Source organism: Equus przewalskii, chromosome 29 (assembly GCF_037783145.1).
Source record: "Equus przewalskii isolate Varuska chromosome 29, EquPr2, whole genome shotgun sequence".
Taxonomy (NCBI): Eukaryota; Metazoa; Chordata; class Mammalia; order Perissodactyla; family Equidae; genus Equus; species Equus przewalskii.
Genome location: NC_091859.1, coordinates 41,506,574 through 41,646,943, shown reverse-complemented (window position 1 = coordinate 41,646,943; position 140,370 = coordinate 41,506,574). Strand labels below are relative to the sequence as shown.

The 140,370-nt window shown below is 55.6% G+C and overlaps 1 protein-coding gene and 2 long non-coding RNA genes across 4 annotated transcripts; all 3 read left to right on the top strand.

Moving 5' to 3' along the window:
• The first annotated feature begins 35,864 nt into the window (after positions 1-35,864).
• Positions 35,865-138,582, top strand: PHF21B (PHD finger protein 21B). 2 transcript variants are annotated; one of them, XM_070600495.1, is made up of 13 exons: positions 35,865-36,187; positions 37,075-37,140; positions 109,318-109,410; positions 113,074-113,418; positions 115,772-115,912; positions 127,798-127,849; positions 128,023-128,099; positions 129,730-129,784; positions 131,618-131,640; positions 132,691-132,849; positions 134,420-134,495; positions 134,830-134,933; positions 136,418-138,582. In XM_070600495.1, exons 1-13 carry the CDS (start codon positions 36,134-36,136, stop codon positions 136,634-136,636), a joined length of 1,464 nt encoding a protein of 487 aa, XP_070456596.1. In that variant the 5' UTR covers positions 35,865-36,133; the 3' UTR covers positions 136,637-138,582. The 2 variants fall into 2 exon arrangements, with proteins under 2 accessions (XP_070456596.1, XP_070456597.1); XM_070600496.1 differs by lacking the exon at positions 35,865-36,187 and adding an exon at positions 36,658-36,889.
• LOC139080345 (uncharacterized) lies at positions 50,868-52,493 on the top strand. Its single transcript, XR_011534793.1, has 2 exons — positions 50,868-51,278; positions 52,200-52,493. It is a non-coding gene; the product is annotated as an uncharacterized lncRNA (long non-coding RNA).
• On the top strand, positions 54,717-57,730 carry LOC139080342 (uncharacterized). The gene is made up of 2 exons (XR_011534789.1): positions 54,717-55,928; positions 56,064-57,730. It is a non-coding gene; the product is annotated as an uncharacterized lncRNA (long non-coding RNA).
• Positions 138,583-140,370: the final 1,788 nt, after the last annotated feature.

The following is a 140,370-nucleotide window of genomic DNA, read 5'->3' as shown; positions in this document are numbered from 1 at the left end:
TGGGAACAAAATCACCATTGGAAAAGGTGTTGTCATCGATTAAAGGCAAATCCTGTTTCTCCTAGTGGGGAGCATACGTTTCAAATGCAGCACCTTCGGAAACGGGGTGACATATGAAAGAATTAGACCAAGGGGCTGTAACTGGCCTTCAGCCTGATGGACCACAGGGGCGGCCCGGCCTGATGGGAGTCAGCCTCGGAGAGCCGTCTAGCCCGTCCGGGTCTCAGGTCAGGGCCGCCCCCAGGGTTTATGAGGCCTCAGGCAAATATTTTTGCAGGGCACCTGTGTACATAAACAATGTCATTAAAAGATGCATTACAAAATCCATGTGCCCGTGAGAGGTATAGTGGTTTATCCATGAAGATTTAGAATAATGGGTAAGAGGAGCTGCAGACGTATTTGGATTTTTTTTTGTTTTTTTCCTTAAAGATTGACACCTGAGCTAAGAACTGTTGCCAATCTTCTTTTTTTTTTCCTGTTTTTTCTCCCCAAATCCTCTCAGTAAATAGTTGTATATTTTAGTTGTGTGCCCTTCTAGTTGTGGCACATGGGACACCACCTCAGCATGGCCTGACGAGTGGTACCATGTCCACTCCCAGGATCCGAACCAGCAAAACCCTGGGCTGCTGAAAGAGAGAGTGCGAACTTAACCACTCGGCCACGGGACCGGCCCCAGACGTATTTGTTAATTACCAGTTGGTGCCCATGAAATTCTTGCCGTGGCTGGGTACCCTCTCCTCCTGTACAGGTTCAGGAACCATCTCTTCGTGTTCTTTATTGTAACTGTGCCATTCCTGGATAATTTTGTATCTCCTACAGCGAGAACAAAGTGGCAATACTGTTATTACTCACGGGCCATGGCTCTTGGGAACGTGTTTGCATTGAGACCATGTAGACGTCCCCTCCTCCGCAGTCCCCTGGCGCCATCTATTTATGCTGGTCCCATGACGACTCTTGATGCTCCATCATCCGTGCTCCCCCCACCCCTGGGGATCCTGGCTTCCGGTGATTCTCTCAGAGGTTGTCGTTGTGCTTTGTCACTGATGCTCACAATGGAAGTCTTGCCTGAGTATGCATGAAATGATGAATGACAGTGTGTTTTCTGGTCCTGTTAAAGTTGCCCCTCAAAATTTTACAATATAGACATAGAGCAACATAGCTTCTATCCGTGTTTTCTGCTGAATTATTCGGGAGTGATCCCTTTCACTGTTGACTGCACCCCTGCCTCCCACACCTGCCACCAGCATGTCGTGTGAGTCACTGGAACGACACAGGTCAATGTGTTGATCAGAGGCAAGAGAGGATGTTGCCTGGAAGGAACTGTGAGTGTGCAGAGCAATGGTCTGGAAAGTCCTTGGAGGAGACAGGGTGGCCCCCTGGAGAACCCTGAGACATGTGGTGCTGAGACTGCAGAGCAGACGGTAAAGCCACCACCCCCACCACGCTCGGGTGCTGTGGACCAGAGATGGCCCCGGCAGGAATGTGCTCAGGCAGGAGCTGGACATGACCCCCACACATGGCTCCAGCCCGAGGGTCGGCTGTGGACTGTCAGGAGCCCACAGTGCTCAGCTCTTCTTGTGTGCGACATGAATGGGAGTCACTGAAACCAACATGTCTGCATCTTCTGTCAGTCTGCGAAAAACCACGGTGCTGGCCACAGGGCCAGGGGCGATCCCGTAGACACAGGCCTGGAGCTCCTTGGGGATCTGGTAGAAGGCTGGGTAACATCAGAAGGGGGAAAACGGGCCAGACCCCACATGGGACCCTGTCCAGGACTGCGGTGCCCCAGCCAGCTGGCGTTGCTGGCATGGTCAGTCCCAGGCATGGGAGGGGGCTCAGAAAATGTGGAGGGAGACACAGGAAGTACAGGCCCCTGAGGCACGGGCCCCGTCAGATCTCTAAGGATCTCAGGGCAGTACCGCCACTGGGCCTCAGTTTCCTCCTCTGTCAAGTAGGAAGGATAACGCCCGCCAGACTGTGTCATCGTAGGGGTCAGCTAAGACAATGAAAGTTCGAGGAGCCCACAGATGCTCAGGCATCGTAGCAACACGAGATGTTGTTACCGTGAAGACGTTTCAGCTTGCACATCGAAAGGAACGTGGAGGTCAGTTCTGGAAAATCACTGGGACAACACAGAGTAAAAACCAGCTCTCCTGCTCAGTGTATACAAGTAATGGAAAGTGAAAAAACATCTCTTCCCTGGCATCCTGAAATGCATCTGTTTGGTTTTACTGGGGATCGCCCCAGCTTTTCTCGAAGCTCTTTCCTGCAGCTTTCATTGCAGAAAGGGGGCGGGTTTGTTAATTGATGGAGAAAGTGATAGAGGATCTGGGAGTGAGCTCCCCGGTGCCCGGGGGGAGGAACTAGGGAGGGCGTGTGGGGAGGAGGGGGTGCAGCCCCGAGCATTTACGCGCAAAGTTGGGGGGTTTGTAGGGGAGAAGGTTACTGACGTTCATGAGGGGAGGGTCCAGAATCTTCCCGAATTCCATGGGGAGGGCAGCCCGAAGGGAGAAGAGAGGCCCAGTTGAGTGTGGGGCTCGAGAGGAGCATGGGTGGGACTGGTTGGGCCTTTTTAGGGACAGGGCCAGCAAAGTAGCTCCCAGCATATTCTCTGCACGTGGTGGCCTCTCAGCCCCTGCTGGGGGGTCTATGGCCACCTGACAGTCATTGTCTGTAGTAGAAAGAGGTCACAGGACAGCAGGACCGCTGAAACATACAAGTGACAGCCCAGGGGTCAGCCAAGCTCATGTGGATGAAGGGGCAGCACCCCTTCGTGGAGTTTGCCCCTCACCGTAAGGCTGGCCCACCCCCAGGCTTGTACCCTCGGACAGGAGTCCAGGCGGGCCCCTGGAGCAGGCTGCGGGGGTGTTGCGGGTGCTGGGGCTCACCTGCCTTCTCCTGGGCTCCCTCCCCACTTACTAGTTAAAAGGATGTGGCTGTTCAGAGCGGGAGGGCTGCGTGGGAATTTCCAAGTGTCCATCACCCCTTAGGGGGGACACCCCACTCCCACCCAAGCCCCTTTGAGCCATGTCTGGTCAACCAGTAGAGGGGGGCTCTTTGGAGGAGGCGGGGCAGAGCAGCCCCGGGGCCTCAAGTCTCCTTTGGGTCCCAGCCCCAGAGTCTGACCCAGCCCTGGGCGGGCAAATGGTCTGAGGATGCTGGAAGGACCGGTCCAGGCCATTTTCTCTCCCAGGTGAGTGCCAAGTGGGGAGAGGTCACAAAACTCCCTAGGGGAGTCTGCTCTGTCCCCACCTGACCTCCTCGTGTGTCTGGGCGAGTGCTGGGGCTGGGAGAGCACGTGGGGCTCAGAGGGGCCCCCCACCCCTGCCTGCCCTTGAGGCTGATTTGGGGGGGGCCTGGGAGTCCCAGAGCACACCCCACTGCCAGTGCTTCGTGTACCTCCATGGGCTTGCTCTCATCCCTTCCTCCATTCTTGTCCCATCAGGGAGCAGACAGGGCAGGGCTCCAAGTCCCTTCCTTGCTGAGGACAAGAGCTCTGGGTTCCTGGCTGGAAAGTCGCATCTGCCTTCAGACGAAGCTCCCGGTGGTGGGACGCACCCCTTCAGGACCTGAGAGAGCCTTAGAAAGGACTCACCCCGCCACGTCTGCCCTCCTCCGTGAGGGGAGGCTGGGGCAGAGAGAAGCCGGGGAGGATGCCCCTGCAGGCACTGATCCTGTCGCCTCTGTGACGTTGCCCCACCAGTAACAGCTCCTTAACTTCGTGCTTTATCGTTTACAAATAGGCACACAGATGACGTTGCCACCTCCAACCTCTCTACTGCCTGGTGTCAGAGGGGTTCCACAGAGGGGAGTTGGGAACCATCAGAGATGGGATCCACCGCAAGCAATGCAGACTGGACGGGCTCCGAAGAGCAAGGAGGTCATGTGTGCAAGGGACCGGGAGAGCAAGGAGAATGTGCGTGCAAGGGACCAGAAGAACAGAGAGGACATATGTGCAAGGAGTCAGAAGAGCAAGAAGGACGTGTGTGCAAGGGACCAGAGCCCCCGGGTTGAGTGGAAAGGATTCCAAACTGGCTCAGAAATGGGCAGGAGGGAGGCCCGGGGGTGGGGGTGGGCAAGGAAGAGGGCCTCCCCAGCCTGCCCCCTTCCCTGGCCCCCACTCTCTCCTGCCTCCGTGACTCTTTCATTCACCAACGTCCTCAAACTGACTGGAGAACACCCCCCAACCTACCGTGTTCCCCAGCCTGGAAGGCTGCAGCCTCCTGCTTGCCCGGCTTGAAATCCGCCTTCTGTGCTCATGTTTACACGCTTTATTCATTCCTTTATTTGTTCACTCATCTGTGCACTCAGGGACCAGTTCCTGAGCTCCTCCAGGGAGCCAGGCCCAGTGCCAAGGACCCCGAAGGGAACTGGGCTGAGGCCCTGCCCTCTACAGAAGCCCTCTGGATGATAGGCAAGACAGGTGAGCTGAGCAACAGGTATAGGTGAGCCAGCAAGTCGGGTAAGACATACGCATGGTTCTGAGGTGGGCTGTGGAGGGGTGGCCAATGCCACACCAGGGGAGGTGACATTAAAGCTGGGCTTTGGAGGATCCATTGAGATTCATCACAAAATCTTCCCCAAGGACTGAGTACCCTAGGACCGCACTGTCATGTCAATGCCAATGGCATCCATCCTCATCCACCATCTGTCAAGGAAAGACACAGAGTCCCGTCCTACAGGCAGCCTCCCAGCTAAGCCAGGACGCCCCTCTGCCGGGCCCTGAAGGAAAGCTTGCTGAAATCTCTCCCGTTCCCAATCTAGGGCCAGCTTCGTGGGTGTGCGAGCTGGGTGGCTGCACAAGGTCCGTGCTTGGTATAACGCTCTGTGGTCACTGCCTTGAAACGCTTAACCATTTGTGAACAAGGGCCTGATGTTCACTTTGCACTGAGCCCTGCAAATCATGTAGCTGGTTCTGACCCAGCCTTGACTCCTTGCCCCCAGTGAGGATGCCTAGAAATGTACTTCATAGTTTCTTGGACACTTGAGGTCATTCTAGTTAATATTTCATTGTATTTTTGGCCTAACCATTCATTGGCATTATTGCCGCCCCCGGAAATAAAGTTTCTGGCAACAAAGAATGTCCTTGTAAGACGTTTTTTTTTCCTTCTTCTCCCCAAAGCTCCCCAGTACATAGTTGTGTATTCTAGCTGTGGGTCCTTCTGGTTGTGCTATGTGGGATGCCACCTCAGCATGGCCCAACAGGCAGTGCCATGTCCGCGCCTGGGATCCGAACCGGCGAAACGCTGGGCCACCAAAGTGGAGCACGCGAACCTAACCACTCAGCCACGGCACCAGGCTCCCCTTTTTTTTAAGATGTTCTTCTTATTAAGAGAGGCAATATTGTCGATGAAGATTCACACACAGGCCTGGGATGAATTAGGGAGCGGTTACTCCTGTTAGGAAGAGGTTCTTGTTTTTAGAGAGGGATTCCCCGCAGAATTCCTTTAAATAGTCAGCTTCCCTAATGCATTTTTAATGTGCTTCAACATATTAAAAACTATTTACACGCCGTCTTCTCAGGTCTGTGCGCTGAGCTCCTGCTCCGTGCTGCCCTGCGAGCTGAGCCGCAGGGAAGGAAGCAGCCCGGGACCGTGGTCCCTCCCTGGGGAGCCCTGCCTGGCCAGGGGTGACCTGCCGAGTGGGATGGGCAGCCTGAATGAGAGCCCAGAGAAGTGTTGCAACTGCCCAGGGCGTGTGGCACGTTGTCCCAAAGCAGGGGAGACACAGATGGGAGCTGACAGGATGGCCTCGGGCTGGCGGGGCCCGAAGCAGCAGAAACGGGAATTCCAGAGAGACGGCAGCTCGTCCGCGTGCCGGGTGTGCAAGTAAATGGGGCCTCCAGGAGGAGGCCGGGCGTGTGCTGGGTGGAGGCTTGTGTGAGGGGAGCAGAGAGCAAGGGCCTTCGTGCTAGTCTGAGGAGTGAGGCCATGGGGCAGTGGGAGGTCACCCCAGAGCCATGTTCTGGGAGGATAACGTGGCTGCGGTAGGAAGACAGATCAGAGCCTTACAAGCTTGGCCTTGCAGCGGGCCACACGCGGCTGTAACGATCCCTAGAGCAGGGTGAGGCGTGTCCCAGGCAGAGGTGCTAGGCCTCTGAGAGGGGGACAGATTCAAGAATCATCTCCGATGTGGCACCAGACAGGGACCGAGATGTGGAGCTAGGGAGTGAGGCGGGGGAAGTTGAGAACAACCAACCGTTTCACACTCTGGCCAAAGCCAGAGGGAAGCGGTGAGCCAGGGTGCACAGGCACGCTGCTGAGATCCGGTGCAGACACGAGGGTCCAGGAGAGACACCGGCCCAGGGCAGGTCAGCTTCTCAGTGTTTATTCTGCTGGGAGTTTCTAACCTGGGGGAGGGGAGAGAAGCTGTTCTGGGGATGCAAGGAGAGAAGAGTTTAATGTGGGACCAGGTCAGCCTGGCCACAGTGGGGAGAGACTGAGGAAGCAGGGGGCGGGCGGAAGGGCTGGGGGCAGCTGCAACCTCAAGGATGGTAGAGAGTTAGACATGAGCAGAAGCAAGGTCACATCAGACCCAGGAGGACCACGAGCAGGGACCCAGAGGAAGGAAGGGTGGAGGCGAAGGATGCGCGTGGGGGAGCGTGAGAAATGAGGCTGGTGCAGGGGACGAAGGTTGGAGTAGACCTGGCGTCTCCTGAGCATTCCCGGCATCCTGAGTGCGAGGTGGAGCCCTCCACGCGCTTTGTGTCATTTGGCCCCACAACACCCTCCCCATGTGACAGGCAGGAAACTGACGCTCAGGAGTTGCTTGTCACACGGTGGAAAGGGGCTTGCTGGGGCTCCCAACACCCCACGTGTCTGAGTGCAGTGTCCTCTGCTGGCTGAGGAGCCCCGGCTTTCTTGAGCGGGGAGAGATGCAATAAAAACAGGAAAAGAGGGGCCCTTGTCGCAGGCGGCTTTTGCGGGTGTGCCTACTCCTGCGTTCCTGTGCAGGTGTGCACCTCACAGGCTCCGCTCCGGCTCGTCTATAATTGGGAGCTCAAGCTGCCGGCCCAGGTGTCGTCTCAATGCTCAGTGAAGTTTCCAGGACCGCATGACTGTCGCAGCCCAGATGCCCCCGTCAGCCAGGCCTGGCCGCATCACACAGTAGGCATCCACTGTGCTGTAGACGGGATGGCCACAGAAAGTTCTTCTTTTAGCCCTGAAGACTCTCCCCTTTTGGGGGCATCACCACCCAGCCCATCATCACCCAGGGGAGGTGGCATCACCATCCTCATATCAAAGGCCAGAGAGCTGGGTCACTTGTCTGTGGTCACGTGAGGTAAGTGGGACTGGAGGCCAAGTCTGCCCGATTCAAGACCAGGCCTCTTCCCACCACTCTGCCCTCCCACTGGCACCAGTGGAATGCTGTCACTGTCACCTACACCGGTGAAATCCTGTCATCCGGCAACGGGATGCTGTCACCTACACCAATGGACTGCCATCACCCACCAATAGAATGCTGTCACCCATTAATGGAATGTTGTCACCTGCTAATGGAACTCTGTCACAAGCCACTGGAATGCTGTCACCCCCCCATGGGACACTGTCACCTGCCAATGGAATACTGTCACCGTGGAATTAGTACTAAGGGAAAAGAGGTTATTTTTGGATGTGCTGGCCTCGAGGCTCCTGTGGGACATCCAAACAGAGATATCAAGTTGCCAGCGGGGTACCTGGTGAGTGGGGGGCTGTTGGAGTATAGCAGATTATTGAAGACTTGGCTGTAGATGGGACCCCCTGGGGAGAGTGCAGGGGTAAGGAGAGAAGGGGGCCCATGTCCAGGAGAACTCCGATGTTTAGGAGGCTGAGAGAGAGCAGGGAGTGTGGGATGTGGTGTTGTTCCCCGAGGCCCAGGCTGCTGGGAGCCCAGGCCTGAAAAGTGGCTGACAGTAAAGGGACAGCCCAGGGACGAGAAGAAGCCAGGAGGAGTGAGGGGAGAGCGAGATAGGGGCGGAAGATGGTAAACCAGGATGTGTGCCCTTTGCCTTGTTGGGGTGACGTGTGCCCTCATCTTTCTGCCTCAGCATCAACCCCATGTGCGAGCTGCTGCTTGCATCTGGATCCGGCAGGAATGTGCTTCCTCCATGAGACCTTGCCTGACATCACTGACAGGTGCTGCCACCCTCCGTGGGCGCCCTCGTCGGGGACGCGCTCCACTCCCGGCCTTGCCCGGCATTGACCCCTGTGCCCCTCCGCCCTCCGTCTACACTGCCATCTTGCCCATCCCCTTCTGCCCCACAGAACGTGGCAGCCGGCTCCGTGCACTCGAGAATTCAGGAAACGTGCTGAACCAAACTGAAAAGTTGGGCTGGCCCAGAGTTGGTGGGCGAGTGGAGGGCCAGGTACTGACCGAGGTGACCGGAGCAAACAAGGATGTAACAGGCCAGAGAGAAGTGTTTGGCTATGACTTTTGCAAAACCCACCTGCAAGACCTCACCTGTGGAGTTAGTCTGCCGTGAGCTCGTGCTGAGCTCCGATCTGGGAACGCTCACGGTGAGACTTACCTGGGTCTCTTAGACTCCCGACTCAGGGGGCCAAACCCCACCTCCTCCCCTACAGAACCATCCTGACCGTGGTGCTGTCGGGGGAGACCAGCAACGTTGGCGTCATTGATGGATGAGCAGAGTGCCTGAAAGGGACAGCCCCCCTAGCGGTGAGGACTGAAAACGAAACATAATGCCAAGCCCAAATGAGGTTGTTTGTCTCCAGATGCAGAAGTCCCCATCTGAATCTAGGCTTTGCCGTTACCCAGCTGTTGACCTCGGAGCAGTCCCTGTACCTCTCTGGGCCTCAGTTTTCCCATCGGAAAACGGAGTGACAATCCTCGTCCAGTCCACCTCGCAGATGGACTCCAAGTCAAAGAGCCTTGTAAAAGGCACGGGTTGGTCTTATTTCACTGCCACTTGGGGCATGTGTCACCTTTCCCTGCCCTGTGGCCTTCTCTCCCCGACATGGGGTGGACTAGCTTCCTAGAGCTGCTGTAGCAAATGACTGGGTGGCTTCAAACAACAGAAATGTCACCTCTCACTGTTTTGGAGGCTAAAAGTCCAAAATCGAGGTGTCGGCAGGTCCATGGTGCCACCGAAGTCTCTACGGGAGTGTCCTTCGTGGTCTCTTCCAGCTTCTGACGGCTGCCGGCAATTCGTGGCATTCCTCGGCTTGTGGCAGCATCACTCTGGTCTCTGCCTCCATTGTCACCTGGCCACCATCTCTCTGCGTGTGTCTGTGTCCAAATTTCTTCTTATAAGGATGCCAGTCATTGGATTATGGCCCTCCCTGATCCAGTGTGACCTCATCTGACCTTGATTGCATCTGCAAAGAAGACCCTATTTCCAAACAAGGTCACGTTCACAGGCTCTGGGTGGACGTGCATTGTGGAGGGACATTGGTCCACCCAGTAAAGGGTTAAGCCTCCCAGGCAGGGAACTGGGTTTCTCCTTCTATAGGGCTGGCACATGGGAGGCGTGGAAAAAAGACATGCTGACAACCAAGCCCTCAGAGGGTCCCCGGGGTTGAACACGTTGAACTGAAGGATGATGTACTTGCTGCGCGTTCCGTTCACATCTCAGGATCCGGGCAGGAGGGAGAGGTGCCACAGGAGAATGATCCAATTGGGCCTTGATCAAAGATAAGTCTCAGGGGGAGAAATTGTGTCCCCAGTGTCACAGAGAACCTCACTTCGGGGGGTCAAGCCAGGAGGAAGTGTTCGATGGGTCAGGACAGTGCATATGTTATTTCCGCCAGGCGATGCTGCTCCTCCAGCCAGAGTTCTATGTCACCAGAGCTTCTTGCAGACCACTTGGGGTGGGAGCCCCCCAGATGCCACGGGACAAGCCGTCTCTTCACCTGGGTCAGCAGAACTACATCTGGCCACGGCCAGCTTGTCACCAGAGGCTCGGAAGGGCTGAGGCATCACTGCCCTCCTTGGTCCTGGGGGACAGCCTGGATGGGTGGTGTCTCGCTTCTCTTTTCCATTCAAAAATACTTACTGTGTGTCCACACTGGGCCAGTGCAGTGTGTCCCTTGTCTGCTCCCAAGCTCCATTTCCCCGTCATTAGCCAGAGAGGGAGAGAAATAAGGGCTGGCTTGTGGGGCTGAGAGGGGGCAGCCAGTAGGTTGTGGGGAGCAGGTGGGTTTGGGAGAAACCAAGTGAGGCGGATGTGGCTACGGCCAAAGAGAGGGGTGATGCAGCTTCCCTGACGGTGGCCGAGACCCCTTCATTTTACAGACAAGGAGCTTGAGTTGGGGAGAAGGAGAAGAGTGTGTCTACAGTCACCCACCAAGATGGGGGCAGGGACAAGAGAGAGAGCCCAGGCTTCGGGTCAGTCCCATGTGTCCCAGCCCTGTCCCATGGTGGGAGGTACATATGGCCTTGAGTCAGCAGAAGTTGGACGCAGTTCCACCCTGCACCTCTTACCTGCTGGGCCCTTGGCAAATGCTCTAGCCTCGAGCCTCAGTGTTCTCGCCTGGAGAGCCAGGACCGCAGGCCCCTCTGTCGCTGCCATCCTCGTGAGGTCGCTGTGAGAATCAAACCAGACGAAGTGCGCAGGCAGTCCTCCAGGCATGTTCCAGACTAAAACCATGCAGCCTGCTACCCAGGGGCCAACTGGTGCACTTGGCCCACCTGGACGGAACGCGGGGACTGGCTGCTTCCTCCCTTAGAAGTGATTGAACAGAGGACAGGAGGGCCGGATGCCAACATAGTTCCCAAGGGAAACGGATCTCTCTGGCAAACAGGAGCGTTCTCTTCTGCTTTCAGACCACACCAGGTCAGGGAGACCCAGGATGAGCCGCCAAGCAAGTGGCTGGTGTGACAAGCACCTGTGGCCAACGAGGAAAACAGCATCTAAATATTGCCCAAGATCAAGGCTATTCAGTGGAGGGCCTGGAGCGGGGCTGGTGTGCACCGGTTGAGAAATGTCCTTCCAAGCAGCCTCGGACTTGACGACGGCTGTGTGCTGTGACTGGACAGGGCCTGATGTGATCGAAGCATTCTGGTTTCCATTTGGGAAATTTGCAGGATGTGGACAGGAAAATCAACTTTCCAGAAGGGACGCCTTTTCTTCCATGGGCCGAGCGGAAAGAGCCCTGGGCTGGGAGCCTGGCAAAGGAGACTCCTGTCTCAGCTCCTGTGTGACCCCGGGCAGGGTGGAGACACGGCTCCTCGTGGACAAGGCAAGAACCACAATGTCTGCTCAGGTGAGATCCTTTGGGAAGCTGGTAAGGATGGAGTTCTTACAGATGTCCGCGAACACAGCCGTTTCTAAGGCGAGGACTCAGGAACGCCTGGCCCACTGCTGGCTTAAGCTGAGTTGACTCTGGCTGGTTGCTCTTCTCTCTCCCCATTTACAGGGCGTCAGGAAGTGAATCCAGTGTCTACCTGAGACCTAGGACTGCTGAGGGGTTCAGCAGCCGCTTCCACCTCCGAAGGGAAATGGAGCCAACATTTTAATGAGTCCCTTTCATGTACCAGACGCACCGGCCATTGAATTTCATTTTGCAGAAGTGGACATTGGGTCTCGAGGGTTGAGTAACTCGCCCACATTCACCCGCTTCATCGGGGTAAGGCTGGTGTGTGGCTCCAGGTCCGTGTGAGTCCCAGGGTGAGACCATGGGTGTGGGGTCAAGGGAGGCCAGACCCCAGCCCCAGCCCCACCATCAGCTCACTTTGAGGAAGTGCCCTCATGCTGGGGTCTCCGTGCCTTTGGTGGAGAGAAGGAAATGATCATTCCAGACCACTCCCCCCACAGAAGTATGGAGACCTTCTAGCAAAAATAAGGTCCCTGCTGTCTCAGGACTTCCTGGTTTCCAAAGCAGTTCTCATTTCAATCCTCCCTGTGTCTGTGGGCGGGAGGGGGTGGGAATTGTCAACCCGCTTCAGAGATGACGGCGGTCAGGGGACTGATAGCCAGTCAGTTAACCAAGTCCCAAGACCAGTCCAGCTCATCTGATCCCGGGTTTGGGCCCATTTTTTGGGTCCACATGACCCACCGAGTGCATCACTTCGCCAGGTCCTCACCTCTGCACAGCTAGGCCTCTGAAGGCGGCACTTTCTCCACGACTCCGTGCTGCTGTCCTGACTCCACCACCTGCTCCTCTGTGACCTTGGCCAACGACTTCCTTAAGCCTCAGTTTCATCATCTACAAAGTGGGGATAAGAACTCCGATCTGGTGGGACGGTGGCAGGAAGAGAGATGAATAGCAAGCCCCCACCCCAGCACCTGGGGACAGTCGGTGCTCCATTAACAGCCACTTTGGTTGATGTTTGCAAAGGCAGCACGTGACATGGAGTGAAGGCTCTCTGACAGCACCCTGGGGCTGCTCGAAGGGTGTCTGCTGCCTTACTCGTGCCTCCCTCCCTCCTCCTTTCTCTGCTTGCCTGCTACCTCTGTCCTCCCCTCCCCCCTTCCACGCATGCATTTGGAATCATACCTCGCCAACCTATAAAAAGGAGTCAAGGTGGCCTTTAATAAAACGAATCTGACATAACCCCTGAAGATGGGGTAAGAAAAGAGAAGTCGGATGTCCCCGGGAGAGGGCCCGTGGGCGACACTCCTTCGCTTCCAGAAACCTCGTGCGGCAGACTGTCTGCCCCTTTGCTCGTAAGCTCTTGGAACGCACGGCCGTGCTGTCTGCCTCTTCTGCGTGCAGAGCAAGGCTCTCGGGGCAGAGCTGCTGGAGGGGCTGCTCAGGATGGACTCCTGGAGCCGGGAGGCTCTTCAGGATCCCACAGGTCATCTGGTCCCGTCTATTCCAGGTGGGGAAGCTGAGTCCCACGGCCGGTGTGCGCCGGGAGTAAATATCAAAGCGGTGAATGGTCTGAACCACCAGATGCTGTGGTGGTGCCTGCCTCGTGGACAGACCCATGAGGACGTGAAGAAAGCATGGTTTTCTGTGACGAACTCGTCCACGGAGAATCTGCTTTGGTGAGATTTAAAGTTCCAAAGTCTAGAGAACACAATGTCAGGTCGCAATGGGTGGGTGTCCAGCTGACAGTTGCTAGTGAGGACTTGCTGCTCCCGGCCACTGTCTGCGCTCCATCTTGTGTCTAACCCACCCACAGTTTGTGTCCCACCATTGTCCGTTTAGGATCAGACTTCGGGTAAATCACACTTACCTTGAATCTCAGAGGGATTTTTTTCCTGTAAAATATAAATAATACTCCCTCTGTCTCCCCACTGGACTTTTTTGTGAACTAAATGAGAAAGGATGTTAAAGCATTTCTTAAAGTTTAAAAGTGCTGCCCGAGGGCACAGCATCACCAGGCGCCCAGCCTATGGGTCTGAGGGCTCACCTCCCCTACGGATCAGCTGGAGGTGAGAAGGCCATGAGGAGCGGGTTCCACTTGCAGCCCTTTGACCCAGGATTCCTTTCATGATTCTCCCGTCTTCATCACCTGCCTCTGCTCGGCAGCTCATCGCATGTCATTCCGTTTATAAACTCCTCCACGCTGGCTGTTTTCCCCTGATCAGTGTAAAATGGACTGACGTCCACATTATGGTTCCTCTTTTCTCTGGATACACGTTGTCACGTATCCAATATCATACAGACAATATTGAGCAAAGATAGGACTTTAAATAACTTACGAACTACCAAGTATCTCTGCTCTAATTTCTTTAAATAAACCAAAGTTCCTCCCTCTCTGCTAAATATAGCGCACAGACTATATCCACTCCTGTTCATCTTGAGTAAGGGAAAAAACACAAACCCTGTAATATGATTCTCCTGTTAAGATGTTCCATCTTTGGGGGCTCAAACTTTTAGCACAAATCTCAGAATTTGGCTCCAACATCAGGTTTAGCAATAGTTGCGAATGAGGTAGGAACCAAGCATCCGAAGACCCCCTCTTCCTGAAAAAGACCTGCCCTGCCCTGGCCTGTCTTGGAGACCCGGAGAGGACGTGAGGTGGGAGGGAGTGTGCGATTCAAGTCCCGGCTGTACACACACTAGCTGTTGGCCTTGGGCAAAGTGTTCAACCTTTGAGAAGCATGGGGATAATATTTGTATCTGCCTCACTTAGTCAATGTCCTCATCAGGGACATCATGTGTGAAGCCCTTAGTACAGCATCTGCACATGACAGGCGTTCGATAAATGAGGTTCCCACCATAACACCTGAATTCCATCATAACATCCAAATTCCATTATGACACCTGAATTCCGCTGTGACACCTGAATTCCGCTGTGACACCTGAATTCCATTGTGACACCCGAATTCCACTGTGACACCCGAATTCCATTCTAACACCCGAATTCCGTTGTGACACCTGAATTCCATTGTGACACCCGAATTCTGCTGTGACACCTGAATTCCACTGTGACACCTGAATTCCATTGTAACACCTGAATTCCACTGTGACACCGGAATTCCACTGTGACACCCGAATTCCACTGTGACACCCGAATTCCATTGTGACACCCGAATTCCATTATGACACCCGAATTCCGTTGTAACACCCGAATTCCATTCTAACACCTGAATTCCATTGTGACACCCGAATTCCGTTATAACACCTGAATTCCATTGTGACACCTGAATTCTTGCTCCCGGCATGTCCTGGGGCTGCCCTTAACAAATTACCAGAAATGGAGAAGCTTAAAACAACAGCAATTTATTTTCTCACAGTTCTGGAGGCCAGAAGTCCGACATCAAGGTGCCGGCCGGGCCGCGCTCCCTCTGAAAGTTCTAGGGGAGGACCCTTCTTTTCCTCTTCCAGCTCCCGGTGGCCCCAGGACCTCCCTGGCTTGTGGCTCCATCACTCCAGTCTCTGCCTCTGTCTTCACAGGGCCTTTTCCTCTTCTCTCTGGGTGTCACTCTTAATGACACTTGTCAAGGGACAAGCGAGGATGCTCTCATCTCGAGATCCTTAATTTAACTGCATCTGCAAAGACTCTTTTTCCAAACAAGGTCACAGTCTCGGGTTCTGGAGCTATGATGTGGATGAATCTTTTCGGAGGCCACCTTTCAAACCCACTACAGGTGTCGTGTCCAAATCTCCTCCCAGTGACTGAGCAGTATCCGGGGGTCACCTCCGCTTCTCGATCTTCAGCCTCCCAGCCGTAAAACGGCAGGAAATTCCCCAAGAGCCTCGAGTCTCCGACACTGTGGTTCTGAGTAGTCCCAGCTGGCCTCTGGACCCCTGGGATTATTGGCCAATGGCTGCCCTTCTTTGCCTTCATTTTCCCCATTTTAAAAATTAAGAAGCTGGATGAGATGAGTGCTTCTCAATTGGAAGTCGAGGGTGAGAATCACTTGGGACATTTTCAAAGTCTGACTGGCCAGGCCCTGCCCTGGGTCTAGTGAACTGATAGCTTATGGGGAACGGGCGAGGATCACTGCACCAGCCGGTGCTGAAGGTTCTCTAAGACTAACACTCTGCGGGTTTTACTCACTTTGCTGGGGCAGAGGCAACACAGCAGTCAGCTATCCCCTGGTTGATTTGGTTAATTCTCTACCACCCATGGTCCTATGACTAAAGGTAGAGCTTTGGGGAAATGGAGGAGTTTGATGGGAAAAAAAAATCAAAGTCCCAGGATCATGGAGACACTGAGCAAAAAGGGGCTCGTTCTGCTGACTGCAATCCAGTGCCAATCAGTTGCAAACAAGCCCGCGGTTGAGAAAAGAAAATTTATACAATTAGCCAGCATCATCGGAAGATGGCAGACTATGTCCTAAAGAATCATTTTAAAATCCTACAGAGCCTTGAGGCAGTTATACGGGGGACATGGGCAGGGAAGGAGGGGGGATGTCGACCCTCCGGTGTCACAAACTTCAGGCGCCACGTTCTCTCTTTCTTCTGTCATTCATGATGGAGACTGAAGCAGAATTTTTCTTTCCGGAGGTCGTCGTGTTCCTGGAAAACTCAGCAAAATCATCTTATCACAGCTGGGAGACATGCGCAAGTGGGAGTCAGAGAACTAGCAGGTCGTGTATCTTGTAAAAGGGAGAGGCGCTTAATCATCCCGGCGGCGTGCAGGCTGCAGCGTGTCCACAGACACTGGCGAGTTGGGGAACAGTTGCCTTGTTGCTTCTTTTCCCTAAGATGGCTTCCCTCATGTTAACTTCAGATCTAGCTGTTACATAGAGACAATTTAGAGCTGTGGTTTTTCACACCACAGGCATGGGTCATGAACTCAAGTTGGTGGTTGAGACCAACATATAGAAATAGTTTAAGAAATTATTAAAATACACAGCAATTTTTTCCATGGAGCTCTGATTCAGTTGCACGTATGCACATACATGTCTGCGGGTCCCTGGTTTCTATGTACAATTTGTTTCTTCCTGTGGATCAAGGACAAACAGTGTGGAAGCCACCGCTCTGGGGGATCCCTCAAAGAGAAACAGTGAGGTCCCAGGACCGTCCTTCTGTCCCTTGGTAGAGGGCCCTTGCAGCCAGGTCCCTCCTGAAGTCTCCGATGCTGTGCAGAGACCCACAGGCTCTCTGTGGCTGACGCTGGTGACACTCGGTTCCCAAGGGACAGTCAGTGCTCATGGGGGCAGCTGGAAAGGAGAGTGGGACCAATCCAAGTTAGTCAGATGGTAGTGGCTGCCTGCAAAGCTGTGTTGAGAAGAACTTACAGACCAAGCTCAGGCTCAGCCAGGAAGAAAGCGGGGATTGATTACTCAGGTCTGCCCTGGGAGCGGGGAGGGGACAAGGGTACACAGGCTCTCAGTTGCTCTCTCTGGGAAAAGGAGAGTGGGGTTGAAGCTAAAATTGTCGTCCTGCCACTGACTTGAGATGTCACCAAAGTTCTCTGAACCATCCTTTCTTTGTCCACAATGAACTTGAAGATCTCTTTTAACTTTGAGAGTTTAATTGGATTAAATTGGCGGGATCTGTCTCCGTTTGATTTTGCTAGAGTCAGGGTGTATGTGCGTGTGTGTGTGTGTGTGCACACGCACACGGGAGGCAAGGGATTGGGAGAGGAGTTGTTGACACTCTGGACACAATGGATGGTTTTCTTTGGCTTGAAAGTGGGACGCTCCATCAGGGCAGGGGGCTCAGAGAACCGGGCAGGTGAGAGAAGGCAGGTGACGCAGGACCGATAGCAGTTTCCAGGCTCCCTCCTCTCTGCTTCTGCTAATGGGGCTCTGCCCGGTCAACCCAGGGTAGGCACTTATCCAATGCCTACTGTATACCAAGGACACCTGCTTAGTACACACCCCAAACCAGTTTACAGCCCAGCCCCAGAAGAGCCAGGGAGCAGAGGAAGTCTGGAGCAGGCGTGGGGTGTGGCTGGGGGCCCGGGACAGCTTGCTTCAGCGGAATTTGGCTCATGCCTCCAGGTAGCCGAGTGACATAGTTCAGTGCCGTCATCCCAACAAGGGAAAATAAGCTGTTTATATTCTCTCTGCCTCGTGTTCTTCTCGGCTATATTTTTACCTCTCAGGCTCTATTTATAAACGCCGGGTGGCAGCTCGGGGCTCAGTACTGCAAATGTGCCCACACCGAGGGCTCCTCCACCCACCTTGACCCAACAAGGTCTAGAGAGGGGTTACATGCAGGGCTGAGCTGAGCTCCACGGGACAGATGTGGGCAGGACTGTCCTTAGCTCTAGGGAGCTTTCTGTGTGGACAGACAGATAGACACACACCCAGATGACAGTGGCTCAAGGCAGGGAAAGCAGACCCAGCCCCTGTGGGCCCGAGGGAGGGAGGAGGGAAGAGTTCATTATCTGGGAAAGTGCCAGTCCACAAGCATTAGATGTGGTGCCAGGGGGTTGGAGAGGGACCCCAGGGGGTGGCGCAGACAGCCTGCAGCCGCACCAAAACTGAGCAGGTGGCACCAGGAGCACAAGGGACGGTGCGGGGGCCCCAGGGAGCATCACGGAGGGCTGCGGAGGCTGTCCCTCCATCCTTTTCTCTTATCAAGGGAGGAGAGAAGGCAGGAGCTAGAGGAGGCTGTGAGATTTGACCCTGATTCCACGTGCTACTGAATACTCCTGGAGGAGTCATCTGGCCTCTCTGTGCCTCAGTTTCCTCATCCAAAACCGGGGTGGATTAGTGGGCTGGGCCGCCCTAACGAAATACCACAGGCAGGGGGCTTAAACAATGAAAGTTCATTCCCTCACACCCTGAAGGCCAGAGGTCCTGGGTGGAGGTGCCGTCAGCGTGGATTTCTGGTGAGGCCCCTCTCCCTGGCTGCAGACAGGCCCTTTGTCCCTGTGTCCCCACACGGCCTTTCCTCTGTGCATGCAGGGGGAGGGAGACAGAGACAGAGACCAGGGCGGGGGGGGGGTAGGAGGGCGGACTCTCCCTCTTCTTACAACGGCACCAGTTCTGTGGGGTCAGGGCCCCACCCTTATGACCTCATTTAACCTTAATCACCTCCTTAGAGGCCCCATCTGCAAGTGCAGCCACACTGGGGGTCAGGGCTTCTACATAGAAACTTTGGGGAGGGGCTGGCCCCGTGGCCGAGTGGTTAAGTTCTGGCGCTCCACTGCAGGTGGCCCAGTGTTTCGTTGGTTCGAATCCTGGGCACAGACATGGCACTGCTCATCAAACCACGCTGAGGCAGTGTCCCACATGCCACAACTAGAAGGACCCACAGCGAAGAATATACAACTATGTACCAGGGGGCTTTGGGGAGAAAAAGGAAAAAAATAAAATCTTTAAAAAAAAAAAAGAAATTTTGGGGAGACACAAACTGTCCACAGCACAGGGGGCAGGGCCATCTTTCGCTCACAGCATGACTGTGACGATTAAATGAGTCACTTCAGCAAATGTTTGCCTCGACACAGGGACACAGAAGCACTCAATACATGATCATTTAATTATTATTATAGAAAGTTCAACATTACAGAAACCAAAATGAAAGTGAACCATTGACAACGGCGGCCTTGCGGGGGGCGGGGGGGGGGGGGGTGTCGATGGCAGAGTACTTTCCGGAGGCGGCTTGGAGGGTGAGTGGCTCCTAGCTGGGAGCAGAGGAGAAGCGGACGGTGAGGCGGGGCTGGGTGGGGGCTGCACGCCGGGCTGTGTCAGGAAAGCGTGAGAGGAGGCGGTGATCAGTGAGGGGGAACGGGAGCCGGGACCAGGGCCCCTCGCGTCACCTCTGGCTGTGCGGTTTTGGCCACATCACTTAGCCTTTCTGACCGTCCATTTCTTGACCAAAACCTCCCCCGATAGGATTATCGAGAGCTCATGGTAGTGAAAGAGCTTTGTAACTTGTAAAACATCTGGGAAAAACAGGGAATCAGGTGTGGGTAGTAGAGGGATCTGTTTGAATAGAATGTTTGCACAGAGAATGAAAAATTTGGATAAATGAAAGCGGGACCCCCCCCCCCCCCCCGCCAAGGGGAGGGCTAGCAGGCATCCACCTGGCTGCACTTGAGAACCACCCGCAAACCCCAGGGCCCGGGGCAGAGCCCCAGGATTCTGCTCAAACTGACCTGGGGGCTGCCCCAGCACCCTCCCTACCACACCCCCACCGTGTCCTGGATTCAGGTGTCCCCTCCTGCCCCAGCCTCATCTGCCCCTTCCTCTCCTGGACCATTTGGCCGTCTGGGCTCCCTGTTCCGCCCCACCCTCCACAGCCTTCTTTCCACCCCAGCCTGAGCATGGAACCCCTGTCCCACCCGCCCCTGCACAGCCTTCCATCCTTCTAGAATGAAATCCAGTCTTCTGCCAGGGCCTGCCAGGCCCAAACAAGTTTTAAGCTTGGTGACCTCTCTGACCGCATCCCCCCCCCCCATCCCACCCCCGCTCACAGGCCTCCCTGCAGTTCCTGCCCCAGGGCTTTGCATAGGCTGTTCCTCCAACTGTGCTGCCTTGCCCCGACTCTTTACCTGGCTGCCTTCCTCGTGCCCTCAAGGCCTCTGCTCCAACCATGTCCCTTCAAAGAACCTCTGACCTCCACAGCGGGAGTAGGGTGGGGTCCTAATCTGATAGCTTTGGTGTCCTTATAGGAAGAAGAGAGAGAGTTCTCTCTCCATGTGCACGCACCAAGGAAAGTGGGGGAAGAGTGAGCAGGTGGCCGTCTGCAAACCAGGGCTCATGGGGAACCGAATTTTCCAGCACCTCAATCTTGGACTTCCAGCCCCACGGGGAACTGTGAGCAGTAAATGAGTGTTGTTCAAAGTCCCCAGGCTGTAGTACTCGCTGAGACACGCTCGTCACTCTCCCCGCCCCGTTCCACGTATCTATTTCGGCGTTGGTTGTTTCTCGCCCCAGGAGGCAGCCCTAGGGAGCAGGGACTCGCTCCCCGTCTTCGTAGCCGCATCTCCAGCCCCCAGACGGCACCTGGCTCGGCTCATGGGAGGCACTGAACACATATGTGTTTATGGATCAAAACTCAATCAATCAATAAGTCAACTACATGGATATCATTCCTGTCTATCAACGCTGGAGGAATGTAGGGGAGCTTCTTAGAAGAAGGGGTCTTTGAGCCAGGCCGCAAACCCTGTGAATGGGGGCAGAAGAGGTGGATAGAGAGGGGAGCTGAGCATTCCAAGGGAGCCAACGGGGCCATGGGATTGCACAGGACACATCGTGGGGTTGGCAAGGGGGCCCTGAGCTGGAGTGGAGGTGCTGGGTGTGTGCCCAGGGGCTAGAGGGGGGCCAACCAGGGAGGGTCTTGAGGGAGTGCCCTGGGGGCAGCAGGGAGCCACTGAGGGCTCCCAGCAGGGCTGAGGGCCGGAGGTCAGGCAGGGTCTCTGCCTGCTGTCCTGCTCAAGCTGGGGTCATAGAGGCTGCCAAGAGCAATCTCCTCGGAGACTTGATCAGCCCACCTGGGGACGTCACGAAAGAAATCCTCACCCGGCATCTTTTCATTCCAACTTCTTGACGATTGACTGTTGCGGCATTGACATTACTTGTTTTGCAACTCAAATGGTAGAAGCTCTGGCCTTGATGTTCCTCCCTCCATAACCCCAGGTCTGAATGCAGGTGCATATTGCAGAACTCCCAGGGTCCCCTGCTTTCCTTCTTAAACTCTTTCAGGAGGAAGGTGGGGGGATGCCATGGGCTCCCTGAGCACAGGCCCCCTGCCCTGGCCGCATGGGTCTGAGACAAAGGTTGGCAGGCTCGGTTCCTTCTGGAACGTCTGAGGAAGAATCTGTTCCAGGCCTTTGCATCGCTTTAGCGCCCACTCTAATCAAGATGACCTCACTTAACTTGCTCACATCTGCAAAGACCCTCCTTTCAAATAAGGTCACATGTGCGGGTCCCAGGGATTAGGGCTTGAGCGTATCTTTTTGGGGACACACTTCTACACCCTACATGCACCAAGTGCCAGGGCAGAGGTTTAAAAGCATAATCCTCCCAACAGCCCCATGAGGTAAGTACTGTTCCTGCCCCCTCTGTGAAGTTAGGGAAACTGAGGCACGCAGGTGCCACACCAGCCTCATGTAGGGGGCTCTGCAGTCCGGGCACTGACCGCTCACTCTGCCACACCTCCGGGGAAAGCTGAGATCACCTGCATGAAGCGCCCACCTTGCAGCCTCCTTTCCTTCTCCGTTTCACTTCCCAGGCCCCCTCATCGGGAAGATTGGCCTGTGAACCGCTTTGGACAGACTGACTCTTCTCTTTTTGATACTAATATTTTGCTCACTCAAATTAGATTCTGATTACGAAAGGCTGGCACGATTACGCTTTTCATATTGTATTTGAAAACTCAGCTTTATTGTCACCCAGAGACGCCCCGATGAAGGTTTAGGGTCTTGCCTCATCTCACATATGAGTCTCCTTTACAGAAGAAGTGGGAGGAGAGCGCTGGTTCAGTAGCCGCTGGTGGTTCTTCCTGGCTGCACACGTTAACCTCTGGGCAGCTGGAAAGCAGATGGACAGACGTGGGTGGACAGGCAGAGGTGTAAGCGGACACTCGCCGCTTCCAGTGACGGGGGGCGGTTCTCCCGGGCTTGTTCTCATGCGCGCTGTACTCTTTTCCTGTGGTGTGCAAGGATGTCTAAGATCCAGGCCTGGGAGATGCTTCCTGCACGAGCCCAGGTTTGCTGCTTCTCGAGCTGGTCAAGGTCGATCCTGCAGCTGCCAGGATTCAGTAGACGTGGGGTTGTTAGCCGGGACCTTGCATTAATAACACCCAGATAAGGAGCTGTTTGGCGCTGCAACTTTCAACAACCCTTCCCATCTCTGCTTCTGGATCCATCCTTGTGTCTTTGTGAGCAGGGGTGGGCAGAGGCCATAACCTTCACATTCACAAATAAGAAAGCATCTGTCAGATTTTGCACCTTGAATCTTTTGCAGTGTGCAATTTCAACTTGGAATTTTAATGACAAACCACAAGTTTACACGGCTTTCCAATTTTTAACCAGTTTACTTAGCGCCAAGCTGAATCCCTATTGGAACACAGAGGCACACGAATAAATACACGTGCGTGTGCATACACACATATCTGCTCGTGTACACACATGGAAGCCTTCACTGGCCTTACCTTAAGAGGAGTGGGGACTAAACCAGTGGTTGGCTGAAGAAATCCCCAGACTGGGTGTTCATTTATGATGACACAAGTACCAAAAATAACCATGACCACAACTTCTATAAGCACCCGCCCTACGCGGGCACTCTGCTGGGTGCTGAGAATAAGGCAGTAAAGGGATGACAATCCCCCACCCGCTCCTGGATTTAGCTGTGTTGCAGGCTCGATGTTTAAATAAATAGCTGCTATCCTAGCCTGGACAGAATGATCCTAGGGCCCAGGGTACCTTTTTTTTTTCTCTCCAGGAGATCTGATACCTCAGCAGTTAGCCTGGGGGGAATATCCTTGGGTAAGCAATTGTTTTGCAATTCTTCTCTGACCACTGACAGGCAGATATTCAGAACCTCCAAACTCACACATTTTCTGACACACCCACCCTTCTCATTCCTCCCTCATTTACAAACCTTGAACCATCTTGTAATTCCCCAATAAATTAGTAATCATTGCAATTAACACTTGTTCATGGCACCTCTCATTGTGATAATAATGATCCTCATTTCATTATTATAAATGTTATTAATAACTCATAACTCCTTAACTACTATTCTCACCAATGACTCCCACATGGCAGTTGAGAGATTTTTACCTGTGTCCTCCCCAGAGGGAGACAAAGCCAGGGCCAGAAGCTGCACGCCAGCCTCCCTGCCCAGTGATGCAAGCCCAGCATCGCGGCCTCGTGGGAGGTAACACCCCAGGCTTGGACCTGGGTTAGTTTCGGTCAAAAACAATTACTTATCAGCTATGCTTCCTTAGAGACGTCTCCGAGGTATGTTGGCCTCAGTTTCCTCATCTATGTAATGTGATTAATACCTACCTCAAAGGGTGTTTGCGAAGCGTTAAAATGAGACAACGTGGAAAGCCCTCAGCATAACGCCTGGCGTTTAATATGCGCTCATTCAATAAACATATTATTAGTATCATAGCTTAAACCTAACACATGGTGGTGCCTAATAAATGCTCTTTGATGTGGAATCCGCCTGCACAGATGCGAATCAGGGAGGTGGGAGGGGAGGAGAAACAGGAAGCAAGATGCTGTTCTATTCTGCTGCTTTGGCACTTGGCTAAAAACGGGTAGAGAATAAGAGAGATTTTCTTGAAAATCCTTGAAAGTTTTCAACAAACTATGGAAGAAAATAGGTGCTGAATATGTGAATGAATAATTGAACTCTCCTTTCTGTGTCTGCACACATAGGCCGCCGAAGGAAGAGCTGGCAGGATTTGAGAACAACAGAGCATCAGGGCTGGAGGTGGTCTTTCCCATCGTCCTGACCAGAGAGAGGCTGTCCACGCCAGCCTGCTGGCGAGGAGGGGATGTGAAATCTGCTGAGGCCGGGCCAGGGGTGACGCTAATGAGAAGAACCAGGGCCAGCCTCAGTCTCCCCTCAAATAAGGATATTTGGGACGTTGGCCGCGGTGGCTCAGAGAAGGAGGGACGTTGGTGCCCTGGGGCTGCCGTGACAGAGGTTCACAGTGGGCCACTTTAAACCACAGAAATGTGCTCTCCCCCAGTTCTGGAGGCTGGAAGTCCAAAGCCACGGTGTCAGCAGGGCTGGTTCTGGGAAGGCTCTAGGAAGGAATGTGTTCCATGCCTCTCACGTAGCTTCCGGTGGAGTGGCAGCCCTGGACCGCCTCTGCGTCCGTTGTCACGTGGCACTCTCCCCTCTGTGTCTCTGTGTCTCTCCTCTTCCTAGAAGGACACCAGCCATTTCGGAGAAGGGTGATGAACTTGTCTTAACTTGATTACATCCGCAAAAACTCTATTTCCAAACAAGGTCACGTTCGGCGGTTCTGGGAAGGATGCGGATTTTGAGGGACATAGCCAGCCCGGTACAGGGAGGAAAATGAAGGGCAGAAGGAACAAGGAGGAAGGCTGATGGCAAACCTTGCTCCCCGCTGCCTGCCCCTGCACCAGGACCTGGCATGTTAAGGTTCACAAAGTAAGTGTCCCCCAAAAAAGCCCGGGGGAGGGCAGGGCTCATCATCTCCCCAGCTTCCCCTCCCTCATTCGCCCAATCTCACTCCACAGTCCATTCACCCAGGCCAGAACCCTGACGCTGCCCCGGACGCCCTCCGCTCCCTCGCTCCCCCACCTCACCTGTCCACCTGCGTCCCTACCCCATGGGCCCCACTGCTTTGCCCCATCTTGGATCACTGGCCCAGCCTCCAGGGTCAGAGGCTGCAACTCCTCTATCCAGTTGCAGCCGAGTGATGGTTAATGACTGGCAGGTCCTTGTCCCAAATCTCAAGGCCCATCTTCTTGGCCTCTGTTGCCAGGATTGCCGCGAGGTGGCTGCCTCCCAGGTGTGCTGTCTGCACTTTGGGATCCAGCTGAACCCAGTACACGCAGTCCTGAGGGGCTAGGCTCTCTCCCACCCACAGCACCATGGGCACAGGTCTATTCTGGCACCAACCCCATGGTTCAAGAGGAAGGAACTCCATTCACTCAGCCCTGTTCCCAGTGGCCCACGGTGCACACTCTGTGATGGTTGGCTGACTGGATGACCCTTGTTATAGGTGGAGAGGTGGAGAGGCAGAGCAAGTAGCTTATTCCACGTCACTCAGCCAGCGGGTGAGAGCCAGGATCCGAAACCCCCCGACCTCAGTGGGCTGGGCTGCGCAATCCTTTCCCCACTCAGAAAAGATGAGCGCAGAGCCCCAGAGGAACAACATGGGAGCCCCATCGTCAGCCCCCCGAGAGGCCAAGACCAGGGCAGGTTCTAGGCAGCACGTCAGGGACAACCGAGAGTCACTGGGGTCTCCCCTTGGCGCTCCAGACCAAACTTGCCCCTGCCTGCTCCAGATCCCAGATGCCCCAGCCATCAGCATCTCCCTTGGCCACAGCCTCTCCCAGCCCTGCCTGTGGCCCATCGATTGGATTTGTGTCAGGCAATATTACTGCCCGTTGGTCTCACAAGGCAGACAGGCAGAAATATTTTGGAGTCCTCTCTTGTCCCAGCGCTCACACCTGGTTGGCCTCAGCCCTAACTCCCAACCAGTTCCTCACCCCAGCTGCCTCTCTTGCCCCTGCTGGTCTGGGCTGTCCTCCCAGGGCAGCATCCTAACCCGTCACCCTTCCCCACAGCCCCAAGAGTCTGGATTCTGCAGACACTGACACGATCACAGCACTTTAGACTTCAGGGCTCCCCATCACCTGCCAACCATCCCAGCTGCTTTTGGAGGTATCCGGCCTCTGCCTCCATTCCTGGTGAATGTCTGATCCTCTCGCTGGGGCAGATGCTGCCCTGCCCCGTCCCTCCTGCACTCTCGCCTTCCTCCTGTGCACCCTGAGGCTTCTACTGTGATCACCCATGACTCTCCAGTGTCAGGAGCAGCCGCAGCCTGTGGGTTCTAAGTCAACCAGAGAGAATGTCCCTCGGAAGAAGCCCTCAGCGGATGATGGGCAAGAGAGACCCTGGGTCTCTCCCCTTGAGTAGGACAATGGGGAGGTGAGGTCCACATGGTCTCCCAGAATTCCCAGCACAATAGAGCCCTGTGGCCCCCGCAGTAACCTGCTCCTTCATTCTCCTTGCTCGGGCTTCCTTCCCTTGCCTGGCTCACTTCCCACACCCCACAGGTGCTTCCTGGGATCAGCTCCCAGCTAAACACCTGCACTCGAATCCTAGCTCAGAGTCAGCTTCTGCCTTAAATCCAAGCAAAGCCACCACCTCCCTCCTCTCATGATCTACCTGCGCCCAAAGCCACCTGTGCATTCATGCCTCGGCACCAGGGCTCACTGGCCTCCTTGTCTGGACATGTCCTGGCTCCCACAGCTGCAATTCAAAAGAAGTGGAGCCCAGACTCAAGTCCACATTTCTAGGATCTAAATCCTCACTGACATCCACTAACTAGGTGACTTGCTAGTAACTTACTAACAATCAAGCCTCAGTTTCCCCATGCAGAGTGGAGGTGACAATAATATTGCCCCCCCCCACCCAGGGTGATTGTAGGGGTCAGTGAAATGATGGAGTGTGAAGGCTGCCGGTGAGAATGGGGGCCCCTCCTCGGTGCTCCCCAGCCCCTGTTTATACCTCGCCAGCATCTATTCTGGGCCATTGGTGAGGTGGTGGGCTGAAGTCTGCTGTCCCCATCAGACTGGGAACCCCTTGAAGGTACCAATATCCCCCTAGCCTGTAGCATGATGCTCTGCATGTAGTAGGACCCCATCATGCCATGGAGCGAAAGCCAGTTCTTCGTCACTCCGTTCCCCAATAATTACTAGGCTGGACTCACCGTGGCTTTATCCACAGAGAGAAGAAACAGGCTTGGAGGCATACAAGTGAAAAATAACTTTTACTATTACTCTGCTGAAAGGTTCCAGGCTCAGAATCACTCCTTGGCCAGAAGCCCGGAAGTGAAAACATCACCAAATGTGAGAAAGAAAATCAGAGAACCAATTCTGCACTATGGCTCCGTAGGTCTCCAGGTGTAAAGATGAGAGAGCAATAAGGGCTTACTGCACAGTGTGTTCCAGGAGAATTTCATTTCTCCGTACGAAAGGCATCCTACGTACACGTGCAACACGTTGACTCATTCTCAAAAGAGAATCGAACGGCTGACTTAGAATCTATGATGATGTGGGTGTGAAAGTACTAATTAGGATGGTTCTGCTAATAATAGAAGCCTCAGGACAGAAATGTTCTTAGGTGGCGCCGAGGGCTTGGCTCCTGTTGGGGACCGAATTCGTCTTTGCAGTGTCCACAGTGGGGCTCCAGGTGGTCAGGGCTGCACCTGGGGAGGCCCTGTCCTTCTCTGGATATTTTCCCACTTGATGTCCACATCATTCACTTTTGTCAGAAGGAGCCCTAAACTCCCAGAGGTGAAGCCAGGAGGCCACAGGCACCTGTTGGCCTCAAACCCACAGCTTCTGATTCCGAGGATGGTCAGGTACCCACCTCCCCACTCCTGCCTTCCCCTGAGAGAAGGTGACGCTGAGGGGTGGTGAGGGAGACGCTTCCCCGAGGCTGTCAGCACGGTGCACGCACCTCCTGGAAGAAAGGCACACCCAGCTTTCCCATTTCCCCTGATCTGCTGCTGCTCCAGATGCTGGGAAGTGGATGGCCTTCCCCTCACACTTCCTCCTCTGGAATCATTGAGAGCTGGCGTTTTGGGATCTGGCAGACCCGGGTTCAAATACAGAGCTCTCAATATATAGGTTGGGTGACTTTGGGTTAATTCACATTACTGTGCCTCAGTTTTCTCAACTGAAAATGGGGCACAATGGGAATATTTCCCGGGGCTATAAGGAAGAGACAATCAAGTAACGTATGGAGTATATCCCGTCAGTGCTGGCACTTGGAAGCCTACTATAAGTGGTGATTCTAGTCCCCTCCCCTGCCCAGCTGCCACCTTGCCAGTTCCGATCCTCTGCCCCAGCCCAGTCTACGTCTCTGTTCCCCCTTTCAGGGCTGATCGCATCAGGGGACAGAGGTGTTCACTGAGACTGAGGCAGAGGGACCGAACTGGAGGGCTGCTGTGCAGCAGGGGGCCTTCAGTTAGCAATACTGTGTGGTCTGCTTAAAATTCCGCCAAGAGACTAGATCTCATGTCAAATACTCTTACCACACACACAAAATCAAATTAAAAACTTGAAAAATAAAGGAGGTGAGGAGAAACTTTTGGAGGTGATGGTTAAGTTCACAGCCTTATTATGGCGACGGTCTCTTGGGCGTACACTTACCTCCAAACTCATCGAGTTGTGCACATGAATATGGACAGCTTTCTGTATGCCAATCACACTGCAAGAGTGTGGTTTCTCTGGTTTTGAATTCTGCCTTTGAAAATTGTACTGTTGTTTTCAAGGGAGGTAAGAAAATGTATTGGGGAATAGAAAAGCAACCTCCAAAAAAGGCTTTTTGACCTGAACTCGTAATAACGCCAGGATGGAGACCCAACTAGAAGGGGAAGTGGCCAGAGGTGGTGGAACTCCTGGGTTTGGAATCACACAGCCCCAGATTTGAATCCTGCCTCTTGCCCACGCTGGCCAAGACCTGGGACAAGTTATTAACTGCCCTGGGCTTCCTTTAGATAAAGAGAGTAATGACACCTGCCTCTCGGGTGGGCAGGAGGCATGAGATGTACTTCAGTGATGATGTGGCACACAGTCTAGCTAGCCTGGCGTGGGCACATATGGTGACGGGTAACCAATCCAAATTGATTTCCTTCCTGCCCCCTCCCTCTTCAAATGCCCGGGGAGCCTCAGCCTGGGACCAGACGCTCAGGACCTTCCCCACCCTGTAAAGGGGCCCTGCCCCACCCTGTGGGCGTTCACTCAGCCTCCAGAGCAGACCTGTTTGTCTTTGAAGGGATTTTCGGGGTTGTGGGAACAATCTGGTCTCCAGTTGATTGTCAGTATATAATCCATAACACGGAGGACTTGTCTTTCCTCTTCAGCAGACTTACCAATAGGTGTATGGTCTAGAAATGAGATTGTGGATAAATGCAAACTTTGGCAGAGAAAAGCTTCGAGACTTCGGGGGATAAGCGTATTTGAAACAAAACTGTCAAGTGTAGTCAACTAATGTGTAGCTGACATAAATGAGGAGCTCCCCTGACCTTGACAAGGGCTTCATTGAGTATTACTGCAGGAAGGGCCCTTATAGGGCAGACAGGGGCAGTGCCCCCAGGGGACCCCCAAGGGGTGGGCCAAGAAGGGCCAGACAAGGCCTCCACCGGGCCCAGGCACCGCCTCTCCTTCTGCAACCAGTGGAGGGTTCCCAGAGCCTGCTGACGAGCATCTGTCTTCTCCGGTTTATAAATCAGGTGAAACGCGGTGATCCAGAATAGAGGGCGGGAGGTGGGGTGGAAGGCAAGGGAGCAGAATCCACCTCAAATTAGCAAAGAGTCCACACTAAGCATGTTCGTAGTTCCAAGGCTCGACACATGGGACTAGGTACACAAATAAGGAATGCGGACTAAGAACAAAAATGAGGTCAGTTAGTGGGACTGGCACGGCATCGGTGCTTAACAAATACACGGTGAGTGAATGGATGACAACTGAGTGTCCACTGAGCCTTGAGAGCAGTTGGCCATCTGAGAGAAGAGCTCCTGACAGGCTGTTAGGGTCGAATTGTAGCCCCCAAAATTCACATGTTGGAGTCCTACCCCCTAGGTCCTCAGAATGTGACCTTATTTGGAAATAGGGTCTTTATAAAGGTCACCAAGTTAAAAAATGTCATTAGGGTGGTCCCTAAACCAATATGACTGGTGTCCTTCCAAAAGGGGAAATCTGGACACAGAGCCATGTACTCAGGCAGAAGGCCGTGTGAAGATGAAGGCGGAGACGGGGATGAAGGCCAAGACGGCCGGCAAAACCCCGGAATCCGGGAGGGAGGTCTGGAGCAGATTCTCCCCCACGGCCTCAGAAGGAACCAGCCCTGCCGACACCTTGATCTGGGACTTCCAGCCTGCGGACTGCGAGAGCATGAAGTTCTGCTCTTCAAGCTTTGTGAGAGCCCCAGGACACCCCTACATAGGTCCTGAAGTTTCGACTTCCGCTCTGGACCAGTCACACTCGCCCCCACGTGAGCAGGGCTGCAGCCAATCAGAGTTGCGGATTCCTCTCCATCGCGCGGCGAGGTGGGAGGAGTTAGAGGAGCGCCTCCAGCGGGCAGACGTTTAATGCAGCAACTTCCCATTCCGAGACTATTTTGCCTGGTGGGAAAACAGCACTTTCAGAAAAGAAAAGTACAAGTGTTCGTGCTGAGAGCAGTGGCCCTGAATGTTGCTGGCGAGTGGGTTCTGTCCGGTGCCCGGAGGAGGGGAGGGGCACCCCTGCCCCGTGCGTCGGCGAGGGTCCAGGGGTGGGGGCTGTGCTGGATGGACGGACGTCCGGGGCTCCAGTTCCTGGTTTCCCAGGTCACGTCCAGGGGACGGAGAGTAGGTCGGTTAACTTCTCTGTGCCTCAGTTTCCTCACTGGCAGCAGGACAATAATAACTCCTGGCCTCTCCAGCCCTGGGAGCTGCTGAGTAGATGGAATCAGCTAGACTCTCAGAGGACCAGTGTGGTGGAGTTGACAAGGGAAGTCAGGCGTTTCTAAACGTGCAGACCGTGTGCGCAGTGCCTTACGCGCACTTCTGAAGCCCCAAACGTCCTGAGTTTTTTCCCAATAAGTTTGATGCTCACACTTATTTGGCAGCAGAGCCTCACCTGACCCAGCATGAGGCTGTTTAGGCGTTCTGGTTCTGATTCTGGTCAGTATTCGTACGTTTGGCTACGGAAATATCGAGGTGTTTGGCTATTGAGTAATTCACTGACCCCGCTGGAGATGTCAGGAAATGTTTGGTGCATGCATCATGTGACTTTTCTAAAACCTGAGAAATTCTAGGTCCCTGTGGATCTGAATATTCCCAGCTCTGTGCTGGGCGCTCGATAGACATTGTGCTCTCTTCTCTCCAGGAGATGCAGGAGCAAGGGTCCGGGACACTCCTGCATGGCTGCAGAGCTGCGGGGCAGTGGGGCCGGGAGTCCGGCCTGTGTGAGTCTGTCTGCTCATCAGAATGGAGAGCTTGGGCTGTGTGTGGGCTGCCTTAACAAAGTATCACAGACAGGGGCTTAAAACAACCGAAGTGTGTTTTTTCATGGTCTGGAGGCCAGAAGTCCTAAATCAAGGTATCTGCAGGGCTGGCTCCTTCTGGCAAATCTTCCCAGGCCTCTCTCCCAGCTTCTGGTGGCTCCGACAATCCTTGGTTTGTAGATTCCAATCTCCGCCTCTGTCATCACACAGCGTTCTCCCTGTGTACATCTGTGTCTGTTCTTCTTATAAGGACACCAGGCTATTGGATTTAGGACCACCCTGGTCCAGCACGACTTCATCTTAACTAATTACACCAAGTGTATATGATATGGGGCCTGAGAGAGGAGAGAATGACTCCGGGAGCTGATGGATGGTGCTGCTGCCCCGGGGGGGCTGGTGAGCTCAGCTTAGGGCATGTTGAGCAGAGATGCCCAGTAACATCCAAGGGGATGCGCAGGGGGCAGCTGGCTTCCAGGCCTGAGCCTGTCAGTGTCTGGAAGGTGTCTGCCAGATATACTGTGCGGCCTCTGAGGGTGGGGGCAAGTCACTGGACAGGGCTTGGGCCACCCATTTTGCAGGAAGCAGAGTGACAGTCTGTGATGCTACAGTTGGTCCTGTGGCTCAACCCTGCTGGAACCTGAGACCCCTGCACCAGTGTCCCAGGCTCCAGACAGCACCATTCTCGACCTCCAGCCACTGCTCTAGATCAAAGGGCATTTGGTCTAGAAAAGGAAACTTTTCAAGGCTCTGCTCAAATGACTTCTTGACAAGCCTCTCTCACACCACCCCTCCCAGAATTAACTCTTTCCTCCTCTGTTATCCCATTTCTCCAACTCTGTGCTGTTTATAATGCAGGGCCATTTGAATTATCCTTGTGTCTGTGCTTTCTCTGCCAGAGCCGTCACCACACCTTGGTCACCCAGGGCCTGGAACCCATCTGATTGGATGCATGTCACATAGCTGCTTCTGCAGTCCTTTTTCTTTTTCTTTTTTTGTGAGGAAGATTGCTGCTGAGCTAACATCTGTGCCAACCTTCCTCTATTTTATGTGGGATGCTGCCACAGCATGGCTTGACAAGTGGTGCTAGGTCCATGCCCAGGATCCGTACGTGTAAACCCCAGGCTGTCAGAGCAGAGCCCATGAACTTAACCACTATGCCACTGGGCCAGCCCCGTGAAGTCCGTTTTCAAGAGTCACCTTTGCCTTCTTCTTCTTCTCCTTTTTTTTGGTGAGGAAGATTTACCCTAAGCTAACATCTATTGCCAATCTTCTTCTTTTTTTTGTGCTTGAGGAAGATTAGCCCTGAGCTAACGTCTGTGCCAATCTTCCTCTATTTTTTGTATGTGGGATGCCTCCACAGCATGGCAGGATGAGCTGAGTAGGTCCACGCCTAGGATCCACACCTGCAAACCTGGGCTGCCAAAACAGAGCATGCAAAACCTTAACCACCTTGCGTCCCACCTTGGCCTTTTATAGGAACCGTTCACGCAGAGGGAGGAACCGAAGACCGATTCTTCAGTCTGAAAACATTCACTGCTCTTCTGGGTTCTCTCCAGGGCACTAGGGCTGTCGTAGGCGTGACCTCACTCATCCTCACCAGAACCCTGAGCATGATAGCTATGGCTATTCCCCGTCTTAGCCAGGAGGTCCTTCAAAAACAGAGGCAAAGTAGAGCTTAAAGTCTGTTTTTGAGGCGCAACCCTCGTGCAGCAGGAGTAAGGGGACAGGGCCAGAAGGAAAGCAACATCAAGGTGATGGATTACCAGGTTGTCCGCCGTTCGCAGGGTATGTGGGATGTTTTACAGGCCGCCTGGTGGGACCACTGGGCCCCAGAGCATTCTGTCCAGCCAAGGAAGGGAGCAGTATGATTTGCTGGCTCTTTCCTGAATCCTCTTTCTGGTTGGTCCAAGTTCATTTGATGAAGCATGACCTAACTCCCCTAGACTTCTGACTTGTGTTACTCAACCCCTTGGCTGGCCACAGAACTTCACTCAGACTCCAGAAGAGGGGGACCAGCATGGGGACCCCATGGGTCCACAGGGTTGGCCGGTTCTAGAGCTCTGCAGCGCCCCCTCTGGCAGCCATGCTGAAGGCCGCTGGCACCTGGGCGGTTGAGCCAGCAATGGACTGAAGATTGGGACCCTCTACTGAGCCAGTAGCCAAGTCTGGGGCCAGGAGGGGCCGAGTGGGTCTGGGGGTAATTGTAGTTGGTTGGACAATTCCCATTTTACACGTGAAGAAACAGAGGCTAGGAGATGTGGAGCAACTTGCCCAAGATCATGAGGCTGCTAGGGGCTGGACGCAAGTCTCAAATCCAGACACTCCAGCGTCCATCCCAGCCCCTGTCCAGCTGACGACAGTGCAGGTGTGAAGAGGAATGTGGATGCTGGAATGGATTGTAGGCACTGCTCATTTCTATAGCCACGATTAACAGCCTCCCTGTCTGAGAACAGAATGTGTTTCTCTTTTAGCATTCATTCATTCGTGCATTCACCCCCTCATTCACTTATTCATCCTTGAAGCACCTACTTGGCCCCAGGCACACCATGCCTTCCTTCAACATACATATACTGTGCTCTGCCCATAGGCCAGACTCAGAGTCTGCCCAGGCTCCAGTGGCGAAGAAAGTAATTACCTTTATTATGGGACGGAATGCCCCCCATGCAAAGTAAGCTCTGTGTGGTGAGTCTCCAGAGGGAGGAGTAAGGAATTTACATGGGGAAATTAGAGGAAGCTTCCCAGAAAAGGTGGCATTAAAAGTGAATCTTGGAGGATGAAGAGGATTTTTAAAAGGTGGGTTATGAGGGAAAGGGCTTCCAGATGGAGGGCACAGCACGGGCCAGGGGAGGGTAGCTCAGTAGAGGACGCCCTGGGGGTGGGGCAGGGGGAGTGCGTCGACAGCAGCCACAGCAGCACTGGGCTCCTTGCAAATCTGCTTACAAGAACTTCAGCTTGGTTTTCTTGCACATAACCAGTTCCCCCCTGGTTAGAGGGCACCCCAGCCCCTGACCTCTGTTGCTTGCTCAGGAATTAGGTGGCTGTGAAAACAACAGAGGGGCACGTCGATGATCACGACGGTAACCCGAACTCATTACAGAAACTTGCAAACAGCGCTTTAACATCTCTACAGTGGGAGCCACGCTCCTGCAGCCAGCATCTGCCTGAGTCTGTGCGGGTCACAGACAAGCTGAGTATCGTCTCTGTTGATTGAATTACATACTTGGCCAATGAAATTATTATAAATTTTACCAAAAAGCCAGTGACATTTACAGAGATTACAGTAGGAATCCTCTTGTGCGCTCGCTCTCTCTCTTTGGCTCTCTTAACACTGGTCCCCTGGGCAGTCCACTTTGCCAGGCCGGTGTCCAGGCCAGCAAAGCACTAAGTAGGGTGGACACCATCCCGAATTGGGGTGAACCCAGAGCGGAAGGAGCCAGAGCGGAAGGAGCCAGAGCCTCCTCAGGGCACTGAGAGTCACCTTTTAGTTTAGCGTTTGGTAAGTCCTGCCTCCCGCTGGTTGGTGCTGGACCAAATGGATCATGACCACGTGTTGGTTTTACCACGGATAATGAAACTCACAAATTAACCAGCGATCCCTTACTGAGTGCTTCCCAAAGGCTGGGTGCTGGGGTCAGGGATGAGAGGCCCCCAGTGTTTGAGGGGTCCCAACAAACACATAAGTCACTGTGGCGAATGCCCCACTGGAGGCCAGGACAACATTGAGGTCCCCACCTGAAAAAACATTCTAACAACTTCTGCTGACAATAGAAGTAACGTGTGGCATGTTGGCGTATGTTGAAAGGGGCATTTGTTGATTGCGTGTGCCTGGGGATTTTTTGTGCTGTGCAGGAACACGAAGTTATAATGGTTTATCAGTTTAAACGTTTACTTCGAAATAAGATCGCACCATTTCTCTCCAGCGTCTTTCAAACATACCAGGATTTTACCAACGCTACCGGAGCACAAAGCATTCCGACCTTAATTGACGAGGACGGAAACTCCACTTTGGTAATATCGACTTGGAGACATTAACCTCCTGGCTGCAGGGCTGCGAGTTTTGAAATGCGATCTCCGCAGCTGTAGTTATAATTGTCTTATGTCACATTGACCGGGCGTGTTTACAATTTTTAACTGTCTTAAAAAGTCCAGGGACATCTGTTGAGAGTTTAATTGTGAGTGTAAAAAAAAAAATCATTAAAGGAACAGTCAAGAGATCAATTTTCATACTGTTTAAACAACACGGTGGCCATCAGGCGGTGGGGGAATCTGGCGAGATAACTAATTTATCTCCCAAGTCGCAGCGCTAGTGTCCGGGGAGGCAGGAGGGGATGGAAGGCACTTTAAGTAAAGCAGGAGACGGAGGCGGACGGAGGCAGAGGAAGGGGGAGAAGGGGGAAAGGGGGAGCAGCGAGAGCCGGAGGAGAAAAGAAAGAAAAAATGGACATTTTCCTTTCCACCGGAAAGTATCCATAACCCCGGCCTTAGGCTGAGCGCCCCGCTTTCCTCGGGTTTGGCCGGGGGTTGGGTGGGCGGAGAGGAGCGCGCGGCCCGAGCGGTCCCAGAACGGGCCGCCCCAAGCCGCGGGCCGCCGAGTTTGCGCCCCTCCGCGCGGCCACTTTTGTTCTCCGCTCGGGGCGCCGGGCCGCGGCGGGGCGGCAGTGCGCACGCGCGGGCAGGGCGGGGGCGGGGCGGGGGGGCGGGGCGGGGCCGGCGGCGGGCTCCGGCCCCGCCCCCCGCCGCCCCGGCCCGCTCCATCCGGGCACTGCCGAATTAGCATCGTGCCGAGGCACAACTTTGCCGAGGCCCAGCGAGATCCAGGCGCGCGCGCCGGAGGAAATATAGTCCCTGCCGGCGGGCGACTCGCGCGGGCGGCGGCGGGGCGGGCGCGCGCGGGGCTGCGCGGGGCTCCGGGCGCCGGGGGGCCATGCGCCGGGCCGCGCCGGCAGCCCGGGGACCCGGCGCAACTTGCCAGGCAGCCTGAGGAGTTGGGGCGGCCGCGGCGGCCGGCTGCCTTTCTTCCCCCTCGCCAGACCCCCCCCTCCCTTTCGGCCGTGGGGGAGGGGGCTCGCGTTCCCCCTCCCCGGAGACCCGGTCCGCCCCCGCCCGCTCCTGCTCCAGCGGAGCGGCGCAACTTCCCGGGAGCCGGGGCCAAAGTGAGCGAAAAGTGCTGCCCAAGTTGCCGGGATGGAGCTGCAGAGCCGGCCCGAGGCGCTCGCCGTGGAACTCGCGCGCCACCAGGTAGGCGGCCGGGGGCCCCTGGCTGGGGTGGGGGGCTCCAGGGACCCGAGCCCGGCGTCCTCTTCCTCGTCGCAGGGTCTGCATGGCTGGAGGGGTCCGGAGGGAGACCCTCCTTGAGCCTACCTCGGGGCGGGGCGAGTGTGCACTCGCACGGACCCCCGTCTGGGCTCCCCCTCCGCCCCCCTCTGGTGCAATCTTGCATAGTTTGAGGGGGGGTCGGGCGCCCGTGGGCCCCGAGCCCGGCGTCTTCTCTCTCTCAGCGCAGGGTCTGCAGGACTGAGGGTGCCGGGTACCCCTTCGTGAGCCTGCCCCGGGGTGTGTGTGTGTGTGTGAGTGTGTGCGCCGACCTCCTCCGGCCCCCACCCCCCGTGCAATCCTGCACAGTTTGCAAAAGTAGTTTCGGCGATGGTTGCCCGGGCGAGCAGCGGCGCGGCGGCCGGGGCCCGAGCGGTATTGCGGCGTGCGCGTGTGTGTGTTGGGGAGATTAGGACGCGACTTGAATATTTATGAGCTTTGCTCGACACGGACTCGCCGTGTTTACTTGGCTCTTTGTTCCTCCCCCCTCCCCCGGCACACACTCACACTCACGCTCAGTCGCACACGCACCCCGGCCTGCAAACTTGCACGGCTCGGGGCGCGCCGCCGGGTGGCCGCGGCCCCCGCCCCGCCCCGCGAGCTGCCCCGATGAGGCGGCAGCCACAGGTAAGCGGCCCCGCGCGGCGCTGCCCGGCCGCCGCGCGTGCGGGACGCGGCCCGGGGAACTTGGAGCGCGCTGCGGGCGGCCCGGCCTGCGGGCTGCCGGCGGGGGGCTGCGGCCGCGCGGGGCCCCGGGCGCACTTGGCCCCCCGGGGCCGCTGGCCTGAGCCTGCTCCTCCGTGTTTCTGCAGAACGGCGACCTCAAGAAGCAGCTCCACGAGAGGCAGCCGCGGATCGCCGCGCTCAGCGACAAACAAGTAAGCGAGCTGGAGCTGCCCCCCACCCCGCGCGGGGGGCGGGTGTCGCCGGGCACTTTGGCAGCACCCTAAAAAGTGCCGGCCTCGGCGCTGCACGCTCAGACTCCCAACGGAGTCTGTCTCCAACCCTCAAAGTTACCCGCCCCCTCCTTTTCTGGAAAGAAAGAGCCGGTTCTTGGAGGCCGAGCGGGGAGGTCGCGGCTCCGGCAGTGGCCGAAGGAGTGAAGCTGCACTTAAAAGGCGGCGAGCAGCCCGGCGTCCATTTTGAGTTGGTGGACATGTTTTTGGAATGCGAAAATTTCTTCCTGCTCCACGTACCCCCCCCCCACCTTCAGGCCAGTGTGAGGGTGGGGGTAGAGGGGGCGGTAATTCGGGCCTAGACACCAAACTACTTGGAAGCGATTTCTGGGTTCCAGTGCACATCGTATTTAAAGAATCGTTCCTCTGGGCTCCCCCCTCCCCTCCACTTCTCTAGCATCACTTTTTATTCTTGGAACCTGACGCCAGATCCCGGGAACAAAAGAAAAGCGCCCCCAGAACCCCCCCCCCAGTTCTGCTCCAACTTTGGTCTCCGGGCATCAGGTGTAGATTTGGACACACCAGAAGCTCCTCGCGGTGGGGGGCACGGCCGCCGACCCCCCTCCCGGCCCCTCGAGGAGGAAAAGTTGCCCATTGTGACTTAGTTGCGCTGAGCTCAGCGCTCGGGGTTTCAGCACCACGAACAGATGCCGCCGCCGGAGCGCGGCCGGCCGCGCGCCCCCGCCCCCGCCCCGCCCCTCCCCCCTCGCCGCGCGCCCCTCCCCCTTCGCTGCTCCCCCCGCCCCCTCTTCCCCGCACAGGCACTCCCGCCCCTTCCCGCGCCGCCCCGAGCCGAGAACTTTGAGCGGCGCAGCCAATGGCGCTCTCGGGGCTCCGAGGCGGGCGGGGGCGGGGGCGCCGGCGCCCCTCCCCGCTGCCCCCGGCCCTCCCTCCGCCCGCCCCGCGGGCCCGCCCCCGCCCCGCCGCGCCCGCCGGCCATCGATCGCGCTTCCTTCGGAATGCCGGCCGCCGTCAGCACCAAACTTGGACAGTGCCCGCCCCCGCCCCCGCCCCCGCCCCCGCCCCCCGGCTCGGCCGCCGAAGCTGATCCCCTCCTTCCTCCCCAACTCCGGGCCAGGGCGGCCGGATCCGATGCCCCATCCCCGAAAGAATTTTCGGTGGGAGGAGAGACGTGGACGAGATTGGTGGGGGTGGCGGCGACCCTGGAGAACTCAGAGGCCGGGTGTTCATTTCGAGTCTTTAAAGTTGAAAAGTGGTGGGAGGGGGCGTGCGGAAGAGGAGGGGGCCGGGGTTTGCGGAAAGAAAGATGGCTGTTCCCGCGGGTCCGCGCCTGGTCGGGGGCGCCCGGCTGGACCCGAGGGTTGGGACGCACGCATTCACCCCTTTCTGTCGGTGCCACGGCCCCCACTCCCCGGCCGCGCGCTCCCGCCCGCCCGGCCCGCGCCCCCGTCCAGGAGTGGAAGCTTCCATTCCCGCCGGAGGGGGGCCCGGCGCGCGGCCCCGGCGAAGTCGGGGAGTTCGCGGGGGGAGGGGACCCAGGCCCGGCATTACCATTTTGATTGCTTTGATGCCATTTTTGGAGGGGGAGGGGTTGGAATACCCTTCTCTGCTGAGCACAAAGATGTTTAATCGCTGTGTAGAATCAAATCAGATACTTTCTTTAAAAAAAAAATCCATCACTAAATCTGGTACGGTGTGATAGCTGAGGGTTACTAAGCCCTTTTTTTCACCGGGTAAAACAGCAAGTTGTTGACTCTCATGCTCGGAGTAGAAGATTTAAAAGAGAGAGAGAGAGAAAAATCCAATAATCCAGCAGCTTTTATTACAACAATGTCTCTTTATGTGTGCTTCCACATAGCAATAGTTGCACTGTTTGTAGTGGTTTTTCGGAGCTTAGGTTTGATCATTTCTTGTGTATTGTAGCAACTATTTCAAGGCTGTTTAAATTTTTATGATGATAGTAAATGAGTAGCTATTTATTATCTGTCATGCCGGAATTTAGATGAGACTGAGAGAAACACTGAAAAATCCTGTTTGAAGGCTGCGGTGCAGCTCCGGGAAGGAGCTGTCCGATCCACGCTGCCTTTGCCTTTAAATTTGAACTCGGGGAAGGATGCTTGCGAATGGAATGTACCTCCATCTTTTTGTGTGTGTGTGTGAGTGTGTGTTTAAAAAGAAAGAAAGAGAACAGCGAAAACTTTTGTTCTCTTGCCTTTTAAAAAATGTTTCTTTTAAATGACTAAAAATAACATCTGGTAAGCAGCCAGGGTTTGGCCTGGCCATCGGAACTTGTGTTTGTAACTGTAAGTGTGTTGTTTTTCCTTTTCCCTTTGTGGCATTTTATGTAACAAGGGCTCATAAAAGAGGGAGTGGAGGGGGCTGAGGCTTGGTGCAGCATGCTAATAAAGCTGCCTTGTCTCTCCCGAGCTCCACGGTGAAATCTTGCAGAGGTCACCTATGAAATGAGTTGGGTAGACTTAACATTTACTCGTCTCTCTCTCCTTGGGAGAGTTTGGTGGTGATTGGCAGCTTGGCTGGGGGAAAGGTCGATGAGGAGGCTCTTGGAGGTGATTCTGGGCTGCACCCAGGGTCTTGAAGAGGAGCTGTGGGGCTCTGCTTGGCCACCCCAGAACCTGCCCGAGGAGCTGAAATGTGGGAGCAGGTATGAAAAAGCCAGTATTTCAAAGTTTATTCTTAACTCAACATAAAATTAAAGGTAGTGTTTATTTATGGATTTGCTTGGGGAGAAACTCATGCCGTCTCCACCTCCAGAGATGTGTGCTTTTGTGCGCTCCCACTTGGAATATGGGGTATGAAGGTTAAGTTTCAATTGAAAGTGCACATGTGGATGATCAACTGGATAGTAATGAACGGGTGACCCCATTATCCACATCTGTTAGATGTACAAGAGCAGCTGAGTAATAGCTTTTGGTGCCCAGCCATCAATTTCCCATTCATGCCCTTGGCACTGGAATTTTTTCAGTTACTTCTAGAAAAATGGGCAAGCGTTTAAAGATGTTTATCAAGGACTCCTATAAGTAAATACGTTGTTGGTCAAAAGTAGAGAGATACAAATTCTGTTTAACTCCTCAGTGTTTCTCCTACTGTTGGTGGACTAGGGTATAAATAGGAAACCAACTTCCATAGGACCTTACTGTTTGAAAACAGAGTTTGTGTTTTCTTCTTAAAAAAAAAAAAAGGAGATGTGGAGGAGCCGATCAGAGCTGAGTTGTGGCCCCGCCGAGAGTGGCCAGGCTGCGTGCCCAGGTGTGGCCTTGCCTGGCTGCTGGGCTGTGATTCCAGTGGAGGACGCAGTCCTCGTTTTTAACGAGATACGATGTGTGAAGACTCCATTAGTTGCTCCAGTGGTCTTGTGCCATGAATTTGCAGCACATGCAGAGAGGCAGTAACATTTTTATCTAAATTGTCAAGCAACAAGCAGTTCTGTGTAAATAACAGCCCCGTCATAAATACTGGGTTTTTTTTTTCCCCCTCCCTCTTTGGAGTTCTTAGCACATCGTTTAGATGCCCCGTGTAGCGGGCATCTCTCGACCTGGAGTTCACACGAGTTCACGTCACCATAAAGTGAGAGGACTCTTCTGTGTGGTCCATGCTGGTGTGGCCGAGAGAGAGATACCATGGAGGTGAACGTGGGGCCTCGTGCGCTGCTTGATCCATCGATTTGATGGACTCTGGATTCCGAGGGGCTGTCCTCAAGTGCAGCAATAAAAATATGTCTTCTTGAAAGGTGTTATGTATGTGGCGTGCACCCGGGTGCTGAATCATGTCTTCTCCGTGATTCACTGGCCACGTTGGACACCAGAGGGATTCCGCCTCGGAGGTCTCCACCAGTTACTTCTAGAAACGGAGTGGATTTATTCCGAAAGCTCCCCAGTTGTTTGTGGTCCTTTAGTAAAAAGGTGTTCCATTTTCTGAGCTTTATTTCCAAATCTGCTCTTATCCAGGAGGGTAAATTTTAATCTTCTTGACCTGGAGTTGGAGATTTCATTCTTAAAACAGCATCATTATGTGTTAAAGAGAAAACTCAGGCTGCCTCCCGGTGCACCACGTTTTGTGCTCTGCGAGAGAGAGCAGGGGACTGAGGCGGCGGGGGCCCGGGCCTGACTTCCCTCACCACCGCCTGTGTGACCTTCACCCCGACTGCCCCTCCCACAGCAAAGTCTCCCGGGCCCGGTTTTTCTCTGAGCCTGTTCCTCGTGCTCCTCTTCCCCATCCTTCCACCACTCTGGTCCCTCCCACCATCATCTCTTAGCTGGAAGATTATAGGAGCCCCCTCACTGCATCTGCTTAAAAAACAAACAAAAATAGCTTTATTGAGATATAATTCACGTATCATATAATTCACCTGTTTAAAGTGTACAATTAAATGTTTTTTCATGCATTCACAGATATTTGCAACCATCACCACTATCAATTTTAGAACATTCTCATCTCTTCAAAAAGAAGCTCTTTGGCTGTTACTTGCTCCCCTCCCCCAACCCTAAACAACCACTAGTCTACTATCTGTCCCTGTAGAGTTACCTATTCTGGGCTTGGACGTGAATGGAATCATACAGTCTGTGGTCCTTTATGACCAGCTGCTTTCGCTGAGCATAATGTTTCAAGGCTCATCAAAACTGTAGGATGTGTCAGTACTGCATTCCTTCTTATGTCTGAATAATATTCCATCGTATGAATTAACCGCGTTTTGTTCATCCATTCCTCAGTAGATGGACATCTGGGTTGTTTCCAGCTTTTGGCTGTTGTGAGTAGTGTCTTGTATCTATTCTTGCCTCTTCTGCCACCACAGTGAGTGTCTGGAAACCTGCCTGTGATCATGGCGCCCCCTGGCTCGAGACCTTCCAGTGGTTTTCCATTGCTCTTGGGATGAAGCCGGGGGGGGGGGGGGGGTGCGCGCCCACGGACCCTGCAGGGATGCCTGCCCGGCCTCCACTCGGGGCACCCTCTGCCTCACTCCTGCACCCAGCGGTGCAGCCTCCTTGGCACCTTGAGTGTTTTCCTGCCTTGATCTTTTCGTGCCTGCTCTCTGTGCTAGACTGTAGGCTGCATGCAGGGCGGGGGCTGTGCCTGCTTTACCCCCTCCCCTTGTCTTCTCAGAGCACTGCTTCGCAGGGGCCGAGCGCACGTTTGTTGAACGAGTGGATGACTTTGTAAAGAGATGGGTGTGAGGATCAACAATGATGTATTTAATGGTCCAGGTAGAGTCCCCAGCCTGTAGTAGGCATGCAATAAATGGTAGATTTTTAAAATCCTGTGTTCAAAATGAGTGGACACGGGGATGAGTAAGACCAGCAGCTCCCTGCCTTGGAAACCTCACAAAAGAGTGAGGCGTAGATAACTGTTTCAAGGAAGTTCCAGGAAAGTTCTGTGAAAATCCTGCTGTGGGAGCACTTGTTTCATTTCTGGCCTCCTGGAGGAGGGTGGGAGAGGGGTCCTCAAGGACACCTGGGGTTGTAGACAGGAGGAGCTGGGGGCCAAGCCCACTAAGGGATGATGGCCTGAGGAATCCTACAGGGGCTGGTGAGTTTGCTGGCAGTAAACCATGAGAGAGAAGAGGAATGAGACAGCAGAGAAGGCGAGCTGGGGCCGAGCAGGGAAGGCGTCCGAGGCAGGGATGAAGGGCCTGGACTTGACGCTGTGGGCTTGGGCTGGCCAGGACCTCTCAGGGTACTGGTCAGGAAGGTGCGGGGAATGAAACTGAGGGCAGATTAGAAGGGAGGAGAGTGACAGAGGCCTGAACCCCAGCCCTGCTTGGCCTGGCCATATGAACTCCTTAGATGTTTGTCACCAACATGGGGAAGCTCTTGCAGGGACAACAGAGCCCATGCATGTTGTGGGACAGGAGGCCGGGAGGCTGCTGGACCTCTAGCCCTGGGTGATCAGTATGTACCAGGCTGTGGGGACGGGGACAACATGGTGCCCTCCTCCTCCTGCCCTCACCAGAGCTCCTTGGAGCAGAAATTGGTAGGGGCCCTTCTGGAAGTGACTCAGTTGACAACTCTGCTCAGTTTGTTTAAGGGAAAAAAAAGCATGCGTGTGTGTACATATACACACATTTATATTTCTACTTACCAGTTGCATTTCTGTTGTTGATTTTACTTTGATTACATATGAAGTATACAATAATAAATACTAAATATATTGGCATGCACCAATAAATATACATAAAGTCTATGTAATATGTATAAAATCGGTTAATAATTTATCCAGGATTGTATTACTAAAATGAGAGGATTTGTTTTTGAAGTAAGAAAAATAATTATCATTCTCCTGCTAAAATAAAATCTTAACTGAGGAAGGCAGAGATCAATATTTCTTATTGTTTCTGTAACATTTAGGAGATAAGAAGAATTCTACTTTTAAAAAAGTTTTTATTGTAAAAGCAACATGTGTTTGTTGGGAAGAAAATTCACAATACAGATTTGAAGGTCATGAAACGTCAGCCTGCTTCTTCCTGCCCGTCCTAGCTTGTGGATGAGAGCAGTGCTGGTTTTCAGGTGTGTTCGGAGGGTGCCTTCCGTGCCCACACAAGCGTCTATAACACAAACAAACATGCTTAGCGGATGCACTGAGCGTGCTGTTCCTAAACTTGCTTTTTACGCTTGACATAGTTTGGTGACCATCTCTCGGGAACAGCTCGGTTAACTCTACAAACGTTTAACGAGCTCCTGCCAGGTGTTGGGGATCTGGAGGTGATGGTGGGTGGTGTGCTGTTAGTAATAGCGACATCTCATTTTATAAGGCTTTACACCTACCAAATGCTTTCTCTTGGTCTCTGCCTCAGACATTTTCATGTGTGGTTGGGGAGGCAGCTCACCTGTCCCGGGAGGCCCAGCCAGGTGTCTGCATGAGCTGTTAGACCACCAGGCTCACCCTGCAGCAGATGGGGCGATGTGCTCAGGTGGGGCGTGCGGGGAGCGCTCTGAGGAGGTGACACTTGCACCTGTAGAGAGGCTCAGCGACGAATGTTACACTCAGTGCCTTGGGCGTCTGCAGCGCCATCCTGTTCAGCGGGTCTGCTCCATCCCTTCCTTGATGCACGCCTTTCTGTTAGGTCATCAGGACAGTCCCGTGACTTGGGTCAGGCTGGGCAGGTATATCATCCCTGCTGGACGGGTCAGAGAAGGGCCGCTTCCCAAGGTCAGACAGCTTGGGACCGCCGGGCGGCTGCCCTCTGTCTCAGCCCCGCCTCATCTCCAGCCGGCCCCTGCACTGTACAGTGTAACGTGACGTACCGGGACAGCACAGGCCCTTGAGTCAGGACCCCTGGCGTCGTGTCCCAGCTCCCTGCAGCTGGTGGAGTAGCCTCGGGGAGGTCTTTGCCTCCTGGAGCTCCATTTCCTGTCTGTAAAGTGGGTGTAGTCATTAGACCGCTCTCTGCGGGTTATTGAGATGAAGTCAGATAATAGATGCGAAAGTGCATCTTAACCACGCAGTGAGCAGGCTGATTTGAAGAGAATTGCGTTCGGTGTATCTGTGGCCCCAGGTAACCCTGCCGAGCCCAGGCCCGCACCTCGGGAGCTGGTCCTGGTCGGCCGGCTGCTTGGGGCCTTCTTTTCCGAGAGAGGGCGGCCTGTTGCTTTGTCACTCCTGGTCGAGGTTGGCGGTGACTACGCCGTCTTCTGCAGCCAGTCCAAGGAGTTCGCTTTGATATTTCAGCCTCTGAAAACGCCTGCTGTTGGAACTGTACAATTTATTTCAATTAACTTTGAATTTTTCCACGCGACGACTGGTGATAACTTCGGTAATCCCACGGTGCCTCATTAGAGCTGCGGGCCACGAGGATTAGCCCTCTGATTTAGCAAGTTTTTCCTCCAAACGGCTTTGTCTGTTCAGGAACCGAACCCTGGGCTGGCTGCCGTCTTTATTTCTCTCTCGGAGCCGATGCTGACCGTGGCCGCGGTGGCCGGAGGAGGGGCGTTCTGCTCCTGCACTGGGGGCTCCCCCGCCGGGCCATATCTTGGGCACGCTTGGTCACGCACGGGGGGCTTAAGGAGGCCCCTTTGGGGGTGTCCGTGGGCTCAGCCTCCAATGCCTCTGCCCCAGACCCAGGAGGAATCGAAGGAAGGGGCAGCGTGGCCATGGTGTTCGTCTTCCCGACACTGTTTGGAACTCATGGTGTTTAGGAAAATAGGACTCTGGGTTTGATGTCCCTTCCGGAAGAGGACGGCCAGGATGGCTCTCAGCTTTTGTCTCCCAGAGGCTTGTAAGACAGAAGTCAGCACAGGCCTTAAAACTGGACACACTGAGCTCTCAGCCCCGCTGCATCCTCCAGGAAGGGCTGGGCCGCATTCAGTGCCTGGAAAGTGGGACTAACCATGCCCCATAGGTCAGCTAGCGGAGTGCAGGTGTGTGACGTGCACAGGAAGTGGCCTGAAGGAGGTCCCAGGAGGATGAGGTGAGATGAAATGTTAGGCTCTGGGCCCGCAGTAAGTCCTCAGCAGGTGGCACTTGGCCAGCATCTTCTGTTCCTCCCTCAAGAGTCGCAGCTTTCCCATCTGATGCTAACCCTGAGCCAGGCTCCCTTCTGGTGCTTTCCATGGACCAACTCATTCACTGTTCACTCAGCCCTTTGGGGAAGGGCTGCTCTTAATTTCCATTTTATTCAGGCTGAAGCCCGGAGAGGTTGATTCTGGTTGATATCACACGGCTGGTGAATAAAGGACCTGGGATCTGGTTCAGGGCCATTGTGGCTTCATGATCTTAACCCCTATGCCGGAGTGTGTGGGGGAGATGACAACACTTTGTGCCACGAATATGAAAAGTTTGGTGTGTCATGTAACCCCAGGGCCTGCGTTCAGGTAACAGTGATGGAGTTAGTGCGAGAGATGACCACCACCAGCAAATTAGCTGTTCCATGGTGAGCAGAAATTTTACTCTGCCATAGACGGTCCTAGAACTCTGGAGGGGGCCTAGTCTGCATCCCGTCCCGGTGTCTCCCAGGAGGCTGCCTGCTGGCTGGCACCGGGGTGGGGTGAGTGTGGCAGGCCAGGGGTCCCTGTGGGGTGGAAGTGGAGCCAAGGGCAGTTGGGAGGTTTGGACAGACGCCGAACAATTTCTCCTCCCTCTCGTCTATCCGCGAAGAGCCCTGGGCGCCGCCCCCACCCCGCCCGTCAGCCCCGCCTTGGCCTGGGCTCTCTGGCTCTGCTGCCACTCTGTTCCTCCTCCTTCTTATTACTGTTCTCATTGTACACTTGAAGGCGGAGGCATCTTCTCATTTGGAAATGGCCTCTGTTCTCCAAAGGAACAAATGTGCCTCCTTAAGACTTTTTTTTGTTGGCAGTTACTTATTGTTCGGTGGCAGCAGTTTCAGTGTGTGAGAAACTGCTGATGCAGCTTCCTTGCCGTTACGACCTCTGCCTGCCCCCCGCGGCAGCCTGGGCAGGCTCGGGTGGGCCTCGCTTTCCATATATGTGTATATGTTATTATTATTGTTTGTTTTGCTTGGCACCTGTGTTGATCTTATTAAAACACAGCGGACATAAGTACATCCATGGGGGGTTTTGATTTTTTGTCTCGGCTGCCGTGGCTCTTCAGCCCCCAGGGAAGACTGGAGGGCAGGTTGGCTGGGTCCTTCTCTGAAAGCAGGTTAATGCCGCCTCCCCGGCAAGGTTGTCCTGAGGAGTAATGAGGACGCTTGCCCCAAGTTGGCGGTCTGGTGGTTAAGATTCGGTGTTCTCAACGCTACGACCCAGGTTTGTGTCCCGCCCAGGGAACCACACCACCGTCTGTTGGTTGTCACACTGTGGTGGCTGTGTTTCGCTGTGAGGCTGAAAGCTCTGCCACCAGGATTTCCAATACCAGCAGGGTCTCCTGTGGTGGACAGGTTCCAGCGGAGCTTCCAGACCAGGACAGGCCAGGAAGAAGGACCTGGCCACTCACTTCTGAAAAGATTGGCCATGAAAACCCTGTGAACAGCAGTGGAGCGTCGTCTGAAACAGCCCCAGAGGATGAGAGGGTGGCACAGAAAGACCAGGCAGGGCTCCGCTCTGCTGTCCACACAGGTCGCTAGGAGTCGGAATCCACTCGATGGCACTGACAACTGTCCCAAGTGCCGGGCAGGATTCCCGACGTGCAGCAGGGCGGGTGAATCCAAGGGGAGCTGTACCGATGTTCCCTTAATTACTTTAGTTGACAACAACGTGAGAAGGAGAAAGCTGTTGGTTCCCGCAGGATGTTATTGCTGTGGAGAAGTCGACAGGCAAGTGTGGCTTTTTCTTGGGATAGAAACCTGTGGGTTGCTTTTCGTCACCATAAACTTGTGTCTACAGCTGGGATTGGGCCCTAAACTTGGCATTCAGTGGAAATGGAGAGCACGTGTGCCCCGGACTCAGCCTGATGGCTTCAGCACAGGACGCGAGAGCCAGGGTGCCTTGGCCAGGCCCCGGTCTTACGCATGGGAAGCTCAGGGCCTGGGTGGGGGGTAGGGGTGGCACCCAGAAACCAGAAGTAACCCCGGGGACCCTGGTCTCCCTGACCACCACACCACAGTCACACAGACGGTTGTTTTTGTTTAATCAGTTAAATTCTGTTCACTGGGGTTTTCTTTCGTAAGCTGCTTGCCCAAGAGGGTGTCCCCTGTGTGAGACGTGCTGGGGTCCTGCACCAATGTCCCGTGACAAAAGGGCCACCAAGAGAGGACCCTGGGGCAGACACCCTAGTGGTTTTCAGAACGGGTGTTAGACTTTCAGAGCAGCTGAGGGACAGGCGGCTCTGGCAGGGCACGGGGCATTCCGGAACAGTGTGTTTTGTAAAACTCACCGAATCACGTTGACAGTGGATCTCCAGGTGCGGGTCAAGTTCAGAAGGAGGGTTCAGAGGAGTGCTTCTGTCACCCAGCCCAGCGTGCACGTTTCTGCTTTCAGAGTCTCCCATCGGAGTAGAGGTTGGCTGTGAGCTTGTGACGGGAGAGTCGATCCCAAAAATAGAAAAGGGGCTGAGAGATGGTACTGTGGGTGCACCCATCTCTGGCAAAATAGTGGCTTCTTTTTGCTCTCTTGAGTGGAGGCAGCAGAAAGTTACTTGACACGGCAGATGGGGGCTCCCCTGGGGCCTTCCTGGGGGATGGCAGCAGGCTGTCCGTGGGTGATGCGGCCGTCAATTTGGGGAGAGTCTCTTTGCGCCAGGAGAGGGAAGAAGGCAGACGTGGGGCAGGGGAGAGAGGAAGAGGGGGAGCTGTGTGTCTCTTTGATGTCGTTCAGGCGGAAAGCCAATCTGCACATGTAAATGAACTTGAAAATGCAATTAAAAATATATACATATTGGAGACCGCGAGCCAGGCTTTAATGTGAGATGCGGGCGCAGAGTGACGAGCAGCATTGTCTGTAATCAGGATACGGGCTCTCCTCTGTGATTAATGCGTCCCGGTGGTGATGGATGCGCCACAGATAAACGCCAGAATTATTTCTTAAACTGCAGATTGGCAGCCCCGCTGAATGCAGACTTTCCTTCGCTCACGTCACCAGTGTCCTTCTCCCAGCTGCCACTGTGCAGGGGACACGTGCTTAAGAAGGTCCCTCCAAGGGCTTGACAAGAGAGGTGACAAAACAGTTACCCGTGTCATTGTGGACAGAGATGAGAGGGGCCCTGGCTGTTATTACAGTCGCAGGTGCTGGGAACGGGGCAGAAGTGGGTGCATTGCAGGGGAGGTGGCAAGGACCGAGTCCTTAAAGCGGGAGCTGAGACGTGGGGGGCCTGGGATGTCCAGCGCAGGGGTCTGGAAGGGAACGGGTGGCAGAGCTTGCTGTCTCAAGCCCTGTTGTGTGTTCTCAGGGTTGACAGCTCACGTGTGTCCAGAAGAGGGCGCTCAGCCATGGGGGCCCAGGCGTTCGCCACTCGTTAGAGAATGGTGTGCAGCACATGCCTACTGTGCGCCCTCCCTGTGCCATCGCTGTGTTGGGCACTGCGGACACAGTGGTGGATGGAATAAGCCCCGGAGGCATGCTCACAGTCTCAGAGGGGGAGACACCTCATCGAGGAGAAACGTAATAAATGAATTACGGAGGTTAGATGACAAGTGCTCTGGCAATAAGTAGAGCAGGGTAAGGGAGGTGTGTGTAGGGTGGATGGCTGTTTTAAATAGGGTGGTCCAAAGGGGCTCATTGAGAAGGCAACATTGGAGCAAAGACCTGCAGAAGTTGGAAGAGTGAGCCCCGTGGCTCCCTGCCAGAAGAACGTTTTAGGCAGAGGGAACAGACCGTGCAAAGGCCCCGAGGTAGGATGTGCCTGCTGTTTCCAGTGGAGGCTAGTGTGGCTGGGAGAGAGTGAGTGACAGGAGAATGAGAGGGAGGAGATCAGAGAGCTGGTGGGATGGGATGGGGGCTGCCTTCTCCATCATGACTGACCCGTGCCTTTAAATTGCCGACTGGCCATAATGTATTTTGGCAGAATTTTAGCTAGAAGCTGGAAGAATTTTAACCAGAAGACGATGTCAGCTCCAAGTCTGGAGGAGTTCTGTGATGGAGAGAACTGTCTGGGGATGGAATTGGTTGTTCTGAGACCTTCACCCGCCAAACACCATCCTAATCAGCGAAAGGAGAAGGTGTAGTGGGATGGGAGACCAGGCTGGGCCTCCCTGTCCTGAGATTCTGTGGTTCAGAAATGCTAAGACCCGTCAAGGATCCTTCGCTGCCTCATTTCAATCTGAGATGCTCTGACTAATGCAGAATCGCAAACTCCGATGCTGTGGGGCCGGCGAGTGGTCCTGCTGAGGGCCGGCCCGCTGGAAAGACCCTGCCCCACAGCAGGGGCAGCAGGCCCAGCAGGCCCAGCACCCCCTTGTCGTCACATGTCATGGGCCCTGGGCACCTTGCTCCTTCGACTGTTCAAGAGGAGCCAGAAAGCCATGCTCACGTGAAATCTCCTGAGGTTTCCATGTGGGCTGGGCATTAAGGCGTTTTCTAAGTGCTGCTGGCCTCGGGAACATTCCTGCAGGCTGGATCCCACCCATCTCCTCTGGTGCCCGTCCTCTGATCACCCCTCCTGGGTCCCTCCCCCGTGCCCTTGACACCTGGCTCCTCCCTCTGCATTGTCCAGGCCCAGATGGGACAGGCAGTCGCCCTGACCTCGCCCACAGGGACTGGCGGCCCTCCTCCGGGCTCGCGCCCCTTCCCAGCTCCATCACGCTGGGTTGTAATCTAGTAATTTCCTGCCTCCTTCACCTCCGTGCCCCCCATTCACTGTGTCGCGTGGTGCCCCATACTAAGCACCAGATACAGAGCTCCCGAGTGTCAGAGCCCGAGCACCGCGATTCTGAGCCAAGACTGACCGTGAGCCCTGGCCTCGGCGGTTCTGCCGTCCTGGAGGCTTCTACGCCTCTTAGCGAGAAGGAGTTGCTTGCACGCCTAGAGGGCCGACAAGGTTCTTCAAGAGCCTTCATCTCTCGTTTGGATAACTAAGTGGAACTCAAATATATTTCTGTAAATAAAACGGTCCCACAGCCCCCCCGCCCCCGCCTAAGTCGATGCCTCGTTGAAGCTATTTTATTAACGAGTTCTGCTGAGTGGGCCTGAATGGGGGCCGCCACTCTCACATCGCGGATCTAATTATAAACACGAGGGACGGTACCAAATAAGCAGCCGTGGAGGGAGAGGAGTCTGGCAGCTTGGTTTAAAGTGTCCTTTAATGAACTTCTTTGGCACTTGTATCTTAGCAACACGTTTTATTACATCCTGGTGCAGCTGGACTCGCGCAGCGGTAATCTATCCCCCAGCTCTCCCATTCTGGCTCTTCGCTGAATGGCTGGAGGGATGTACCGACCCATTCTCCCAAGGCTGTGTTTGCGTCCCTTCTGTTTTGTTTAGTTGATGAAAAAGGCAAACACAGGCCTGGGAGTGGGGGCCTTGTGGGTGCAGAGGGCGCCGTGGCCCCAGCCTGAGAGACGGCGGCCCGCCCGGAGCTGGGCTGCCATCCTTTCGGCCGCTGTGGCAGCTGCGTGCTGCCTTGTGCGTGTACCGCTTCGCTCCCCGGCGCTCCCTGGGTTTGGGTATTTTTATCTGGACTTCTCTTCTGTAATGACACTAATTTGGATACGGCGGAAGTGGGGACGTTTGCAAATCTTTCATTGCAATCAGCAGCCTGTAAGTGGGGATGGGGGAGTATTCTAGAAGAAGTGGACGTGGGGGAGGGTGGCACAGGAGAGGAAGGGGGGCCGGGGCACTGGGCCGAGGTGGCCTTCCAGCCTGGCTCTGTTGCTGGTGAGCCCAGGGACCTCGGCCAGTTTCTTGCCTTCTCTGAGCCTTAACTCTCTTGTCTGCTGTGTGAGTTTCCCGTGGCTGCTGTTAACAGGTCACTGCAAACTGGCCTTAAAACAACAGACATTTGCTCTCTCAGTGTTCTGGAGGCTGGAAGTCTGAAATCAAGGTGTCACAGGGCTGCGCTCCCTCCAGGGGAGGCTCCTTCCTGCCTCTTCCAGCTTCTGGTGGCCCCAGGCGTTCCTTGGGTTGTGGCCGCATCACTTCAGTCCCTGCCTCTGTCGTCACGTGGACGTCTTCCCTCTCTCTGTCTCCTCTTGTCTTCTTATAGGGTCCCCAGTCATTGGATTTGGGGCCCACCCTGATCCAGTGTGATCTCAACTAATTACATCTGCAAAGACCCAATTTCCAAATAAGGTCTCATTCCGAGTTTTCGGGCGGACATGAGTTTTGGAGGGACTATTCTAACCCGCTGCCTCTGCCGACTGAAGGTGCTCACGCCTCCCTCAGGTTGCGGTTGGGGATCGCACGCTCCATGCTGACCCAGCGCCAGGCTGTAGTCTCCGTCAGCATCTGCCTTCCTGCCCCTTCCTTGCCAAGAGCCGGGACAGAGGAGCTGCTGAAACCGTGCTCTGCTGTGAGCAGGACGGCCGTACTTTCCGAACCCGGCAGTTGGTTTGGATATTTGAAATCAAGACCACCCCGGAAAATCTGGGGTGCCTCCTTTATTGGGTTTGATGTTAATTTGCTTGTGCAGTTTTGAAAACCAGTCAGCCGATGGTTTCACCCTGGTTTGTTTTCATTCAGGAGCCGGGAGAGGATGCTTTAGAACAAACAGACCGTCAGTGGGATGTGCACCTGCTGGGCAGCCCATGCAGCTTGTCTTCGCCCTGCAGGGGGATGAGCAACCTCTAGGCTGGAGGCCGAGGCCCACAGTTACTGGCTGCCACCTCCCAGGATCTTCACAACTTTGCACAAGTTGCTCATCTCCACTTGCCTCATTCTTTGCATCTGTAAAATGGCTATAGTGAAGGACCCTGCCTCTGTGGCCTGTGATGGGGATTAAATGCCTTATGTGGAAGCACATTTGTAAACTGCAAATTGCCGTGTGTGTGTTGTCTTGGTATTGCTGTCCAGCAGCTGTGGCCTGTCCTCCTGGCTGACCAGGAGGCTGAGGTCCATGTTTAAGTCTCAGGAGCCACATCGTCTCTGGGCCGCCAGAGACCCTTGTGGGTGGCAGGATGGAGCCAGCCAGCACTTCCCGGTGACAGGTGAGAGTGTGCTGGGTCCCCCACTGCCTTGACTTCTGACAATAGCTTCGAGTCCTACTCCTGTCCCCGTTTCACAGGGCAGGAAACTGAGGCTCAGAGCGGGACAGTTACTCATCCAAGGCTTAGCTCTGGGGCTGAAATATGAGCCCAGGTTGCTGCTGCACTGTCTGTGTATCAAACTGGCTGCCAGCAGAGACGGAACCCCGAGCCCGCCTGGGCATCTGATCCCTGCCAGCAGTCCCAGTGTGCTGCCAGCCCTGGCTGGGGATGCCACACTCGTCTGTGAGTTTGCGGTCCACCCAGGTCCTCCCTGTCCTTGATACCATGTCGTCCTCAGTGTCTCTGGGAGTGGCAGGCCCGGCAGGGGGTGTCCCCATGGGACTGAGCTTGAGGAAGCAGAATCTGTGTCCCGTCCCCAGGGCCCTGCTGGGTAAGTCTTTGATCTTTCTGAGTCGTTTTCTGCATCTGTAAAATGGAGATGAGACTCTGCTGCCTACTTCAGAAGGTAATTGTGAGGGGGGAGTCTGGCCTGCAGGCTTGGAGGGTGGGGCATGGGGCGACCGGGATCAAGTGAGCAGCTGGGCGGGGGTCCAGAGAGAAGGCCCATGGGGTCGGGGTCAGGCCACCTACCCCCTCCTCTTCCCCACCCCCCGCCACATTACCACTTAATTTGCACCTACTGGGTGCTGGATTACACGCATGTGTGGGGTCCTGATAAGCCTTGGGACAGAGCCGTGATCCCTGTTGCAGGAACAGAGAGTGGGGCCTGGAGCTTTTCGGTAGAGGATAGGGGCTGACAGCGGGGCCCGGCTCACACAGCTGGGCCTGAACCCTGGCTCTGCCCCTCACACGTCCACGTTCAGAGGGGCGGTTCCCAGGTTCAGTGGAATGACGTGCTTGGTCATCGGCCGCTGTGTTGGGCACTGCCGGCCCTGGTGAGTGCTGTCCGGTGACAGAGCAGGACTGGAAGGCAACCTGGTAGGAGGGCCGCGGGCTTGCTGTCCCTCCCACTCCCAGAGTGCTGGCCGGGGCGCGGGTCAGGTGGCCCTGAGACTGCTCGGAGGGGCTCACTCCTGGGGCGCCCTGGCCTGGGTTTGGAGCAGCCTCCCTCCTTTGGCGGGAGCCCTACCCGCCGCCAGCTCCTGCCTCCTGAAGACACAAAGACACAAAGGAAGAGCCCACCTCGGGTTCCCCACCAAGTCTTTTTGTGATTTTGACCCTGCTAAGAGAGTTCCCGGTCCCTCTGGGAAGCATTACGATGTGGTTCTCCCCATTTTACACATGAGGAGGCTGAGTGGTAGAGTGACCTGCCCAAGGCCCACAGCACGAGAGACGCACCAGGATCCCAGAAGCATCCATTTGACTCCAGGGGGCACTGTTATCCCCACTTTAAAGATGAAGAAACTGAGGCCCCGAGAGGTCAAGTAACTTTCCCAATTCACCCAGCTTCCAGGTGGCAGTGCTCAGATCCCCACCAGGTCTCTTGACCACAAAGCTTCCCCTCCCACAGCTGTGCCAGCCCCCAGGGACCCCAGGAAGCCCACGCGGCTGAGGGAGGAGGATCCCGCCTGCAGTCCTGCTCTTGCTTGGTGTGGTGCTCTGGTGCTCGCAATGTCCCCTCCCCTCCGAGCTCACAAAGTCCCCCGAGGGCAGAGCCAAGATGCGCTCAGGAAGGGCCGACCACTGTTTCAGCGCTCACACGCATGTGCTGTTTGAGGAAGAAACGAGGAATTGGACAGGTGAGGATTTGGTTCGGGTTCGACTGTTTCCAGGCACCTCCTGTCTGTTACGAGGAACTCAGTGGGAACCGAGGGAGAGCTTGGGGGCGCACTGTCACCCTCGCTGTTTGCTCAGGTGACAGGCTGGAGGCCGGGGCTCTCCTCGGAGACAGGGTTGGTTGTGAGGTCGCACACGAGGAACCGCCTCTCTGAATGTGGACGTGTGAGGGGCAGAACCAGGGTTCAGGCCCAGCTCCGTCTGAGCTGGGCCCCATGCTGTCAGACCCCATCCTCTACCGAACAGCTCCAGGCCCCACTTCCTGTTCCTGTACTAGGGATCACAGCTCTGTCAGCCCCGGACGGCCTGAATGCCTGAGGGTCACCAAGCCTTTGCTCAGGCTGCTCTCCTGCCTCGATCGCCCTTTTCTCTTTAACAAGATCCTGCTCATCCCCTGAGGCCCAGATCCTCTTCTTACCCTCAAGAAAGGCGCCTCTGGATTCGTCTGGATTTGGATCCTAGTGGTGGTAGTGATGGTGGTGGTGGTGGTGCTGGTGAGGATGGTGCTGATGGTGATAAAGGTGATGGTGAGGATGTTGATACTGATGATGATCCTGGTGATGGTGGTGGTGGTGGTGGTGACGGTAATATTGGTGATGGTGGTAAGAATGTGATGGTGATGACGCTGGTGATGATAAAGGTGATGCGGATTATTGTGATGATGGTGATGATGGTAACATCAGTGTTCACCATGGCAACTCCCACTTATTGACCCCTTCCTACGGTATGTTTTTTTTCCAAGTTACCTTACTTACCATCACAACACGTCTTAGGAGCAAGTATTACCCACACTCTGGAGCGGAGGAAGCAGAGACAGAGCCCAGGTGCTGGCCAGTCATGGCTTCGCTACTTTGTGGCAGATCAGACTCCTCAGTAAAACGGAGGTAGTGAGGGGTGTTACCTGTGTCCGACACTTGGGTGCACACAGTTACATTTTAATTGGTGAACAGTGAGCATGGGTGTGCCTTAGAAACTGTAAATGTGGAAATGTTTTTGCTGTTACACTGTGTCCCTGAAGACAAGATTCTTGTGTGTGTGTGTAAAGAAGAAGCAAAAAGCTGTAAAAGTTCTAAAGTCACTGAGGTTGACACCCAAGAAATAGAGTACCTTGTGTGCCTAGGATGCCCTTCTGGGGACCCCCTACAGAGTGAATAACAAGATGACGTAAAACACAGAAGGTTGCCGACGTTGCTTTGAAAGACCGTGCGGCTCAGACGGCCTCTTCCTGGGCGAGTAGATCTTGTGTTGCATCTATTCGTGTGACATTTGCTGTCACTTCCTAGGTTTGAAAAGCCCCAGGCCAGCTCCTTGGGGGTTGTCTGTTCCTCCTCTGTCTGAGCCTGCAGTTCTCTCGGCTGCCAGTGGATGACGCTGAGGTTCTGGAAGGAAATCACAGGAATGGGAAAGAATACATGATTGTTCTTGAAAATTAAAACTTTAGATGAAAAAGAACAAGATAAACAATCCTGCCACCCTCCAAGTGTAATTGGTAAGTTATGGAGCAAGATTTAAATACAAATAAGCATACGTGTCAAGTACTTTCATTGACATAATTGCTACTTATCCTACTTAACATGTTTTTAACTCTTGGGTAGCCCTTTACTCTCAACTACAATGTTTCCAGGCTTTGCAAACACTCAGGCCCTGACTGGACCTTCGCTCAGGCCCCCCCGAGCCTGCCCCTTGACCTTCTGCGTCTCAGTCTCTCGGGAGCTCCATTTCCCAGCAGATGCCTCGTGCCACCTCTTACTTGTGGAACCAGAAGCTCCACCACTGGGCCCAGGAGTGTGTGTGACATGCTCCCCGCAAGATTCTGGAGCACCTGAAGTGTGAGAACCAGGGCTCTGTGTGAGGATGTCCCTTTTCCCGGCCCCCTGACAAAAGGGAAAGATGTGGACAGCAGGCTTCTTCAGCCTTTCTTGGATCTTCTCCTCTTTTGTGATTATGATGATGGTGATCATTGTGATGGAAATGATGGTGGTGATGATGGTGGTGATGGAGATGATGGTGGTGACGATGGTGATTATGGTGATGATGGTGATTTTGGTGATAATGGTGATGGTGGTGGTGATAGAGATGATGGTGGTGATGATGGTGATTATGGTGATAATGGTGGTGGTGATGGTGGTGATGGAGATGATGGTGGTGACGATGGTGATTATGGTGGTGATGGTGGTGGTGGTGATTTTTGTGAGGATGGTGGTGGCGATGGTTGTCACGCCTTGCCAACCTCAAGGAAAGATGGAGGAGGTTGGGGCGTAGTAGAGGGGCCCAGCTCCAGGTCCTCAGCTTGCTTACCTCGCACACTTGGCTGAGGCGTGGAAACTCCCTGAACCCCTCATTTTCTTCACGTGCAAAATGGAAGTAATAATATCTTTGTAAGCCATAAGACCTGTGCAGATATTAGTGGTTTTATTATTAAAACTCAGGACTGCAGTTGGTTTTCATCATGCGGTGTCTTTATGTAAAGGGGTAAAAGGAAAGAGGGCTAACCATGTGTCAGTAGGCTGTGATGTGAGACTTTTCACTGATATTTCATGGCGTTGGTATTTAGACATTTCTATTAATCAGCTTTTGGTCTTTCTAAGTTGAATTTTAAAACATATTTCTTTAAAAACAAACACAGAAAGTGCAAAAGGTAATCTAATGGGCCCCCTTACCTGCCCTTTGGTGCGGTGTTCAGGGGTGGGCCTGGGTGCTGGGCCTCACGTCCCAGCTCGTCCAGGCTTGTCTGCTGATGCCTGTGGGTGGCCCCTCCTCACAGTGTTTGCTCCAGTTTCCACTCAGGGGCCTTTGACACGCATGTGTTGCCCCTGCAGCCTCTGCCTGAATCGGTGAGCCCCCGTCTGGAGCCAAGTGGCCTGGACGGCTGGCCCTCCCTGAGCGCCACCAGCCGAGGCTGAGAGGCCAGAGGAGCTCAGCTCTCGTCCCCATTTTAGGTTATTAAATAGATTCCCCCCGATTTTGCCTTTGCTCAGTCCAAATCAGATTTTGTTTTGTCTCCTGGAGCTTCGTTTCATAGCTCTGCTGGCTTTGATCTCCTCGTCGCATATGGACATCTTCCCTTGCTGGCTTCTCCTCTCAGCCCCAGGTGCCTCCTTCCTGACGTCGAACCCGCTGTTCCTGTAACACATACTCACCCCTAATGAGCTACTTAAAAAATAAGCATTGATTTCTGTATAAAAATCACAATTAATTTTAAATGCCCTCTGTAAACCTTGTTACAAATAATTGCCAGAAACACACAAAGTCTGAAATTAATTAAAATCGACAGCCTCATTTGATGCGGAATGCGCCTCTCATTTTTTAGTTATGTGTGTGAGCCGTGTGGATGTTGCTCAGGCAGAAGCGGCGTCTGTGAGATGCCAGGCGGGGAGAATTTGCTGGAGGACTAGCTGAGTTGTCTGGCCACGGGCAGGAGGGGGAAGAAGATGGGGTTGGAGTGGTCCAGACCTGGCTGGCAGCCCTGCATCCTCTCTGAGTGATCGGATGACCTTCCGAGCCTCAGGTTCCTCATCTGTGGAATGGGTGTAGTCATGCCAGCCGCACAGGGTTCCTGGAAGGTGAAGGCAAAGATGAACCTGTTCAGAGAGTCAGTGCTCGCTGCTTATCCTCGCTCTTCCTTCCTCCCTCTCTCCCTGCCCTGCACCAGCCTTGGAAGGCTTCACCTGCGTGTCTGTTGCTGCAGTCTCATTTCATTCGTTCACTCATTCGCTCACTTCTGCCATGAGATAAATGGAAGCTTGACAGGAGTCAGAGATGGCAAGAATGCCATTCAGAGTTCCTCTCGTCTGGACGAAAACACTAGGGCCAAGGGTGGGGAGGTGACTCAGTCTGGGCTGAGCCTGTCAGTCTGGGGTGAGAACCCGACTTTCCCGACCCCGAGCTTGGCACTGTTTCTGCCCCACTGGACTCCTGTCCTCTCAGGCTGGTAGGGTGATTGGGGTTGGTGTTTCCCGAGGCAGATGGAGCCCGCTAAGGGCCACGGCTCTGTGATCCCCTGCTCCCCAGTGTAACAGAAGCCCCTTACTCAGCAGTAGAGAGGATGTGTAGAGGCGAGGAAATTCTTCCGCAGGATTGCTATAGTAACGGGTGCGTTTATATGAAGTTGCAGTCATGGTCAACCTTTTGTCAGTTTCCATTCCAGGATTCTCAGAATCACTCCGCTGTGTCCTTGAGCAGAGTGCCCTGTAGCCTTCACATTTCCTCATTGATCTCTGTGTAGCTATTGTGTAGGGCCACAGAGAGGCCAGTGCTCCCCCACTTTCTGAAGGGGCACAGGTGCAGGGCCAGACCTACCAGGGACTCGTCCTTAGGTCCTGCTCTCTACTGATCACCAATGCTGGGTAGTTGCTCAGCATCTCTTAGCACTTTGGCTGCTTCATCCGCGGACAGGAAAGTAGCATTTACTTAACTGTTAGGCTGTTTCATTTGTCCGTTGAGCCAGGAGTTCCTGAGCAATGCCGTGTGCCAGGTGTTGGGCAGGGGCTGGGAAAACAGCCAACAGCACAGCGTCCCTGCCCTCAACAAGCTCATAGCCAGGTATGAGGACAGTTCAGGGCACCCCAACTTGTTGAGTGAAGGGGGAACTCAGGTCTCAGGGGACCTTAGAAGGAGCCACCAGTTCAGCCAGGGACTGCAGGAGACAGCGTCGCCGAGAGAGTGGAGACGGCACAGGAACAGTACAGACTCAGTTAGGACAGTTTCTTGCCTCCTTCCCACCCCCTCCCTCCCTCCTGGTCCCCAGGTATCTCTTACCCTCTGTCTCCCCCTGCCTTTGAAGCTTTGGACAGTAAAGGCCGGTTCCTCATCAGATTCCTTCTATGCCTTTGGTCCCAGAGACAAATAAATGGCAACTCGCCCCCCACCCCCTTGTGTCTCCGTGGACGGTGGCTGCAGAGAAGAGGAAACAAAGCTTAGGAGTTACTTATTTATTCCTCACTTTGCAGAAATGTTTATTTGAAAGCAGCACGGCAAGGCGGGATGGTCTGATTTGATTAGCAAGTCTGAATGTATTAGCAGCGAGACAGAAACGGTATTACAATTAGCCGTAATTAGCCGTGCTGATGACTCTGGGTGGCAATGCGGGTGACAGATGTGCCTCCTGGTCCCGGCTAGGCTGGGAGGGCACTTTCCCCTTGTGAAGGGACTCTGCTTCCTGGGGACGTAGGACTCTGGCCCAGTTGCTTCACAGAGACCAATGTGCCAGACCCACTTGTGTTGTGTAAAGTGATTTCGTGGTTCTCTGGGGGCAGTGGGCCTGACTTTTGGGGAGCTGGCGTCTTCTAGGCTGCCCTGATTTGGTACCATCAGCAGCAGCAATGGATTCCTTTGTATGCTGCTCATCTCCTTATGAGTCTTTATCAAAGCCCAGCCCTGGAAACCCCGTTCACTCGGGTTTACTGTGGGCTTTCTCGCCGAGACCAGGCCTGTGCTGTGTCCCAGGCCCAGCTGGCTGCAGCGAGGATGCCCTTGGTTATGTTTGTAGATGCTTGCTGGATGCCCAGTACTGGGCTCCAGTAACACTGTCAGGTGCTGTCTTAGATGTAGACACTAGGAACGATGTGACCACATCTTACCAAGTTAGTGTATCTCAGTGTGTGTTGTCAGTGACTTTGAGCAAGGCGGGGGTTGGGGGGGGTTGGAAGGGGGACGCCCAAGCCTCTCCCGTCCCCCACGAGTTCCCGGTCTTCCAATGCGGGCACCAGACACACAGACATCCTGCAGAAGGAAGCCGAGTGCTTCTCATGGGGTGATGAGGATGTTTTGGAACTTGATGGAGGTGGCAGTTGCCCAACTTTGTGAATGTATTAAATGCCATTGAATTGTTCACTTTAAAATAGTTATTTTTATGTTATGTGAATTTCATCTCAGCTGAAAAAAAAGAAGCAAAGTGCTGAGATATTTTGGAAACACTATAGACGGAGTGCATCTCAGAGGCTTTAGTGGGATAAAGTTTCTGAAAAATCGGGCCGATAAGTGGAGATGATCATGGAATCCGAGTCTGGCTCTGAGCTGGGAAAGAGCTGGAAGGGTGAGGACGGGACGGGCGTGTCCACAGAGGCCCTGGGGCACAGCGAGGACCCAAGCCCAGGAGATGCAGCCTGTCCTTTGGGCGAGAGTGAGGAGGAGGCTGGAGAGACCAGTGGGCAGAAGTGAGACCATGTGTCCTTTCTGCCTTTGGCTGCCCTCCGGGGGCTGCAGGAAGTGGGCAGTGTGTGTGAAGGGGGCAGTGTATGCCATCTTTATGGCTGGAAGGAGGCCACCCCGCTGCCCCACCTGCCCTGAGTGCCACCCCCTGGCTGTCATGCCCGTTAGAGACCACAGCTGCCTCTGGAGTGTGGCTGCCTGTTCTGTGGCTCCACAGGTGGACTCGGCCTCAGCTGCAGCATCTGCCAGGGCTGCTTGGAGAGGCAGCCCTCAGATGGCAACTCCTCGTTGTCCTCCACAGCCCCCCGGTGGTCAGGAGGATCCTCTGGGCTCCAGATCTGTGCCGGGCCTGGACCAGTTGCTGCAGGTATAGCAGAGACAGATGTGCTCTGCCCATAGGGGGCTGTCAGTTTGCAGCTGTCCAGGGGCACCTGGTGGGGGTGTCTGAGGGAGCTGGAAGGGGCTACAGCTTGAGGAAATGCTTTCTGAACTCCAAGTGCAATCAGAGTTTAAGGGATTCTTTTTCTCAGGGGTGGGGGGTGGTGACAAAGAAAATGTTTAGCTGTGAGCTGGAAAAATGCACTCTCCTACAAGGGGACCCTGGGGTGGGTGGGCCTGCTTCTCTCGGGGGCTCCAGGCTGAGTCCACACAGAACACTGGCCCATCCAGTCCCCCAAAGGACGTGGCTTTGGTTCCTCGGAATGAAACTGTGGTGCAGTGTCTTCCCAGGGCATGGGAGGGTGGGACGGGCCTTCCTAGAAGAGGAAAAGAATAGTCCATCAACGTGTGAAGAGAGGCTTGACCCTCCCCATGTCAGGGAACTGCCAATGAAAACCACAGCAAGATTCCATTTCCTCCTCACCAGAGTCAACTAATTGAGTCCTGGCACTCAGGGCTGGTAAGCACGTGGGTGACCGTAAGAGCCAGAACTCTTATGAAGCACTTGTGGGCCGGAAGTTGGAGAATTTGGAAAACAGCTCAGAGTCATCTAGTAAAGCTAAAGATAGACACACATATCCTGTGACCCCAGAATCCCACTTCTAAGTGTATACTCTGGAGAAATGCTTACACAGGCGTTGCAGGAGACCTGCACATTCCCACAGCCAAAACAAAACAAAACAAACGAAATGGTGAGAACTGAGATCCCCACTGACAGTAAGTGGATAAAGAGGTACATGCATGCACGATACGGCCGTGAAAGGGGTGAGCCAGGCCCCAGGCAGCAGAAGCCGTGAGCCTGAGGAACGTGAGCTGGAGTCCAGGTAGAACGTGCAGAAGAATACTTTGGTATGATTCCATTTATCTAAAGTTGAAGGACATGCAAAACAAAGTAGTATAGTTTTTGATAAACATATTTGGTAAACTATAAGGAAAAGTGAGAGAAGGATAAATATGAAATAGTAGTTAGCTGTGTGTGGGAGGGAATGAGGAGGGCATCCAGGGGTATTTTGAAGCTTAGCTCACTTTCTTAAGCTGGGCACTATGTACACGGATGGTATTGTTAGTCTTTAAGTGTTACGTGTATTTTATGGTTTCTGATATCTGTTTGGTACTTAAAAAACACATATACATATTTAAAGTGAACCTGCGAGTGTGGGGCGTCCTGCCTCACACCCACAGTGAGATGCTGGGCCATAGAGCAGGATCCGGGCTGTCCTTGGCCATGCAACCTCCAGGAACGGGGCACCTCCAGCTTCCCAGAGGAAAAAAGTTGTGTAACTTTTGGAAACAAGACAGAACGGTCAAAAGTGCATGAAACCAGCGGTGTAAATTGTGAAACATAAGTCGTAAATTTGCTTTTTTCCCCTAGAGTGACGTAAAGGCACACTTTTCAAGTTGTATTTCTGAGATGAATTCTGGAAATGAAGCAGAACTGATTTGCGCCCTCTCCTGGGCAAGGCGGGAGGAGCGGCTGGGCCCGCGGCGGTTCAGCACCACGGAGAGCGCCCGCGCGGCCTCTTCCCCGGAGTCTGGTGGGCCACCTGGCCGAGTGGGGCAGCTTTGCAGAAGGATGACTTTGGGGACCTCGGTGGGCATCCTGCCTCTTGCACTTCTTAGCTGTGTGGCCTTGCGCAAGTCTCTTGGGGCCCTGGGGCCTCAGTTTCCTCCTGTTTTCCTTGTAGGGGGAGATGAGGCAGGGAAGGTACATTATGTGTTCCTTGCTCTGAAAATGGTCGTCCTGTTTGAAAACCCATCTGGCTATCGGAGGGGAAGGGGCTCCTTTACACACACACGTGGGTCCCGCACGTGTGTCTCTGTGAAGTGTCTGGCTGAAAGGGTGGTCAAGGGGGCAGGGGTGGGCAGGTCATGGCAGGAAGGGGCAGGTCAGTCCTGCCTGTTGGAGCCATGTGACATGTGAGGGATGCCATGAGTGGTGACCAGTGTCGCCAGGCTCTTCGCACACTTTCTAGGTTGGCTGGCGTAAGGGGCGAGGGGACAGGAGCTCCCTGTGGCTCTGCACAGCACCTGCCCATCTGCCACCTGCACTTCCTGCTCAGGACCAGCCTCAGGTGGTCGGAGGAGGAGCAAGGCCAGGGATGTGCCAGCATCGCCTCAGGCTTGTCCCAGTGGTGAGGCAGGTGGAGAGGGCAGAGGTGTGTCAGCCAGGAGCTTGGACCCTTGACCCTCAGTCCCTGGAGAGAAGATGACTTGATGCATGTGAGGGAGTAGAGGGATGGTGGCGGGGGTGGCTTCTAGAAGGTTCTCAGCTCTCTTTTCTCAGTAAAATGAGAAGCAAGCCCTTGGGTGAGAGAGCAGGTGGAGGAGGCATGAGGAGAGAGGCGAAGGTGGGAGTCATCGTCCAGGAGAGCTGGAGGAAAGGCAAAGACTGAGGACTGAGGATTCTCTCGGCTTTAAATTCTAGGGCATGTGCTTCTAACCACACCACCCATTTGCTAACTCACATTTCTTTTTGACTTATTTATTCACCGGTTGGGTAGTGAGCAGTATTATATTATCTAAACTCTCAGTAACACAGTGTTACACCATTGATTGAAACAAATTGGTTGGCATCTTCATCTCCATGTACCACCCTGGTCTTGTGAAATCTAAATCATGTTTGCACTCAGCAGCTCTGATTTGAACTGTAAACCCAGCTTGGGTGGGAGGTGACCTGCTGTTTGAAGGGCTGTCTTTCTCCTCCGTCTCTGACTTGATCTGACGTACGTCACTCAGCGTCAGGCCACATCTGTGAGAGCTGGTGTGCTGGTGACCAGCTGTAGGCACAGTGCGTGTGTCTGGCATTAAAACGCCACGTAAGTTGCATGGATGAAGGACTCAGTGCTGTGTAGCACCAGCACCCTCGGGTGTGTAGGTGAAAATACAAGCCTGGGTCACCTCGGGGCATGTCTGTGCAGACCCCTATGTCCTTACACACGTGTGTTTATAGCATCTCACACCAACACTCCAGGGCCAAGAATGGAACTGATGTTTCACTCCTGTCTGTTGTCATAACTGCTGTGGCCCCAAAGCTTGTAGTGCTTCTGAGCAAGGCGGAGAGGTCAACCTAGTCCAGGGGTCTAGAGACACAACCCCCGCCCCCAGCTCCAAACTTGGATAGCCCATCAGTGTCTGAAATTTGCATTTAGGATGGCTTCTGATAATTCTGCCTGTGTATCCTTTCCTGCCTCTTCTGGCTTGTTCCTGCTAATCCTATAAGAGCTGTCTTGAAAACTCCTCCTCCGAGAAGTCTTCCGTGACTTCACAGGGCTGGGCTGGGTCTTCTTCAGATGGTTACACAACTCTGGGCGCAGGGGCCCATAGTCCCCTGCCATGGTGCTCCCCTCACCTCCCACAGTGCCTTGCCAAAGCTGGGAAAACAGTAGGTGCTCAATATGTTAGTTGTATTTCAAAATGGTTCCTTTCCCCTTCCCCTCGGCCACGCACCAGAGGGGTTTTCTCCAGTCTTCATTGTGAGAACTTGATGGGGTTCCTGGAGGTAACACCCACAGAAGTATGGGCCCCCCCTTAGATTGGGCCCCTGGGAGTTTTAACTCTCAAGCTGTCAACACTCAGCCCTCAGCAGTTTGTTGAAGTTCTCGGTTAAGTGTTGCTACCAGTTCCTGGTTCTAGCAGCTTCTGCTCGTGGTAAGCTGTGATTCTCTGTAGCCACCTGTCTCCCGGGAAGCCCCCTGCCTCCTCTCCCTTGGCTCCGAGTTACCAGGCCTGTGCCAGGGCCTGAGTCATCTGGCAGCAAAGAGCACAGTCCATGCTATGGAAGGAGCTCCCTGTCTGGGGGAGCAAGCACACACAGCTCCAGTGCACACTGCTTTGGGGAGGGGAAAGGGCCAGAATCACGTCAGTTCCAGGAGAAGGTCAGCCCCACCAGGGCCAGGCATGCAGGAAGTGCTCCTTCCATGTTTGTTGATTGACTGAGTGAGGATTTGCAAGTGCAAAGTCTGTACCCGGTTTTGCCTGGATCACCCCTGAGCTGACCATGCGGAGGAGTTTGGACTCAACAGTGTGGGCCACTGCCAGCTTCCTCCGTCCACTCGGGAAGTCCTCTCAGCCAAGACGGGGTTCCAGACTTTTTTGGCTTTTCAAGGTTCCCCTCCCTTAACAAAATGATGAAAATGCACAATAGGCGAAAATGCCCAAATCCGTGACTCATTATACATTTTCCCAAAGTAAAAAAAAAAAAGAAAGAGTTCTCCTTAATCACCTTTCATATTTTCATTAACGGCATCAAAGCGGTTGGGTCTGGAAAAACCAATCTGAATCATAGTCGTCTGGAAGAAGTTGATGAGGAATGCAAAGGAATTTGAATTTCAAAGCTGAGCCTTTATCTCTCATTAACGTTTTCTGCTGTGAGGGCTCCCCCAAGACCCAGCCGTGTCATCCATTAGAGGAGCGTGTGGATCTGAACACATGTGGCATCGTCGCTCACTCTGAAGCTCTCAGGGCCCACAGTGTGGGTAGCCCCATCGTGAGCCCACGTGACCCCTTCCTCTCCCTGACCCGCCCTGCCCCGGGGAGTCCAGTGCCGAACTGCTGAGCCTCTGAGCTTGCTTCTTTGTTGGCTTGGCAGCAGCTGTGGGCACCTGTTGCACGCCCAGCTCTGTGCTGGACCAGCTGGGGCGTGAGGTGTAAGATGGAGCACACCTTTAGTGAGCCCTCTGCCCAGCGAAGCCACACACCCAGCACTGTGTGGGAAGGGTCAGCACAGACTCGAGTTGGGGCATGCAGTGACCCAGAGGACAGTGTCTGCTGGGCGCATGGTGGCTCCTGGAGGCTGGCCTCCATTCTCCAAGGTGCAGGACAGTGTGGGGAGGACAGAGCCACCCAAGGCCAGGCCTGAAGGCACCGGAAGTTCTGGAGTCAGTCGGAGCTGTGTCGGGTCCTTCGGGCGTCTGCAGGTTCCTGGGGACCTGAGTGGGAAACACACTCCCGCCAACTGACATGAGCCGGGCCAGGCCACACACCCACTGTGTGGAGACCACGTTGCTGTGATGCTCTGTCCGTTGGCCCCGTGAAGCCAGGGGTGACTCGGCCACAGGAAGTGTCCGTGTCCTTCAGGGCGACGGGAAAAAGGGGTCCCGGAGCTGAGCATCTTGTAGTGCCAGAAAGTAACAAACAGATAAGCAAAAGTCACTGCACTAGGAACATGTCAGAGGGACCCAGGAGCCGAGCCCGAGAGTGCCTGTGGCCACACTGGGGCCATTGGAGCAACAAAACATGGTATTGGAGTTTAACCCCAGGGATAAAATAATATCGATCAGCCCATGCTGATATAAATTCGTGATTAAGTAAATAAATCAGGGAGAAGAGACACGTCTCCCAGGCAGAAGAATTCTAGATAAATTATGTCCACACCGCGCCCTCGAGGAGCTGGGTGTTCCTCCCACCGCTTCAGCGTGGGCTGTGCGTGTGACGTCCTCTCCAAGAGGGCAGTGTGGACGGGGAACGGAGTAAGTTGACAGTGGAGAAGCTTGGCAGACACCTCAGCCGGGTGACCAGGGTCAACACCAGAGGGATCAGTCATGGTGACGGCACCTGCCCTGATGGGATGTGACGAGGAGGGCTCCTCCCCTCTGTGGTCTTCCTCCCAAACCCATGGCCCCAGTCTACCCCTAATAAAACGTCAGACACATCCCAGTTGAAGGACGGTCAAGATCATCAAAAACAAGGAAAGTCTGAGAAACTGTCACAGCCCCGGGGAGCCTAAGGAGATGTGACGACTAGATGCCATGTGGGATCCTGGACAGGGTCCTGGACCAGAATAAGGGCCTCAGGTGAAAATTAAGGAAATCTGAATAGAACGGGGACTTGAGTTAACAACGTATCAAGGATAGTGTGTCCATATTGGTTCCTTGGTTGAGACAGATGTAGAATGTTGATGTGAGATGTGAACGGTGGGGAAACGGGGTCTGGGGCATATGGACACTCTCTACTGTCTTGGCAGCTTTTCTGTAAATCTAAAACTATTCTCAAAATAAAAGTTTATTTTAAAAAATTAAAATTAAGTAAAAGGGATTCAGGAGCTGGCAACTTTGCTGCTCTTGGGGGTGGCCCGAGCTGCTGGGGCCTGTGCAGGGCCTGGTCATGGCCGCCCCTGAGCAAGGGGACACTCCCGTCGCAGGATTCGGTGGCCAGAACAAGTCCCCGATTCAGCTCGCGTGGCCTCCTTGGGGAAGCACAGGGCTCACGTTTTCTTGTGAAGGCTCTAGGACACGGTCAGCTCTGCTTTTGTATTTTCCTCCGTGTGCGCACGGGAGTACTGTGATGTGCTGGGGGGCGGGGGGCACAGCTGGAGCCCTGCGGGGCTGTTAAGAAGGAGATTCTGGCCTTGCTTCACAAGGCACTATCTGAGAGAGGGCCCACGCCCGGGCCGTGCAGCAAAGCCATCCTTCCCACCTGGCCATGTGTGCCTCCCAGGTTCAAAGTGGTCCCCAGTCATCATTTTATGTGGCCTTTACAACTTTGCTCGTGGTTACGGCAGGGGGTGCCACTGCCCCTGTGCCTGGGCCTTGACTGTCACGCAGAGGCTGACAGGGTTGGCTGCTTGCCTCATACTGGCCTCAGCTTGAGTGCTCGACACCCCCGTGGGGCAGCATGGAGGGATGCAGGCTCAGAGTGGGTCTCCTTCATACCCGCGACCTGGCCTTGTCCCTGTTGTCCCCCCGCCCCCCCCCCCCCGGGACTCCCTGAGGACAGTGGCTGGGCCCTTCTCTCCTCTGCCTTCAGTCCCTAGGCCATCACTTCCCTCATGGACACAGGCATGACCCAGAGCTGTGGGTGTGGGCTGGTGGGTGGGCCTGCCTGCTCTCTCTGCCCTGCCCTGAGGCAGCAGCCGCCTCTCGCAGAGGCCAGGCTTCTCCGTGAAGGGACTGGCACACTGCGCCTTTTGAGGGCTCTCTGAGGCGGGGTGCAGAGCTGTGAGGAGCCTGGCTGGGTGTCTGGGCCAGCTCCCTGGCTCGGCGTCTGTGCTTGTGCTGGACAGCAGGCAATGGGGCTCCTGGGCCCTGGGATGGGCACCCTCCCGCATGCAGGCTGCGACAGGGGGGCTGGGGTCAGATTCGAGGACTTGCACTTTGCACGTCATCTTTCTGCAAACGCGCTTATTTGGCTGGCAGGTCGCTGGGCCCGCTGAGCCCTCGTCTTGCGTCGGTTGCCTGTCCCTGTCTTGTCTGTTGAGGTGGCCCCGAAGGCAGCAGGGGGAGGCAGGGGCTCCTGCCCTCAGCAGGTGGGGACGTGGGGAGGCCTGGGTGTCTGGCGGGCTTCGGCGGGGAGGTGAGTTGGGTCTTTGATGGATGGCTGCCACGAGGACAGGGCTTTCCAGGCTGAAGGGACAGCACGAGGGACATGTGAAGTTGTCTCTGGAGTCACCCCAGCCCTGCCCCCTGCCTTCCCGCATCACCTTGCTCCACGTGAAGGCACAGCCTGCCTTCCATGGTGGGTGAGTGGGCACGGGGCAGTGAGGCCCGTGGAAGTTGGATTTCTGGACGGGCTCTCTCTTCTGCGGGGAGGATGCGATGTGTGGAGGGGGTGGGGAGCTGGGGTGGGGGGGTGGGTCCCTCGGTGTTCCGCTCAGGGCCCCTGTGGGTTCGTGGCTGGTGCTCACTCCCAGGCTGCTGGGTTGGGCTCGTCCACCCTGTTGCCTGGCATCTGGCCATGGCTCCTGTTGACTTCTTGGCCAGTGGGCAGTGTGGCTTTCAGCCCCCACAGGACTGTGTCCGAGCTGAGCAGGGCGTTGGGGCAGAGGGGCTGCCTCTGAAGGCTGGCTGAGGCCACACTGTCCCAGGGCCCAGCAGAGCCTGGACAATGCCTCCAAAGCGTCCTCTGTTCCCCTGTGTGGCCAGACCCTCACAGATACCCTGCCTGCTTTGTCTGGAGGGGGAAGGCGCCCGACTGGCCAACAGTGTGGCAGGGATGGAGGGGAGCCCCACAGTGGAAAGGGGTCGGGAGGAGGAGACACTGTTGCATCTTGACGGTCGATGGGAATCAGCAGGCTGAAAGCTGGGGTGATGGGGAGCCAGTGGGACCGAGGGGAGCAGGGCGAGGGCGTAGGGAACAGAGGAAGCTGGAGAGGCGGGCCTGTGAGGTGAGGAGGGGGGGCGGGGAGGGCCGAGGTTCTGGCTGGAATAGGGGAAGAGCTCTGATTGGGGCATTTGACGGCTGAATGGCCTGTTTGCCTCCCCATGCCCAGAAGGCAGGGGGCCTGGGCTGGAGACCCAGATGGAACTGGCTAGAGTGGCGGGGAGTGGGGCGACATGAGGAGGATGCACTGTCCAGGGTGTGGTGCCAGGCCACAGACCCCAAAGGGAGGGGGAGGCGGGTCTGGAGGGAGGGGGAGTGTGGCCAGCTGTGTGCAAATAGGTGAGCCCGAGGCTGGACTGAAGGCTGCTGGATTCAGAGCTTAGAAAGCCCTGCCCGGAGCTGCTCTGGACAGGCCGCCCAGGTGGACGTCCAGCGAAGCCCAGCTCCAGGCTGCTGGTTCAGGCCGGGCGGAGTCCAAGGCTGAGACCGGAGTAACTGAGGCATCCACACCACGTGCAGGCAGCCCTGCTGGGAGACCGGCACGCCACAGGGGAGAGAGGGCGGTAAGGAGCCCCCGTGACCTGTTCATCTCCAGTGTAGGCACGGGAACCTAAGGATCAGAAAGGTTAAGGTGCTTGCCCAGGCTCACACAGCGGAAAGCAGTGAGAGCAGGTCTGGGTGACACACTCGGCTCTGAGAGCGCTCCGGAGAGGCAGCCTCAAGCCCAGTGTTTAGCTTGAGTCTCCAGAAGGCCCGGGGGTGGGGCTCTCATCTGGGCTGTGAGTGACCCGGGCCCAGACCCGGTGACAGAAAAAGAGGTTTTTACCCCCCCACCTCCCAAGTAAATAAATCAGTACGTCGAGGAGACCTGTTTCTTGTCTAAAGTCACATTAGAACGTTTGCTGCAGGCGAAAACTTTCGCCTGAAGATCTCACCCTGGGAGGCATCTCCTTTTAAAATGTAGTTATTAATCACTGAGGCTGAATTAGCATAATCGGGATCGTTTAAACACCGAGCCACGGTGAGTGAGACTCTCCGGCGGGGTGGGGGCCGTTGTCTTACTGCTGCAGGTCGGGGGTGCAGAGGGGCTGCCCAGTGGTCAGGCCTGGACTCCTAGTGGGAGGGTTGGGTCCAGGCGGCCACGGGGGCTGCTGAGGGCCGAGGAGGGTGGGCGGTGAATGGGGACCAGAGGTGGACCACACGAGGTCCCGCCCCCTCTCAGGGCTGGGCTCTCAGTGGGAAGAGTGACGGGACTGTCGAGTGTGTCTCTGGGGCTCTGTGTTGTGAGGACGATGGTAAACCTCCCTGCTGGGAGGGCAGAGGGCTGGGGCCTGGATCAATAGCTATATTAGTCAGTGTTCATTATAAATAACATGGAGCCGTGTGTTTGTCCCTGTCCCCACTGCCCTACGCACAGGCAGACCTGCCTTCACTTGCTCTTCCCAGGAGCCCCATGAGACACACGTTCTCACTGGCCCCTTGTCCTGAGGGGCAGCCGAGGCCTGCAGGACCCCCACACACAGCTGGACAGGCCGGCTGGCTCTGGCGCCCGTGCCCTTTGAAAGAAGAACTTCTGAGTGCCCTTGGTCTGCCGGGCTTGTCTCCATTACGAGGGATTCAGTGATTTGAGTGAAGGCAGGTCACACGTGTGTTCACAACATTAATCTTTAAAACCCTCTGGGGCTGATGCTTTGGGTCCTCAAACAGTTGAGGCCTTCACCTGTTTGGATGGGACCCACCCACAATGGGGAGGGCCATCTGCTTTACTCAGGCTGCCGATCCCAATGTTAATCTCATCTGGAAACACCCTCTCAGGCTCATCCAGAATAATGCTTGGCAAATGTCTGGGTGCCCCCGGGCCCCGTCGAGTTGACACACAGATTAACCGTCACACAGCTCATGGGGAAACCAGACCTTGCAAAGAGCCAGCAGCTCCAGGCAGCACAGGGTGCGGTCCTGATACGGGCCAGAGCCGGAAGTGACTTCCACTGCAGAGGAGAGATGGGGAAGACGTGGGGAGGGGGTGGCCTTGGGCCTGGAGGGGCAGGAGGGCGGGCCATGTCTGCATGGTGCTGCCAGCATGGCATCCTGCTGTCTGGAGATTTTCCAATTTTTAAGGCAATGAGGGAAAAAAAGACGTCTTGACGTTCTCTTTTAAAGCCAACATTTGGCGCTGCACTTGGGTGGCTGTGGACAACGGGGAATAATCAGCAGGAAATGGAAAAATGGATCCAGGAAGTGGGTCCCTTGGCTTGTGGAGGACGCAGCATTCAGGTGTTTCTCCGATGGTTGTTCCCTAGGGCGGGTGCTTATTGAGCACTTACTGTATGCCAGGCCGTGTGCCGGGCAGCGGGTGCACAGGGATGAGTAAGAGCCCTTGAAACGCGGGTTTCAGGGAGCGAGAGGTTTGCACACGGAGAGAGGTGTGTGAGGCCTGAGTGCACGGGAGGGGGCGCTCTGAAATGCAAACTGGCCATCCGCTGCCCTGCCCCTGACCCTCCGGGGCCCCCAGGACTTTCGGGGAGCTGGCCTGGCTTACTTCTGCCTTGTATTTGGCTCACCACCCCCTCCCTTTGCTCCAGTTAGACCCCTGTGTCTCCCTGAACACATCGGCCTCTTTCCTACCACTGGTCTTATACTCCATGTGTCGCATAACGACATTTCAGTCAATGACAGGTGGCATATATGATGGTGGTCCCTAAGATTAGTCCCACATAGCCTGGGTGTGTAGCAGGCTGTACCATCTAGGTTTGTGTAAGTTCACTCTATGATTTCACAGTGACGAAATTGCCTATTGATGTCTCTCAGACTGTGTCCCTGGATTTAAGCGAGCCATGACTCTACTTAGCCGTTTCCTCTCCTGGAATGTCTTTCCGTCCTGTTCACCCATCTACAATCCACTCATTTTTCGATTCTCAGCTCTTCGTGAGGACTCTCTGGCTTTCCCTTCCCTTAGGAGTCACTGGCTCCCCTCAGTGATGCCCCACTGCCCCAGCACAGACACCCTTCAGAGCCCCTGGGCCACTCGCCTGTGTGTCTCTGATGAGCCTCGGGGGGCCTGGGGGCAGTATTCTTCATCTGGACCAGTTAGAGGAGGGATGGCGAGAGCAAAGGCCCAGAAACTGTGAGAACTTCGTAGTTGAAGCCCGAAGCTCAAAGGGGGAGCGTGAGCGGATGGATCAGGACAGAAGGCCGTCGCTTGTTTGTGGAAGACTTTGATGACCCAGTGCAACCCCCCAGAAGGCTGTTGAGTGCCTATCCTGAAACGGGAGCGGATAACAATCACCGGACATTCAGGAGAGCATCTAGGAAGGAAGGGACCAGGGCAGACAGGCGACGAGGAGGCCATGAAGGAAGCAGGAGAAGCTTCCAAAAACCTTCCATCTAAATAAATGCTCCAAGAAATCGGGCAGTGTACAGCATCCATGAGACAGAGCAGGGGCTAAAGGGAGCAACAGCCACAGACCAGCAAGGACCATGGGAAATAAAATAGATGCCAGTGGCATTAAATAATCAGCTGAGGGTTGGGACATGTCTCATAAAGTACAATAAAGTGATCCATGGATGAGAATGGATAAGAGAAATGAAGAAAATCGGAGGATCTCTGTGTAACAAGAGGACTTCCAGGTAAAATGGGGAAAGTGACAAAACAAGACCAAAGAAATCCAAACGTTCTCTGTAATTGACGGGCGCAGGTTTCCAGATTGAAAAGGCCCTCAGAGTTCTTAGCACAACTGGGGTCCACGCTGCATGGCGTCACCATGAACTTCCGGGACACAGGGTTGAGTTGGGGAGCAGAGAGCAGTCAGTGGCTGGAATCAGGAAGGCAGGAGGTGACTCAGCAGCAGCCCCAGAAGCCAGAAGCCAGCGGGACCATGTGCTCAAGATGCTGAGGGATAGCAATCTCCAAACTAGAATTCTGCTTCCAGACACGCAAGGCCGTGGAAGTGTCGCACGTTGCCTTTCTCAGAAAGCTGCTGGGTGAGGTTCTCCACCCAAATAAAGGCATTAAATCCAGAAAAACAGGGGATCTAAATGCAGGAGAGGGGCCCGGGAGCATCAAGAGAAACCTCTTTGGGTTGGAGCAGGAGAAGGAAGCTTCCAGAAAGAAAAGAAGGAACTGGCACCTGAGTGTTTGGACAGAAAAGAGTTTTGTAATTCCAGCAGGGAATTTAGGAAAAATTAGCAAGAGGATCTTAGAAAAACAAGCTGATGAAAGCTTGGGGCAGAAAAAAGTGTGAGAGAGGGAGGGTTGACTATTGATTATGCATATGCATTATTTAAATATGAATTAAAATTAATTTAAAACTCCCCCTGCTGGCCGGAGAGGATGAGCAGCCACACAGCCCACGGACCTGACACACCAGCCCTTGCACACAGGCTGAACAGCGGCTGCGTGAATTTGCTTTTGTGCCTTTATAAGGTTTTTCATGCAAACAATCAGGAGAGAAAAAACTTTTCAAAGAGAGTTCATTCTTGTAAAGTACGCAGTCCGGGGCGTGACCCACGAAAGGCCTTGAATACTGCTTGGCCGTGTGCCCAACCTGGCGTGTGGAAACGGTGGCCCCTCTGCGGAAGAGCTGGGCCAGGCAGTGGCTATGAGTCGACGAGAAGCATCCTTGGTGGTGGGCGTTAGGGGGGGGCACCATTGGGGGAAGCCCCGGCAGGGAGCAAGGTTGGAAGGATATGAGGAATGCGTAGGGCGTGCTCAGTTAGCCGTGGCTGTGGGACCGCCGCTGGGGAAGCAGCCACCGTTTACAGCTCCCGCCAGCGGAAGGAGGGCGTGGGGCGATGCCTTGAATGCTCCGAAGCACCTGGATGCAGCTGTTCCCCTGTCCCAGCTCCCTGTGAGACCAGGTGAGGGAGGTCAGGATCAGGAGGAGAGCCCACTGCTTGACAGGACCACCCATCCCTTATTTCTTCCTAAGTTTCCTGTTTCCAGAGAGGGCCAAGTGGATTCCAAAAATGGGGACCACTGCCCTGGGTGGGCCCAGCAGCGGCCCCAGGGTCAAGCTCCCCTCGGCCTCGGTGCCCCCTGAGCAGCGCGTGGAGGTCCCCTGAGGTCTCCACCTCCCCCCTCGCCTGGGCAGCGGCTGCCTCGTGGAGAAGGCCCAGCAGTTCCGAGTCCCGTAATGCATGATAAATCCCAGTATTTCTGCCATTAAACAATAGCGTCACAAGGACTGAATTGCCACCTGCAATGAGTAAATTAAATATTGACGATTTCATTGACTGTTAGATTTAATTTGGAGCCATCTTGCCGGGGCCGTAATGGGGCTGGAGATGACTTACTGTTTAATCCCGGCTGTCATCCCCGTTAAGAGCTGAGTAATGAGGAAAAGATGTACTTGTCGGGGTGAGGGAGTCCTGACGCTCAGGCCGCCGCCCCGTGAGTTTGCCGAGTGGTGGCAGCCCTCCTCCTTGTCGTTCCTCCTCAGCTCCTCCCCCAGGTAAAAGTTAGAACCCTCGTCCTCCTCCGGGAGACCTCGCCTTACTTTGTTTCCCACGGGGGAGCCTGGGTCCCCGACAGTCATGACCTGCCTGTCGGGGACATTGCTCATCGGGATGTACCTGGAGCGTCTGCTTCATGCTGCCCTGTCGTGTCATCAGGGTTAAGATGATCGGGGCGGTTCCTTGCAGGCTGATGGCTTGATGCCATGGGGTCAGGGGGATGCTGAGCCCTCGACACAGCACCGTGCCTGCCTGGCACAGACCGGGACTCGTCATGTAGTTAGTAAATAACCGTAACTGAAATCACTTAAGCCGCTCTCCTCGGCTGCAGTGTTAACAGAGAGTTGGTGAGCACTGACCATGGGCCAGGTTCAATTCTAAGCACCTTTCCTGTATCATCTCACTTAAGGGTCACAACCACCCTGTGAGCACAGGTCATGATTACCCAGGTGAGGAAACTGAAGCCCAGAGAAGTTCGGGGACCTTCTCGAGGTCGCACAGCTGAGGAGTGGCAACCAGGATTCTGAGCCAGGGCATCTGAGCCCAGAGCCAGGGCTCCTGACCTGAGACAGTGCCACCACCCTCTGCCCACTCAGGCCTGACCCAGCTGGGTTGCTGGGCAGTGATCCACACTGCAGTCACTCTGGCCTTGATTGAGGCTGCTGGGCTGGAAGCTCCGCCTGCCTGCCTGCTCGCCCCGTGGCACTGCTGTCCCCATTTGCCCCACGCCCTACACCTCCTCGCCTTCAACTTCCCGCTTCTCCCTTGAGGGCAGGGCCCTGCGCCATCTCTCAAGGTGTGCCCCATTCTTCAAAGCCCGAGGCCAGTGCCCCTCCACTGCCCGTCGTCCAGGAAGCTGGGCCCCCTGCTGCCCCTACAGGGGTAGAATGGCTCTTTCATTACAGTCCTAAGGCACATACATGGGTAGAGTGGATCTGGTGTCAGAAGACCCAGATCTAGCCAGTTCTCCTGCCTTCTTGCTGTGTGGCCTTGGGCAGGTGACTTCACCTCTCTGAGCCTATTTCAAAAGATGTTAATACAGATAAGAATACTTGGCTCACAATGTTGCTTGGAAGATTAGATGAGATAGACTAATAACAGCAGCCACTACGACTTTCTGTGTGTGTTCTGTGTTGGAGTTTGTTCTGGCTGCTTCATAGACTTTCTCCCTATTCCTTACAAAAGTCCTTCAGAGTAGACAGCGGGGAAAATGAGGCTCAGGGGTTACGTGCCCTCCCTAAACTCTCACAGGTATAGAGGGACAGAGCTGGGACTCACCCTGGGTCCTCAGGATTGCTAGCCCAGGCCCTGAGCCCATCACCACGTGGTCCACGCTGCTGTCATCTTGTCAGAGGCCGCCATCCTCCTCTGCTGTGGAACCTTCGTTGTTTCCAACTTCATCGGTGTCGTTTAGATGTTTGTGTTCACAGAGCGACCCCCACATCCCACCAACATTGGCAGCTTGGCTTCTGAGTTGATTGGGTCTCACAGTGGCTGGTCCCTCTGGCTGCCCCTGTCTGGGGCCTCTTCCTCCTGGATGGAGTGGCTTTGTTTGACCTCCCAGTGGCCTCTGAAGTCACAAGTGGCCCCAGAAGGACATGCACTGTCCACGCTCGTTTACAAGTGACTGGATGCTGGACACTCCCTTCATCATCACTTAGCTGGGGGGTTGACAAACTTTCTCTGAAAAGGGCCAGACGGTGCATCTTCTCGGCTTTATGGACCACAGAGTCTGCGTGGCAGCCGCTCAGCCCTGCGGCTGTGGGGCCAGAGCAGCCGTGGGCACCACGGAGAGAACAGATGTACCGTGTTCCGATTCAGCTTTGTTCGTGGACACTGAAATGTGAATTTCATGTCATTTCCGCATAACACAAAATACTATTCTTCTTTTGATTTCCCCCCACCCCCAACCAGTTAAGAATTCCTAACTGGTGGGCTGTACATAAACAGACAGTGGGCTCCATTTGACCTGTGGTCTGTAGAGGCCTGAGTCCTTCCGAGGAGCCAGGACCTCCTTGTTAGAATAGTAGGAGTGGAATCAGGTTCAGGGTTCCTGCTCTCTCCCAGGCGTGTCCTGCACGTGCAGAGTGGGGGCACTTGAACCTGGTCGGGGTCAACTCGGTGGACTTGGTGCCTGAAGGGCTGTTCTTTCCTTGGTGAAACGATGGTTCGGGGATGTGAATAACCACTTCTCAGTTAATCTGTACCCCTGAATTGCTCAAGAGCGGCCAAATGGCTGCACGCGGAGGCGCAGGTGAGAGGGGCTGGAAGATGGGAAAGTGTGGCAGGACTTCACACAGAAATAAACCCTATCTTGCTCACCTGGGCTGGGTACTCGTGAGGGGCCCCTGGCCACAGAAGCTCTGCTGGGTGGCAGGTGCCACCGCACTTGTTCATTCCTTGTAGCCATTTATCAAGCACCTACCTGGATGTGGCATTGGGCACCGGGACGAGAGAATTTGACAAGATCCATGTGTGGGCCAGGCGCAGGGCCTAAAGATGAGCCACTTGCACACAGGAGGAGCTCAGACAAAAGTCGTCACCTGGGGTCTCTCAGACGAAGGCGGGAGGACGATTGGGCCCAGAGGAGGGAGGGAGCCATGTGTCCTGGCGACCCTGGATTCTGTCAGGGCTGGAAAGCGCTGAACAAGCACTGGGCACTGGGGAAAGTATTTTCCAACTGAATTTGAAAAAAAAACTGTAGCCACTCAATGGGCTCAGAAGAAATAGACCTTGGCAGCACTGTTTAAGTAGCCCTGTTGGCTGTGCGGCTACCGCCGTGCTCCTGTAAACATGGACCCTCTCGGGGGCTGAGGAGACGCTGTGGGTCACATGCCACTGGGATGGGGCCCTGAGCTCGGGGAGGCTCCTTAAGAAGAACCTGGTGGATGGACTGAAGCTGGAGGACACAGCCTGACTCCTGGGAGGAGGGATGGGAGAAGGGTGCCCCCGGGACAGGGAGCCCCAGCTGACGGGGGAGGGGGCACCTTCAGAGCCTTTGTTCCAAAGCAAATGAGACATGATCGGAGGGAGCCTGGAGACAGTGTGACCCCAGGCACCAAACCCGCACACCTGGAAGCTGCGGGTCTCAGAGGAGGGCTGGGGGCTCCCCTGGGAGGCTCCATCTTAGCAGGAAGCCCCCGCTCCGCTCCCCCATGACGCACTAGGAGAGAAGACATTGAGATGTTGGCTGTGTTGAAAGATCCACTCCGGGGCTGGGATTATGTTGCGACCAGAGAGACTAATTAATAAATTAGAGCAGGAAAAATAAAATGAAAGGGAACATGGGAAATGAGAAGTGATCACACCAAGAAAGCCCAGCGGAGCCTGCGACTGGCTGGGTTTGCGTAAGACTCAGGGGCGATGGGGAGGGCCACCGGGAGCTTCAGAGACGGGAATTGCTGCACGTTATCGTTTCTGGTTTCATGTTCCAAATGGGTTGAGCTTCTGCTAAAAACAAAACAGACTGGGAAGCACAGCGAGACTAGCAGGTGCCTCCTGCCCCAGGGTGTGGGGATCAGACCCACGGGAGTATCTCTGCCCCCGTTGGGGTCCTCAGCCTCCAGGGTGCATGGCCACTCGGGGCCTCAGAGGGGAAGGTGATCCTCAGGCTGCAGCCAGGCCCTGACCGTGGGCTCGTGGTGCCCAGCCACCCCGTGCCCTCCCTGGGCTCCTCTAGAGGACACCCCGGGGTCTCTCGAATGCAGAGGAGCTAGGTTAGAGGGTTGAGCACCCACCACTCAGCTTTCGAGAGGGCTGACTGAGGGGGCCCTGAGAGTTTGCCGTGTCCCCAAGGTTCCAAGCCCACCACTTCGGGGAATGAATAAATGAGCAGTGATGTTGGCCGAGGAAGGAGGAGTGATCCCGGCAGAAGGCGCCAGGAGTGCCTGTGACTCTGCGGCCGCCCTTGGGAGGGGGATGCAGCATCTTCCCCATCTCACTGCTGACACCCCGACAGTTCTCTTCCCACTGGGAGGCCGTCAGCCCTCCGTGGAGCCCCCGGATTCGGGTATGTCCAGGCTGTGTTCCCTTGTGCCTGCCCACAGCTGCCTCCCGAGGTTGAGGTAAGCAGGGACTGCTCACACAGCTCCGTCCCGCCATCAGGAGCTGGGGGGAGACTTGTCCGGTGCTGGAAGATGAGGGGATCCTGGGGTCCCCCATCACTGCCCGTCCCCCCACTCAAGCCCTCCTGGACGTGCTCTTGGAAGACCTGAGTAGAGCGGGGATCTATGACCAGGGCTGTGGACATGGGACAAACCCCAGGCTCTTGCCCACTGTCTCCGGAACCGGCCCACATTCAGTCACTGGGCAGGTGATTCTGTAGACGGCAGAAGCCGCGTAAACTCTGGGGTGGGAGGGGATTTAAGACGCGTGTCTGCGTGGGAAGCCCTGTACCTCCCATCATTCGGCCAGAGTTAAGTCGGCCCATTGCACAGAGCAGGGGTGCAGGCCCCAAGTAGGGGCACGGAGGAGCCTGGGTCAGACCCCTGTCTCTCATTTCGCGCCTTTCCTGCTGGCTCCCGCGAAAACGAGGCTGCCCCTTCTTCCCGGGAAAGCACAGAGCCCAGGGGCTTCCTAACATGAAGGAGAAGTGTTATGAAGTGACTTACACGTGAACCAGAGCTTAATGAAGCCCAGCGCTTCCATAGCACTTACTACACTGGGGGCTTTTCCACCCGTTCTTGTATTTAAGTGTCATCACTGCAATTGACAGGAAATTAAGGCGGGAGAGGGGAAGGGAGCGGGCAGCTGTTAGGCACCTTGCAGATGCACAATCAGCCCTTTATGCAGAAATCTCATGATCCTACTGGGTAAGCTTCTCTCTCTCCCGTTTACAGAGGAGGAAACTGAGGCTCCAAGAGGACCCCTAGCTAAGGTGCGAATGAGAGAGTGACACGCGAGGGTCCTGCTCTGCCTGACCCCAGAGCCTGGATGCTGTGTTTCCCCAGGCCCTTCTGCCCATGTCCATGACTTCACTTTCAACTTAAGAACATCCCCAGGAGGTGGGCTGGGCAGGGGGTTTGCTGTTCCTCGAGTCCTTCATTCACTCACTCATTCATTCACTCACCACTCAGGAGCTCAGTCTCCTCTCCAGCCCTGAGGACGTTCTCCCCAGGCAGACCTCCCTACTGAAGGCCTGATGTCCCATACCACACGTCTGTTGAAGGTGGAACCAGGAGTGCCAGCCTGGCCCTGTGTCTCATCAGCTTGCTGGCCGAGGGCCTGGTTCAGAGCAGGCAGGGGCAGGTCTGGCTGGGCGTCTTGTGTGACGGTCAGTAGATTTCCTGGCTCTGCTGGTACCTGCCTTTGAGTCCTGTTTGTCCCAGTACTGAGGCAGTAATGCCAGCATGTTGGTGGTGGCGGGCCTTGGTCAGGGCTCCTGGTAGCCCTCATCGAGTCAGTATAGCTCCCGGGAGCCAGGGGACAGGGAGGAAGGACAGCTCGCAGTTTTAGAGGCAAATATGGTGTTATGAGCTCCCAGAGTGGACGACCAGTCCCCCGGAGGCCATCCCCAATGCCACTGAGCCCCGGAAATGAGATGCACATGGAAATGAAGTTTATTTCCTCCCTTAACTTCCCTTGAAGGGATGTGGTTTTCAGCTTTTGCGCAGAGTGTGTTCACTGTTAAAGTTTGACGGCCTGATCATGGCAGCCAGAGGCGGAAGCTGCCCGATGCTGCCCAAGGATGACCCTGGGTGCACAGCCCTTCACCGTCTGCGCGACGTCCTCACACCCCACCTGACTCTTACCAGTGGGTGGCAGTGTGATTCCCCTTTCACAGGTGGGGAAACTGAGGCTGATAGGTGCTCAGCGTGTTGCTGAAGGGGAACTAGTAGGTAAGGGGGGCGGAGCACGGGCGGCTGGGCTGAAGCGGGAGTTCTGACTCCTGCCCCAGACTCTTCCTTCTCTCAGGTTCAAGTGTCCTGTCTTTTGGAGCGGCTGAGTTCAAAGGGCTGACAGCATCTTACTGTGCACCTACTGTGTGCTGAGTGCTCAGGGTTTCCATCCGCGTGAGACCGAGCCAGGCCCATGAGGCGCTTAGATGCCAGCTGCAGTGCTGAGGGTGGGTGTCCTCAGTGCCCCCAGCCCGCCCAGAGCAGGTGCTCCTGCCACTTCTTGTGCCAAAGCCGAGTGATGAGCCTCTCAACCCCGGGGAGGAGTTGTCACGTGTGTCCTTGCATCTGGGGACAGAACCCTGTCACCCGATACTATGTTAGGTCTTCAAAGAAGGGATTGGAGCAGGTCACAGAGGTCAAAGTACATGTCCCCTGCCCGGATTCCAGGCGGCACTGTGGGGCCCAAAGGGCCGTTGAAGCTGGCCGTGTCTCGTGGAGGAATGGAGGCACAGACCAGCCTGTGGGGAGCCGGCCTCCTGAGCTCTAGAGGGGCTTTTCGCAGAGCCCCACGCGCTTCCCTTTAGTGTCTCCATGAGGAGTCCTGGGCCTCCCCAGGCGCATCCGCAGGGCCTTGCAGGACCCGGTCCTGAGAGAGATGAATGGGCTCACATCCATCTGTGCTGCCCAGACTCGGGGCTGCCCAGACTCGGGGCTGGCTCTGTCTCAGGATTATCGCACCGCTGCTGCAGTCAACTCTGCTCCACTTCTGTGTCCCCCCGTCCGGCCCTGCGCTGCCGGGGGATGGACACAGGCCCCCTGCCTGGTTCAACTCTGGTCTCCAGGCTTCCAGATCGAGGGTGTGTTGGAAGGGAGCCTGCGGGCAGGACTGGGCATGTGGGAGAGAAGTGGGGGGCACGGTGGCGTGAGGGCGTGGCTGGGTGGGCAAGGGCCGCCCTGAGTGGGAACTCGCTCCAGATCTTTCATCTGGCCTTGGTGTGCCTTCGCTGCGGCTGCCAGGCCCTCCTGGGGCCGGGAGTCACCCCCACCTCCACCCCCACCTAGAGGTCTCTGCCTGGGGCTGTGTCCTGACTTCTCAGATCCCTCTTCCTCCGTTGAATCAGACCCTTCACACTGGACCTCAGGGATGGCGACTCCAGCCCCACCCCCACCATCCAAATGGGGAAACTGAGGTCGAGCCAGGACAAGGGGTTTGCCGGACGTGAACCAGCCCCTGCACGCCCACCTCCCGCGTGGTCTTCGAAGATGTGCGGTGGCTCCCAGGGAAGCTTGGGCGGCCCTGCCCTCGGTGCAGCTTCCCTGCTCAGCCTTTGGGTCTCAGCTCAGTGGCTGGGCCTTGCTGGAGCTGCGGGTGCCCTGCTGTGACCCTGAGCCTTTGCTGTGAGTGCTCTGGGCCACCGCCTCTTAGAAAAGTCTAGAGCGCACACAGGCTCTGCGGCCAGGCTGCCCAGTTCTGCCCGGCACCCCCCACCTCCCGGCTTGGGCAGGTCACTAACCTCGGTTTCCCCATACACTGAGTGGGGTGAGAATAGTACCTTCTCATGGGGTTGTCATGGGAATGAGATCGGCCACCCATCACGGGCCTAGACAAGGGCCAGCCCTCGTGCCAGATAGGCCAGCATGCCCGGTGTCCTTGTGGCTGTCCTCTTGCCTCTGGGTTCTGCGTTCCGGGATGCTAGGGCTGGGGGCCCCGCCCAGGACCCTGACACAGCTCCAGCCACCTGAGGGTCTACCGCTCCCTCCAGAGGTGCTGGCACACTCTGGGGCCTGGCTGCCCATCACTAGGTTTGAGATGACCAGGCCCAGGATTGTTGGCCTCTTTCCCAAATCCGGCTGGGAAAAGGAGGAAGCCCCAGGCGCTGCCAGCACAGGTGCAGATCCTGAGCCCACCATCCGAGGCCCTTCTGGCCCCAGACTTGCTGTCCCACCTCAGGCTGCTCCCCAGTCCCCAAGGCCAGGCTCCTCCCAGCCAGGCCGTTGCCCATGCTGGTCCCTTTGCTTCCCCGGTCTGGCTCACTGTCACCTCCTCTGAGAAGGTAACATCCTCCCTCTGCCCCAACAAACAGAGGGTGGACAGGTCTGTACCCCACTGAACTATGAGCTCCTGGGGTACGGGCTGCTTCTGATTCATCCCCCTTTCCCCTGTGCCTAGAACAAAAAGCTGAGTGAATGAATGGATGGGTGAAGGAATGAATGCAGCTTCCACAGGCTGGTGGGTCCCCACCCCCTGTGCTGCTCTGATAACGGCCCTCACCTTGGTCTGTCACCATCAGCAGGTCTGTCTCCAGCTGGACTGAAGGCCCTGCCCGCAGCCCCCACACACAGTAGGTGCGCAGTGTGGTTCTTTGAGGGCAGGGGGCTCTGAGAGTGGAGGTTGAGGCTTGGAGCTCTCGTGGCTTTCGTCCCCTCCTCCTGCCCCTGTTAGCATGGATAATGGAGTGGTCACCACAAGGTCACAGAAATCAGGTGTTGTCAGCTTCGATGGGATCTGCAATTTTCTGGTCTTTCTACCCCGCCTTCTCCCCTCGCTGTTATTCTATGCAATTGAGATGAAACCAGACTGAAAGAGAGGAGGCTCAGTCTCAAAGGGATGGGCTGGCCTGACCCGCTCCTAAGCAAATGGCGGGAAAGGCAGCTCCACGGGGGCTGAAGTCACTGCCAGAGCCTGACCGGCATGTGCCCACGCTCCCCTTGGGCTCTCTGGAATCTCCCTCGTGTCTCAGGGCTTCCAGCTGGGTGACCTTGGGCAGGTGGCTCAGCCCTGGGCCCTCCCTTCCCTCGTGTGTGAAAGGGAACAATAACTCTGAGCTCTCCACGTACCTAAAGGATTAAATAAAATCGGACTGCGCGACCCCCAGCAGGGGCTCGGTAAATGCCGGAATTGATGTCTTTCCCTAATCCTTCTACTCACCCAACAAATATTTGTTGAACCTTTAAAAATTAGGACAAGTTGGAAAGTTTAGAAGTTGATAGATTAGTACAAATTAAAATTAAATTCCATGAAATGACAATAGGGTGGCCGACTCCTCAGCAGGGCGATGTGGGGGTGGGCATCCCAGACCACACCGTGCCCCCCAGGCCCATGTGAGGCCCTGCGTGGGTCGTCTGTGGGTGTCTGCTTCTGCCGTGGCCTCCTGTCCTTCCTCCAGCGCTGCTCGACACTTTGGGAAACTCCAGGCACCCGCTGTCTGCACTGGGGACAGGCATGGGTACACTTGGAGGGGTCCCTGGCCAAGGGCTGGGGGTCATGCCCAAGGGTGACCCTCCTTCCTGGGGCCTGAGGGAGGGCCAATGGGGTGGGCTCCCTCTGTGCTATCCGCCCTACTTTGGCCACACCCCGTGGCCCTGCCCTGGGGTGTGTGCAGGGACGAGCCCTTGCAGGGCTAGTGTGGGGGGGCCCACACATCTGTGCATCTTGATTGTTGGTGCATCCCGCCACCAAGGGAGCAGAGCCACGGCATCCCAGCCTCGTCCACGCCGTCCTCCAGCAGCCCCACCGAACTGGGCAGCATCTCGGCCTCCTCCCACCTGCTCCCGGGGATTGTGCCTGCTTCTCCCTCATGACTTGAGACCCCCAAAATCTGAAACTAACATATTCCTCCATCCTGTCGGGCCCTGCTGCTCAGCGCAGCCTCATTATTCCAGCTTATTAACACGTGGATGCGGTGCTGGACCGCGGACACTCTGAAGTCGCTCACAGCGGGCTGGCGCAAGGTTAGAAATGCTAATGCTGGTAATTAGAACCGTGGCGGAGATGGGCTGGGTGCAGGCTCGCCCGTGGGATTTGAGGGCTGGGTTTCATGTTTGGAGTGTGGAAATAATTAAGTTGACCCGAGGGTTTGGAGCAGGCCTGCGGGAGGCTGGCTGGAGGAGCAGGCCCTCTGCCAAGAGGAGGCGAGAATAATTTCCTGGTGATCTCAACGTGCGGTGCCTGGTGCAGGTTGACAGGTTGTGAGCATGTCTGCATTTTACCTCACCTGTCCCCTTTTACAGATGGAGAAACTGAGGCTCAGAACGGCAGAGACTTACCCATGATCCTTAACCCCCAACTGCTGGTTGTGTTTCTTGAGGAAGGAAACTTTATTTTTTTCATATCTTTGTCTCCACCACCTAACTCCTGGCTCTCGCCGGGTTTTTTCATCACTCATGTTACCCTCCTGCTTAAAACTCCCCAGAGCCCCACGGGTCCCCATGCCTTCTCGCTCATATCACGTCCATCTGGACCCTACTTGCACCTGCCTCCACGTGTGCAGCCTCTGGTCCATCTCACATCTCTGAGCTTTTCCTTCACTGCCCTGCTCGCATCTCCTCCCCAATGCTGTCGCCTGGGACATCACATCGTCCCTCCCTGGGGTCACCTCTGGGGTTCTTGGACCCCCTCCCCCCCCCCATCTTCCCCTGCTGCATCTCAGCCGGTCCCCTGTTGCCCTGTCTCCTGGTCTCCTGGGCATCCCTCGGCATCCTCGTCTGTGGAAATCCTGCCCCAGCGTCTCCTCCATCCCTTCCTCCCGGGGCCCCACTGAGTTCTGTGCCCCAGCCCCATCACAGCCAAGCTCTGGTTTTCTTCTGGAAGCTCCTGGGAGTCTTGGAGAGGCAGGAGGCTGCAGTTGGTCAGTGCCTGCTCTGCAAATTTGCACCCTGCGGGCGCCACGTGCACCCACCCCAGGGGCCTAGGTGAGGTTGTGGAAAGTCCTCAGTCCCTCTTAGTCCTTCTCTGTGGCCACCCACCTCTGCGGTTTCAGATGCTCTTGGTGATCCTCAGAGCAGTGAGAGGAGACATCTGGAGGCCCTTCTGTAATCCATGAGGCCAGTGTGCGTTTTATTTATATAAACAGCCCATAACGATTTCCTGTGCTTTACTCAGCACCACCCAATAATCCTGCCTTTTCTGATCCAGTTCCCAGGTCCCGGGTCCCCTCCTGCAGACCTGATTGCCGTAACTTGGAACATCAATTCCCGTCCAGTTGCAGCAAGTGAGATGTGAAGTGCCACAGGTGGGGGCGGGGATCAACGATGCCCCCGGCGGGTGGGCGTCTGCGCTCCAGCCACCTCCTTCAGCTGCCCCCACTTCCTTTCTTTCCGTGAGGCTTGGAGCGGCAGCACCTGCCTTTTTTTAATATAAAATTTTTTCTTTAAGATGTAATTTACATACATTGAAATTCACAGATCTTAGTTGTGCTGTTTGATGAGTTTTGACAGTTGTACACACCCAAGTAACTTACACCCCAATCAAGATCCCGAGCGTTTCCATCACCTCGGAAAGTTCCCACGTGCACCTGCCCATGAGTCCTCCCCCAGGCCGCCGCTCCTCTGACTTCCCGTGTCTCAGATGCGTGTGGCCGCTGCCCGGGCCTCGTGTCGATGGAGCCGTTCGGTGAGGGCCTTTCTGTCTCGCTTGGTTCATTCAACGTCGCGCTCCTGAGGATCCCTGTGCTGCTGGTGCACCTGCCGCTCATTCCCGTGCGTGGCTGGGTGACGTCCCGTGGCGTGGATGTACCACCATGTTTGACTGTCCTCCGCTTGACGGACATTTGGGTTGTTTCCACTTTTTGGCGATTATGAATAAAGCTGTCTGCACGTTCACTCGCGTTGTTATGAGGACACACTTTCCTTTCTCTCGGTCAGTACCTAGGAGGGAAGCTGCCGGGTCCTAGGGCACAGGCATGTGTTGAGTTTGGTAAGAAACTACCAAACTCTTTCCAGCATGGTCGCGCCATCCCCCCCCAACCAGCTTTGTGAGCCCCGGCTGCTCCTTACGCTCGGCTGACTTCTCGGTCCCCTCAGCGGCTCCATCCTCGGCTGCCTTGGTCCTCTGTGAACCTGTGCTGAGACCGGCATCCACCCTAGGTGTGGCTGTTCCCCTCTCTGCTCGTCTGTCAAGGCTCCTTCTTTCCTGGAACTTGGTCCTTCAAGGTTTTCTTGTACCCATCACTTCTCTCTAGTCGCGTAGGAAAGTATGATATTTATTCTGTCGGGCTGTGTCGTCTTATTACCGTGGAGCAAAACCTTTCCCATCCTTCTGCTTCCTTATCAGAAGTGGAAGTCCACAGCTTTTGTCTTAAACGTGAAACATTCCTATGGAACAACCCTATCCGATAGAAGTATCATGGGAGCCACGTATGTAACTTTAAATCTTCTAGTAGCTTAGTAACCCAGTATATCCAAAATATTATCATTTCAACATGTAATTTATTTTTAAAAATATTAGTGAGATATTTTACCTTCTTTTCACACTGAGTCTTTGGAAGCCCGTGTGTATCTTACAGCAAATCTCAGGTTGGACCAGCCGCATTTCAGGTGCTCACCAGCAGCAGGTGGCTGGTGGTCCTAGAGCTCAGAGGTGGCTTTGGAACCATGGAGAACTGAGTTCAAATCCTGGCTCTGCCTCTGACTAGCTGTGTGACTTGAACGAGCCACTCCACCTCTCTGAGCCTTGGTTTCCTTATCTGTGAAATGGGATTCACCTAGTAGGCTGGTGATGCACAAGATATGCCAGTGGAGCTCCTCCTTCTTGTTGCCCTGCTCTTGGGTCTTATTTCTTGGTGGATGTCTCAGGGACCTGGAGTGGACGGGTGGGGGAGGTGGGGATAGAGAGGCAAGAATTAATTCTCTGCAGAAATCCGTGCCTTAGAAGGCTGCTGGAAAGACATGGCATATCAGAACAGATGCATCGGACAGAGTGGGCCAAGTGTACAGGAGTGTGAATGAGGGGGGACCACGACCTGGGGCAGGAGGGCCACGCGTTCTGCACATCCAGAGAGAGGCACCCTCACCTGGGGCCGTGGAGTCGTTTCTCCCTAGGCTGGGCCCTGAGGCAGCCGCTTTGCTCTCTGGGCCTCAGTCTCCCCCTCTGCCATCTGCCTCTCTGATGTTCCCTGGGTCTGCTCATTCGAAACACGTCTCCGTCCTCGTAGACTTGACACCCCCCCAGAGCCCGGGCGGTGGGGAGGGGGCTTCAGGCAGGGCCTAGGGTACTGGCCCAGAGACGGCCTCCACAGTGGGGTCCCCCAGCACCTGGACAGAGCTTGGGGCATCGAGACTGTGTGTGGGCCCCTTCCTGGCCCTGTTGTCCATGGGATGCTGTCCTGTCCACAGCACCTGTCCCGGAGCCAGGGGGAGGTCGTGGCTGCAGCTGAGGGTGCAAGCAGGAGCCTGCTCAGTTCAGTCCCTTCAATGAAGGGAGGTGGGGTGACCCAGATCCTCAGCCTACAGATTTACTGGGTTGAATAGTGTCCCCCCAAAATTCGTATCCACCTGCTCCTCAGAACATGACCTTATTTGGAAGTAGGGTCTTTGCAGGTATAATTAAAGCAAGATGAGGACATTAGGATGGCCCTCAATCCAGTGACTGATGTCCTTACAAAGGGGAGAATTTGGACATGGACCACACATAGGGAGAGTGCCATGTGATGACGAGGCAGACTGGGGTGATGCATCTACAAGCCCAGGGACACCAAGGACTGCCAGCAGCCACCAGAAGCTGGGGGAGAGGCCTGGGATGGCTGCCGCCTCAGAGCCCTCAGAACCAGCCCTGCCAACACCTTCATCTCAGGCTTCTGGCCTCGAGACTGTGTTCTGTTGTGGTTTTTGTCTGTTTGTTTGTTTCTGAGGAAGATTGTCCCTGAGCTAACATCGGTGCCAGTCTTCCTCCACTTCATATGTGGGTCGCCACCACAGCATGGCTGACGGGTGGTGTAGGTCCGTGCCTGGGATCCAAACCCGCAAACCAGAGCTGCTGAAGTGGAGCACACCGGACTTGACCGCTAACCTCCAGGGCCAGCCCCTGGGTCTGTTGCTTTAAGCCACCTGTTTGTGGTCCTTGTTCCAGCAGCCCGAGGCCACTAACACACCTGGCCAGGGGAGTCAGGTAAGGCTTCCGTGAGGGGAAGAGGGCCAAGGATGAGGAGGTGCGACACGGGCTGAGGGGTGGTGGTGGGACCCCTCCCTGACATGGGGGGCCCGGGAGGAGGAGCCAGCTTGAGAGGCAGGTGAGGTGTCCGGGTGGGGATGTCACACGCAGATCTGGAGCTCAGCGGAGAGGGACCAGGGGTAGGGGCGCTGCCGGTGCACAGTGAGAAGATGAGCGTTGTGGGCCAGGAGCGGGCGTTTCTGCCAGGCCGGGGGGAGAGCCTGTGGCCTTGGCGGTGGTCGGGAGCCGGCAGAGACCTCTGCAAGGAGCCGCTTTGAGCCATGCTGGCTGCTAGTGGCTGCCCTGTCCCCATGGTCCAGCAACGCCCCACCCCTCCAGACACTGCTGGGAGGAGCTGTCTGTGGTCTCCTGGGGGGGGGTGACAGAGCAGGACCCACAGCCCCGTGGCCGTAGCTCTCCCGGGAGATCAGCCCATTGTCCTGGAGTGGAGGTGGCAGCACTGTCTCTTCAGGACCTTCCCGAGAGGTGTTTTCCATTATATTTAGCCTACAGGGATTTTTTTTTTATTTTCAACATATTTGTTTCCAGTTGGAAGTGCTGTTCCTTCTTTTTTTTTTTGAGGAAAATTAGCCCTGAGCTAACATCCGTACCCATCTTCCTCTACTCTATATGTGGGATGCCTACCACAGCATGGCGTGCCATGCAGTGCCATGTCTGCACCTGGGATCCGAACTGGTGAACCCTGGGCTGCTGAGAAGCGGAAGGTGCAAATTTACCCGCTGTGCCACTGGGCCGGCCCCAGAACTGCTGTTCCTTCTAAATATACCCGAGCAGAGAGAACAGAATGCTGAGTCCCCCGAGGGCAGTGGGCCGTGGGCTGTGGGCCGTGGACACACCACCACCACCACGCACAGCTCAGCGTGTCACTGGGTCCAGCCCCGGGCAGGCTCTGTGGGGGCCTGGGCATCCTTGAGGAGGGTAGAGACAGGCAGGCCCACCTCTTCTTGAGCTGAATTTACGTTCCTGATCTCACTAATTCTTCGCCAGCCTACGAAGCTGGTGTCAACATCCCCAAGTAATAGATGAAGCACCCTAGGCTGGGGGAGGTTGGGAGCCTAATCAGTCACTCTGCCTGAGGCCATTTGTCGCACCTTGCGGGGTAGCCATTCTGTTTTCAGGGACTCCGGGGCTCCAGGTGTGTGCCACCTGCTTCTCTTTAAACTGTTGCAGCAAACCTGTGTGACATTCATTGTCCTCGTTTTACAGATGAGAAATACTGAGGCTCAGGGAGTGGGAATGAGTCGTGCCAGGTCTTGCAGCCCGTCAGTGGCAGGGCTGGGATTGACTCCAGGTCCCTGGGCCACCTTCCCCCACTCCCAGCAAGGCTCGCAGGGAGCGTGAGGGGGCAGGGGTGACAGTTGGACTGACCGCCACGGCTCTCCATGGAACCGTCACTGGCAGCGCTTACAGGAGTGGCCACGTGGCTGGTGTGGCATTTTGACAGCTCTGCCTTGCCCCTGACGCGGGGTAGATAGGTGTGTTGTGAGCACGTGTGAGCTGAACTGGGCGTCGAGATTTCAGAGGTCCAGGACTTGCCCCTGGAGTGGAGCACATGCTGCCTTCCCTCCAAAGCCCAGAGCTGTGTGTGCCTGGCTCCCACCTGTGGCCTCCCCGTTACTCACGAGGTGAGGACAGCAGCCTGGGCGGTAACGTGAACCAGCGCAGCGGTGATGCTCGGGGTGTCCCCCGAGGTGGGGGACAAGCTCCAGCCCGTACTTTGTCAAGGTCCCAAGGAGGCTTTCATTCTCCCTGGGGGAGGGAGTCATGTTCCTGACCCTACATCTGCATCTGATGGAGGAGAAACCGATGCCGGAGAGGGGACAGGCTCACTGGCCGGCTGTTGCTGCTGGGGAGGCTCCTGAGCTGTGCACAGGAGCTGGCCCCCCTCCGATCCCTCCCTCCTGTGTGGCTCTGCTTGGCCCTGGTCTCCCCAGCAAGGAGCACAGCCACCAGCAGCCCCGCTGACTCGGTCCCAGGGAAGGACTCCATTGGCTCTGCTGGGTCACGTGCCCACCCACGAGACCAATAGCAGTTCATGGATAATCTGGTGCTGTGATTGGCCAGGCCGGGTCATGTGCCCCAGCCGGGGGGAGGGTCTTGTGTCCCCCCCCCCCAGTGAGTCCATGGGGGAGGCCAGGCCTCGGGGAGTGTCACCCACTCTTGTTGAGTGAGACTGAGGAAGAGCTGGTGGCCTGGGACAGAAATGGGGAAGGGCGTTCCCAGCAAAAGGAACAGCGTGTGCGTGCCTGTGTGTGTGCACAAATGCGTGTGTGTGCAAAGGTGTGGGAGCGTGAAGAGATCATCTCCCCGTCTGCTGCTGGCTCAGTCATACTCTTCTCTCATCTCCATACTGACTATGGACTGGGCTGGGGGTGGTATCTGCAGACCACCATCCTTGAGGACTTAGCGGAGCCTGACCACATCAGGGAGAGGTGTGCATTTCAGAGGAAAGGCCCAGAAAAGTCTGTAAAGGGAGGAGCCCCTCGAGAAGGCTCACTGGCTGGACTTCCTCTCCTGGCATGGCATCAAGTTCTTGGGACCCGGCTTTCCGACCTGTAAAATGGGCGGTGTAATTTCTGCCTCCCAGGGTGCTTGGGAGGGTTAGCTGAGATCGTGTGTGTGAAACCCCACACGTAATGCCTGGCATGTGGAGCGAATGCAGTAAACCTTCTTGTTGTTTGGACCTCTGCAGTAGTCAGGCTGCCATTTAAAGACTGGAAGCATTAACTGATGGTTCCCCTCTCCTCCTCTTTTTTGGGCTGTATTATTTGTTCCAGGGCTCTGTTTTGTCACCTGCAAAATGGGGATAATGATGACACCCACTCTTAGATCAGATGAGGTCCTGTCTGCCAAAAACTAGCCTGTCAGGGGACACTCAGAAAGTGTTGGTTCATTTTCTTATTAGAAGACTTGCCTGAGGCGTCTGCCCCAGTCGAGTCTCACAGCAGCTGCCGGGCTTCCCTCCTGTGTCTGAGGCCCCCTCATGTTGCCTGAGGGGTTGCAGGGGACGTTAGTGCTCCCGGGATTGTCCTTTGGGCCAGGCTGTATAGCCAGTGCCTGGAGGCGACTGGGTTGTAGGATCTCTGGCCCCAGTTAAGGTTGCTGAGAGGAGGGACAGCCATGCTGAGTCTCCCACCGTGTGGTCCTCTGCCTGTGGCCACATGACAAAACTGCCTCCAGCTTCCCCCAGGCAGGTGGACATCCTGGGGATGTGGGGAGGCTGGAGGCGGGTTCTGGTTACGTGCATGGCACCTGCTGCCGCCAGCCTGGCTCGTGTCTTCTCTGCCTGTCCTCTGGGCACATCTCAGCGAGGCCAGGACACTTCCCTGGGGCGACCTAGTGGAGCCTGCTCAGCATAGGGTGGGTCTGGCACCCAGCACTCTGTCAGGACTGTCTACCCCACCCCCTGCGTGTCCGAGACACCGTGCTGACCCCGAGGGGACATTGGGCTCTCTCTGTGCATCCTCCCTTCCTCCCCGCGGCCTGCTCTTGTCCTGCAGGACAGGGTCGGGAGGGATAGGGGGAGGGCAGCCACCCAGGGTGGTGTGAGGACTGTCCACTTAAAGCCTGGGGGCTTGGGTCCCTCCCTGGGTCCACCCCCGGGGACCCCTCCCACTCATCTCCCACCAGCCACTCCCCTCCGGGAGGTCACTTCACCCCCTGTCGTTTCCCTCATCTCCCGGAATTGTGCAAATCAACTAGACACAGAGGTGCTGTATCAACATCAAACAACTCCCCCCCCCCCGCCCCTTCCTTGTTGGCAGGACCTTCTTGTCAACATCCGTCTCCACTGGCCGAGCGATGGTGGCAAGCCCACTGGCCAGTGCCGTCAGATCCAGCTTCAGTCCTGCCCAGCACCTGCCTAGAGCCTGTCCCCATGCAGACTTGGCAGGAACCTTGCCGTGTTTGCATCTGTCCACAGGGCCCGGCACGGAGGAGCTGATCAGTGAACTTGGAGAGTTTAATTAGTGCCAACCGGTGAAGGAAATAGTGGGCACTTAATCCTGTTTTCCTAACAGCTGCCGGGTCAGGGAATCAAGCCAGGAGTCGATTGCCGAGGACAGAACCCTGCTCTGCAGCTAGAGCCTTTGTGGGAATCCAGGGCCCTCCCTGGAGGGTCACTCAGGAGCCTCTGGGGTTGCTGGGATGTTCTGTATCTTGGTCTGGGTGGTGGTTACTTGAGTGTAGACATTTGTCAAAATCCTTCAAGCTGTGCGTTCTGCGTCATTCACTATAAACAAGTGCATCTCCGTTTTACCCAGTAGGGCTTTTCTCTGGAGATCCAGGCGTCTCTGGGGGGCCCGGGGACCTGGCCCGCCCCGTCACTGCCCACACGAGGCTCGCTCCAGGAGGCCTCTCCCGATAGGGGAGCGCATCGGGGGCTGTAGGCAGGCTTCCCGTGGCGCCCTGCAGATGTGCGTCCCCTAAGTCAAATCCTGGGGCCTCAGAGGTGGCAGGATGATGAGGCCAGGGCCAGTGGGAGTGTGCGTCAGCCGATCACACGTGGAGATTAGATTTCATAAATGACTTTCTTTCACGAGGTCCACAGGTCGGTGGGGAGAGGCCGTTAGAAGCGCCCCTATGGATTGCGTTTCACCCCGCACTGATTTCCTTTGAAGATGTGCGCCCGCTGGTGGCGGCTCCAGGGCCTCCTGCCGAGGAGCAGACATGAGCACTCCCACGTCTTGGGTAGTGGGGAGCACGAGGCAAGGGGGACGGCAGTCTGCAGGGACCAGGGGACTAGGGGATGAGGAAGGGCAGGCACCAACCAACCATTCCATGTTTTCCTCCCAGCCCCCATCCTGGCAGCCCTTGGGACAAGCCCACATCCTTCTAGTACCTGACTTTCTGCGTCATCCCAGGGGACAGACGGAGGAAGGAGAACGAGCCCCAGGGTCTTCCCAGTGGCTGTGTGAGGCCAGCCCCCGCCCCTGGGTCTCTCTGAGTGTCACCGCCGCCCCATCCCGCTCCACTCCGAGCCTGCATCTTCACCTGTGCCTGGCCTCCTCCTGAGAGGCTGGGGTTAGAAGAGACGACCCCTTCGGGGTCGGGGGGAGGCTGCCTCTCTCAGGCCTTCTAGCCAGGGGCCTCCATCCAGAAACCCCCTGCCACGAGGTTGGCTGTGTCCCCCAGGCAAAGCCGGGCAGCACGGGGCGGGTGCCTCCCCCTAGGGGAACAGGACATCCTGAGGGCCCGGTGGATCTCAGCCTCCCCCACGTCCAGTTCTCTTCCAGACGTGGTGTCTGTTTCCCAGCTGCGTTGACACCATGCGGCCTTTTTAGCTGGTTTTGTGGATGCCTCACCGCAGAACCTCGTGGCTTTGGAGGCTGCCGTCTGTGGGGAAGCTTCCAGCATGCCCCCTCCCCCACCCCACACCTGTGGTTGCCAGGGACTCGTGGCCCTGTTTCTCCCACCCTCATGATCACAGTCCTTAGTCCACGATGCCATTTAGAGAGTATATTTCCTACTAAATAGCATAAAATTACACCCTCTCAAGTTAATTAAGCCGCTTTGCCACGCTGAGGGCTGCTGAAAGGGTGTTTTAAATGTCAGCACAGAGTAGCCACTTGTGTTTTCTGGGGCTTTCTGATTAAGAGCAGCCTCCCCTGTAAAGACCTCTGCATTGGTCAAGTGGCCCTGGGCAGCCCGCCTCGGCTGGATCCGCTCGGTCAGGGTCACCGGGACCCAGCTGGGCTGGAGCGGCCTGTGCCCACAGCTGGACCGCAGTGGCTCACTCAGTCAGCGGCTTGCTGTGGGCGGGGGAGGGGGGCGTGTGCGGTGTCCCTGGGGGGCTGAGCTTCAGGAAATGATGCCCCTCATGAGACTTGAAGAAGCCGTTTTGGGAAGTGGCTTCTTGGTTTAAAGACCCCACGTTGTGGTCTCCTGAGGGCCCCTGGGTGTGGCTCCCCTATCTTGGGAGCTGCCATGCACTGGGGACCGCCCTCCAGACCCTGGGAGAGAACAGGGTACCCAGGGCAGGGGCCAGCAGGTGGGGGGCCGTGGACAAGGGCCTCAGAACCACGGCTGGTCCTGGGAGAGATCTGAAGAGGCCTCTGCACCACCATGGGCCGCTCGGACCCACGGCCTCCTGCCCACGCCAGAGGGCTCCGCCCTGACCCACTGCGGGCACCTTACTCCCCACCTTTGGCTTTGTGCTCCATCCCCTTGACGCGCCCCCTGCTGGTGCCCATGCCCCTCCCACCACCCACCCGGCCCTCCTCATTCTCATGCTCTGCCCTGACTGTCTACTTGGAACACTCTGGTCTAACTTTCAAGGTCCAGCTCAGACACCACCTCCTCCAAGAAGCCTTCCCACTCCCCAGTTCCCTCTCTGCCCCCTTTTATGCTTATTTTTTTGTTATAAAATGTGCAAAAGGTGCTATAACAAACCTCCACATACTCTCTACCCAGATGAATAAAGGGGCGTTTTGTCACATTTGTGCTGACCGTTTCTAAGACATAGAGGAAGTAGGCGTCCTCCACGCTCCCTCCCTCCCACCGCCCGGGGGCAGCCACAGCCCTAGGTCGGTTGTGCACGTTTACTGTGTGTCACCAACCACGCATTCCTGTGGCACTGACTTTACACAAATGGTATCGGGCAGCGTGTGCCACTCGTGGGTGTCACCCGGCAGCTCGTCTTCATGGTCTCACGGTGACATGTGTACGGCGGTTTATTCACTCCAGCCCCTGGGAGGTTTTCCATTGTGAAGACATTCCAGTTGCTGATGGACAGTTGGGTGTTCCCAGTTTTCCCCTTGGCAGGCGCTGTTGTGTGACCTCTCCCATCTGTACCCCTGCGCACATGGGCACCAGGGCCTGGGCGTGCTTGTCTTCCTCAGGCAGCCCCATCACCCTCCTCCCAGCCACCTCGAGTCCTTCCCTCTCTCTCCCTTGTCACCACACTTGGTCCTCGATGCGCTTTTGTAAATGGAGCCGTTGGAATGACTCACGCGTGGTAGCTCTGTGCCGGGTGCCCCCACCCTGCCCTCTGGTCCTTGTAACAGGGCAGGTGGTTCTCGATCCCCCTGCTCTGCAGGTGAGGATAAGGGTGCTTGGCGTGACCCAGGCCAGCACAACGATGGAATTCACATGCAGGTTGGGTGGCCCCCCCACCAGTGGCCCTTACTGTGGGTCTGTGCCCGTCACAGTTGTAGACACATGTGGCCTGGGAGGAGGAGGGACTTCTGAGGAATGGGCCAGCACAGACAGGTGCGCCTTTCCCTGGGCTTTCCCATGAACCCCGAGGGCCCTTGGCTGTCCCTTGTGGACGAGCTTGGGGTTGGTGGAGGCACGCTGGGAAGGCACTGAGCTGGGCTGGCGGCCAGGCCTGCAGGAGCCGGCCAGCAGCACGTGGACCATCTCGGAGTCGTTCCTGCAGTGACGAAGGCGGCAGGCGGCCTTCATCTGTCTATAACAAACTGGTTTCACACGACAGTGAAAGTGGTACTTGTGTTATGTTAATATTTATTGGCACTTGCTACAAAGATGCAAGGAAATTGCAACTCCAGAAGGCACAGAGCTGCTCGGCTCTCCCAGCGGGCTAGGGAGCAAGGCTGCCTCTCCTGGGGCTGATGCCCCACTTTCCTCACCCAGCCGGGTGGAGGCAGGAGCCTCGTGGGGTGCAGGAGCCCCCACTCTGGTCAGCTCTGCAGACACTTTCCCAATCGGTGGAGGGGCTGGGGAAGCCGGACACCCTCTTCCCTGCTGTCCTTGGAGCTGCACTGGGCACGCACATCTGACAGCGAGCATTCCCGGCCGTAGCTGCCCTGACCAGACCCCATTGTCCCCTCCTGGACACCAGCCCCCCAGACGAGGTTAATCAAGGTCACAGGGAATGCGCCCAGATGCAGGGAGCTCAGGAATGGAGTCCCCTCCTCCTGCAGGGAGTCAGGCTGGAGGCTAGCTGCCGAGGCCCAGTGGGGAGAGGGCCAGCCATGCACTCGAGAAACACTCATCTCTGTGTGGTGTGGCCTCATTCCACAGGGACCGCTGGTTGTGTGATAAAGTCTGACTCCTTCAGGGTCATCCCACAGTCCAGCCTCCTCGTCCCCTGCGCAGCCCAGGCGCCCTCTGCTCTGGCTGCTGATCGTGCCACCGGCATCTTCCTCTCAGTCGGTGCTCACGCTGGCATCCCCTCCTCCTCTCTCAGACCCGAGTCCTGAATCCTCTCCTCTGGCTCAGAGGCTCAGCCTGGGACTCGCCTTGCACCACAAGGATGTTTGTGGGCATCTGGGCAGAGGGTGATGCCAGGGCGGGACCAGGGGCCCACCCGGGATAAAACCAGGGGACAGACGTGTAAGGACCCCCTGAGATGTCTGGGGTTCCTGGGTGGTGGCCAAGGGCTGCCTGGCCTCATGGCACCGGGTGAGACATCTTGCCCCGGCTGCTGTGTCCCTCGGTGGAGAGGGAGCATGGCAGAGTGTTCCAGTAAACTTGAGGGAATCAACTGCACTTGAATTGCTTAATTTTTTTTTAAAGGTTGGCACCTGAGCTAACAACTGTTGCCAATCTTTTTTTTTTCCTCCTTTTTCTCCCCAATCCCCTCAGTACATAGTTGTATATATTTTTAGTTGTGGGTCCTTCCAGCTGTGGCACGTGGGACACTGCCTCAGTGTGGCTTGATGAGCGGTGCCAAGTCCGTGCCCGGGATCCGAGCTGGCGAAACCTTGGGCCACCAAAGCGGAGCGCATGAACTTAACCACTCGGCCACGGGGCCGGCGCCTGAATGACTTCATTTAACAAAACTCGGCTTCCGCTTTTTCTTTCTGGGTGGGCTACACGGAGACTCAGCAAACCTGGCCGAGCTCCCGCGCGGGGCCAGGCGTGGCGCTAAACCCTGTTGTTTAGAAAAGCACAGCAACAAACCGCTCAGGTCCAGACGACCCCTGTTCCCTGCGCAGCTCAGGGAGCCAATTTGGGGCTGTGCTTCCGGAAGCATCTTTGGGGAGGTTGAAGGTGGCCGGCTGGGGTGGGCTGTTCGCTCAGCTCCTGAGTCAGGGCTTTCCCAGAAGCAACCAGGAATCTTCTCCTGGGATGAGCTCCAGGGACAAAAAGGAACTTCTCCCACCCCTCGACAAGGGCCAGGGCTCTGGGTCAGCAATGGGGCCTCAGGATGGTCCCCTCCAGCCCCAGGGCCTCGCTGGGCAGCCTGGCCTGCTGGCCACCCTGGGACGGTGGGCGAGTCCTCTCAAGAGCTCGTCCACCTGTAGAGTGAGGTCTCAACAGGAAACACACGGCAGCTTCTGCAGAGGGTCATCTGAGGCCGCTGCAGTGTCGGGCTGTGCCGTGCGTGGGAGCAACAGGCTCACCCTCGGCTGGAAGGACGGGCTGGGGGTCGGGGAGATGTTACTGGAACCTGGTGGTGTGCAGACAGCCTGGGGAGGGACTCGGCAGCTTGGGTGACCTCGTAAGAAGGGCACGGGGACATGAGTGTCCCCACCTCCCTCCCTGGGGAAGTCAGGCTGTGGCCTGGGGCTTCAGGGACAGTGGGGGGTTGTGCTACTGTGTGAGCAGGTCCTGGAAGACGCCCTGTTGTTTCGGGTGCATGTTGAAGTGGGGGTAGACGATCGTGGTGGGTGTAATCTCCTCTAAGGAAGGCTTCCCTGTGTGTTTTTCTGGAGTTTTATCTGCAAACCTGTGCTGATGTCAGCCTTGGTATTAATTCAGATAAGGAAAAACCCAGCCCTCTGAATGTCCCACCACGATGGCCTGAGAGAGGACAGAAGACCAGGAGCGCCCAGGTGTGGCCGCCTGACCAGCCCGCCCCCCTCCTGAGGGGTGGTGTTGGCTTCTGGGCAGCCGTTGCCCCTGGGAGGGAGCAGGGCCTTTATCACAACCCCCACGGCCAGTGCTCCGACCCACTGAGGGGCCCGGGGACCCACGGGGAGCTCCACGAGTGTCACCCCGAAACCCTGTGAGAGGGAGCACTCTGCTGTCTTTTCTCAGATGAGGAAACTGAGTCCCAGGCCACATGGGCTGCACTGGGTGTGGTGGGGGTTGGGTGGAGGGCTGCACTCCCTCCCCAGGAGGCCTTCCGGGACCTGGCCTAACCAGAGACTCGCGTCCAGGGCCATTGGGGAGTCCTGTGGGATCTGGCCCAGTGCAACCGTCCTGAGCCGTCCCACCCCCAGCATCTTGGATGGATGAACTCACGCCTCCTAAGTCATCCAGGACTTGGCCGATCATTTTTAACCTTTCTTCCTTGTGGAGAATGTGTCTGGGGGCAGTCGGGGCCCCGTGCAAGATTGAACCCACCGGGAGCCACGTGGCTTCTCCCTGCAGCACTGGGTGTGTCCGATTCTTCGGGTCACGGCAGGTCCAGCCTTCTCCAGGAGCACGTCCCTTCCTTCACACGGGCCTCTGCTCTTCGCCGGCAAAGCTGAGGCCTGAGTGTCCAGTTTATGAGTTGTGTGGCCTTAGGGAAATGCCTTCGGCTTGTTGGGTCTCGGTTTCTCCATCGGTAAGCCCAGCAGGGAGACTGCATGGTTTCTAAGCTCAGATGGCTTAGAATTAAATGTTGCCTGTGTCCACTTCACGTCATTCGCTTTCTCTAAAGGGAGAATGGAGCTTGCTTCGCAAGTCGACTAAGCGCCGTTTTAGAAATCTCTCTCCTCTGGGTTCTGAGAGTTTAAAATAGAAAACTGCTCCCTGGGCTCCAATCTCACAGCCTCTGAGCTGCGATCTGTGGCCCTTTCTGCCCAATGACTGGGTCGTGATTTCCAGATGCAGGTTCAGAGGGCAGGATGTGTCTCTCTGGTGACCATCTGGGCAAGACAGTCACTGCTGTCGGATGCTCAGTCCACTCCAGGTGTGGATGGGAGCCCAGATCCTAAGGGAGCACGAGGGCCAAGTGTCCCCTGGAAGGCAGCTCAAGACCACACGTGCTCTCACATGGCCAACCGCTCCCCGTACCCCCCATTCCCAGGTGGCCGTTGCCTTGGCAACCCCTCCCTGGTCCTCTCACGTCAGAAGGGCCCTCTAGGAGGCCGGCCCTGCCAGTGCTGAGGGAAACGAGGCCAGCTTTTACAACAGCTTCTGATGTCCTGGGTGCAACAGGAGGCTGGGCTGGCCCTGCGCTGGGTGGCTGTGTCTGAGGGTCGGTGGTGGCCACCACCCGGGTTCGGGTTTGGTGGGTCAGGCTAGGGGAACGGCGTGTGGAAACTCTCCGGGTTCGTAGGCGCCCCCACTCCACCAGCCTCCCACACACACTCCAGGGGAACCCTCCGTACCACCAGCACTCAGTTAAAGACGCGTGTGCGTTGCCATTAGTGATTGGAAATGTATGCTTCACTTCAGGCCCGCATTCTCGGCCTTGGGGAGGGGCTGTGTTTGTGTGTTTGGGGGTCATCTTTGTCTGCCTTGTGCATCACAGATGACAGAGTGCTTTCCCACCCACTGTGACAGGTCACGCCAAGGCAACCCGGGAGGTAGGAGTAAGGGTATCTTTAGTTGACAGTTGTGGAAACTGAGGCACAGAGAGGCTCAGGAACACCCCAAAGCCATGCAGCTGGTCAGGGTCAGGAGAAGACGCGTGATCTGTCAAGGGACGGGCCTGGGCTTGGGCCATGGTCACTGGAGCAGCAAGTGGAGAAAAGTTCTAGAAACGGGTCTCTCAGGTGGGGCTCTCCCTGCATCTCTCTGCATCCCCGGCTGCGAGGCCTGTGGGATTCTCCCTCCTCTCAGCCCTGCCCCATGAACACTCCTGTCCCTGAAGTGGCCTGGGAGAGGGGCCTTGTGGCAGTGTAGCGGCGGGGTGGGGTGGGGGGGGTGACCCCACCACACCCCCCGTCCTCCAGGAGAGTGGAGGGGTCTGGAGAGCTCAGGTCCCTGACTCGTGCGCTGCTGGCCGCAGGTTCTCGTCCCTGCATTCTCTACCCGTCCGGTGCTTTAGTGTCGCTGGCCGTGGCTGCCAGGCTCCCTGCTGTCGGCGTGCAAGGCTCTTTCTGGTGGGGCTTGGGTACCGGACTTGGAGCTTAGTGGGCCCATCAGAGACCTGCCTGTGGATGGTGCCTGCAGTGTGGTAGAAGGTATGACTGTTGCTCTTGCTGTTGGCGGGTAGTAGGGGCTGACCGTCAGGGTCAGATATGGGCTGGAACTCGGCAGACCAGGGCAGAGCCTCGTTCGGGGTGCCTTGTGGGGGTGTCCTGTCCAGTCCTGGTGGCTGGGTTTCTGCCTGCTTTGGGAACACCTTTACATGGATGGGATGGGGCCACTTCAAACCCCCCCGGGCTTGTTCACACCTCTGCCAAGGGTCCCACTGGGAGGGCAGCTCTCTGAGGTCTGGGGTCACTCTGGGTGCAGGAACTGGAACCAAGGCCAGGAGCTCAGGGAGCAGGTTTGCACATGTGTGGAGAGAAGCTCAGGCAGGGGGTGGAGCTGGCCGTGGTCTGCCGGCCTGGGGAGTAAGGCTCCGGGTGCCCATGTTCGCAGGTGTGAAGGGAGAGCCCCCCTCCCCTGCCCCTTGGCAGCTCCCTGAGGCCCAGTAACCTGAGCATCTGCTCGCAGGGTCATGGAGCTGGACCCCAGGGCCCCAGGCCCTCCTTGTCTGATGACATCCATCAGACACCTTGACCAAGCTTCTGCTCCAGCCAGGACCAGGACTGGACTCCAAGACCCAAAGGGGCTTTAGACTGGGCCCTGCTCTCCGGGAGCCACTGTCCAGGAGGGGAGTGGCAATGTGAAAGGCCACTTCTGATCCATCAGGTCAGGGGCTGGGATGGGAGCAGTCTTTGTGAGGCTGGGGGCTGCCTATCCTACTCACCCCCCCATTCCCCAGGCCAAGCAGAGAGCTGGCCGGCCACCAGGGGCTGCTCCGAGATGTTTGCTGAATGAATGATGGAGTGAAGGGGGTCACGGGAGAGGGTGGGGCATCTGTTCCAGCCAGAGGGTGTGGGGGGGCATCGGTGAAGTGTGGGGAGCCATCAGCTAGAGGGGGCAACTGCAGCCATGGGCATGAGTGAGACCACTGAGTGGGAGGGAGGGAGGGTCTGGAAGGAGCCCCAAGGAGGGTCAGCCCCGAAGGGCCAGGAAGGTAGGAGGAGCTGGAGCAGGGCCTGTGCAGAGGTGGGAGGAGAGTGGGGGAAGGAGTAGCTGCCTGCTTCGAGGAGCGGGACCGAGCAGTCGGGTCTGGTGCTGCCCAGAGGTCCAGGGAGGCCAGACGGAGCAGGCGGCTGTAGCAGGACCAGCGGCAGGTCAAGACGAAAGCACCCTAGCCAGTGGGAACGTGCTCCTGCGGTTCACACTGACCTGGGGCTCGGTGAAAGGCCCGGATGCAGACTGCAGACTGGCTGCGTGCCTGTGCTCTGACACGGGAGGACGGACCATTGAAGGGAACACAGGCAGGACGCCCGGGACACGGAGGCCGAGTGGTGCTGGTTCCTTGTCTCCGTCCTCACCCTGCTCTGTGCCTGAGCACTTCACTCTGATTACTGGGGGGAGGCGAGCACGTGCATCCCGTCTCAGAGATGGGGAAATGGATGCTGGAGAGCAGATGGGGCTCCCCCAGGTTTGCCCAACAAGAAAGGGGCCATCCCAGGATTGGCACCTGGATGGCGGATGCCGAGGCTGTGCCCTCTCGGGCACTTGGGGGGACCTTCCTCCCAGGCACGTGCTTACCGCCCTCCTGTCCTCCCAGCTCCGGGCATGGTGGGGTCTGACCCACTCCCTCTGCCCAGCGCTCACGGAGCCTCTTAGGTGCCCCGGGCACTGTGCCCACCCCCTTCACCCCCACGTGCCCCATGCAGCAGGAGCTCTCCCTGGTACCAGCAGGTGAGGAGACCGGCTGGGAGCAGAGGGGCCACCTGCATCTGGTGTCAGAGCTGGAGTTTGAGCCCAACCCCAAGCCCAGGCTGTCCCCGCCACCTGTGCGGTCAGCACCGACACCTGTCTGCTCGGTGCCTCCCCTGCCCGGCCGTGCCCGAGCTTCTCCGAGGTTTCCCAGGCTGCCCCAGGGCCTCCGCCGATGCAGGAAAAACTTGAAGTTATCTTTGACTTGTATGGCCCTTTTTTCCCTATTAAAATGCTTAGAGCTGTAAATGTAGTTGTAAGAAGCTCATTTATCTTGACAACAGCTGGAAACTATCGGTGTTGTTTGTGAAGTAGCCTGTGAGACGATCATTTCTGCTGCTATCGATAAATCCCGACACGAAGCAGAAAGGTCAGCCCCGCCCACGTGCAGTGTCTCCTCTGCTTGTTCATTAAAGGTTTGCAAGGACGCGGAAGACGCGCTCCGAGGGCAGGCCTTGGAGCGAGGAGAGGCACGGAGGCAGCGCTGGGAGGGCACAGACGGAGAAGAGGCAGTGGGTGGGAGGTGCCTTCGGGGTTCTGGGAGGAAACCACCGTTCCAGAAGCGGGGATGCGGGGACCATGCTGGCAGCCTTGTTTGTAGCAAACTCGTCCCCAAACTCCTGGCACAGAGGGCACCCCACACACTGTAAGGTGCTCCTGGAAAAGCCGTCAGGCACCCTGAGTCCCAGGGAGGGGTAGTAAGCCAACCGTCGGGTCGGTTGGAGTCGGGCGGTATCTTAGTCCCTAAGTCGGCAGGTGAGCGCTGTTCGGCGAACCTCCGGTGGGTGTTCGGTGTTTTCACCGTGGCGATCGTGTTTCTTTCTTGGTAGCTGAGGGTCTGAAGAGTTACCTGTCTTTTCCCGCATCCTCACCTCGGGGGCCCTGCCTTTCCAGCAGCCTCCATCCGTCCCTCCCTCTCTCGGCCCCCTCCCCTCCTCTCCCTGATTGTGAATTTCTAAGGCTCACGGACAGACCTCACCCGTGTCCCAAGTCAGAAGAGAGGGCCGAGGACCGACCGGGAATGAAGTCTTGGAACCACAGAAGCTGGCACCTGCAAGACACACGGACACAGAGCGTAAGAAGCACCCAGAGAAGAATCCGTGTGGGAGCCCACAGAGACACATGCACCAGAGTGGGTGCCTAGAGGAAGGGAGAGCTAGGGCTCAGACCACACCCAGAAATGGACACCCGGCAGCCCTCACACCTTTCCACACAGAGACCCACACAGAGGACTCAGAGAGGCACGCGGACTGGACGAATGTGCAGACAGCACACGCGCTCCTTGTCTCGAGGGCTCGTTTGGGGCATCTTAGCCGGAAGGGGATCCCCAGGGAAGGCAGGTTCATGCCTGTTCTCTGGCTCCTCTAGGTCCTGGGCGTGTATTTGTTCTAGCGGTTCTGGGGCCCTAGGGTTTTCTGGCCAGCCCCCCACCCATTCAGGAACCCCTGCTGCCAACAGACCACACGGCTTCACCCGGATGGAGTGAAGTGCCCACGTGGGCCTTTCACTGCTCGAGGGACAGCCGGCTTCCTCTTGGCCTGCCGTCCCCAGGTTGGCAGAATCCCCTGGAAGCTTGTTAATCAAATGGCCACTCTGTGCCTGCCCCCGCCTGTGCAGCTCTGGGCTGGGACCCAGGGACAGTTGACAAGCTCCACAGGTGACACTGACGTGCCAGCAGACCCAGGGGTGGGGGAGGGCAGAGCATTCTACACTCGTCCCTTTGCGGAAGGCGGGGCAGAATCTTTTAAAATACGAGCCTTGGGCAGTGCTCGGGATGTTGTTTCAGCGACGCTCACCAGGCTGTGCTGGAGGGGGCGTGAGACAGCCTTGTGGATGGAGCCGCTTCCTGAAGTGACTGCGTCTGCTTTTGATGCTTTCTGCATTCCATTTAAGGCTCTGTTCCGACAGTGTCCACAGCGCATATCCAGTTTAATGTGGATAATTTGGCTCCAGCAGAGAGACAGGCAGCTGGCTGAAGGACGTGAGCCTCGGAGTTTTGTCACATGGGGCAGGTGGCAGGTTCGGAGGAGGGAGGAACATCCCATCCCAAACAGAAGCAGCTCTAGTCTGGGGGCCTGAGACCCTCGGCTGGATCATCTGGGGATGGATGGTGCTCATTCTGGTGGCGGAGAGACATAAAATGAGGGAGCAAGAGAGAGGGAGTTTATTTTTGGCAGCTTTGTTGAAGGACGATAACAGTAAACTGCACATGTTTAAAGTGTGCAGTCTGGCAAGTTTGACGTTATGTCTACACCTGGGAAACCATCGCCGGAATCGAGACTGAACACATCCTTCACCCTCAGAAGTTTCCCAGTGCCTCTTGTACTCCCTTCCACCCATCCCCCGAGCCCCACACAACCTCCCATCTGTTTTCTGCCCCTTTAGATTAGTTTGCATTTTCTGGGATTTTATATAAATGACATTATAAAATATGTTTTCATTTTTGTCTGGCTCCTTTCATTCAGCAGAATCATTTTGAGATTCATCCCCGTTGTCCTGTATATCAATCTCTCGTTCCTTTTCATTGCCGAGTAATATTCCATTGGGTGGATGTAGCGGTTTGTTCATCCATGCGCCTGTCGAGGAGCATTTGGGCTGTTTCTGTTTGGGGCTGTGGCTGTGGAGCTGCTGTGCGCATTCCTCCACGAGTCTCTGCGTGGACGTCTGCTTTCATGTCTCTTGAGTAACGGCCAGGAGTGGAATGGCTGGATTGTGTGAAATGTCTTAGTTTGGGCTGCTACAACAAAAAATACCACAGACTGGCTGGCTTCCACAACAGACGTTTATTTCTTGCAGTTCTGGAGGCCGGAAAGTCCAAGATCAGGGCGCCAGCGTGGTCAGGTGAGGACTCTCTTCCAGTTGCAGACTTCTCGCTGTGTCCTGACATGGGGCATGGGGCTGGGAATCTCTCCAGAGCCTCTTTATAGGGCACTAACCCCATTCATTTCATAAGGGCTCTACCTTCATGACTCGAGCTCCTGCCAGAGGCCCCACCTCCTAACACCTTACATTGAGCCTTAGGATTCCAACAAGTGGATTTTGGGAGGACGTGAACATTCAGACCATAGCAGGTGCCTTCTCGCTGTTTCCTCACATATCGGAGAGAGTGGAAGCAAGTCCTCAGTCTCTTCCTATAAGGGCATTAATCCCATGGCGAGGGCTCCACCCTCACAGCCTCATACCTCCCACAGGCCCCGCCTCCAAATACCATCCCCTTGGGGGTTGGAGTTTCAATATATGGATTGGGGGAGACACAACGTTCAGTCCATAGCAGCAAATGTGTGTTTAACTTATTAAGAAACTGCCAAACTCTCTTCCCGTGTCATTGCCCCGTTTATGTTCTCAAGGGCAGCAGATGAGCCGCTCGCCGCCCCTCCAGCTGTCCATTCCGTCAGTCCCGATGTCAGCGGTCTGGGTGGGGGTGCGGTAGCATCTTCCTGAGGTTTGCGTTTGCATTTCCCCAGTAACTGGTGATAGTTAGTGTCTTTTCATTTGCTCATTTGCCATCAGTGTGTCTTCTTTAGTGAAGTATCTGTGCAAGTCTTTTACTCATTTTTCATTGGTTTGTTCTCTGATCATCGGGTTTTGAGAGTTCTTTTATACATTCTTAATACAAGTCCTTTTATCAGATAAGTGGTTTGCCTGTGTTTTTTCCCAGCCTGTGGCTTCTTTTTTCATTCTTGTAACAGTTTTTCCAACTCTTGGAGTTTTTAATTTTTTTGAAGTCCAGCTTATTCCTTTGTTCTTATATGGATTGTGCTTTTGGTATTGTATCTAAGAATCTTGGCCTAACCCAAAATCCCAAAGATTTTCTTCTGTATTTTCTTCTAGAAGTTTTATCGTTCCAGGTTTTACATTTAGGTCTGTGATCCGTTTCGGGTTTTTTCTCTTTTTTTAATGTGGTGCAAAGTATGGATTGAAGTTATTTTTTGTTTTTAATATATAGATATCTACTTGCTCCAATGCTGTTTGTGAAATGATTATCCTTTCTCCACTAAATTAACTGCCTATACAACCTTTGTGGAAAATCAGTTGACCGTATACATATGAGTCTATTTTTGGACTCTGTTCCGTTCCATTGACCTATTTGTATAACTTAACTCCCCTGGGACAGTCTTGATTACTATGGCTTTATAATAGGTCTTGACGTTGGAGAGTGTAAGTCTTTCCTCTTTGTTTGCTACTGTTTTTGTTTGTTTCAGAGTTGTTTTGGCCATTCTGGGTCCTTTGCATTTCCATATGCATTTTAAAATCACCTTGTCAATTTCTACCCAAAAAAGCCTGCTGAGATTTTTTTTTTTTTTTTGAGGAAGATTAGCCCTGAGCTAACATCTGCTGCCAATCCTCCTCTTTTTGCTGAGGAAGACTGGCCCTGAGCTAACATCTGTGCCCATCTTCCTCTACTTTATATGTGGGATGCTACCACAGCATGGCTTGCCAAGGTGCCATGTCCGCACCCGGGATCCAAACAGGCGAACCCCAGGCCGCCGAAGTAGAACATGCGCACTTAACCGCTGTGCCACCAGGCCGGCCCCTGAGATTTTTTCTAAGTTAATTTTTATTGAGTTTATGATAGTTTGCAATCTTGTGAAATTTCAGTTGTGCATTATTGTTTGTCAGTCATGTTGTAGGTGCACGCCTTTACCCTTTGTGCCCACTGCCCACCCCCCCTTTCCTATGGTAGCCACTAATCTGTTCTCTTTGTCTACAAGTTTAAATTCCTCATATGAGTGGAGTCATACAGAGATCGTCCTCCTCTATCTGGCTTATTATTTCACTTAACGTAATTCCCTCAAGGTCCATCCATGTTGTTGTGAATGGGACGGTTTTATCCTTTTTTATGGCTGAGTAGTATTCCATTATATATACACCATATCTTCTTTATCCAATCATCAGTTGATGGGCACTTAGGTTGCTTCCATGTCTTGGCTACTGTAAATAATGCTGTGATGAACATTGGGGTGCACAGGACTTTTGGAATTGCTGACTTCAAGCTCTCTGGATAGATACCCAGTAGTGGGATGGCTGGGTCATATGGTCATTCTATTTTTAATTTTTTGAGGAATCTCCGTACTGTTTTCCATAGTGACTGCACCAGTTTGCACTCCCACCAGCAGTGGATGAGGGTTCCTTTTTCTCCACAGCCTCTCCAACATTTGTCACTTTTGGTTTTGGTCAGCCTGCTGAGATTTTGATTGTGATTGTATTGAATCTGTAGATGGATTTGGGGAGAACTGACATTGAACAGTCCTGAGCCTTCTGACGCATGGTTACAGTACGTCTCTCTGTTTACACAAGTGTTTCTAAATTTCTCACAGCACTGTTTGGAAGTCTTCAGTGTGCCAGTTTTAGACAGCTGTTGTCACATTTATCCCTAAGTGTTCCTTATTTCTTGATGCTTTTGCAAATGGCATTTGAACATTTTTTACATTTCTGAATGTTGGCAGCTAGTGTATAGAAATACAATTGCTTTTTGTATATTGACCTTGTATCCTGCAACCTTGCTGACCTCTTTTATTAGTTCTAACGGGGTTTTTTTGTAGATTCCATAAGATTTTCTATGTAGATGATACTGCAAATAAAGACACTTTTATTTCTTCTTTCTAATCTGGAGGCTCTTTATTTCTTTTTCTTGCCTTATTGCACTGACTGGGACTTCTAGTCCAGTGCTGAATAAGAGTGGCGAGAGGGAGCATGGCTGCCTCATTCCTGATCTCGGGGAAGGCGTGCAGTCTTTCACCATGAAGTATGATGCCAGCTGTTGGTTTTTTATAGATGCCTTTTGTCAGGTTGAGGAAGTTGCTTTCTGTTCCTAGTTTGGCTGAGAGTTTTGTTGTGAACAGATGTTGAATTTTGCTCAATGCTTTCTCTGCGTCGACTGAGATAACCATATTGGACTTTTTCTGACTGATATTCAGATGGTGAGGTGACCTTGCATTCCTGGCATAAATTCAGCTTGCTCCTGTTGTATTATCCTTTTTATCATTGTTGGGATTGATTTGCTAACACTTTGTTAAGAATTTCTGCATCTAAGTTCAAGAGAGAACCTTGCTGATGGCTGGCCACCGATGGTCTGGCTGGGTCTGAGTGAGGGGTGCCTCTGCCCATCAGGCGGGCTCAGGGGGTACAAACGTGGCTGGATGGTACTGCCCCTTCGTCAGCTGTAAGTAGCGGTGATTCCCACAGAATGAGACCTTAGGCAGGCGGGCTCCCCACAACACATCTCGTATATGCATTTGTGGAGCCCTAAAGACCCTGGGAGGGTGTCATCTCCCATCTCCACACCCTAAATACCCACCTTGCCCCTGGTGCGGCCATGCCATCGTGCATTGGAGAGAGCCCTGAATTGGGGAGCGGGAATTTGGGGTTGTGTCAGGGTGTGTCCTGGTCACTGCCCCTCCTGAGGGCACAGTGGGGACACATATCAAGGGCCAAAGGTATGCTGATCTTTTAAAATTCCTGCCCATTAATCCCTGTTTTTTACACTCTCTCCCACGGAAATACTTTGTCTTGTGGAAATGACTTTATCCACCAAGACGTTTATTGCAGCATTATTTATTAATCGGAAAAGGACAGGAATAGAACCCAAATTTCTAAGGAGAGGGGATGGGCTAAGGAAATGCCATTGTGTCTGCTGATGGAAGACTCTGCAGCCCTTCCAGGAGTGATTTGGGAAGATTGTGGCAACATTGGAAAATCTGCACGGATCCTTAAGCAAAAGTAGAAAAACAGGTTACAAAATTCCACCTCTGCTACATAAAAAACTTACTTTTAAAAAGGAAGCTAATGTGCAGCAAAGGGTAATTATTTTCCAGGCAATGCCTTTCTTTTTCTTTCTCTAGCTTCCAAAGTTTCTTGCATGAGTATATATTATTTTCATCATTAAAAGACTCATGATAAAGAGAGGGAAGAGCAGAGTTTGCTGTCTAAAAGGCACCCCTGCTCGGCCAGGCTGGGGGCGCCGCGTGCCTCTCAGCACCGTGTCCCATCTCATCGCTGTGTCCCGTCTCACTGCCGTGTGCCGTCTCAGTGCTGTGTGCCATCTCAGTGCCGTGTGCCGTCTCAGTGCCGTGTGCCATCTCATCGCTGTGTCCCATCTCAGTGCTGTGTGCCGTCTCAGTGCCGTGTGCCGTCTCAGTGCCATGTGCCGTCTCAGTGCTGTGTCCCGTCTCAGTGCCGTGTGCCATCTCAGTGCTGTGTCCCGTCTCAGTGCCACCTGCTCTGTCTTGCAGGCTTTGGGAACCATCACTGCAGTGCCTGTCACGGGTCCTCAGGTCAGCTCCTTGCAGAGGTTGGCCGGGCAAGGAGCGGCAGAGCTACCTCAGGTAAGCAGCCTGTGGGCAGCCCCAGGGTGACTGTCTGTCCGTCCATCCCCGTGGTCCCTGTCCCCGGCCCCTCAGCTCTGAGGTTTGAGGTGGGCAGTGAGCTGGTGGGACCCGCACGCTCTGGGAGCCCCCCCCTCCCCCGCATGCTCTGCCCATCCTTCAGAGCAGCTGTGTGGACCAGACCCAGCGACCTGCACGGTGAGGAGCTGCGTGACCCACTAAACTGTGGGTCATGACCAGGATTCTTTTAGTGGAATAAGCTTGGCTGGACTAGAATAGGACAGAAAACAGCAAGACACATCGTTAGCATTGCGTCTTGGGTAACCTGGCTCTGGACTAGGTCATGAGGTAATGCAGATTTTAAACTATGGGTCACCGTCAGAAAAGTGTGAGAAACTCTGGACAAGAGGCTGCCTTTTGGGAGGCGGAGCGGACGCTGGCCGGGTGTCCCGGTCCCGTCCAGGCCTGTGATTGGGCGCCACACTTGGACGAGTTACCTGGGCGCTCACCTTCCCGGGCTGAGTCTGTCCTGCAGACAGGCTGGTGCGAGTGGCTCCCCAGCACTATGAGCACTGAACCAGGTGGCACAAAGCCCTTCTAGCCCTGCCTGGGACGGAGCAAACACCTGCCAGTTCCTAACCAATGCTCAGCTTTGTTGAGCACCTGCTGTGTACATCCCACCTGTCCTGGGGCTGCAGGGCTAGACAGATGCCTCCAGCTCCAGGACACAGAGGGGTGGCTGCTCTGGAAACCTCTCGTCCTCGTGGCAGCGTTCGCCAAGGGCCCACCTGTGCTGAATCTGCCAGGGTCCTGCTCCTAAGAGGCTCAGAGTCTGGGGTGGGCGTGGGGGCAGACAAGGAAACAGATGCTTTGAACCCAAGGTTACTGGGCTGAGTCAGAAGGATACACAGGGGCGATAGGAACCCTGAGGAGGCCCATAGGCCACCTGGAGGTCAGGGAGGGCTTCCTGGAGGAGGCGGTGCTTAAAGCAGACCTCAGAGGGTGGGAGGTCGTGGCAGGCCGAGGGGGAGGCAGGCCCAGGGAATGAGCCCCCAGGAGAGGGACCGTCAAGCACAAGGCACTGGGGTGAGAAATGGAGGCAGGGGTCGTGGGGAGGCCAGAACTGCAGTCCTCGTGGCACTGTGGGGGGAGGGCGGAGCAGGCAGAGGAGGAGATGTCAACAGGGGCCTTTCGGGGGCCTCGGATATCAGGCCCCAGAGTTGGGCTTTGCCTGTCAGGGACCTGAAGGTAGTGGGGAGCTATGGAAGGCTTTGAGCAAGGGAGGGTCGGATTGGGGCTTCTGATCAAGGTTGGTGCTGTGTTCCTAGGATTTCTCACTCCCACGTGCACCCCTCACTTGTGAAAGTCCGAGGCCCCACTCGTGTCTCCACCCCACCACGTGCACACGCACGCACACACTCAGGCATGTGCTGCATTTACAGAGTCCCTCATCGTCGGCCTCTGCACCTCCCCCGAACCTCCTCCTCTCACCTTGCTGCTCTGGGGCTTGTGTCTCCATGTTTTGACCTTGCTGTCCCCCTCCCAGCAAACATCTGGACCTGACATTGACTTGGTGGCCTCCAGGTGGGTCCACTCAGGCCAGAAGGTGGCCAGTGCTCACCTGGTCCAGCTGTGACTGCTGCCGTTGGTGCAGGGAGCCTCATGGGAAGCAGAATAGGCAGCGTGTGGAGGGGGCCAACCTGGTGGGGACTGCCCACAGGCCCAGAGAAAGGAGAGCGGGTGGAGGGTGGGGAGGGCCCCTGGAGCTCCTGCAGGAGGAGGGCGGGGCCTGGATCTGCACACACCTCCAAGTGGCACCAGCTGGAATGTCATGAGCTCTGGGGTCCCCCGAATGTGTTTTCCCTGGTTGGAGGCCCACAGGTTTGGGCCAAACCCTGAGCCGCTGGCTGAGCTCCTGTTCAGAGTCCGGCCCCTGTGGTCTGCACCCCGCTCAGCCATATTTGGAGTCCCGATTGTGTAGTGTTAGCCGGCCAGCGTGAACCACAGCGCGTGGGCAAACCCCGAATGACTAGGAGGTACTGACAGAGCGTGCAACAGCCCCCCCACTGCCGACGGGAGCCGGAGATCACAGCTGGGGTCCTCGTGACCACCGCTCACCCCGTCTGCCCCGGCTGGTCCTCTTCAGAAGCAGAGAGCAGCACATCCCGGGCTGGGGACCGTCGCAGAAGGACCAGAGGAAGGATTCTTTCTGCCACTTTTCATATTCAGTATTGGTGTTTGTGTTGGTCTCTGCGACTGTCCACTGGTGCCAGGGACAGAGTGGGTCAGGATGGTCCTATCCCAGGCTGACCAGAGCAGGCGCGAGGTCCTCAGCTCCGGCCTCCATGAGTCCCCTGATGGTGGGGAAGTCATTTCTGTGCTTAGAAGGCAGGCCCACTTTGCTGAGGTCCCCCGTGGCAGGGGAAGGGAAGGCCAGCAGAATTAGCACCAGCCCCATGGCAGGCCCTGGCGAGGAGCCTATGGACATGGTGCCTGCCTGATGAGGGGCACACCGCACTGCGGTGACCTGCCCAGGTCAGGAACCCTGCGGGAACTGCCTGAGGCCTCTCCCTCCACTCGGGTCAGTGGCGAAGGGACGGGGGAGACAGATGGGGTAATGCCTGGGGCCAACGCAGCACCCCGCCAGCCTGCACGAGCACCAGGCAGCCTCTGGAAGTCCCGGGTGCACGTCCCGCCGCCCTGGGAGGAGTAACGCCTGTAGCACCGTCGTTCTCAGTACATCCCTCCCTCTTCATGCTGTGGTCTGCTCATCTGTGGGACGGGCCGACATGCCTGCTCCGCACTGCAGCCACAGGGGCTCCCAGAAGACAGGGCGAGTCGTCTCCCTTCTCCCAGCTCTGTCTCCTCATCTCCGAGAAGGTGATGTGAGCGCGGGTCCCACGGGGTCTGCGGGAGGCTCACTTAAGGTCATGGCGTGCTGGGCCGCCGACAGTCGGCACACACCTGGCACTTGGTGCATTTTCTCCCCTGCTGCAACCTGGCTGGGTCCCATCGCCCCCAGTGCACAGATGAGGTGCATGCCGGAAACCACACAGTGCCTGGAGGGGGCGGGATGGGCCCCAACATACCGCGCAGAGCCCTGGCCTGAACCACGTGGATGCCGCGCACACTCTGTGCTCTCTCGCGGTACATGGACTTCTTAGAGTGTGACGTCCCAAGCACAGCTCAATGGCTTTCCCAGGGGATACAGCGGCACCCCACCCAGATCAAGAAGCAGACTGAGCAGGCCCAGGAGCCCCCACGGACCCCCCAGTCATCACCCCAAGGGCAGTTCCGCAGACACCTGATGTCGAGAGCTGCCCCGCTTTGCGACTGGATGCGAATGCAGTCCTGTGGCGCCTGCCCTCCCTCTGACTCGTCCACGTCTGCTTTCCCATGCTCTCTTCCTTTGTTCTTCACCGTTTTATCTGAGTTGGGCTGGGAGGGACTGGGACCCAGACTGGCTCCTCCTGAGCCCCCTGGCCAGTCAGTGCAAGCCCCGGATGCAGGCGGCCTTGGTGGGTCCCATCACCTCTCCACTGCTGCCCCCTCCCCTCTAATGTGGGAGGTTTCTGAGCCAGGTCGTGTCCTTCCCAGTGCTGGCTTTGCTCATCACCCTGCCTCTGTGTCCGTCTGACCACGCAACTGTCCCTTCGTCCCCAGGTTAGGCCAAAGACTCTGATTCCAGACAGCCTCCCCGTCACCCCGGGCCGGGACCGGCCACCCAAGCAGCCCCCAACATTCCAGAAGGCCACCGTGGTCAGCATCAAGAACCCCAGCCCAGCCCTCCCCACTGCCAACAACACCGTGAGCCATGTGCCAACGCCCGGCAGCCAGCCCCTCGCCGAGTCCGCCGCCGTCACCTCTCCTCTGAGCAGTGCTGGCGTGGCCTACGCCATCATCTCCACCGCCCCCAGCAATGCCGCCGCCATGGCCCCCAGCACCGCCGTGTCCGTGGTCAGCGACAGCATCAAAGTCCAGCCCCTCCTCATCAGTGCCGACAACAAGGTGAGGGTGGCCCTGCACACAGGGGAGGCAGTTGTCCAAGAGGGGCCGGGTGGGTGGGGCCCGGGCAGGAGGAGCGACTGGATGGCGGGATGACTGAGTGGCCAAGTGAATGGATGGGGTATGAACGGGGGAGTGAGTGAAGGGTGCACGAATGAGTGATCAAGTGAATGAAGCTGTGCAGAGTGACTGGGGGATGCCAATGAGTGACTGAGTGACTGAATCAGGGCTAGAATGAACGGCGATATGAGTGAGTGATTACGGAAAGGAATCCTGCAGGCACAAGGCGGGGAAAATGAAGGAATATGTGATTGAAAGAATTTGGGGCTGAATGGATTAATACCAGTGGGAAAGGAATGACTGGTCAGTGAATGAATGACTTCATTCGTTGGGATAATTAATTAGCTGGTGACCTGGGTGGCTGCCGAGTGGATGGCTGGGAGAGCCCAGGACTGATGATGGGGCTTTGCTGCTGGAGTTCAGTAGCTGAGGCCTTTTTTGGACCCCAGGTGCCTGAGTAGAAAATCTATGATTTCTTGCCACAATTTAAAACTAAAACTGAGGTCCTCACCCGGCTGCCCCCCGAGCTGCTTGGCTATCGTGCTGTCAGAGGCCGTTGGACTGCGGAGAAGGTGCCCTCCCCCCGCTTTGGCCTCTTTCCCCCTGTTCCCAATTCAGGGTCCGCCAGGCCGCCCCGCTCTTCTGTATGCCAGCGTCCCTTCTGCTCCCCAGCCTGAATGTTAGCCCTCCACTTTCATGCAACCCCCTGTTATTGCACACGGCGTATTCCTGGGAGAATTATGCTCTCGGGCCCTCCCACCCGTGGACAGATCCCGGCGGCTCGCAGCCTAAGGAGTTATCGCCGGCCGGGATTGGATGGCAAGCTCCACGAGGAGCCGTGCCCCCAGGACCGTGCCTGGGTGGGGGCTGCTTGGCAGGAGTGTGCTGGGTGAACGCACCCATTTCACTGCAACCTCATCAGCACTGGGTTTTGTCATTTTAAACACTTTTTGTTCATTGAATCGATGCAAACAGAGGCTCGTTGTTGAAAGTTCAATTCCTTTGGTTATTATGAAGTTGGAGTGTTTTCTTCTGCTTTTCAAGAATTCTGTGTCCTGTGTGGCTCCTTTGAGGATATTCTTTGCACTTTTTTTCTACTGGGATCTTAATGTTTTTCTTCCCATGAATATGAAAAGGGGGTATTTTTTTCCACCCAGAGAAACCTGGGGTTTTAAAGTTGTGCTACAAAGAACAAGGAGCTTTCTCTTAAGCCAGCGGAAGGACGGAGGGCGTGTCCTCTTCATACTTGGGAGCCTCAAGTTCACATGATATCCCCACATGTTCTTGGGGGGCGGGGACAAGTTCAGGTCATTCCTGGCTTGGGCCAGACCCTCGCTGGCTGCTCCTGGCAAGTTCCTTTGTCCTAGGTCCGTGAAAGATAATGATTCTTTCCCCATTCCCTGTCCAAAAGAAATAAGATCGCCGAGCCGCAGGTGGAGGGGGTTCCAGCCCAGGGGGAGGCTGGGCTGCAGAAGTGACCTCAGACTTGTCAGCTTCAGACCCTTTGATCACAACAGATGGCAACCCTGAACCCTGGTGAGGGCCTGCTCAGGGGGCTGCGCTGGGTGATGCTGAGCAGGTCTGGAGCCCACCTCCCCCTTCACCCGCCCCCCAGGCTTGGCAGGCCCCTTAGAGTGGTAACGGCAGGACCTCCTTGCTCCCACCTGCCCCCAGGCCAGGTTTGAGAGCCTCAGTCTCGGTGGCCTGGGGGCCCAGGGACAGAGCAGGGAGTGGGCAGGCCAGGCAGTACAGCCCCACAGACCCAGGGAGGCTCTCAGCCCCTCTGCTGCCTAACCCAGTGACCTCAGGCAAGGAGCAAGTCTGAGCTCTCTCGGCCTCAGTTTACCTGCATTTGAGCTGGGGGTAAAGAAACCAACCTCCCTTGAGCCCTTGCTGTCCGAATCTTCACAGCCTGCCTAAAGGTAGGTGTTTCAAAGGTTTTACTGATGAGGCACCTAAGGCTCAGAGAAGCAAAGGCACCTCCCCAAGGCCACACAGCTGGGAATCGGGAGTGCCCGATTGAACCCAGGCCCTCCTGGTTCCTAAACCAGGCCCATCCGCACAGACCGTCCTCGCGGTGCACAGGGCTGTCAGGAGGAGCGTGGCCTGGGTGCTGGCACCCATGGACTAGAGAATCAGGCAAGCTGCCTCGTTCCTCTGTGACCCGCCATTCGAGGCCTGTGCCCTCATGGGGTGGACACCCCTGGCCCCGGACTCTGTGGGCCTGGCCCACCCTGGGCCCTCCTGGCGGCCCCTCCATCCCCTGCCCCGCTCACCCCTCCACCGCATCTTCCAGGTCATCATCCTTCAGCCTCAAGTGCAGACGCAGCCTGAGAGCACGGCGGAGTCGCGGCCGCCCACGGAGGAGCCATCTCAGGGAGCTCAGGCCACCAAAAAGAAGAAGGAAGACCAGCCCCCAAGCCAGGAGAACCCCGAGGTAGGGCGCCGGGGTCTGAGGGCTGCTGCAGGACACGGCTGTGTGTGGAGTGGGGATGGGCCTCACCGTGGGGTCACCCGATAAGCCCAGGGCACGGCCACCGTGTGCAGCGGGAGCTCTGGGCGGGGGCTTGCTCAGAGTTTCATCTCACAGATTTGCCCGCTGAGCGGCAGCGTGGGGCAGCAGTTAGTGCAGATTCTAGACCCAGACTGCCTGGATTCGCATCCTGGCGCTGGCAGTTGATAGCAGAGTGACGGGGGCCGATGAGCTGTAAAACGGGGGTGGTGCGTCTTCCTTCCTGGCAGTGTTGTTGGGCGGATTCCGTGAGTCAGTGTCAGCCAAGCCCCCGGGAGAGTGCCTGGGACCCTGCTGGCCGTTATGCACCATCCCCGGTGCGGCCGTCCCCGCCCATCCTCAGGACCCTCCGTCCGGGGCCCGGGCTGCTCCTGGCAGCGTGCCCCTAAGGCAGCCCTGCCTCCTCTCCGCGCAGTCGTGGCCGATCCCAAGCATCCGGAGGCAGCAGAGCAGGACCCTGAGTGCCTTAGAAGTCCGCTGCTGCCAAGGCTGGCCTGGGAGACGCAGGTGTCTCCTGAAGGTGCCTGCAGAACTTTCCAGAAATTGCACATAGTGCCACCTCCCCCACCCCCATGTGAAGGAGAAGGGATGAATAGGCTCTTGTCACACCAGCCCAACGCGTGGCTAACGTGCGGTCACCTGCACTGAAGGAGCTATAAGACGGAGCGGCTGGCTCAAGGCCATTCCATGTTGAACTTTTGGTTCCCGCAGGTGATGGTCCTTGTATTGCTGCTTGCGTCCTCGGCCATCCTGGGCCAAAATGAACCCTCTGGGCCTTTTTCCATGTGACTGCCCCCACCTGGCCCTTTTCCCTCCTACTGAACCCTCATCCATCCTACAAGATTCACTTCAGACGTCCTCTCCTCCAGGCAGCCTTCCCTGAGCACCCCGCCCCCGGCAGGCAGCAGAGAGCCCCCTGGGCCCCTGCAGCTCCGTAGGCTTCTTTGTGTCCAAGTGCCGCCCTTCTCAAAAGAAGTCAGTCGGTCATCTGTCCATCCGTTCATTTGTTCGTCAGGCATATCTTTGAGTTTGCTCCACGCCCGGCTCTGTGCTGACGGCGGAGGGGAGGCGCCGAGATGGCGCAGATGTCGTCCTGGCCTGGGGAAACTCACTGCTATGGGCAGACACAGGCACGGCCACTGGGACCTGAACTTGCGTTTAAAAGTGTCAGGTGTCATCAGAGAATTCCAGACTCAGAGCTCTGGGAGATCCAGGGAGAGGGACAGAGCGTGTCCACCTGGGAGGACAGGGGAGGCTGTGCAGAGGAGGGGCGTGATCATGAGGGACTGGAGGCACAGGCGGGGTGTCAACAGAGGGACAAGAGGCAGGCGGGATGGCGTGCCGGGTGGAGGGACTGCCTCGGTACGAGTGGGAAAGGACTCGGCACACCCAGGAAGGTCAGCTGGCCTGTTCGGACTGCAAAACAATTTCTAGACACAGGGTTAGATAGACGTCGGAGCCGCTCCTGGGGGACCTGGATGCCGGCTGCCGTGTGGGGCTTTGTTCCGTGGATAGTGGGGAGCCATGGAATATCTTTGAGCAGGAGAGTGACTTGATTATCGTCCTTTGACGCATCCAGAAGATCCGCTGGGGATTCATAGAGTTGACCACCCACGGAAGCTGAGACAGAACCAAGGCTCCTCTGTGGCCCAATTTTGTCTCAACAGAGAGAATCGGTTTCATTCCAAGGCAACGTATGTGCACCTACTGTGTGCATGGGGAGGCCTGGGGTGAGCTCACAGCCCAAGGCTCCCATGAGCACCCTCTGTCCTCTGAGGGGTTTGCTGCCCCCTTAACATCCAGGAAGGTTTTCTGGGTGGATTCTCTTTGTTCTCTCAAAGTATATCTTAGTCAATTATTGTGCGTTTATACAATTAGTGTAATTACATCTAATGACATAATTAGCATAAATACGTATAATGACTGAAATAGAACTTGCAATGACAACACGTCCTGGTGTAAAAATCCTTATTAAAGTTTCTTTTCAAAGAGGGCTGGGAACACTGTGCGCGCAGACGCGGGACGCCGTGGCGGCCTGTGGACCTTTTGGTGAAGATGTAATGAAGAGCACTGAGGCCGGCGCGGTGGCCGCCCCGGGACCCGCCCATGTGCCCGTCGGGAGCCCCGGTTGTGGGTGTGGGTTTTCTGTAAAGAAACTCTGACGGTGTCTCTGTGACCCCCGTCGGCGTGGCTGTGACGTGGCAGCCAGGGCAGTGGCTGGGGGCTCCCAGGGGCCTCCTGCAACCCTTGGGGGGCCGGCCTGGTGGGCGCCCGGCAGGGCTGGGACGGCACAGGACGTGCAGCAGAAGGGGACAGCGGTTTCCCGGTGCCCAGGACGGCTCTGGGCTCGGGGGAAGGACTGTTCCACGACCTCTTGGACCCCAGGAGGTGCGTGCGAGGAAGTGCAGACCAGGATAGCGACCTGAAGAGCGTCTGCTGCCGGCCAGCCCGGGCACAGCGTGTCAGATTCAGTCCCCACAGCGAGCGGCCTGTGCCCTGGGGACTGTTAACCTCTTGTACAGGTGGGGAAACTGAGGCCCAGAAGTAGTGACCGTCAGAGCTAGGAGCCACACCCATGCAGACTGGCCCCAGATCCTGAGGTCCTAAGTCCTGTGCCCCACTGGCCTCCTCTGCCTGGGTCACGCTGAGAGGGGGTGAGGTTTGGGGCCAGAGCTGAATGACTCGGGGAGCTGTGGAGGGGCTGACTGCTATCCCAGGATCCCCTGCTCCCACGATTTTCCCACACGCAGCTCCCGGCCTTCCTGCAAGTGATGACTGTCAGTGGGAAAGGGTCCCCATTCCTCACCTTCCCAGGGGCCCACAGCCTGGCCTCGCCCCCCAGGGGCCCCAGCACTTCCAGGAGACTCCAGAGAGTCAGGAAACCGTGGGACTGTGTAACTGCTGCTGCCTCTCTCTTTGCTTGGGCTGCTAGGGAGCTCACAGCCAAGTCTGTGACTGACCCCTAGCAATCGTGTAGGGCCTCTGACCTGTAGTGTGAAGCCAAACCTTATCTGGCTGCATCTCATTTTCCTAAGTTTATCTTCTCTTCTGCTTACTTACTTGTTTATTCTATGTTTAAATGTGTTGTGTATAGGCAGTACAAACCCTTTTTTTTTTAATCAGACTGGATATCAGGAGCCAGTGCTCACCTCTCAGGTGTGTTTCGCTCTTCCTATGACCAAGGTCAGCACCTTTTCTGAAGGGTCTGTTCTAGCTTCCTTTTATGTGGCTGAGACTGTCCTGCTTATTCCTGAAGGACATCGCCTGACCCGTGCCCAGAGCTGGGGTCCTGGCACCCTCACCCAGCCCCCTGCAGCAGGCGCGTGCCGGACGCCGTATGTCCGGCTACCCTGCTGAACCCTCACAGCCCCCACGGAGCTGGGGTCTTGTCCTCTGTTTTGGCATGTGCCAACCCGAGGTCATACCAGGAGCTTGAGAGCTGAGGCTGGCCGGGCCTCTGACTGCCCAGTCTTGGCCTGTCTGCAATCCCACAGGTGCCTCCTAGTTTCAGTGGAGATGGACAGCTTTTATGGGGGCACGTACCGCAAAGTGACAACTATAGAAATAAGTAGAAAACAAGGACCAAAGAAAGCCACTCAGCCGAGAAGGTTGAGGCTGGAACAGATGTGGCCGCAGTCAGTGCAGCTCTCAGATCATCGCAGCCTGGGCCGGAGTTTGCCCGGGGTTTCTTGCCATGTGAGTGAAGTGCCAGGGTGGACTGTGGTTCGTAGCAGGGCTGGTCGTGTCTGTGACGTTCTGTAGTTTGTGACAGGTGTTCACATGCAGGGCGGTGTCTGAGCCTCCTGGCAGCCCCATGAGGTAGGCAGGGAGCTGACACTCGGGCACAGGAAGTGGCCGTGCCCACCCAAGGCACTGCAGGGACACGGGGCAGGGACCCCACATCTGTGCCGAGCCCTCGTAGCTGACTGTGCTCCCTGCCCCCCACGTCCTCGCAGTGGCTCTGTGGAGTATGGCAGGAGTTAGTTTTCAGTTTACAGATGAGGAGACCGAGGTTCAGAGAGGCTGGCCATGTACGTGGTCACAGGGCTGTGCGTTAAGCCCGGACAGAACCTGGGCTCCTGGCTCCTGACCCCAGGCTCTGTCTGCTCCTTCCTGTCTCGAGGCCCAGGCCGTCTTTAGGACAGAGCTGTGGTCTTTTTGGTGCCACCCGTTATTTCAGCCTCAGGTAGCATCTGTCCCAGCTGGCCGCCCTCGGGTCAGTGCATGCCCTCGGAGGGGCAGCCAGGGCAGGGGTTCCAGGCCTGTGTGAGCACTGGCTGCAGCCCCGGCGCCGGCCGCCTCTCTGGGTGGGACCTGTGCACACAGATGCTCCTTCCCTCCATGCCATCCCTGTTGCCACAGCCCCCGTTCCTGCCCCATCTCTCCCCAGGCCCTGGGCTCCCGGCCCCTGGATGGCTTCCTCCCTGTCTATTCACCCTGCACCTAGAAGGACCTTTCCAAAATTCAGAAATAACCAAGTCATCCATCAAAGCACGACCCCCATCAGGATGGTCTCTGGGTGCACCCCTGTGCACAGACCCACAGCAGCAACAGATGAAAGGCAGGAAGAGACATAAAGATGAAGCCGGGCCTCCCGTGTCCCAGAAACACAGGCAGCGAGCAGGACTGATGCCCCAGCCTGGGCTCCAGTTTCAGAATCCGGCGAGGGACTAGGAGGGAGGGCAGCTCCCGCGGGACAGTGGGTCCCCAAAGTTCTTCAGTGAGAGAGGAGTGGAACCAGGCTTCTCTGCTTGTCCAGGAGCCACCCTGTGCCAGAGGCCACAGCTGAACGGGGGTCAGCAGGGGCGGGGGACGAGGCCAAGGTGATTGCAAACTCGCTAAAAGGCAGGGTGAGCAGGAGGGAGAGAAAACGAGAAACAAAACAGAGGGAAAAAGAAGTTGTGCCCAAAACAAGTCTGAAGACAGAATTCTAAGACCCATGAAGTTATCTGATGTTGAGAGTGAGAATCAATAAAATCGACATGTAGGGCTTGGATTTATTCAAGACGAGTTAATTTTGTGGAACACACTAGCAACGACTTTTAAATAAGTATGTCTAGGATACTCTAAAGAAGTTTAAAAAAAGGAACAACATCCACTTGAAATAAATAAGGAATAATGAACTAAAAATATCACTAAAATGAAAGAAGATCAGATGAATATAAAAAGTATTTGAAAATCTGGTCATGAGAACCATGGTGATTGGTTAGAATAATAAAAAAACTTACTAGACAAGATGAACAGAGAAAATCAGTGCTTGGGAATACGGCACCATGGGTACAGCGCAGGCGTGCAGAGAAGTCAGACTGCCCCATCTCTTGTCTGTCTCTGCTGTACGGGTGTAGGAGCAGGGAGGAGACAGACAGAGCGTGAGGAAACCTCCCCTTTTGTCTCCAAGGAGGATGGAGGGAGGGGGCGGGGAGCAGCCATTGAAGAAGAGAAGCTGAAAATTCTCCAGGATTGGAGAGCATTGGTGTGAGTTCTTAGATTGAAAGTAGACTCTGTCTATCAGGCAGGATTAATAAAAGTAAATCCAGAAGCCTAGAAAAAAATCATAAAAACTATGAGAGCAAAACCACAGATTCCCCACAAAGGAATGACAGATGAATGATGCGCCTCCAGCAGCCGCCAGAGGACAGCAGGGCAGTTCTGCAGGCCGCTAAGAGAAGGCAACAGCCAACTCAGGATTTTATACCCGGGTGCATCGTTTCTCAAGAGCAAGTGCAAAATCGAGACATTTTTAGACACAGAGGGACTAAGAGTGTTATCACCCACAAACCATCTCTAAAAGTTACGGTGCTTTAGCAAGAAGACGGGTGAAGCCAGGGAGGGGCTGTGGGTGTAAGAAACCACATTGAGCACAGAAATTGTTAAACGACAGATAAATTTGTCAAGTATAGACTGTAAAAAAAATACCCAGTTTTGTTTTGTGAAACAGGTATAAAAGGGAAATTCTAGGCAACAGTAACAAGTTGGTCAGAGGTGATATTTTAGAGGGAGTCAGTGTCATGCTGGGGAGAAACATAGAAATATGGAATAACTTTAGACTTCATTAGGAAAACATTGTTAAAAACATATGCTTGAAATGTTTAGGGGCCGGCCCGGTGGCATAGTGGTTAAGTTCGCACATTCTGCTCTGCCGGCCCAGGGTTCACTGGTTCGGATCCTGGGTGCAGACCTACACGCCGCTCATCAAGCCATGCTGTGGCGGCGTCCCGCATAGAGGAACTAGAAGGACTTACAACTAGGATGGACAACTATGTACTGGGGCTTTGGAGCAAAAAAAAAAGGGAGGAAGATTGGCAACAGATGTTAGCTCAGGGCTAATCTTCATTAAAAAAAAAAATTTTAGCCTAATCACCAAAAAGAATAAAATACCATCTATAAATTCCAAATCAGCAGAGGGAAAGGAAGTGAACATGGGACATTTTTTTCAAGAAGCCAGGAAATGAAGTAAAAAGAAAGGATGAGAATTGAAAATAGAAAATGAAGTGGAGGAAATAAGTCTAAATATATCAGTAACCACAATAAATGCAAGTGAAATAAGTGCCTGCTCTTAAATAGCAGAGATAAAAGGAAAACGCAGACTTAAGAAAATCCAGTTGTACATTGCTTGTCAGAGCCATACTTTAATAAAAAGCATGCAGACAGGTTGAAATGCAGGAATGAAGGAGGTGTGTTGTGTAAACACTAAAGGAAATCCATCAAGATAATTTAACAGGCCCCATAACAACGTAGTTTTTAAGATGCATAGATAGATGGCCAACTTACAAGGCAGATTTGGCAAATGCACAAAATGCAGAGTTTTTTTGTTTTGTTTTGTTTTGTTTTTTAATTTTACAAAATGCAGAGTTTTGAACACACGTGTCAGAAACTAGCAGATGAAGCAGAGCAGAAAGGCTTGGCTGAGCTTCCAGAACAAACAGGGCGGTGGCTTCAAACCAAATCTCCCCCTGCACCCCCTGCAAACAGGGCAACATGAAAAACTTAATTTTGTGAATTTCAAACCAGACCAGAGACTCTAGAGACTGGGAAATGCATGTTAGTGTTGTCAGAGGCAACAGAAATCAGAGGGAAGCTGGCCGTGCAGGACCGGAGTGGGAGTACCATGAGGCCCGAGGAGCTGCCGGTGCAGAGGCAGCTGCACGTAGTCCTGAGGATCACAAGTCCATCCTCAAGTGCAAAAGGACAGGGGTGTCTGTGAACTGGACTTAGGTTAGACGGGGCTGGATTGGGCAAAAGCTGGGACTGTGTATGAGGGAAAATGGAGAGAGAATGTGCGGAAAGAGGGAGCGTCTGGTGTTGGCGAGTCTCAGAAAGCACGAGCTAAAACGTGCTCCCTCAGGATAGGGGCAGCTGCAGTCTGCAAGGCATCCGGGAGCAGGGAGGGTGCCACAATCCTCCTTGACCTCGTTGGAGGGGCAGAGAGAATCCCACTGAGGCACCGAGTTTGAAGAATGGAGTCAGTGCGCCTGGCAGGAGCTTTTGAGTTGCCAATGGAAGGCTAGGGGGTCCCTTCTCCCCTTCCCCTGCAAAGAGCTGATCCAGGAAAGCTCAGCTTATTCGATATGTTTAACAAAAAGGAGCATCTGGCATAATGTCAATACAAAGCCACTGTAAGGAAAAACATGGGAAAGAGAAGCCATTTTTACCATAAGTTAAAGAATATTCACTAGAAAAAAAATCTACTATCATACTGTGAATTAAAAGAAGGAAAACTTACTGCCAGCCCTGGTGGCCTAGTGGTTAAAGTTCAGCACTCACCACTTGGCGGCCCAGGTTTATTTCCTGGTCACAGAACCACACCATTCATGTGTCAGTTGCCGTGCTGTGGCAGCGGCTCACATGGAAGAACTCGAGGGACTTACAGCTAGGATATACAACCATGCACTGGGGCTTTGGGAAGGAAAAAAGAAAAAGAGGAAGACTGGCAACAGATGTTAGCTCAGGGCAAATCTTTCCCAGCAAAAAAAAAAAAAAAAGAAAGAAAGAAAGAGAGGAGACTTAATAAAATAATCACCACTGAGAAGGAAACGAACTGGGGCCAGCCCTGTGGCCCAGTGGTTAAGTTTGCACACTCTGCTTCGGTGGCCTGGGGTTCACCTGTTCAGATCCTGGGTACGGACCTACACACCACTCATCAATCCATGCTGTGACGGCATCCCACATGGAGGAACTAGAATGACTTACAACAAGGGTGTACAACTATGTACTGGGGCTTTGGGGAAAAAAAAAAGAGAGAGAAGATTAGCAACGGATATTAGCTCAGGGCCAATCTTCCTCACCAAAAAAAAAAGGGGGGGGAAATGAACCACAAGGACTTAGGGAAGAGATGGCTAATGGCCAAAGTGCTGGAGAGGATGAAATGTGAGCTGGAATTATTCAGGAAAAAAATAAGATAAGTATCACAGAAATAAATATGTAACTGGATGAGCACGGGGCACCATAGACACAGCAGAAGACATGGCCAGGGACAAAGGAAGTGGAAGTGAGAAAAGTCTACAAAACAAAATAGAATGAGGCTTTGAATATTTTTAGAAGGCAACACAGAAGACAAGCAAAGAAGGTACAACAGGTGGATAGTTGGAGGCGTCAAAGAGGGTCCCAGGATGACAGAGCAGAACACACAGTCAGACTGTCCTGTAACCCCTGCAATGACGTGGATTTGGCTGAAACACGGTAGGCAGCCGGCTCCCGTTAGCTGTCCTCAGATGAGCGTGGGCTAAAGTTATCCTCAGTGGAGGAGGGGGAACCAGGAGGCAGGAGCATCATCTCCACCTTCCTAGTATCCGCCCAGCCCAGTCTTCCCAGATCAGACCAGGGAATGGCTGCCAGTGCCAGGGGATTCCTAGAGTCCCTGCCGCCATCCAGGCAGCCACAGGGCCCAGAGGGGACATTGAAACCAGGTGGCACCAAACTGCAGCCTGGACCTGTATCGATTGACCCCCAGAATTTGCCTTCTGGCAGCTTGTGGCTGCCTGAGTCGTTTCACTGTTTTGGTGTTAATGTGAGCGTACAGCTTACAGGATGGAATTTTATGGACCCCCCCTTTTCATTGTGTGGTGATGCTCCACTATTTTTTAAATATAATTCAAGAAAAGCTTACTGAGGGGCTAGCCCAGTGGCACAGCGGTTAAGTTCACACGTTCTGCTTTGGCAGTCCGGGGTTCACTGGTTCAGATCCTGGGTGCGGACATGGCACTGCTTGGCAAGCCATGCTGTGGTGGGCGTCCCACATATAAAGTAGAGGAAGATGGGCACGGATGTTAGCTCAGAGCCAGTCTTCCTCAGCAAAAAGAGGAGGATTGGCAGCAGTTAGCTCAGGGCTAATCTTCCTCAAAAAAAAAAAGAAAGAAAGAAAGAAAAGATTACTGAAATAAAAGAAGATGAATTTACCTATTGAAAGGACACACCGCATGCCTGGGAAAATCGACATGTGTACCGAGGAGAATGGTCAACATTGCGACACAACCCAGTAATGTCACTGCCTTTTAACAGAAATGAAAGGATCCTGTAGGCATCCAGGCAAAAACAACCAAGTCGCTTGAGAGGGAAAATAGACTGGCTTCAGACTTTCCCACGGCGACGTTCAACTCCAGAATACAGTAGCGCGACATCCACGAGATCCAAAGGAGAGAAAGTAAGAGCCAAGGATTTTCTGTGCACACACAAGCTGGCCTTCAAGTTGAACCGCTACAGAGAAAAGTTTTAAATCTGCCAAGAACTCAAGAAATCTTGCTGCCATGAGCCGTTCGTGAGAAACTCCTAGTGGCTCGATCCCAGGCAACCAAGAGACAATGGGGGTGGGGGGGGGAGCGGGGCTGGCCCCGTGGCCGAGTGGTTAAGTTCGTGCGCTCTGCTGCAGGCGGCCCAGTGTTTCGTTGGTTCAAATCCTGGGCGCGGACATGGCACTGCTCATCAAACCACGCTGAGACAGCGTCCCACATGCCACAACTAGAAGGACCCACAACGAAGAATATACAACTATGTACCGGGGGGCTTTGGGGAGAAAAAGGAAAAAAATAAAATCTTTAAAAAAAAAAAAAAGAGACAATGGGGCCATTTTGTCACCAGCACTGGGGTGGGCATCATGTATATGTAACTACAGAGTAAAAGTGAGACAGAGTAAGGATGTTGGAACAGAATTTAACATTCATGCTCCGATGTATAAAAGATTCATCTTAGTAAAAGTGAGAAGAGAGGGAGGGACAGAGGCTGGGGGGACGGAGGGAGCTGAGGTCTCACATTGTCCCGTCTGTCTCCTGGGGTTTCAGTGAATCAAAGAATACCATTTAAAGCTGAGAAATTGAGAAACAGCATAGAAGTAAAAATTGGAAAGGAGGAGTGAACGGTCACTATTTGAGATGATGTGGGGAACCCAAGAGAAGTGATGAAAACCCAAGGGAACCGATGGAAAAGCTGCTTCAGACGATAAGAGAATTCGGGATGGCAGTGGGGTGTAAGAGTTATGTAAAACATCAATGGTCTTTGTAGGAACACATATCACCCTGTTAGATGCTTAATAGGCAGCCCGCTTTACAACAGCAACAGAAAGATGAAATGCCTAGCAATAAACATCATGAAAATATTCGGGACCCACTGAGGAAAAGTTTAAAACCCCTGAATACAAGAACAGAGAGGCACACATGGCTTGGGAAGGAAAATGTAATGCTGTATTATGAAGTTGTCATTATGCTCTAAGTTAATTTATAATTTTAACATCCCGGGAAATATTCCGACTGATCCCCCCATTCTCAGAACAGCCTGAGATGGTTGGCGAATTTCACATGAAAACATAACGGGAAGAGCCAAGGAAACTCTGAGCGGAAAAGCAGAGGGCATTCCGATCCTAGTGGGTTCCCGTGAAGCCTCGGCAACTGTGGCTGCAGCTCGTGAATAGAAGGAGAGTAGAAGGCCCGGAAATAGACCCAAATGTGTGTATGATAATTGAATGTATGGTTCAAGTGGCTCCTTACATCAGTGAAAAGCGGAAAGATGGAATTTTCAATAAATGGCATTGGAACAAATGAGTAGCCATATGGAATAAAATGAACCCAGACTTCCCACCGTACACTCCAGGATGAGTTCCAAATGGATCAGAAATCTAAATGTAAAAGTGAAACCATAGGTACTAAAATAAAACATAAGCAACTTGCTTCACAACCTCAGCGTCTCTTGCTAAGATTCAACACTGCAAACACTGTGAAAGAAAATATTGATAAATTCTACTCGTACAAATCTTTTTAGTCCACATGACTGAAAAAGTGCCAGTGGAGCATAACTCCCACGCCCTGAGGGTGGGCTGTGCCTAGTGACCTACGAAGAGGACAGGATGGACGGGGCAGAGTTACAGTGAGAAGCCTGACAACCACCCCTCAGCCAGGTGACCAAGGTCAACACCACAGGGATCCGTCCTGGTGACAGCGCCTGCCCTGCTGGGATGGGACGAGAAGGGCTCCTCCCCTTGGTGGTCCTCCTCCCAGACCCATGGTCCCAGTCTAGTCATGAGAGAAACAGCAGACAGATCCCAGCTGAGGGGCTTCCTACAAGACACCTGCTCGGTCCTCCTGGAAACGGTTAAGGTCATTGAAACAAGGGGGTCTGAGAAACTGTCCCTGCCCAGAGGAGCTAAGGGGACATGACGACCAAATGTACCATGGGCTCCTGGATGGGGACCTGGGACAGAGAAAGGACAGTAGGCACAAACTGAGGAAATCCAGAATAGACTAGCCAGCCCCATAAGCAGGTGCTTAGCAAACGTTTGTTGAATGAGTGAAGGCCGTTCATGCTCCTCTGTTTCCTTCCTGCAGAAAATCGCCTTCATGGTAGCGCTGGGCCTGGTGACAACGGAACACTTGGAAGGTAAGGTTTGCCCCGCGGCAGGCTGGGCTGGGCCTGGCCCATAAGATGGGGTGGGGGCCGGGCGTGATGCGGAATATCTGGGCTGTTGGGGACAGTGGTGCCCAGGGCTGGCAGAGGAGTGCGGGCTTCCCGAGGCAGGCAGATGGGTGACTGCTGCATCTGTGCCCTTCCAGAAATCCAGAGCAAGCGCCAGGAGCGCAAGAGGAGGAGCACAGCCAAGCCTGCCTACAGCGGCCTCCTGGAGACAGAGGTGAGGCCCACCGTGGCGCACCGGAACCAAGGGTGGGCTCCTTCCCTGTCCCCTGGGGTTGCAGTTCGGGGCATGACAATAAAGAATGTCTTCCTTCACCTCCTGAGATCAGAGTCACTGAGACCATCAGATGTGGGCGGTGACGGTGTCGGGGGTGTTCCCTGAGTAACCTCCGTGGGGAGAGTGGTGGGGACGCAGGGCGCGGCAGGCTTCCAGGTTCTTGGTGGCCTGATGCTCAGGCGTGTCGTCCGGTCGCAGGCCGTGGGGAGCGACACCCTGGAAGTGCCCCCTAGCAGGGAGGCAGTTTCCTTAGGGCCCCGAAGTCCAAAGCTTGGGGCAGCTTTCCAAAGTAGAGCGATGTTCCCAGAGGCCACTGCCTGGCACGTTCCAGACCTGAGCTGGCGCTGCCGCAGGCCCACAGGGCTCTGCTGAGCCCGGAGGAGGGTCGAGAAAACGCCGTCGCCCTCCCCAGAGTATTGGTCCATCTGGGCCGGTCATCCCGAATCCAGGTCTCTGAACTGGAACTCGGCTGGGAGGGAGGGCTCCCACGGAGCGGTGGTCGTTCCAGCACTGCGACCACCCTGTTAGGAGAGCCCACCTGGGCCAGGTCCACAGCCCCCTGCCCTCCCCGGCTCCTGCTCGGGGAACACGCCCCACATCTGTGTTCTTATACCCTTTACTTCCTCCTCGGCTTTCTGACCAAGCCCTGTCCCTGAGACGGGGTGCCCCAAGGACTGGCCCCCTTTTGTGAGAATGTTGCCAGTTGTTTCTCAAACCTCCACCCGAGGGCCTGGCATCTTCTCTGCAGTGGGGGCCTGTTCCCTGTGCTCATTGATGACACCGTCCACTCCTCGTGGGCAGAAGTCTCCTCGTCTCCGAAGTCTGTGGCCGAAGACCTGATTGGTAAATCAAGAGCCAGTTCAAAGCCTTGTGACCTTTGAGCCCTGGACACATAAGTAGCCTCAAGAGTGGCCCTTCCACGGGTCCCTCCCCACAGCCCGGCCACAGGGAAAGAGTGGGGCACAAAGCCTGCCGTCCAACTCTAGAACTGTCTTCTGCCACAGACAAAGCCACCACAAAGCATCAGGGTCTGGACCAGTATGGCCTGCGGTTGTTAGAGCCTCCCTTCTGGAATGTTCCAGAAACTTCCATCTACACGTGATGATTTGGGCACCAAGGGCCACTCTTCATGGCTTGGGTCCCCAGGCCACATGCCAAGAGGCGGGGTTAGGGAGCCAGTCTACCACAGCCCTCATTTCCCCACCTGACTCCAGAACCAGCTGAGAACGAAGATGCAGGAGGCAGACAGGTGGAGACCCCGATGTCAGCTTGGTTACTTATTTGCTCCAGTTTGGGATCTCTGACACGTCCTTCCTGCATGAGACTGATGTCCCCAGGGGAGCAGGGATGGACTCCATGGCCTCCTGCAGGGCACAGTGTCAGCTGATTTTGACCCCGCTGACCTGCCTCCCCCCTGCCCTGCGTCCCCTCTGTCTGCCCCTGTTTCTGCCTCTGGCCAGGGTGTCCAGCTGGAGTGGGGAGCCTGTCCCGGGTGAGTCCTGGGCAGGGCAGTGGCGCCAAGCAGGGCTCCACATAACCGCATGTTTGGTTTCCTTTTCTGTCCCTGCAGAGGAAGCGGCTGGCGTCCAACTATCTCAACACGCCCCTGGTCCTCACAGCCAGAGGTGAGTGCCGATGGGGCCGTGTGTCTCCCTGGAGCCAGGGGCCAAGCTGGCTTTGGTGGCCGTCCGCTCCTGGCAGGGCCAGGGCTGGGCTTGGCCAAGCCCCCCTCCTCCGGTGGCAGCAGGCCTGAGGGCCCAGCCTGCCCGTCTGCAACAGCGACACAGCTGCTTTCTGGCGGGAAGCACACTGTGGCTCACCAGGCCCCCTCGCCTTGGCCTCCTTCGTCCTGTGGCTCCTTTGGGGAGGAGGGCCGGTGCACTTGCTCCCATGCGACAGGTGCAGAAACTGAGTCTCTGAGCAGGTGTGGGCCATGGTCACACATGAGGCCCAGACCCAGGGTTCCGGGCTGCCCCTCTGTCCCACCCCGGTGTGATCCTGAGCAGAGAACCAGGCCACGTGGGCTCAGAGGCCACTGTGGCGGGACCCGTTGACCACAGGGCTGGCCTGGGTGGGAGTGTGGATGACGGGCCAGGGAGGAGCCTCCCCCGGCCTCCCTATCCCACCACCTCCATGTGCAGCCTCTGCTGCCCAGGGCCTGGGCGTGCCTGGCGTGGTGGCCTCTGCCCTGTGGCCCAGCCCAGGCGCCACCTGCTACCACACGGCCCTGGAAAGAACCTCTCTCCGCCCGCACACAGGCACCAGCTACCTCCCGGCTGGGCTGGTGGCTCTCAGTCCTCGTCTCGCACGCCCTCCTGTGCCTTCCCTGGGTTCTCCGCCCAGCTCTGCCTCTGACTTGCTGTGTAGCCAGGGCACTGGGAGCCCCAGCTCTAGCAGGCTGGGCCTGGCCCAAGGCCTCCACCCAAGGCTGCTTGGACCCCTCCCTCTTCTGCCAGCCTCGCGCCATCGCAGGACCTCAGGGGAGCCAAGAAACCCACATCCTCAAATACAGCCAGGAAGTCACTTTTTGTTTTCAGTCAGAAAAAAATGAATACTGTCACATGTCGCATAATGACATTTTGGTCAACGAGGGATCACATATATGATGGTGGTCCCGTGAGATTAGTTCCATAGAGCCTAGGTGTGGAGCAGGCTGTACCATCCAGGTTTGTGTAAGTGCACTCGATGATGTTCGCACAACGACAAAATCGCCTAACGATGCAGTTCTCAGAACGTGTCCTTGTTGAGTGACGCATGACTGTAGTCCTGGGGCGGGATGACTGCCTGCTTCTTGAGACTCTGTGTGGCTTTCAACATGTCACATCACCTCCCTGGGCCTTGGTTTACTGACCTGTAAGATGGGCTCATAACAGTACCTGTCCCTCAGCCCTGGGAAAGTGACATGACAAGCGAACGTGACAGCACTTTGTAAACTGTCGAGTGCTGTGTACACACAGGAGCTGTTCTTCCAGCTGGATGGTATTATTTGCAGACAGGTCTGACCCAGAAACTAAAAGGACAGCCATTTTTTGTGATCATTAAAATGTGTGGTTTGGCATCACTTGGTAGAATAAGAGTGGGTTACGGCCAAAAAAGAGCTGAAAATAAGTGCCTCTGAGGGGTCCCTGGAGCGATGGTTCCCTCCACTACCCAGTGCTCACTGCAGCGTGTTCCTCAGAGCTCAGCAGCTATGGTGAGCCTGTCCCATAGTGGCTCCTGGCTGTGACCAGGGCAGAGACCCTTACTCCGATCATGCCCCGGGTGAGAACCCACATGTCAGGGGGCCTGTGATATTCCCATCATGCCATGGGTAAGAGCCCACGTGTCACGGGGCCTGTGATACTCCCATCATGCCCCGGGTGAGAACCTCAGCCACCCTGGGCCTCGTGGACTCCAGTCTGGATTGGTGTCCCTCCCATGCCCACTAACATATTCTCCGCCCTTCTTCCCTGTGCCAGCCAATGAGGACCCCTGCTGGAAGGTACGTGTCCCCTCATCTTCACACTTGGGTGGGTGGGGCATGCTTTCCCTACAGTCCAGGTAGGGTTGCTCCTGGCAAGGAGGGAGGGCCCTGTGTCCTGCTGCCCTGGAGCGGGGCAGAGGAAAGAGTTGAAGCTGAGGCTCTGAGCAGGGGTCCTCGGTGTTGAGAGCTTTGCACAACACCCGGTCCCCTTTCCCACCTGCTCTGCAAAGTCGGTCCCTGATGCCGGGCTCAGCCCACAGGTCGAGCAGGCGCTCTCCCTGCACAGTGCTGAGGACGGAGGGACCCTGGGAGCCACGAAGGCCCAAGGAGAAGCACCTGATGCTGGATGCCAGCCAGGCTGTGCTTGCCTCTGCCCAGCCCCACTGTGTGGTCCTGGACAGAGTTGGCTCTCTCTGGTCCTTGTTGCCCACCTCATGAGGGGCTGGCTTTGGGAATCCCCAGGGTCTCACTCCACATTTCTGTGACCCTGTGAGACCCCAGCCCCCCGTGCACACACCACGTGCCCGCTTCCCAGAACATTGGCTGGGAAATGACCTCATTTGCGGGCATGGCCTCAGAGTTTATTCAACGTTTTTCTTTACTAAGTTTCGGATCTAATTCTAACAGAATTTTCCAGTCCCCGCCTGTCTGGCTAAGGGTCAAGGCGCTAGGAAGCAAGAGGTGACAGGCATAGACTCTGGTTACACAGCGTTGTTTGCCACGATAACCTGCAGGGTCGCAGATCCGTGCTGGTGGGCCTGGCCGTGTTTGTCCACAGCCGCCCTAGGCCCGGCCAGCACGGGTTTGGGGACAGGAGACTCCTCAAGCTCGAGTCCCTCACCCGCAGCGCCCACAGTCCTGGAGGGGCCTTGGCTTCAAGGCAGGAAACCCGGATGCTGCTCTTCCTCCTGGTTTCCAGGCCTGTCCCGACATGGCTGCCCTCTGGGGCTCACCCTCCCTCTCAGAGCTGTTGAGAAACACTGGCGGAAGCTGGGTCACAAGCAGGTCAGGTGGCAGCTGCCTGCTTCCACCTGGCTGACCTGCCGCCTGCCCACCCTTCTCTTTCAGAACGAGATCACCCACGATGAGCACTGTGCCGCCTGCAAGCGAGGGGCCAACCTGCAGGCCTGTGGCACCTGCCCAGGGGCCTACCACCTCAGCTGCCTGGACCCGCCCCTCAGGACGGCGCCCAAGGGCGTGTGGGTGTGCCCCAAGTGCCAGCAGAAGGTATGGGAGGCTGTGTCGCCTGCTAGCGCTGGCACCCCCTGCCCCCTCCCGTGGCACATTGAGGCTACTCAAACCTGGGCTGCAGAGATGGGAGGGCAGAGGGGCTGGTGTGGAACAGGCTTTCTCAGCCTCGGCACGGTCGGCGTTTGGGGCAGGATAATGCGTTGTGGGGGCTGCCCTGTGCACTGCAGGATTCTACCCACTAGATGCCAACAGCACCCCCATCACGGCCATCTCAGGCATCGCTGGTTGAGGACCACTGGTGTGGACTGAGCAGAGGTCCCTCTGCCCGTGTCTGACTTAGTGGCTTCACCTCTGACTCCAGTCCCAGACTCCAGGCAGAGCTGGACCAGCAAGGCAAACTGCAAAAAGAGTGCCAGGGGCCGGCCCGGTGGCGCAGCGGTTAAGTGCTCACGTTCCGCTTCTCGGTGGCCCGGGGTTCGCCGGTTCAGATCCTGAGTGTGGACATGGCACTGCTTGGCAAAGCCATGCTGTGGTAGGCGTCCCACGTATAAAGCAGAGGAAGATGGGCACGGATGTTAGCTCAGGGCCAGTCTTCCTCAGCAAAGAGAGGAGGTTTGGCAATAGTTAGCTCAGGACTAAGGTTCCTCAAAAAAAAATTTAAAAATAAAGATAAAAAACAGATCTTGGGCTGGCCCCGTGGGCTAGTGGTTATTAAGTTCAGCCTACTCCACTTTGGTGGCCCGGGTTCAGTTCCCGGGTGCAGACCTACACCACTTGGCAGTGGCCATGCTGTGGTGTCCCACATACAAAATAGAGGAGGACTGGCACAGATGTCAGTTCAGGGCGAAACTTCGTCAGCAGAACAAACAGATCTCACAGCCGCTGCACAGTTTGCTCACCAGCTCTCTGAGAAAAACTCTGTGCAGACTGAAAAACCTGGGAGAAGATTCTTCCAGGTGCTGATGTGTGTGGCTGGCGGGTGGGAAGCAGTGGTGGGTTTTTTAAAGTATGCTTTTCTACAGAAGGTATTACTTATAAAATCATAGGGGAACCCTCTTTATTTCAAAAAACACTACCTCTCGTGAGCTCCTGTCATCCTGGCTTTGTGGGGCTCTAAGAAGAGGGTGGGTACGGTGGGCACGTGCTGCTGTGGGGCTGTGCCCGGTGGGGGCCGCCAGCCCCTGCACTGTGACTGCCTGGGGTCACAGCTCTTTGAGGGAATGTGGAGAGGGACAAGATTCTGTTCCCCCACTTCAGCATGATGGCGGGGCCTCCCTGGGTCCCCGATTTGTCCCTGCCTTGCCTGGGCTGCTCTCGGGTCCAGGACTGGGAAGAAGACAGTGATAGTTCATTCATTCAGGAAGAATGTGAGCTGCTCCCTGCCAGGCGCTGTTAGGGGCCCGGGCCACCAGCACGTTCCTGCTCTCATGGAGCTGCTGTCCTTACTGAGCAGCCGCTAAGAGCCAGACCATGAGGCAGGTGTGGCCCTGGGCCCGGGTCACAGCTGAGCCACCTGCACTGAGGGGCCTGCCTTCCCAGCATGACACGGCCAGGGCATGGCGGGGCCCGGCCTGTGCAGTTGCTCATTTCCCCATCTGCTCTCCAGGCCTTAAAGAAAGATGAAGGTGTGCCCTGGACCGGGATGCTGGCCATTGTGCACTCCTACGTCACCCACAAAACAGGTAAGACATCCTTGGGGAGTGGGAAAGGGCACCTACTCTCCTCTCTCCAACCCTGCCCCCAGGCCTCTGGATTCACTCAGCGCCCATCGGAGGCTGTTCCAGGGCAGAGCACTGAAAACAGGGGCCCTAGGAGTGGTCCCGTGTGCAGGGCAGTTCCTGTGTGGGGGTGGCATTTCCAGTCCTTCTGCATCCAGCCATGGCCACTGTCCTGCAGGAGGACGCGGCCAGAATGGCCTGTAGGCATAGACCTCGGATTCTTTCCGCCTCTCCTGCTCGCCCCTGACCCAGCCCTGCTCAGCTGCCCTTCCCGGGGGCCTGGCCTTCTCTTCCCCAGTCAAAGAAGAGGAGAAGCAGAAGCTGCTGCAGAGAGGCAGTGAGCTGCAGAGCGAGCACCAGCAGCTGGAGGAGCGGGACCGGCGCCTGGCCTCGGCGGTGAAGGTGCGTGGGCGGAGGGGGACAGGGTGCTGCCCTTAGAGCCACAAGATGTAAATCCACAGCCTCACTGTCCGTTACCGAGGCCCCAGGAGAGGACAGAGGCCAGCATCACCCAGCGAGTCCAGAGGTGGAGATTGCAGCTCTGTGACTCCTTTGACAAATAGTTTCAAGCCGTTGAGCATCCGGCTCTGCTACTCTCCATCCCTGCGACTGTGGCAAGGCCCTGACTGTCTCGGAACCTCAGTTTCCTCTGGTGCGAAGTGAACATAATGGTTCCTCCTCTGTAGGGTGGTGATAAACAAGACAATGGTGATGGTGGTGGCGGTGATGATGGTGATGATGGTGATGGTGGTGGTGGTGATAGCAATGGTGATGGTGGTGGTGGTGATGATGGTGGTGATGGTGATGGTGGTAGTGGTGGTGGTGATGATGGTGATCGTAGTAGTGGTGGTGATGATGGTGATGGTGGTGGTAGTGGTGGTGGTGGTGATGATGGAGATGGTGATGGTGGTGATGATGATGGTGATGATGGTGATGGTAGTAGTGGTGGTGGTGATGATGATGATGGTGATGGTGGTGGTGGTGGTGGTGATGATGGTGATGGTGGTGGTGGTGATGATGGTGATAATGGTGACAGCAATGGTGGTGGTGGTGGTGATGACAGTAATGATGGTGACAGGGATGGTGGTGGTGGTGGTGATGATGGAGATGGTGATGGTGGTAGTGATGATGGTGATGGTAGTAGTGGTGGTGGTGATGATGGTGGTGGTGGTGATGATGGTGGTGATGTAGATGGTGGTTGTGGTGGTGATGATGGAGATGGTGATGATGATCATGGTGACGGTGGCGATGGTGAGAATGATGGTAACAGCAGTGCCAGACCCTGGTAAACTCTTTGAGTGCAGTATCTCATTTCATTCTCTCAATAACCGAAGGAAGAGGCTCTGTGGTTATTCCTGTGTTAGAGTTTTGGATACAGTTTCAGGAAGTTTAAGTTACTTGCCCGAGCAGCAAATAACTTAAACTCTGACTCGAGGCCTCAGTCCTGACTGCATCACTGTATCGCCGTGATATATACGGACGCTGGCGAAAGCCAGGAGGACAGCAGGCAGGGAGACAGCAGAAGGCTGCCCGGCCATCTGAAGGTCTTCCGCAGCTGCTGTGGTTGAGCCAGAACGGGCCCTGCGCTTCCCCCAGCAGGAGAGAGAGGTGTGCTCACTAGGTGACGTCACCACCACGAGGGAGCGTGTTTCCACGCTCACGAGCACATCATTTCTAGCCATCAATTCTAAAACAAACTTCTCCTGTGGGGCTGGCTGCCATTTCTTGCTGCCACCTGGTTTTTGTGAGACCCTCTCCCTGGTGTCTTGTGAGCCTCTGCGGTGGAAGGGAGGGGCCTTGGGAGAGGGGGCTGAGGGGGTGCCTGCCCCAGGACGCCTGCATGGTTGAACTTGGAGCCTTCCCTCTGACCCCTCTTCCCTGAACAGAAATGCCTGGAGCTTAAGACGAGCCTGCTGGCCCGGCAGAGGGGCACCCAGTCCTCCTTGGACCGCCTGCGGTCCCTCCTGAGACGGATACAGGGCGAGCAGATGCTCCAGGTCACCATGACGACCACCAGCCCCGCCCCGCTGCTGGCGGGGCCCTGGACCAAGCCCTCAGCAGCCGCCATGCACTCTGCCCTCCAGCACCCTCAGGGGCACAACTGACCCCGAGGGACCCGTCTTCACACCCACGGAAAGTTACTGGGACCCTGCTCACGAGACCTGAGGGTTCTGTCAGCCTTAATTCATAAACACTCTGAATTTCAGACAAAAGTCAAACCAGACAGAGGGAGACAGAGGAAAGAAGGGAGAAGGAGCTGGGTGACCGTCCTGGAGCCGGGACCCGGTGGGGATGGAGTCCTACGTCCTTCACCCTTAGTCGGGACACCCAGAAGCCGGGTGACGCACACAGTAGCCCCCACCGTGGTGGGACTGCCCAGGCCTCCGCTCCTGGGCCCAGCTGTCCCCGTGGCCTCGTGCTGCCCCCAGGCCGGCGGGAGGGAGGGAGGCGGAGGCTGTGGAGGGGCCCGGAGGCTGTGCAGCCCCAGCCCCCGCTGAGGGCAGCACCTCCCGGGGTCCTGCGGGCGGGAGCCGAGGACACGCAGACATAGCTGAGTAGTAGGGTAGGTGGGACAGACGTGGGTAGCAAATCTAGCTAGGACTCCGAGCCCCTCCCTCACAGGGGCCCATCCCGGGCCCGGCACCCCCGGCGCCTTCCAGAATCCGGGCCCCTGTCTGTCAGTATTATTAGCGTTCAGATTCACAGCTGTTTGACTTGAAAGAACCCCTGTGGACGTGCGTCCCGAGGGGACACCGCCGTGCTCACCTGCTTGCCCGCCACGACGTCTTCGGAGCGCCCTCGCCGCCGGCGCCTCCTCCCTCCCGCGGATCTCTTGGACTCACTTTGCTATCGATGTATTTTTCTCATGGACTTTTCGGGCAAGACGGAGCTGCAGCCAGGCGGCGGGGAGGGGCACCTGGCAGGTTTTCTATTTTGGGTTGAATCGTTCAACTTACGACGACTGATGCCTTTTCTTTTCTCCTTTCGAAGAGCCGATAAAGTATTCCATGCCTCTTTTCTTGCCAGAACAGACACTATGCCAAAAAATAACTTTCCATTTTTGTATGGCGTTTTTATTGTGAGATATTTAATGTGAAGGGGGACCCTTGCCGACTTCTTTTTCTGCTGACAGGAGTCTCTGCTGCAGGGGACGAAGGGGAAACCCCTGGGGGGGGGGGGGCGCCACGCTGGAGAGACCCAGAGCATTTTTATAAGAAGTGTGGGGGAGGGGCGGGGGGAAGAGACGGTGGTGGCCTCAGCAGGGTCTGGCCTTCGGAGACCTGAGACCCGAGAGACTCTCTCTTTGCCGTGTCCTTGAGCGGGTGAGAGCTGAGGGTTGCACGCTGTCTTAAAGGGCCCCTGCGTCTCGGGGTGAGCTACGTCTGCGCATCACACCCCCGGCTTCTCCAGTCCCCAGGGACTTAGCACAACTGGCTGAGATCCGGGAGCCGCGGGGCTCCCACCCCCAGCATATCACATGGTGCCGAATTGCATTGAATACACATGTACGTGTGCGCACGCGGCCCCAGACACGCACGCGCACACGCACGCAGACAGGTGCAGAGCAAGGAGGCTGGCCAGAATCCCCGAGACTGCCACGGTCCCTCCTGTCATTTTCACGACTCCGGGAGAAACTGTGCTGTACAATACAGATCTATTTTAATACACTTAACACTGGGTTGAACAAGATTTTTATATTCTTTTATTGATGAACAGAGTGAACTGTGGGACACACATCATATATATTGGTTACTCTAGATGCTAAGTTTGCATTGCTGCGTGGCTCGCGATGTAAATGTCTTCAGGTTCCTTTTTGGTTGGTTGGTTTTTCTTCTTGGATGGATTGAATTAAATTTTTTAAAAATGTCATGGGAGGTTACGAAAGCTTGGACCCGGGAGGGGTAGCAGCCGACGTGTCTTGAGAATTAGTTTTTCGGACCAAGGAAGACCGTCCAGTGGATAGTGAGGATAGAGAAAAAGTGTTTGTCTTAAATATGCCAATGTAGTTTTCCTTCTGTACGACGCATTAAACTCGGTCGATGATTTCAAAGCCCCGTGGTTTTTGTTTCCTTGCCTTCCACAGAGAGGCCCCTGGGGGCACGAGGGACAGGGAGGTGGGAATCGCAGAGGCTGGAAATCGGGGTCCCGCCCCCTCCCCCGGTAGGTGGCAGGTGGCCCTGTTAGGGCCAGGATTGGTGGTCACGACTAACAGAAACCCCCCAGGCGTGCTGCAGAGCCCGAGGGCGGAGTCCCCACGGCTCCCAGCTCCTGTCTTCTTCTCCCTGAGTATCACCATCACTTGCTTTTTCTGCTTCCCGGGCAGCATGGCTCACAAGTCCCACAAGCACCCCGGGGCTCAGGCTGTGGCCTTTCAAGGGAGCAGCCAGACTGGGAGGCCAGGCCCCTGCGTCCTGGCTCCAGACTCTGCGCAGAGGCCTCTGGTTGGCCCAGCTGGGTGAGGAGACCACCCAGCTGTGGGGGGACTGAGAGGTGTGCCCACCCAGCGGGAGTCCTGAGCCCCAGTTGGCCCAGGGTCACATGGTCTGACCCCTCTAGCCTCTCTCTTCCGTGCAGCCGCTGAATGTGGAGGGCCCGGGTCTGTGCTCCGACCTCTCCTCTCCTGGATTCCTCGGCTGGCCCCATCCAGCCTCCTGGCTTTCTGACTCTATGCTGGTGGCTCCCTGCTTTTGCCTCCATCCTGGACCTCTGCCATGGACTCCAGCTGCTGACACCCGACCGCCTAAGGCCGGCCCCACTGGATTTCACCCCGATTCCTCGCCCTCCACACCTGGTCATCGGCAAAGCTGTCAGCTACGCCCTCAGAATATGAGCAGGATGCGGCTATGTGTCACCCCCACCAGCATCATCTGGCCACAGCCCATCATCTCACACGGGTTACTGCAGCCACCCCCTTGACACGGTCTCCTCCCTATCCCACAGCACCAGACTGACAGCACCTCTGTTAGAACCCTGCTGTCACTCCCCATCTTGGTTGGCAAAGGTCAAGTCCTCCAAGGCCCCAGGCACTGCACGCCATCCCCTTCTGCCTCCCAGCCTGCTCCTCTTCATTTTCATTGCTCTGTTCCAGCCACATGGCCTCCTTGCTCTGCCTGGAATGCACTAGGCATGCCACCACCCCAGGGCCTTTGCACATGCTGTGGCCTCACCCAGCATGCTCTTCCCAAGCTCTCTCCCTAACTGGCTCTTCTACCTGCCTGGGGACTTGACCACAGTCCCCTCTCAGGGCAGCTGTCCCCAGCCACCCTCACGAAGACAGCATGTCCTCTTTCCCTGCTCTGTTGGAGTCCTCAACGTTCACAGCCTACCACGGTTCACCTTTTTACGGTTTCGTCTGCTTCACTAAGGCAGGCAGGTGGGTCAGTCTCACTCACCAAGTCTCAGCGTCAAGAACTCAGTGAGGAGGAGCTCAGTCCATATTCTCGAATGAAAGAAGGAGCCTTTCCCGAGACACAGCTGCGGGGCCTCGGGGCTGCCTCCGTCCTGGCTCAGGGCCCCACCCTGGGGGTTTGCTTCCGCCAGGGCAGCCGGCAGGTCCGCTCGGCCCGGGGAGGCTGGAGGTGCGAGCAGGAGGATGAGAGCCGAGATGGGGGAGGTGATGAAACCGCCAGAGACCCTGCAGTTGTGCACTCCGCCCCGTCCTTGTCCTGGAATCCCATGGGGGTCCAGCACAGCCGCCTCACTCTCACCGAGCGGCAGGGCCTGGGGGCAGCATGGGCGCCCTCCAGCTCCTGGAACGGGGCAGGAATTCCCTCCAAAGACAGACCCCTCACCATCCATCCTCCACCCCAGGAATGAGAGTTCCCTCCACAGGACCGCT

Excerpts from the sequence above, each read along its gene's own strand:
- PHF21B (XM_070600495.1), top strand. The coding sequence starts at position 36,134 with ATGGAGCTGCAGAGCCGGCCCGAGGCGCTCGCCGTGGAACTCGCGCGC. Across the intron at positions 36,188-37,074 it reads TGGAACTCGCGCGCCACCAG|AACGGCGACCTCAAGAAGCA; the intron begins GTAGGCGGCCGG and ends GTGTTTCTGCAG. Across the intron at positions 131,641-132,690 it reads ATGAGGACCCCTGCTGGAAG|AACGAGATCACCCACGATGA; the intron begins GTACGTGTCCCC and ends CTTCTCTTTCAG.